This window comes from Pistacia vera, unplaced genomic scaffold (genome assembly GCF_008641045.1).
Source record: "Pistacia vera cultivar Batoury unplaced genomic scaffold, PisVer_v2 Contig40, whole genome shotgun sequence".
Taxonomy (NCBI): domain Eukaryota; kingdom Viridiplantae; phylum Streptophyta; class Magnoliopsida; order Sapindales; family Anacardiaceae; genus Pistacia; species Pistacia vera.
In genome coordinates, this window is record NW_022196224.1 from 2,126,793 (window position 1) to 2,270,971 (window position 144,179).

Here is a 144,179-nt window from a genome sequence, read left to right on the forward strand (position 1 = left end):
ACTTCCATCCTATAATGACGATATTTCTCCAAAATGTCATCCACAGTCGGGGTGCATGAAAGTTTAACAAGCTGGAAGAAAGGTCATATAATCAAATAAGTACCATGTTATGCATGACCCTGAAATGTAATGATGAATGTTAGATACTGCTCCTATGCTTATATTTTGACAAAGTGTAATCCATATATTATAAAATATAAATTGGGCAAATTTAACTTTTCGACCCTGAGTTTTCATTACTTACAGACACACAAAATTTTGACTCATTTTGGTCAAAAACTACCGTCACCATTTTTAAATATACTGTAAGACTCAACAAAAGTGGGCGTATTGAAGCTTCATTTTACACAAACCTGAGCTCAGTTTGTATCAAACTTCCACAAGTATGTAAACCAATTAGCTATTTATGGATATATTTGTCAATTCTGAAAAAGATCTATTACGAGTTTAAGTCTTTAACTTTTGAGTGCCTGCATACCAAAGTTCAGTAATCAATATATGTCTTACTCATTTTTCAGTTTTCTGCTTGAGCACTGACTTTCAATACTTTTATCTCAGCAACATCCATGCTTATTTGCTTCACTCTGAAGATCAGCAAAGAATTGTTTGCATTCATATTCAGATTTCAAGCTATCCTTCTGAGCTGAGAATCACAACTAAAGATAATCAATATATACTGTGAACCATTCAATTGCAGAATATATCTTCTCTATTGGTTTCTTCTTTTGTGCTGTTGTTAAGCTATCTCAAACTACTGAATCTGACCCCGTGTAGAAAAGTAAATTGCTTTATTCTTTTATGTATAAGTACATGCCTATAGTTTACGGGAGAATCCAGCTTGTTTATGTATTGTAAATTTCTGTCTAATACAATTGCTATAACCTCTTGATGCATTTTAATTTAATCTATCCCATTTTTTAATCAAATTTCTAGCAAATGCATTTTATTTTCAAAAACGAAGTTATGGAATTACTTCGGCTTTTTCTTACTGATTTTGTGATGCAACTTCTAAAACGTATGACAAAGAAGGATTTAGCTTTAAAGAATAAATATGGACAGACAGCTCTGTTTCTTGCTGCTGGACCTGGAACCGTGACACTTGTCCGTGTGATGTTGGAGAAGAAGGAAACCTTAGCAATGATCCGAAATGGTGATGGGATGTTTGATGGTTTTTAATTGAATATGTATGTAACATACCTGATTCTAGCAATGGTATTTTGCAAAACCGATGACTTTCTGAACATAATCATTAAAAAAACAAAAAAACTAGTTCAACTTAGTTACTCAAGTCTATTTTAACAGGTGGAGGCAGCAAATGAATGACATTACTAATGCCATCTGTTAAAAGGAAGAGAGAAAACTGATCTGAAAGAAATGAAGAAGAGAAACACGTAAAATGTGTTTCTATATTTTCGTATCATAATCAGTTTTGATACAAGGATATATATACATGCATTCTGTTACAAAACTAACTGCTAACTAACTCTTATAACTAACTCTTATTTATAATAACAAACTTCTAACTGAATGTTGCCACCTCACTTTGCCAGCTTGATTCTCAACACTCCCCCTCAAGCTGGTATCTTATGTATGTTCTTCAGACTGAGCTTAGATATGAATTTTTCATGTTGAACTCTGCCCAATCCCTTGGTCATGACATCTGCCAATTGTTCTCCAGTCGGGACAAACTTTGTATTCACCATTCCACTCTGAATCTTCTCTCTTATGAAATGGCAATCTATATCGATATGTTTCGTTCTTTCATGAAACATAGGATTTGCTGCAATCTGCAAAGCAGCCTTATTGTCACAGTGTAACAAAGCTGGAGTTATATCTTTTACGTTAAGTTCTTCTAGTAACCCAATCAGCCACGTCAATTCTGCAACTGCTGTAGCCATGCTTCTGTATTCAGCTTCTGCAGATGACCTAGCTATTGTATTTTGTTTCTTGGTTTTCCACGATAAAAGAGAGTCTCCCAGCTTAACACAATATCCTGAGACTGATTTCCTGCTAACGGCACAAGAGGCCCAATCTGAATCACAGAATGCTACCAACTCCTTTGGACCTTTTGAAGACATAAACAATCCAAGAGCTGGCTCTTTCTTTATATATCTGATCACTCTTAAAGCAGCTTCCAAATGTGACTCTTTAGGAGATTGCATATGCTGGCTTAACGTCTGGACAGCAAACGCAATATCTGGCCTGGTTACAGTTAGATATAGCAACCTGCCAATCATTCTTCTGAAGATACTAGGATCTTCTAATAATGCGTCTCTAGCTTCTGGATTAAATTTCTGATCAAACTCATATGTGGTGAGTTTTAGATTCTGCTCAAGGGGAGTATCCGCAGGTTTTGCACCAGATAATCCAGCTTCTGAAATGAGTTCAAGTGCGTATTTCCTTTGATTTAATGCAATGCCTTCAGGGGATCTGGCCACTTCTATACCCAGAAAATATCTGAGGTGACCAAGGTCTTTTATCTTGAAATTGTGTTGAAGGATTCTTTTCAACTGATCAATCATTTCCATGCTGTTGCCGGTGAGTAGAATGTCATCTACATATACAAGTAGAATGACAATGTTGCTGCCCTCTCTTTTAGTGAATAAGGAGTAATCATGTTTGCTTTGTGAATAGCCATTTGTGATTAATGCATTCGTGAGTTTGAGGTTCCATTGTCGGCTGGCCTGCTTTAATCCATATAAGGATTTGAGTAATCTGCAAACCATGTTAGTCTCCCCCTGATTACCAAATCCTGGAGGCATGGACATGAAAACTTCTTCAGAGAGATCACCCTGTAAAAAAGCATTGAAGACATCCATTTGAAAGAGAGGCCAAGCATGAATGGAGGCCAAGGCCAAAACTGATCTGACAGTAACCATTTTGGCTACTGGGGAAAAGGTTTCGGTGTAATCAATTCCAGCTTGTTGGTTGTATCCTTTAGCTACAAGCCGGGCTTTATACCTCTCTAGGCTACCATCAGAGTTATACTTGACTTTGTAAACCCATTTACAGCCGATGGGATGTTTGCCAGGTGGAAGTGGTACTATAGTCCAGGTTTGGTTGGCCTCCAAAGCTGCTATTTCTTTTTTCATTGCAGCAACCCAATTGGGGTCTGTAGAAGCCTCATGAAAGGATGTTGGTTCTGGTATTTGAGAAATGGAGGACAGGAAACATTGATAAGAAGGTGAGAGATGTGAATAGCAAACATATTGGGAAATGGAATAATTTGCAGAAGGAGTAACATAATCTTGAAGCCAAATAGGTGGCCTATGAATTCGTTGAGATCTTCTAATATTATTAGAAGGAGGAACTGAGGGAGGAGCATTTGGAGTAGGTGAAGGTGAAGAAGATGAGTGATCTGTTATGGCAGAAGGTGGAAAAAGAGACTGAGGTGAAATGTCAGGTGAGGTATATATGAATGGATCATCTGGAAATATAGGAACATGTGTAGCATTATGATGTTGGAATGGAAAGAAAGTCTCAATGAATTTAACATCCCTATTGACAAAGAAGTTAAGGGTTTCCAGATTGAGTAATTTGTAACCTTTCTGGACAGAAGAATACCCCATGAATATTGCAGGCACAGCTTTGAACCCAAATTTATCTTTAGAAGTTACATTAGATGCATAGGCAAGACAACCAAACACCCTGAGATGGGCAATATTTGGAGGGGAACCATTCAATACTTCATAAGGTGATTTGCCATGAAGAATTTCAGTAGGGAATCTGTTGATCAGATAGCATGCAGTAAGGACACAATCTCCCCAGTATTGAATGGGAATGGATGCTTGAAACCTCAAAGCTCTTGCTACTGTAAGTAGTTGTCTGTGCTTCCTTTCCACTACTCCATTTTGCTGTGGAGTGTGGATACAGGTTCTTTGATGTATGATGCCAAGAGAAGTGAAGAGAGTAGCACAATGAGAATTGAGGAATTCAAGACCATTATCAGTTCGGATGTGTTTAACACAAGCTGAGAACTGAGTTTTGATAAGAGTGATAAAGTTCTTGATGTGAATGATCACTTCATGTTTGCTTTTCATAAGATAAATCCAAGTAATGCGAGAATGGTCATCAACAATAGTTAGAAAAAACTTATGTTGATCATGTGTGGGGGTGTGGTAAGGGCCCCAAACATCCACATGTAACAGATTAAAGCAAGAAGTTGATCTACTGGTGCTGAGTGGAAATGGCTGTCTAACATGCTTTGCAAGTGGACAAATATCACAATTCATATTTTCATCAGAAACAGCAGTCTTTATTTCAGAAAATTGTTTCAGTTTGACATGAGGTATGTGTCCAAGTCGTTTATGCCAAAGACTTACAGACACTAAACAAGAAGTTCCCAATGGTTTCTGCATAGCATGATGATGATTTGTTGGAACAGAACAGGGCATGAAGAAATAAAGGCCATCTGCTTCTTTACCAATCCCCAGCACTCTGCCACTTGAGAGGTCCTGGAATATACAGAAATCAGGATAGAAAGACACAAAACACTTCAAGTCCCTGGTGAGTTTTGCTATAGAGATCAGATTGAATTTGAAATCAGGTACAAATAACACATTGGTTAACTTTTGATTAAGGCCAATCATATATGAACCAATATGAGAAACTGATGATTGATGTCCATTAGGAAGTCTGACTGAAGATGGAGAAGTGGACTCCATTAGATCTGTGAGTTTATCCAGGGATGCTGTCATGTGGTGACTAGCACCTGTATCAAGAATCCAATAGTTTTCATGATGCAGTGATGAAAAATAAGAATGGATACCTGCCATGTTGACAGTGGCATCGGTTGATGCTATCATAGAGGGTTCCCTTTGAAGCAACTTCAGTATCTCTGCATATTGTTCTTTAGAGAAAACTGGAGCAGTTGGACTTTCAGTGGAAGATGGAGTAATGTCTGGCTGTGTGACAGAAGTAACATTGCTGGCAGAAGATTGATTAGAAAATTTCTTCTTTGTAAACTTGAAATCGGCAGGATAACCAATCAATCTATAGCAATTGTCTTTCTTATGTCCTCTCACATTGCAGTGTTCACAAATAATGCTCCAATTTTTCTTTGTCTTTGATGAGTGTTGACTAGTATTTGAAGATGAATAAAGGACAGTTGGTTCTAGTGAAGCTGACTCAGTTGGAGCAGTATTGATAAGGTTCCTTTGGCTTTCCTTAGTAACAAGCATGGAATATGCTTGATTTACAGATGGTAATGGGTTCATCATTAATATTTGACTTCTAGCATGCAAGTAGGTTTCATTTAATCCCATTAAAAACTGAAGGAGTTTCTGATTCTGCATGTGATCAACATATGTTTTTGACATGGAACACTCACAAGTTGGAAGCTGAATTATGGATGAATATTCATCCCATAGCAATTTCAGTTTGGAGAAATATGTGGAAATTGAATGAGTCCCTTGTACCAAAGTGACTATTTCCCTATGTATTTGAAAGATTCTGGATCCATTAATTTTATCAAATCTTTCTTGTAAATCCCTCCAAACTAGATGCGCACTTGTAGCATAGACAATTCCATTTAAGAGTTCCTTTGTTACTGAGTTCATGAGCCATGAAAGCACTATAGCATTACACCTATCCCATTGATTATGCAAGCTAGCAGAATACATCCCCCTCAAGGGTATCTTAGTATGGTCTTCAGACTGAGCTTAGATATGAATTTTTCATGTTGAACTCTGCCAATCCCTTGGTCATGACATCTGCCAATGTTCTCAGTCGGGACAAACTTTGTATTCACCATTCCACTCTGAATCTTTCTCTTATGAAATGGCAATCTATACGATATGTTTGTTCTTTCATGAAACATAGGATTTGCTGCAATCTGCAAAGCAGCCTATGTTCACAGTGTAACAAAGCTGGAGTTATATCTTTTACGTTAAGTTCTCTAGTAACCCAATCAGCCACGTCAATCTGCAACTGCTGTAGCCATTGCTGTATTCAGCTTCTGCAGAGACCTAGCTATTGTATTTTGTTTCGTGTTTTCCGATAAAGAGAGTCTCAGCTTAACACAATATCCTGAGACGATTTCCTGTCCGGCACAAGAGGCACATCTGAATCACAGAATGCTACCAACTCCTTTGGACCTTTTGAAGACATAAACAATCCAAGAGCTGGCTCTTTCTTTATAACGATCACTCTAAAGCAGCTTCCAAATGTGATCTCTTAGGAGATTGCATATGTGGCTTAACGTCTGGACAGCAAACGCAATATCTGGCCTGGTTACAGTTAGATATAGCAACCTGCCAATCATCTTCTGAAGATACTAGGATCTCTAATAATGCGTCTTAGTTTCTGGATTAAATTTCTGATCAAACTAATTGGGTGAGTTTTAGATTCTGCTCAAGGGGGTATCCGCCGGTTTGCACCAGATAATCCAGCTTCTGAAATGAGTTCAAGTGCGTATTTCCTTTGATTTAATGCAATGCTTCAGGGGATGGCCACTTCTATACCCAGAAAAATTACGAGGTGACCAAGGTCTTTTATCTTGAAATTGTGTTGAAGGATTTTCAACTGATCAATCTCCATGCTGTTGCCGGGATTAGAATGTCATCTACATATACCAGTAGAATGACAATGTTGCTGCCCTCCTTTTAGTGAATAAGGAGTAATCATGTTTGCTTTGTGAATAGCCATTGTGATTAATGCATTCGTGGAGTTTGAGGTTCCATTGTCGGCTGGCCTGCTTTAATCCATATAGGATTTGAGTAATTGCAAACCATGTTAGTCTCCCCTGATTACCAAATCCTGGAGGCATGGACATGAAAACTTCTTCAGAGGATCACCCTGTAAAAAAGCATTGAGACATCCATTTGAAAGAGAGGCAAGCATGAATGGAGGCCAAGGCCAAAACTGATCTGACAGTAACCATTTTGGCTATGGGGAAAGGTTCGGTGTAATCAATTCCAGCTTGTTGGTTGTATCCTTTAGCTACAAGCCGGGCTTTAACCTCTCTAGGCTACCATCAAGGTTATACTTGACTTTGAAACCCATTTACAGCCGATGGGATGTTTGCCAGGTGGAAGTGGTACTATAGTCCAGGTTTGGGGCCTCCAAAGCTGCTATTTCTGTTTTCATTGCAGCAACCCAATTGGGGTCTGTAGAAGCCTCATGAAAGGATGGTGTTATGGTATAATCATGCTTAAGCTTATCAACTTGTTTCTGAAGACATGCAACAGAAGTTATCAAGTTTCTAAGCTTTCTAGCCAAAAATAATAAAGGAGATACAAAAGGCTAGAAAATATCTACCAACAACAGTTACTTCCATCCTATAATGACGATATTTCTCCAAAATGTCATCCACAGTCGGGGTGCATGAAAGTTTAACAAGCTGGAAGAAAGGTCATATAATCAAATAAGTACCATGTTATGCATGACCCTGAAATGTAATGATGAATGTTAGATACTGCTCCTATGCTTATATTTTGACAAAGTGTAATCCATATATTATAAAATATAAATTGGGCAAATTTAACTTTTCGACCCTGAGTTTTCATTACTTACAGACACACAAAATTTTGACTCATTTTGGTCAAAAACTACCGTCACCATTTTTAAATATACTGTAAGACTCAACAAAAGTGGGCGTATTGAAGCTTCATTTTACACAAACCTGAGCTCAGTTTGTATCAAACTTCCACAAGTATGTAAACCAATTAGCTATTTATGGATATATTTGTCAATTCTGAAAAAGATCTATTACGAGTTTAAGTCTTTAACTTTTGAGTGCCTGCATACCAAAGTTCAGTAATCAATATATGTCTTACTCATTTTTCAGTTTTCTGCTTGAGCACTGACTTTCAATACTTTTATCTCAGCAACATCCATGCTTATTTGCTTCACTCTGAAGATCAGCAAAGAATTGTTTGCATTCATATTCAGATTTCAAGCTATCCTTCTGAGCTGAGAATCACAACTAAAGATAATCAATATATACTGTGAACCATTCAATTGCAGAATATATCTTCTCTATTGGTTTCTTCTTTTGTGCTGTTGTTAAGCTATCTCAAACTACTGAATCTGACCCCGTGTAGAAAAGTAAATTGCTTTATTCTTTTATGTATAAGTACATGCCTATAGTTTACGGGAGAATCCAGCTTGTTTATGTATTGTAAATTTCTGTCTAATACAATTGCTATAACCTCTTGATGCATTTTAATTTAATCTATCCCATTTTTTAATCAAATTTCTAGCAAATGCATTTTATTTTCAAAAACGAAGTTATGGAATTACTTCGGCTTTTTCTTACTGATTTTGTGATGCAACTTCTAAAACGTATGACAAAGAAGGATTTAGCTTTAAAGAATAAATATGGACAGACAGCTCTGTTTCTTGCTGCTGGACCTGGAACCGTGACACTTGTCCGTGTGATGTTGGAGAAGAAGGAAACCTTAGCAATGATCCGAAATGGTGATGGGATGTTTGATGGTTTTTAATTGAATATCTATGTAACATATCTGATTCTAGCAATGTTATTTTGCAAAACCGATGACTTTCTGAACATAATCATTAAAAAAACAAAAAAACTAGTTCAACTTAGTTACTCAAGTCTATTTTAACAGGTGGAGGCAGCAAATGAATGACATTACTAATGCCATCTGTTAAAAGGAAGAGAGAAAACTGATCTGAAAGAAATGAAGAAGAGAGACACGTAAAATGTGTTTCTATATTTTCGTATCATAATCAGTTTTGATACAAGGATATATATACATGCATTCTGTTACAAAACTAACTGCTAACTAACTCTTATAACTAACTCTTATTTATAATAACAAACTTCTAACTGAATGTTGCCACCTCACTTTGCCAGCTTGATTCTCAACACCATCTAATAATCGAAATGGTAGTTAAATTAATTCATTTATCTTTGATGGCAACAGATGGTAGACCATCCAACAACAGTAACTTGTATTAAATCCAAAGGGGAATAAATCATGCCAGAAAATGCACCAATGCATCCCTACTAGTATCAAAAAATTAAAGCAAATTACTTGTCATACCAAAAATATAAGTAAAAAAAAAAAAAAAAATGAAGAGTTGACATACATTAAGGGGAAAAAGCGAAGGCCTTAAACCTGCCAAACATATTACAACATTACAATTGCTAGTGCTTATTTTCTTTTTGAATTGTATTTCAATCGTGTCCAAGGATTTGATTAAGATCACAAATAAACAACAGTACCTGCTTTGCGACATTCAGATTTACATAGAGGGCACTTTGAACCAAACTGCGCTAATCTGGGTATACACGAACTGCAGGGAATTCATTAAAGATAATTAAAAAATACAACACTTATTTTTCCCATAAAAAATCTAGAATAAAAATAATTTCATAGGAAGATTAAAAAAAGCTTATTAATGTTTTATCCAAATGGCGGAAATTCTTACCCGGGCCAACCTGAAAGCTGGGAATACCTCACTCGTGATAATCCCACCACACCATGGAACAAAAACAGTTTTACATTCTATGCTATCAAATTAAATTCAACAATTACAAAAATTTGACCTTTCATGTGGAAAACTGTTGCCTTTTCTATTGTACTATCGGCTCATGAACACAATAACAAAACCGAAACATAAATTTCAAACTAATTCCGCAACTCTCCTTTTTCAACTTGTTATGCCTTAAAAGTCACGCTTATGTCAACTCATTTAATGTCTTCTTGTACCAGCTGCCAAGCCCATATCTCCTCAAAGATATTCACACCAACTTTATCTCATTTCAAAGAGATGAATGGACGAGAGCCTTCCATGTGTCAAAACAACTTGCAAAACATTCATTACATTGAGTGCAAAGGTGTATAAATGGGCACTCCTCTTTCGAAAGAAGGGGGCTGGGCTGAGATTTGAGCTTCATTTCATTCTCTCTCTGTAAACACTGCATTTCTTCATCTTTATATGCCTTACGGGCAAAATCATAGAAATAGTCAAAGATCAATAAAATAACAGTGGATGTAGGAGTCACTTGTTGAGCATCCGAACCACTATAAAAACCCCTTCTTGCCAATCTTTTATTTATTTTTCTGCAAAATATATAATCTCAGCTCTATATTCAAATCTCATGGATCCATTCACGTGTGTCTCCTGAGTCAGCTTAGCGTTTCCCACGTGCGAGTCGTTGGCGTCCAAAATCAAGCGTCAACAGTTTGGTGGCCCATGCAGGTCTGATTCTTAAGCCTGCGTCCAAGTTCCCTGATGGCGTGCTTAGATCTCAAACCTGTATCAGAATTCTCCAATCGTGTGGCCAGATCGCAGATCGCACATGTTAGAGTTCTCCAATTGCGTGGCCAGATTGCACGAGTCAGAGTTCTTCGATCGCGTGGCCAAATCGTAGATCGCACACGTTAGAATTCTCCGATCGCGTGGCCAAATCGCAGATCGCATGGATCAAAATTCTCCAACCGCGTGGCCAGATCGTAGATTGTATGCATCAGAGTTCTCCGATTGCGTGGCCAGATCGCAGATTGCACGCCCATGTCGTCCTGATCCTTAGCTTCAGATCGCAGATCTTTAGCTTCAAATCGCGTGTTCAGATCGCTGATCTCTTGTGCTCTTAGGTAGAGCTCGTTATGATCTCTCAGGTTGAGCTCGTTATGACCTTTTCAGGTCGAGCTCGTTTTGACCTCTAAGATTGAGGTTGTTTTTCTCATTGAGGTCGTTTTGAACTCTCGGGTCGAGTTCATTTTGACCTCTCCGGTCAAGGTCGTTTTGACCTCTTAGATTGAGGTCGTTTTGCTCATTGAGCTCGTTTTGACCTTTTCAAGTCGAGCTCGTTTTGACCTCTAAGATTGAGGTCATTTTTCTCATCGAGTTCGTTTTGACCTCTCAGGTTGAGGTTGTTTTGACCTCTTAGATTGAGGTCGTTTTACTCATTGAGCTCGTTTTGACCTCTCAGGTCGAGGTCATTTTGACCTCTTAGATTGAGGTCGTTTTGCTCATTGAGCTTGTTTTAACCTCTTAGATTGAGGTCGTTTTGACCTCTCAGGTCGAGGTCGTTTTGACCTCTCAGATTGAGCTCGTTTTGTTAATTCAGGTCGTTTTGACCTCTCAGGTCGAGGTCGTTTTGCTCTCAAGTTGAGCTCGTTTAGCTCAGATTGAGCTTGTTATGACCTTTCAGTTCGAGCTCCTAATCCTAACAGATTTTAGGTCGTTTAGCTCAGATTAAGCTCGTTTTGCTCTCAAGTTGAGCTCATTTTGCTCAGATTGAGCTCGTTATGACCTTTCAGGTCGAGCTCCTAACAGATTTCAGGTCGAGCTCCTAGCAGATTTTAGGTCGTGCTCCTAACAGATTTCAGTTCGAGCTCTTCAGTTCGAGACTACAGCCATTCAGATCAAAGACCTTAGTTTCTGAAGCGCGATTACGCACTTCAAAAATTGGGGGGCTTCTGTTATGCCTCAAAAGTCACGCTTATGTCAGCTTATTTAATATCTTCTTGTACCAGTTGCCAAGCCCATATCTCCTCAAAGATATTCACACCAACTTTATCTCATTTCAAAGAGATAAATGGACGAGAGCTTTCCATGTGTCAAGACAACTTGCAAAACACTCATTACATTGAGTGCAAAGGTGTATAAATGGGCACTCCTCTTCCCGAAGAAGGGGGCTAGGCTAAGATTTGAGCTTCATTTCATTCTCTCTCTGTAAACACTGTATTTCTTCATCTTTGTATGCCTTATGGGTAAAATCATAGAAATAGTCAGAGATCAATAAAATAACAATGGATGTAGGAGTCGCTTGTTAAGCATCCGAACCACTATAAAAAACCCCCTCTTGCCAATCTTTTATTTATTTTTCTGTAAAATATATAATCTCAGCTCCATAGTCAAATCTCCTGGATCCATTCATGTGTATCTCCTGAGTCAGCTCAACATTTCCCACGTGTGAGTCGTTGGCGTCCAAAATCAAGCGTCAACACAACCAAACATAGATGATTAAACTAAACTCAAGCCAAACCCCATACCACATAAAATCATACGATGATCAAACAAAACAAAAACCTAAATTAAAAGCAAACCCAGTTCATAAAATACCTACCCTTCTCGTTCTCCGCTTGGATCCTTCGAAGAAGCGTGGTCATTTTGCCGGCAAACATGGATCCCACAATCATGTGAATTTCACCTGATGATGAAGAATTAGAGGCCTTGGTTTACAAGATTCGATTTTGAACAGAAAAAATCGAGAATTTAGGCGAAACCATTGGGGTTTAGGTTTAGTGCAGATAAATCTTAGGGTTTGAAGAGTGTTAGGGTTACAAAAATCAGATTTTGAGGCGAAAGATGAGGCCTTTGTGAGGTAAAGAGACAAGGGTGTGTGTGTGAATGGTGGGGCTATAATAGACTTCATGCTTGAAATAGTTAAACTACTTCCATTGCCGCATAATCCTTATACCAAATTGGAGGCAGTCGAACTCTTCTTGAAACTCTTCTTTCATTTTTAGCCTTGTCATCTGCATCTTCCTCCGCTCTCCTAACATTGCCCATCCTATCCGCCACAACTGTGTCCTCAAGGTTGGAAGGCAACCCCCCAGAACCAGTAACCAAATTTGCAGCATCTTCTCGAGATGCATCCTCCAAAGGTAGTCCTTCCCATTGTACCAATACCTACTCCACCAACCCACCTTTCTGTCACACCACACGATAGCCAACCACTGCCAGAGGTGAAACCAGAGGTTGTCCTTGATACGTCGAAGGCGACAGCCATACTGTATCCTGTGGTGCATAGCATGACAAGGTTTCAATAAGGATACATGAAATACGGGATGAATCCGAGAGTCCGGTGGTAACTCTAGCTTATAGGCAACCTTCCCCACCTGCTTGAGAATCTTAAATGGACCATATAACTGTCTCCCTAGCTTGGAATATGTATCACCATGAACAGAGAGCTACCAGTATGGTTGCAGCTTCAAATAGACTAAATCTCCCTCCTGAAACTCCAAGAAATGCTTGTGCTTGTCAGCTGATCGTGCCATCCGTTGTTGTACGTGAAGCAAATTGGACTTCAATTCTCGTAGAATGCTATCACGAGTGGCAAGAGTACTTTCCACTGCATCCAACTTTGATTCCCCTACAGCATATAGACAGATCAAAGGAGGGTCACGCCCATACACTAACTTGAATGGCGTAGTGCCTGCAGCTGAATGGAAGGAGGTGTTGTAAGAAAGTTCCACCCAAGGTAAGAAGTCAAACCACCTCTATGGCTGGTCCATAGTGAAACAACAGAGGTACTGCTCTAACATGTGATTGGTAACTTCCGTTATGCCTTCCGTCTGTGGATGATACACTAAACTATGGCTACGTGTAGTGCCATTGAGCCGAAATAAATCCTGCCAAAAATTACTTAGAAAAATAGGATCACGATCACTCAATATGGACTTGGGTAGGCCATGTAGTTTGTAGATCATATGTAAGAATAAATCGGCAACTTTGGCCGCTGTAGACCCCTTGCGCAATGGACCAAAATGCACGTACTTCGATAATCTATCAATCACTACCATGATCATTGTATAACCTGCTGACATAAGTAACCTGATGATAAAATCCATCACAACATCATCCCAAACTTGAGCCGGAATTGGCAAAGGTTGAAGAAGGTTGGCTGGAGAGAGAGCCTGATGTTTTGCTTGTTGACAAATGTGGCAATTTCGAATGAAATATTTAACATCAAGGCCTAATCCTTTCCAATAAAAATTTAAGGCAATCTTGCTTTCCGTCTTGCGAATGCCACTGTGACCTCCTATGGGAGAAGAGTGAAACTCCTCTAGTAACTGCCCCATAAGTCGTCTCAAGGTGGCACCATAATATGCCCCTGGTAAAACAACAATTTATCAGGAACATAATACCCTGGGTGCAAGCTTGGATCTCTTTTTACTTGCTTGATCAACTCGACACATGTGGTATCTTGAAGAAAGGCCTCTTGAATCTGTTGTAAAATGTCAAAAACCAAGACTGTTAAAGCAAGTACTTTCGGTTCCTTGGTTTCTTTATGCTGGTGGGACAAAGCATTTGTGGCAGCATTGTCTTTTCCTTGTTTGTAAGTGGCAGTAAAATCAAAGCCGAGCAACTTGATTAGGTAGTTGTGTTGTTCGGGTGTCTGGATTACTTGTGAGGGAAGATTTCATAAACTCTGCTGATTAGTGTGGATAAGAAATTTATGCCCCAAAAGATATTGACGCCAACACGTCAAAGCCTCTGTTACCGCGAATAACTCTCTCACATACAAGGAAGCTCGTTGCAGTCTCAACGACAGTTTCTTACTAAAGAAAGCAATCAGTTGGCCTTATTGCATGAGAACAGCCCCTATGCCTGTGCCCGAGGCATCGGTTTCAACTACTAACATGTCTTGAAAATTCGGTAAGGCCAAAACAGTGCTTTAGTCATTGCCAATTTTAGATTATCAAAATCGTTCTGAGCATCCATGGACCATGCAAACTTGTTCTTCTACAATAGATCGAGAGGTAAGGGGTGCTGCCAACGTAGCATAAGACTTTACGAAATGCCGATAATACCCTGTTAACCCTAGGAAGCCATGCAATTGTTGTATTGTGCTTGGGATAGGCCAATCGGACATGGCTTGAATCTTTACTGGGTCAGCTTCTACTCCTTCTACTGAAACAATATGGCCTAGGTACTCCAAACGATTTGACTCCAGATACACACTTTTCCATTTTAGCAAACAACTGATTTTCCCTCAAACACTATAGTACAATCGAAAGATGGTGCACATGATCCTTTAGCCCACAACTGTACCCCGAGATGTCGTCAAAGAAAATAATAACAAACTTACGCAGGAACGGATGAAATACGTCATTCATTATACTCTGAAAGGGTGCGGGAGCGTTAGTGAGACCAAACAGAATCACCACAAACTCATAGTGACCCTCGTGGGCGCGAAAAGCCGTTTTGAAAATGTCCTCCTCTACCATTCAGATTTGATGGTACCCAGAACGAAGATCAATTTTAGAGAATATAGTCGCACCAAATAATTCATTTAGAACCTCATCCACTATAGGAATGGGAAATTTATCAGGAATGGTACCAATAATACTGGTGAGGAAAACAGACTACAACTTGGGCGAATAAACCTGCTTTCTAGCATTTCGCACACCATGCACTCTAGCTCACCCTTCTGAAAATGGGAATACCAGTATGGCCTAACTTGAACAGGTAGAGCAGCGGTAGGAAGAGGAATCCGATGATCACTAAGGCGTTGAGGAGGCAGCTTTGTAGGGATGTTAAAGACTAACCCATATTGTGTTAAAACGCCGCTGATGGCTAGTGCAGGAGCATAATTTTGTAGTTGTGTACATGAGGAAAAGGAACCTGAAATATCAAAACATTGGAAATATTCATCAATGGAATTCATATTGAACAAACGTTCCAATCAATGGAACTGAATTGGGGCAATGCGTTGGGGTTGTCAGCCTTGCAAAGTCAAAGATTTGCCCTGCCAATCAAAGGAGACGATTAAAGCCTTGTAATCCATAAGAATAGGACCCAAATTCGCCAGCCACTGCGCTCCCAAAACAAGATTTGCGCCACGAATTGGTAGGACAAATAAATCCACTGGAAATTCATGGCCATCTAGTTGCAGAGAAGCATTTGCACACACCCTAGAACAATGCATGTGATCTCCATTGCCACTCATTACGGTAAAGTTGGTAGAAGCCACTATAGGGAGGCCCAAATGAATACTCTTTGTATGAAATTATGGGTAGAGCCGCCATCAATTAACACTTCCACTTGCTGACCCTGAAGACGCCCACTCATCTGGATGGTACTTGGATTGCGCTATCCCAAGAAGGCATGTAGACTAATTCCCGCCATCTCCGGATCCCCTAGATTGTCAGCTCTGTTCGTGGTCTCAATTTCAGTTAACTTATCTGCATCCTCCTCAACAGCGAGTAAGTAGAACTTGGCCTTACAACGATGTCCAGGATGAAAACATTCCTCACAATTAAAACACAATCATTTTTCACGGACGGCGCGCCTGAATTTGAGCAGGAGTTAAACGCTTAATGGGAAGTGAAGTGGCACGCCCGTTCGATGAGACCTCTGAACATCGAAACGGCTCTGTTGTGGGTAGAAGGGGCGGAAGCCCGGATGATGGAGTATATCCTGGTCTCTGAGAGTCCCAACTACGCGAACCCGACATACGTAACTGCTGTTTTAATTAACCCAATTTATCCTCCTAAAGCCAAGCCAATCCTGTTGCTTGCATTAAAGAAGTCAGCTAAAACGAGCGAACCTCATGCTGAATATCAGATTTTAGGCTCGAAATAAAACAACTAAGGAGAAAGGAAGCAGAAACACCTACGACTTTATTGGACAACTCTTTAAATTGATTCTGATACTCAACAACTGACCTTTCTGCAAAATCTTAGCCAACTTCTCCTGTTAATCCACGAAAGCCGATGGACCAAATCGAGTTTGTAAATCTTGTAGAAAGGATTGCCATGAGCGCAGTTGTCCGTTGGCGAGCATCCAACGATACCAAGACAAGGTCGGGCCCTCCATATGGAAGGAAGCGATGGTTAAGTGCTGCATATGTGGGGTATCATGATAATCAAAAAACTGTTCAGCCTAAAACTGCCAACCGTCAGGGTCTGTACCATTAAATTGAGGAACTTCCAACCTAAAAGGCTTGAAAGGAATGCCCCCCGAGTTCGCGTGCTGGAATCCTGAAGTAGAAGAAGAAGTAGCACCGCCTGTCTGATTACCATTCGTACCACCTCCTATCAACGGTTGCGCACTTTGCAGTGTCTGCTGCCTGTCCACGTGTTTTGCATTCAAAACGAAAACCTTCCTACCAAATTCTTTTAAAAATTGCCCCAAGGACTCTAGTTGTTCAACCATAGTGGCCTGACTTGTCACCAAATGACTAAGGGGGTGTTTGTCTAAGCTTATGAAAATTAGCTTATAAGCAACAATTGCTTATAAGCTAAAATTAACTTATAAGCATTTGAAATTTTAAGCAATTACGTGTTTGGTTAAAGTACTTATAAGTGACTGATAAGTAATTGACATGTTTGGTAAAATGTGGCTTATAAGTACATTTTATTATAAAATTACTAAAAAAGGTACTACATTAAACAATGGCATACTATGGAATTTTAAAATTAAATAAGGATAATATGGTAATATACTTGGTCAAACTAGCTTATAAGCAAAGTGCTTATAAGCCAAAAAAAAAAGTACCTCTCCCTCAACTTATTTTTTTTAGCTTATAAGCTCAACTTATAAGCTCAAAAAAATTATAAACAAACAGGTCAGCTTAATTTTAGAGCTTATAAGCAAGTTTGACCAGCTTATAAGCTTAGACAAACACCCCCTAACTTGTGCATCAAGAGTTTTCAAACAAGTACCGTTGGCCATTGGACAAAAGCACCAATTGTTAAGATAAATCTGCTCTGTATGAGTGAATAGTACCTCCCAAGAATAAAGAGAAAGAAGAGGCTTAAGAGGCTTTTATTAATTAACTGATAACCTACTTTCCAAATCACTACTCTTTTAAATACCCAACAAACGACGCCTTCCTAATGAAGTTAGGAATCCTATTTAATGTAAACTACAGATAAGACATAATCATCCTTTCTAATACGAGAGAAATCCTAATTAACTACTAGTCTGATCAGAATCCAAAAACAACTAAACTACTTCCATTGGCACATAATCCTTGGACCATATTGGAGGCTGTCGAACTCTTCTTGAAACTCTTCTTTCATTTTCAGCCTTGTCATTTGCATCTTCTGCATCTTCCTCCTCTCTCATGCTTCTTGACTATTCAGAATAAATTGTTGGTGTTACATTATCGCTAATGAGGGATAGTCTTCTTATAGCAATCCCAGATTAATTTTCTGACGACAGCAAATTTATCTAATTAAACTTTAATTATGATTAATGATTATTGAATGCATCCTTATTCCTTACGTTTAAAATTAAATGCCAAGTTTCAGCCATTAATTCGATCTGCTAATGTAGCAACCGATTCAGTCCAATTCTGTCAAATTGAGAAATTTCGGTGGCCCCTTGATTGGACCATATTTTGCGGTCTTCAAGCCATAAACCATTGGTTTGAAAATGGATATCCCTGTAGACCCGTCATGTGTTCAGTCGCAGGAAAGAATTATCGTCCACTTGCAGGAGCATAAACATACAAGTTAATAATCAAAATGGCAAGTGCTAATGCGGAAGGCCTGATTCTACATATACTGTGGACCCAGCATAAGCTGATTTTATTTGCCACACCAACGCTACCGTATTAATTATACAAAACATTAATCTAAACTGCTTTTGAGTTTTGACCAAGAAGATATAATTAATTTTATCAAAGGAATTAATCTAAACTTGGGTATTTTTTAACCGATTCTGAAAATTAATAAATATCTAACATAGACTTATTAAAACGCATATTTTCCCCGCGCTTAACAAATTCCCAATTACAAAATTATTATACTGTACTAGATTCAAAGTTTAAGCAAGCTTAATAAATTGTTGTTAACCTTTAATTTAATCGATTAAAGCATCATGACTTCATATTAGCCTCCTCCGACGTGTAGAAAATTTGTCCTTCATTAATACCATAGAATAATCATGTCTCGACTGACTTGATCAACAAATAAACCTTAGAAAATATAGATATTTATATCCCCACTGATTTGATTTTGATTGACCAAAGAATGTTGGAAAATATTGAAATATAAGAAAATTAACTATTTTTTAAAATTTCTCTCAAGGAGCAACAGCAAAAGCTATCCCAAAGAACACACGCCTTCAAATTGTTTCGAGCAATCATGCAATGCAACTTCTCGGCCTGAACCTGCTCTCATAGCTCAGGGCCGGCTTTAATACTCTTCAATTAATGGAATGGACTACAATTTCGGAATTGACGATAAAGTTGAAATGGGATCATTTTCTTATAATTTTTTCCATGCTTGACCTATTGACTTACAACTGCCCGTGACTTCAAAGGCCGAATATTAGACTTTCTAGCTTTCACATTCGAGCTGTGGAGATTATTAATAAGCCTCCCATAGAACAAGCGGGGCACCACATCCCACGTATGGATATCTCAATTGTCTTCTTTCTTCTGTTTCTCCTGCAAACTCCTCTAAATTCATCTGCAACATTTCAAAAAGTTCTTGAAGAAGGCTCATCATTATCTGTGGACAATTCAAACGACTATTTGATTTCAGCAAATGGTCTTTACTCTGCGGGGTTTTTCAACGTTGGCGACAATGCTTTCTGCTTTGCCGTATGGTTCATCAATTCCTCGCCTCCCGTTGCGGCTTGGATGGCTAACCGCGATAAACCAGTTAATGGAAAAGGCTCAAAGCTTTCACTTTTGAGAAACGGGGATCTTTTCTTAACTGATGCAGGTGGAATCCCCATTTGGAACTCCAAAACCAATTCAACTTCTCCGGTTAATCTTGTGCTTTTAGACACTGGCAATCTTGTGCTCCGGAATTCGGAGACTGTTACCCTCTGGCAGAGCTTTGATTCACCAACAGATACTCTTCTTCCTGAGCAACCACTCACCAAAGACACACAACTTGTCTCTTCAAGAAGCGAAGGAAACTTTTCTTCGGGCTTTTACAAGTTGTATTTTGACAATGACAATGTTCTCCGTCTTCTTTATAATGGTCCTGAGATATCCAGTGTGTATTGGCCAGACCCAGAGCTGATAACCTGGGACGCAGGCAGGACAACATACAACAACAGTCGAATAGCGATATTCAACAATCTAGGGAGCTTCGAATCATCAGATGAACTTTCTTTCATGGCAGCTGATTCTGGCATGGGACCCCAAAGAAGACTGAAGCTTGATTTTGATGGAAATGTTCGAATGTACACCCTACAAGAGGCCACAGGGACTTGGAGTGTTTCTTGGCAAGCCATTTCTCAACCATGCACGATCCATGGCATCTGTGGACCAAACAGTCTTTGCAGTTATTCTCCTGAATCTGGTCGTATATGCTCTTGCTTACCTGGATTCAAAATTAAAAACCCCACAGACTGGTCTCATGGTTGCCAACCTGAATCGCAGATCTATTGCAACCATACGGAGGTCGGTTTCCTCCGTCTCTCACATGTTGATTTTTATGGCTCTGATATTCGATTTATTCCAAATTCCACTTATGAAGATTGTAAAGACGAATGCTTGCAATCGTGTGACTGCAAGGTCTTCATGCTCTTGTTTCGAAACGGTTCGTACAACTGTTATCCTAAATTTCTTTTGGTTAATGGACACCGTTCGCAGAATTTTGATGGAGTCACGTACGTCAAACGGCCTAAAGCTAGAATTTCAATATCAAACAATGACACATCCAAGAAAATATTTTTGATATGTCCAAGTGTACGTCTTACTGAGCTTGAAACAATGTACAAAAGGCCCAAAGAAAATGAATCATTGAGGTTGTTGATCTGGTTCGCCTGTGGTGTTGGGGGAGTGGAAATAACCTGCATCATTTTGGTGTGGTATTTCCTGCGTGGAGGTGATGGAGATTTGAATGCACCCATTCAAGGATATATTATCGCTGCAACTGGATTCAGAAAATTTTCTTACATTGAGCTTAAAAAGGCCACACTGAACTTCAGTGAAGAGATTGGAAGAGGTGCAGCGGGTACTGTGTACAAAGGGACCTTGTCTGATGGACGAGTCGCAGCAATCAAGCGACTCAATGAAGCTAACCAAGGAGAAGCTGAATTTCTAGCAGAAGTAAGTACTATAGGGAAGCTTAATCACATGAATTTGATAGAGATGTGGGGATATTGTGCAGAGGGAAAGCACAGGCTTTTGGTTTACGAGTATATGAAGCATGGATCTTTAGCAGAAAATCTTTCCTCCAACGCACTTAAATGGGAGAAACGGTTCGAAATTGCAGTGGGCGCTGCGAAAGGTTTGTCATATTTGCATGAAGAATGCCTAGAGTGGATCCTACACTGTGACATAAAGCCGCAGAACATTCTGCTAGACTCCGATTACCAGCCGAAGGTGGCGGATTTTGGTTTGTCTAAGCTGTTGAATAGGACTGGGCTCAACAACTCAAGCTTCTCAAGAATAAGAGGAACCAGAGGTTACATGGCTCCTGAGTGGGTATATAACCTTCCCATAACCTCAAAAGTTGATGTTTACAGCTATGGGATAGTTGTTTTGGAGATGGTTACCAGAAAGAGTGCAACAGGTATGCCAACCTTCGACAATGGAGAGGTGACAGGTGATGGAAGATTGGTTAAATGGGTGCGGGCGAAGATGAATGCGACTAGTGCTGGAGAATCTTGGATTGAAGAAATTGTAGACCCCTTGTTGGGGTGTGATTACAACGCAAAAAAGATGGAGCGTCTGGTTAGAGTGGCTTTGAATTGCTTGGAAGAAGACAAAGATGCAAGACCTACCATGAGTCAGGTGGTAGAGATGCTTGTGCGTAGTGAGGATGAGTAATAAGCTATTTGTTACCCAATCATGAAGTCTCCAATGTTATCGCAACTTTTCTCCAAGGTTTCTGGTTTCCGTATCCCACTAAGCTTATGATGTTTCAGAATTAATGAATATATATATTATCGCATACGTACTCTCTGGCAAATCAAAAGTATTTGTACAATAAAATTTTAAAATAAAGATTGGTTCCGATTCTGGGTTTAATTGTGTGGCATTATAAAGCTTTTCACTCAATAAACTTTTCAAGGACAGCTACTTGGATTTTCCCCTTGTGATATTTACTTATATACACACCATTGAGCAGAAAGATATAATCATGCTTAAGCTTATCAACTTGTTTCTGAAGACATGCAACAGAAGTTATCAAGTTTCTAAGCTTTCTAGCCAAAAATAATAAGGGAGATACAAAAGGCAAGAAAATATCTACCAACAACAGTTACTTCCATGATGTTATGTACAAAACGACGTCCACATGTTACCTAAGCTTAGTCATCTTCCTTGGTGCTCGTTTCAACATCTTCCGCAATGTGGTAAGTTGAAAGGAAAAGGGAACTCTGATTCTTTTGCAGGAACCTGCATGAAAAAATAACTGACCTGTCAACCAGCATAAGAAAATGACAAATAGTAATCTTCTGGGAAAGGGAAAAGAGAAAATTATTGATGATTACAAGTAAATCCAAACTATTTTCCAAAAAATTCCTCCCAGAGATATAGTAGAAGTCTATATTTTTCACTCCAAGAATTGCTGAAGTTTTTCTCAAAGAAGTGCAACATTTTTGGTTTACAAAACATGACACCAGTAGGATGTTTGTAAAATTTGTAAAGCTTAGTTGAACTAACTTTTCTGTACCAACCCAGCCACATAAGGTACAGTCACCAGCTTCCAAATTCATAATTACCCCAGTGATGCAAAAGTTTTTACAGATATCCACACGCATTGAAGACCATCCTAAAGTTCAAAGTGAATATAAGCAATCCAACTCTTTCAGCAATAGCCACCATCCAGTAGTTATACATCATATACATTATATAGAGTATATCTTGTCATCAGAAACTGACTCTAGTTGAAAGATAAAATTATAATTGCCTAGAAACAAAAAAGGAAAAAAGAAAAAAAAAAGGATTTAAAAACAACCAATGCAGTGAATAAAAACACAGCTTCTGCCAAGATTTAAAATTTAATCAAGAAATGATAGAGAGCTCATACTCGAGGAAGTCCAGTAACATTTGCTGCACCTTTGTCGACGTATCCTCTTCAATTTTTGCACGGACCAATAACTCTGGCAATTTAACTACAAATGACAGATTACAGTAAACTAACAGCAGCTAATTAAGATTGTTAGGACTTTTATATGACAAAGACGCAATAAATCATCTATCCCAAAGAGAAGTACATGAAGACCAAAAACTGAAATGTAGATCTTTACATCAGAAATTCTTTGACGAGTTAAAAAATGCAATAACAACAACACTATCATTGCTTTATATAAGTGAAAACATGAAGTGGTACATGTTTCTCAACACATTGACTTTGTCTATCAAGGACGAGCTTACCAAAGAGGCGTAATAGATGCTCAGCACCATATATAGTTGAGGGAGCAACCATAACTGCCATGGTGTCTTCATATTGTCGGCGCTCACTTTTGTACAGAAGCATTATTGGCAAAGCTTTGTCAAAGAAAGAATGTAATCCTTTTATCATTTCCCTGGTTGAATCAGCTATCCTATACAGAGGAAAGATTTAATTTTCGCTTATGTATCGGAATTGTTGATTAGAAAGAAAACTGCTCTGCAAAACCAGCTAAGCCTTAACTATAACAATTCAAAAATTGCATGAGTAGAAGGAAGAGATCAAAAGGACACAAATAGTCAGATATTGAACTTACAACCCATCCTTCTCCAACCTATAATGACGATATTTCTCCAAAATGTCATCCACAGTCGGGGTGCATGGAAGTTTAACAAGCTGCAAGAAAGGTCATATAATCAAATACCTACCATGTTATGCATGACACTGAAAGATAATGATGAATGTTAGATACAGGTATACCGTATAATCATTAAAAAAAAACTAGTTCAACTTAGTTGCTCAAGTCTATTTTAACAGGTGGAGGCAGCAAATGAATGACGCTACCATGTATACATATATTGACAACATAATTAACCAATGCCATCTAATAATCGAAATGGTAGTTAAATTAAGTCATTTATCTTTGATAGCAACAGATGGCAGACCATCCAACAACAGTAACTTATATTAAATCGAAAGGGGAATAAATCTCGCCAGAAAATGCACCAATGCATTCTTACTATTGCACTTTACTCATTGTAATTGAATGCCTATAAATTATAAGAAACAATTTAAGAAGTCAGTAGGCTTCATTAGCCATGGGTTCAAAAAATTAAAGCAAATTACTTGTCATACCAAAAATTACGAATTAAAAAAATAAGTAAAAAAAATGAAGAGTAGACATACATGAAGGTGAAACAGCAAAAGGCCCAAAAGAACAAGAAAATCTATACAAGTTCTATAGAACCTTTAGTCTAGAATGCACATCTTCTATTATCAAATATAACAAGGTATTATGACACAGACAGAATATAACTACCTTGCCCATATGTGTAATTAATCCACAATCATCAAGTAGTTGCTTCTGTAGAGTTGGCGGAATTTGGAGGTTCACAAAATTTTCCATTGGTATGTGGTCCTTTTCCTACCAATTGAAAAGCCATGGGCTTAGGAAGTAGATACACAAACGATTGATGGATAAAATTAAGCTGACTGGAACACAACTGAATGAATTATCAGTTGAACGGATCCATAGAAATTAGGTATGCATGCATCAGCATAATGAAAGTTAATTAGGCAGACGTACACCAGAGCATACCTTATCAAGGCAGTCATTCTTTCGTTTCTTGCCCCTTGCAACTGCATATAGGCAGAACAGCTTAGAGGAGATCTAATTTCAAGAATAATATCTCTGCTCCAAGGAACTCCAAAGACATTCATGAAAGCAAAAATCTTACAGAACCAGTTATTGCCTCAGTTGTACACAGTAAAAGGTCACAATAGTATTGCCTAGTTCTCGTAAGAGCACATAACAGCTTAAAGCAATGTTGCATTTGAGGGGTCTCCTTTTTGGCTGAAGGAAAACGATTGCTTGTTTGCCTATTTCTCAATAAGTCATCTCTTTTCTATTAACTTATCAGATATATCTAGAAAACCAAGGAAAATGTCCAAAGAATACAGCAACAACTAGAATGTCACTTCACACCAGAATCAGGGAATGCATGCAGAAGACATTGTTCTTTTTAATTCACCTTCAGTCCACTTTCAAGAGAGTTTATGGTAACAGTTTAGTTTCTTTTCCCTTGTCTGTAAGGAAAAAAATTATGATCCATCAATTATAATGCTTAACCCCAACTAAATGTAGGCATGTGATAATATGCTAACATTCCTGCTTTATGCAGTAGATAGTTCCAGTTTTATTGCTCAATAAGGACAAGTTAGATGACTACATGCAAGAAATTACTTCTATAAAAGAAGGACGAAAAAGCTTAACCCATAATTACACAGATTCAAGTTTAGGAAACAGATAAACATGAGATTAAACCTAACCATCAGTACTTCTTGGTTTCATCTGTGATGCATGCCCTAGCTTTAAATTCTTTGATTCAATTGTTTTGTTGTTGGCCAGCTGCCTTTGGACATTCTCATCTGTACGTTTCAGCAGACAATCCACACTGACCCATTCATCCCAGCTGTTGGAAGAAAAAAGTTCAAGAGACTAAAACTTCTGACAGTTTGTTATTAGTACAGTAAATCATCAATAAATGGAAAAATCTTAAGTATGCCAACTTAAAAGAATTAAAAAAAAAAAAAAAAATTCTTCATCTAGTATATTTGTTATAGAAAATTTAACACTTTCTACAAAATTGTATTATGGCGAAAATAAAATTAAAATTTTCCAAAAAAAAAAATCACAACAGCTATTGCATTAGTTGGTGTTATAAAGCTGTAAACTAAATTAAAATGCAACAAGTCTTAGAACTAATTCAACAATTATACTTCCAAGGTCTAACAATTTAACAATCTGAAGTTAAAATAAACCTTTATTTTTCTTTCAAATACAATTATAAGATCTAAGAAACCACCTGCATTTGTCCTGAACAAAAATTATAATTCATTAATTCTTCAACAATCTGTCATTAGTTATATAGACAGGTAGATAGACTCACATGTTATTCCACCCCTGCAAAACAGAGAAAAGATTATGCAATCAAGACACTTTAACAATAATATTCCTGTTCTTTCACAAACCAAGCAACTACAAAAATTAAAATTTAACACAACCAAAGACCATACTTACAAGGTAATGAACAAAATATATAGTGCCCTTCTTCCGGTAATGGACTTTTTTCACCTTAGCATTAAAACAGACTATTATAGTCAGAACAAAAAATAATCCTTAAAAAAGGAATTGGTAGACCCTATAAATGCTGCAAGCAATTTCAAAGTCATGTATGAAATGATTATCTTCCTTCAATTGGTCGAATTATTTACATAAAACTAGGTTCCGTTGATTCAAACAAACGATATAAACAATTTCCTACATTTTCACACCCCTCAAACAATGAGAAAGAAAAGAAAAGTGACAGAGCACCTTGGCATCGTAAATGTGTTTGCAATGAAAGGCGAGGACCTTTTCATTTTCTTCAAACACGGGAGGAAAGTCGTCTTGTGTTTCTGTTTTCTCGGTGTCAGCGTCCATCTTCGTTGCATCATCAGACTCCGTGGCAGAATTGTTATTTAGCCCCGTGTTTGAGCTCCCCATTTTCAGCCGACTTGTTTTTATTTTAACTTCTGTGGCACCAAACACTGATTACTCAGGTAATATTAAGCTTACATATTAAGGGGTTATATAAAAAGATAATCTTTATTTTTAAAAGAAAGAAAAAAGAGGAAGATAGAGACAATCATGAAATTTAAAGGCAAAAACTACCTCGCTCTTTATATATTTCGCTAGTGTTACTATTACTTAAAAGCAGATATTCCAAAGTAAAATCTAAAAAAATAAAATAAAATAATGTGATAGTAAATAGTTTATGAAATTATGACAGATGTTCGGGGGCTCAGGATTGTGGGTGGGTTAGTTGGCGATGGCCATGGCATTGGACTATTTGGAACATTGGGATTTTAATTAACTAGTTCCTGCACATACAGTATTTTAAAACACGTGGCACGTTATAATTACGCGATAACTCGCACTTTATTGTTGAATGAATCCAACGGACTACATCAAGCAACCATAATAAATCAGATAAAAAATTACATTCTTTTTTAAACATAAAAAAAAAAAAATTATGAAATTTCAAAATTTGAATAATGATACACGTTTTCAAATGATATATCATCACCTTTCTATATGGTATTTTTATAAGAGTAAACGAATTATTCCCACACAAGGTTTGATGAAATCTTAAGTTGATACCCCAAGTTTTATTTATTACAGATTCCCACCCTTAAAGTAACAAAAAATGGTTAGATATAACAGCTCAGGGGTAAATTGGTCATTTCGTAGAGAAGGCGTACATTAGCAGATCGCCGCCCCTAACAAAGCTTCGACGCACTTTAACCAATATCATCGTCTACGTTTTTCGCCCTTTTTCTGACGATTCTTCCATCCAAAATCACTATTGTCACCACCATTCGAACCTTCATCCTCCCCTCTACAAAACCTTACCCTTCACAACCCCTCATCACTCGCCGATCGGCAGCCACGACAACCGCCACATGCGACTGGTTTTCGTTGGTCTCCACCAGCGAATGGCCACTAAACGGTTGCTAGGGACACAGAGGTTTTGTAGATTTGGAGACGCTGGTTGTAGTGGTGATGTCCAATTGGATTTTCATCACCGGAATCCAGCGAAGAACAACGAAAACCTAAGCCTGACGGTGCTGACGATTGGAAGGGTCAATGTGTCGGGAACCAGAGGGGTTTTGGACGACGGACGATGGGGAAGGTGATGGAGGTGACCAGGGGGTTCAACGCCATCGAAAATAGCCCAGATTCGGTGAAAATCGAGACGGTGCGCAATCACTGAGGGTGTAATTGAAGTAATTTCAAAATAAGATGGTTATTTTTATAATTTTAGTAATTTAGGGGTTAAAACATAATTTATTAATTTAGGGTTCAAGGCATTATGGTAATTGTTAATGTATGTCCTAGGAACCAATCGTGTCGTCGGTTCCAAGGCATTAAGTTTTGTGTATATATGTTATATATTTTGTGTATATATATATAATATATTATATATATATATATATATATATATATATATATATATATATATATTATTTTTTAATCTTAATCAATAGAAGAAACTGTTTTTATTTCACATGTGGTTTATTGTTTCATTTATATATATGTATTACATGTGAAATGTCCGGATGCATGATACAAATCTTTAAAAGATCAAAATCATCAAAGCATTCCCTACATATGTAATATTAATTGGGCAATAATATTACATAGTAGGCATGCTGAATGCCTTTGTAGAATATCATGTGATTGTATTAGTATGGGTGATTATAAAAGTTATATCACTAGGGCATTAGCATGGATAAGCGGTTAGTAAACTGTTTATCGAATATGACCATTTATGATGAATCACATGGACATTTAAAATGTAGTCAATGATTTATTATAAGATCGTACTAGTGTATTATTAATCCTTAGACCTGAGATATCACAGTTGGATTCTGCATAAACGCATATGATTCATATGGTGTATAAACACAAGGCTAATCATGTCATGTGTTAATAAGCTGATTTGACCATGTGTTGTTTATGTGTGAGGACAAGTGATAGCCAAGATGGGATCCGTTGACTTGGTATAGATTGATATCAAGTTTCTAGACAAATGTCAAGATACATTGGAAAGGGGAAATCTCCAGCCGAGGTATATAAAATGTTACTTGAAAGTTTGTTTCTTGGTGACACATTCCATATGTATTGATTGTCAATTTGATATAAAATTAAGATAAGGATTTTGACATACCATGAATCCATTCTTAATTGGGATTAAACAACGGAATGATTTGATTATACAACGTGTATGATTATAAAAGGGTTCGTTGGAGTATATCTTCATTGTGACTTAAGGGTTATGGAGCATTGCTAGATGTCTGTCATAATCAATGGAAGTTTTAATCATAAAGATTTATGATAAAACATATGGAAATAGACTATGATATTGGGCCCACGGCTAGACCGCTGTGAACCTAAGAGGTCACACATAAAAACTAAGGAGAATGTAGAAATAGCCAAAGAGAGTTGATTATCCAAGGTTGGCTAGCACCTACCAAGGGTAATAAAGTTATTTATATTATTATCATTGAATTAGATTCAATAAAGGGTTATATTAGTTATTATGAATATTTTAAGAGTTAAATTGCTAATTGGAATTCAATGGAATTCCAATTCATAATTAATCATTTTCTTTATATGAAATTGGATTTAATAATGGGTTGTAATTGTAAACATGTGAACAATTTAAGAGTTAAATTGTTATGTGAATAATTTAAGAGTTAAATTGTTAATTGTGATTAAATGTTAATCCAATGTTGTTATTTAAAGAAGTATAACAACTTCATAATAATTATGGAATTATTTACAACTCAAAAAACAATTATGGAATTGTTTAAGGAAGTCCAAAACAATTATTGAATTGTTTACAAGGCTACATATATAAAAAGAAATATATATAAATTTTTGTGTAAAGATCAAAAATCTGTAAGAACCCTAAATATCTCTCTTGGCCTAATTCTTCTTCTACCTTGGTGTGGATACTCTTTTGTTTAATTTCTCTTGAAATTAAAAGTTTCCAAGGTTGCTAAGGACTTAAGGTAACATGTTATACCTTACTTGTTTTCAATTTGATTGAAATTTTTTGCAAAATATGAATATACATGTTATAGTATCACATGCATTATTCTCCATGTATTCAATCTTACAAATGGTATCAGAGCCAAGGATTTGATCCTTATTTGTCTAAAATTGGCCAAAAAGTTCATGTTCATATGCTTAATAATGTCGTGTAATTTTTCAAATTTTGATTTGTGAAGTTACATGTTAACTTGCTTTGTAAGATTTGTAGATCCATGCATATGTATCCTTTATATGTTATAAAAATTTGTTTTGATCATGTTAGTTGACTAGCAAAATTTGGCCATGGCATAGTTTTTGAAATTTTTAATTTCAATTTATGTTCTTATGTTTTTTGTTTGAAGAACATGATGGTTATGGCACAAGCATCAAGATTTAATTGAAATTTTGATATTTGATTGAAGTTGGCCAAATGAGATTTGGGTTAAAATGTTGCTTTTTCAATATTTATGGCTTGAAGAATATGATTCTTGGTGTTTAGAACATTGTATGGATGCAAATATGTCAATTTTGATGAAAATTGATCACTATGTTTGGCTTACTATTTTTATCCAGATTCTGGGTCCTATTCTCCAAATAACGTTTGACTTACTATTCCAAGAATATTACCCTATTTTTTTAATTACTTTTAGACCCCATAAGGTTATTAATTTCATCAAATACACCCTAAAAAAAAAGTTTAAAAATTATCAAAAACACCCCCGCAACCCATACTCGCCAGATTCCGGCAACCACCATCGGTGGTAGCCGAAATCTATACAACGGCCACCCTGCCGACCATAAATGGCCGGAAGTTCACCGATCTGGCCTTTTCCGGCCAGATCCACCACGGATTTGGCCGGGAAAGGCCAGATCTGGCCGTGAACGACGGCCAAAGAAATGGCCGTCGTTGAGGTCAACGACGGCCAAAGATGGCCGTCGTTTTGGCCTTTTTCGGCCGTCGACGGCCACGGCAGGCCGTAGATCTGGCCTTTTCCGGCCAGATCTGTGGTGGATCTGGCCGGAAAAGGCCATAACGACTCGTTACGACACAGATCCGACCGGTCTGTGTCGTAACGTGATTTTTCGGCCAGATTCCGGCGGTGGTGGCCAGAATCTGGCACTGCAGGTGGTGGGGGTATTTTTGTCAATTTACATGTTGGGGGTATTTATGAAATTAGCAAACTTAGGGGGTTTTTCTATAAATTTTTAAATTTTACCTCGTAATACTCCCATATTCAATTATCCAATACTATCCCCAAAATCCTACCCAAAATAATAAACCAAACGCATACGATGTTGTTTACATAATTTTGATTATGCGAAATTTTGGCCATGACAAGTTTGTAAATTAATTATTGATTAATTAGCATACTTGTTTAGACAACTCAAATTAATGTTTTAATAGTGATTAAAATGTTCATGGATGTATAGAGATGAATTTTGCTCATGCGAGGAATAGTTGCATATTTTTTAATTAGGTGCAAAAAGGGTTTTTGATCTTGATTGACATAATTTGTTATGTTACATTATGTTTGTTAAATATGTGATTTAATAGACATTAAAGGGTATTAAGATAATTTGTCTTAAAAAGTTAAGGGTAAAATTGTCTTTGTACCAAAAACATGGAAAAGTAGTGTGAACATAATTAATTATGAATTATGTGTTTGATAAGATTAATTGGATTAATGTATATTAATATGCCATGTGTCTTATAAGATAAGTATAATTTTCTTCACCAATTTTTAATGGCCAAATATTGGTTGAATAATTGCTTATTTAATGTAAATGTTACATTATACCCTAAAGTTTAATAAATTATTTTTTAATTAATGTTTATTGATGGGCAATTTATTGAATATAATTTATATATGGGATATATGTGTGTTATATTTACATAATGCATATTTGTTATGTTTGATAATATGTGATGCCATATTGAAGCATGTAATATGCTTGTATGTTTTATGCATATTAATTATGCCATTGTTTATAGTTAAGTTTTAATATTTATATGAAGTGTTGAAACTTAATTTTATGGCATGACATTTAGTTTTAGGTTTGCAGTTTGCAGTTTGGGGTTTATGTTTTATATTTAGTTGATACATATGGTGGATATGTATAGGGTAGATATTAAAATATTAACCTAGAACAAAACCTAATCTTTAAATCTTCCCTAATTAAAATATTAAGTCTAAGCCTTCCATTATGAGTCAATTAATTCTTTGTCATAGAATTAGAGATCCCAAGATTTCTATTATATGAGGGATGCTAATTTATGACCTAGAATTGATTGTCTTAGTTCTTGGATAGAAATTCATATTATACCCAAGATTTCTATTATGTGAAGGTATAATAGGAATTCTATTTTAAGAAAGCATAATGAGTCGGATTTAACTAGTTTAGGGTACCAAAATTTCCATTATGTGAGGTATCTGAAACTAGAGGCAAGGAAATGAATCATAGCTTATATGGTGATATAAAAGGAAATAGTTTCCTACTTATTGAATTTAATGGACCAAGATTTCTATCATGTGAGGCTTATGAAATTTGATAAGAATTTGATTCCCCACTAGAAATTTTAGTCCAGCAAAATTTTCGAATCTTTATCCAGAAAAGTATAGGATTTGAATAAAATAGTGGGAGCTAATTAGATTAGTTTAATAAAAGATATATATAACAAAACACTCATAATGTTTTTAATTTCCTTACAGCATCTCTCATAAAATATAAAACTGTGAAAGATGAATAATCTACTGTTGAAAATCCTAGATGATAATAACAAGGTAGTTGGCCATAGTAATTTCAATGATTGGCTGAGGAAACTGACAATAATATTGAATTCAGAAAACGCAGCTTATGTTTTAGACACGCCCCTGCCTGAACCTCCTCCTTCTGATGCTCCTTCTGATGAGCATAGCAAATATAAAAAATGGAAGGAGGATGAACTTAAAGCTTGCTCTTATATGATGGCATCAATGAGTGACGAGCTCCAGAGAAAGTGTGAAAAGATGAAAAGTGCTAATGAAATTTACCTCGCGTTACAAGGGTTGTACCGTGAGAATTCGAGGATAAGGCAATATGAATTAAGTTCAACTTTATTCAGAATGAAGTTGAAAGAGGGTATGTCACTAGAAGAACATGTCATGAAAATGATTAACATTCTAGGGCAATTACATGCCATGAGAATTGAAATGCCGGACACGCTCAAGGTGGATTTAGTTCTCCAATCTCTACCTCCAAGTTTCACACCTTTCATCAATAATTATCATCTCAATAGGATTGAGATGAAACTTCTTGATTTGTTGAATGAGATGCAACAGTTTTATGATCAGAAAAGAAAAGGTAAAAGGCAGGAGGTTGTAAGTATGACTTCTTCCAGTAAGACTAAAAAGAAAAAGCCAATGAAATCCCAAAAGAATCTGGGAACAAAACCCAAAGGAAAGGGGTTTAAGAAAAAGGTTGCACCTCAAGCCAATAAATCAAAAGAAAATGGTCAATGCTTTTAGTGAAAAGAAAGCGGGCACTGGAAAAGGAATTGTCCTTTCTATCTAGAAAGTCTTAAGAAGGCTAAAGCTCTTCTCATTGAGACGATTGGATCAGGTATGTCTCAATGCTATGTCATTAAATTTGAATTAAATGTTAGTTCAAATAATTCAACCTGGATATTGGATTTAGCTGCTACTTCACACAGTTGTGTTTGTTTGCACGATCTGCAGAATAGTTCTACTCTAGCAAAAGATCAAGTCATGTTAAGAATGGCGAATGGAACAAATGTTGCTGCCGAAGCCATGGGAACATGCAGTTTGATGCTCTCATTAGGACACTTTTTGTATTTGTACAATGTACTGTATTTTGCTAAAGCCATTAGAAATATAATTTTTGTTTCTGTATTATGTAAATATGGTTACAGTGTACAGTTTAATAGAAATGACTATTTAGTTTATTTTGGAAATAAACTTGTTGGCAAAGCTATCAATACAAATGGTTTGTATGTGCTAGAATTAAATGGTCATAGCATAAAGAATTCCATAACTAATAAACGAACTCAAAATGAAATTAATCCTAAATTACTTTGGCATCATAGATTAGGTCATATAGGAGACATAAGAATAATCCAGTTAGGAGAAAGTGGACTTTTAAGTTCATTGGGTTCAGAACTTTATCCGACCTGTGAATCTTGTCTTCAAGGAAAAATGACCAAGTCACCCTTTAAGAGTAAAGGGGAAAGGGCCAAAGAATTGCTGGAATTAATACATACAGATGTATGTGGACCATTTAATGAAATGGCCAGAGGAGGTTTTCACTACTTCATTACCTTTACTGATGATTTTTCAAGGTATGGGTATTTGTATTTAAAGAAATACAAATCAGAATCTTTTGAAAAGTTCAAAGAATTCAAGAATGAAGTAGAGAAACAAACTGGAAAGAGAATTAAAATTCTACGATCAGATCGTGGATGTGAATACTTAAGTACGGAATTTCAAGATTTTCTAAAAGAAAATGGGATTATATCACAATTAACTCCTCCATTTACACCACAACACAATGGTGTATCTGAAAGGAGAAATCGTACTTTATTGGATATGGTGCAATCGATGATGACTTTTAAGGACTCGTCGATTTACTTGTGGGGGTATGCCTTACAAACAGCAGTGCATATTTTAAATAGAGCACCATCTAAATCAGTCCAAAAAACACCATATGAAGTGTGGTATTCTTAACTATTTAAAGGTCTAGGGTTGTCGAGCTTACGTCAAGATTGTTAAAACAGACAAGTTGGACATAAAATCTGAAAAAGGTCGATTTATAGGATATCCTAAAGAAAGTTTAGGATATTATTTTTACTTCCCTACTGATTAAAGAATTTCAATCAGTAGAAATGCACATTTTCTTGAGAAATAATTCTTAGAAGAAGGAGGTGCAGGAAGAAAAATTGAACTCAAAGAATATTCCGAAGAGTCTCAAATCGATCATACTCAGATAGGTGAACCAGATCAAGAACCTTCAACGCATGACACAATGGTTCCAGCTCGTAAATATTCTAGAATATCTCGACCTCCAGAGAGATATTATGGCTTTCTACATGAAAAAGTTTTTGAATCTTTTTCAGTGGGAGAAGTTGATCATGGAGATGATCCTAAAACTTATGAAGAAGCGATATTAGATATCGATTCTGGAAGATGGCTAGAAGCGATGAATTCTGAAATAGAATCTATGTACTCTAATCAAGTTTGGACTCTTTTTTATCCTCCAGAAGGAATAGTTCCTATTGGTTGTAAATGGGTCTTCAAAAGAAAGGTTGGCGCAGATGGAAAGGTAGAGACCTATAAGGCTAGACTGGTAGCTAAAGGTTATACTCAGAAACAAGGGTGACGCACATAATATGGTTAATTTTTTTTCTTTGGATATAATTTGGATAGTTTTGTAGTGAATACGGTATTTGTGGAATAAAATTCTAAAACCAACCAAAACACTCCAATTTGGAGTGTTTTATAAACCCCTCAAAAATACGCTATATTGGTTCTGAGGGTTTTTTAGCTAGTCAAAATCAGTACATAAAAAATCTGATAAATAATGATTTTAGAACACCTTAAAACTAGTTTAATTAAAAACCTCTCAAAACCATTGAAAAAAAACTCTCAAACACACTCTTAGACACTAAACAAAGCTTAGAAGGACAGATGGGACAAATATATATATATATATATATTAATGGTAAATCAGGTATTGTACAAAAGAAAGAATAAAGAATAATTACCTAAAAAAGGGACACCCCTTTACAGTTTAGACACACTAGGACAACCCAACGGACAAGGCAAGGCAAAGGCGAAGAAAAGCCAAAGGAAACACTAGCCAAAAGCGCAGGAAACGCAGAGAGCACTAGATACTACTGTTTATACAAAACAAAAGCCATGCAAAAAGAGGCTTCAGCTTCTTGTCCCACCAAAAAACTAACAAAAAAAACCTGGAAAACTGATTTTTACCTTGACAAAGAAAGCAAAAGGAAATTGCATAAAGCATGAAGCCAACTTAGACTAATACTTCGTTACTTATAAAAAAAATGGAATAAAGACTTTTTAAGTAATGTATTTGGATTTGAGTGATAGTCGTAAACTAATAAAAGACATTTGCATAACTAAAACTTCCTACCCGCCCTTTCATACTCGTTCTCTAAAGCCGTCTCACCGGGAGAGATGAAACCAGAAACTAATTAGCATGGTCCAGCTCCACACAACCAGTTAAAGCCGTCTTACCGTCTCTGAGTTTGTTTGATTCTTGCACTTAGAACCTTAATTTGGACTAGTTAAGTAGAATAATATTACATCAGATCATGAATTTTGGTTTTAACAACTGTGAGTATGAAATGGTCACGCAAATGCAATCCTCCAGATTGGTTTTGTCTTGTAGATTGCACACGCACGCATGCATAACAGTTGGCGTCCACAACCAATTAATATATCTTCATTAGTTCAGCAGTCACTGATTTTTCTTTTTCAACTGCAGCGCTAATTCTACATTAACATCTCAGGTTACTGCATAACTTTTGTTAACCCATTTAAACTTATGATATGTGTATTATTTAGTCTCCACATATTGATGGATGGTCTTAACACCTTAATTAATAGTAAGGGCGTCTGCCATAGTGTGCAGCCTGGCTAAAATTAATGGTGCTCTTCATTTTCTCGCTTTCTGTCTATGGAGGCTGCAACCGTACGATAATTTTATACATTCCAATTGAGCAATGTTCCCGTGTAAAAAATTTCAGACAAAAACGCTATTTAGTTATATTCTCCTGCGATTCGATCACCTTAACTACATGACAAAATGAATAGCTAATGTTCTCCATGAACACAAGAAAAACCTGTTATATCCAACCAAGATCTCTCTGTCACACCCTCGCATCAACCATAGACCTTATGCTTGAAATTGAAAAAGGAATAAACACTCTTATTGATTAATATAATTCGGTACAAATAATGAAATAAAAGCTTCATTACATAATTTAAAAGCAAACAGAGCTAAAGAACTCATCATGAAGAGAAATAAGTACTTAACTACACCCGTAATGACAATTTATGACCAAAACACAATTAACAAATCAAATAACAACGATATGTTTAATAAAAGATTGAAAGAATCACTAGTGTGTGAGTCGCTATTTAGTGTCCCTCACCAGGACTTGGTCCAGATTTCGTGACTCCTAAAGTCTGAGCATCCGTGAACTCGTGACCCTTTCCTCCTCCACTTGGACCTCCGGTTTTAATAGCTTGAATATTCAAGCCATCGAACAGAATCTCGATCCCTTTGTTTATAGGGTTCCGGGACGGCGCATCATTGAGAGGACGAGCTTCTGAAATGAATAGAGAAGAGCTTACTAAAAGAAGAAGGAAGAATAAGCAAAGAGACTTGACAGTTGTAGCCATTTGGAAGGTGAATGAATGCTTTGGTTAACTTGGGCAAAACTGAATATTCAGAGAAAGTTGTGTTGTTTGATATGCAAAAAGAGTGGAGCTTGGTGTGGTATTTATAGAAGCGCGCAGCAACGTAGAAATGCAAGAGCAAAATTTGAGTGAGGAAAATATGAGGAAGTTGGCCGCCGTTGAAACACGTGGGCGTTTGTGACAAATATGGGGCCGCCTCCTCATCAAGGAATGAGAAGTGAGAACGTCAGTCCTTAGGTTGAGGAAGGAACGCATTAAAACAGAATGTAGTCCAAGTTTGAAGTTTCATCTAAGTAGTTGAATATGAAGTTTGATTGAGATAATTTTCTTCATTAATTTACTTAATTGTATGTATCTTTTTAACTAATAGCTTTTCCCCTGCGTAAGACCCTGCGTAATACTTTTAAAAAGGCAATGTTGAGTGGGATTTGGGGACCAATATTGTCTGCTCATTGGCACCAACATATAACAGTTTGTGCGAAAACACATCATCATCAATATATACATTGATGGTTTCATGTCACCGTTAGATTTGAATGAAACTTCTGGTCAAGGTGTCATATTTGACGGTGATGAAAGCATCATTTCCCATTTCCCCTCTACAGTAATATCTCCTTGTAACCATTTATACAGGTAGATGCATACGGATTCCTTATGGTTGGATGGTGGGGTCAAATTGAATCTGTATGCTTCCAGAGGATAATTCCAAGTTTTTAGTATTCTGCTGATTGCTTATGTGTGGCAGAAATAACAAAAATTAATAAATTTCCATTCTTTCCCTTAGTTTCCTCTTCGATTCTTGTATATACCAAACTAAAACTTATGATAATCACATTCATGTGATAACCCCATAGAAATTTATGAAAACTATTTTCCATTTTCGTCAAAACTTGAGAATGTTCAACCAAATATTGTATTTTCTACCCCAATATATCATCTTTCTCAGATAGTAACAGGGAATCTACAAGTTTTCTTTTTATGAGTCAAAGTTTAGGTTAGTCAGATTAGTGCACAGCTAGCTAGTCATAATTTTCTTGAACAAGAATTGGAAATTAGAAACGTTGAATACGGAGATTCAACTTTAGATCCTACAAAGAAAGTTCATTCGAGTAACTGGATTCTAAGGAATGGCCTGCCCAGGATACGACCACTAGTGCTTTTGATGTTTGGTTAGACGAGAATGGTTGATCTTTGTATCGTAGCTTTTGATTCCTACCCTTTGGCTTTCACACGTGGAACTAAATTAACAAACAAATTCAAACTCGATCAAACTACACTACTTTAAGAAATTTAACTTGCACTTAGTATCTTTTTTATATGTACTAGATTGGACTAGAGACCGAAATACTAGAGTCTCAAACACCCAAATTCGACCTTATGGGTTTACATGGTTATGCAAATAGGATTTGATTTACATGGTTACACCCAAACACTTGAAACTTTTCTATTCTACCAAATCCAATTCCAGGGAACTACTCAAATTTGATGTTGCGTAGCTAAGCATATTCTATATAAATATCTTCATGTAATTGGTAACTAAATATTTCTATTTCCATTATAGTTATGCAAGTAGGATTTGATATCATTGCTTGGGAAAAAAGTTTACAGTTGACCAATATTGTCAAAGGTTTGGATGGTAGATAATTGTATGGTCAGCAGTCATCAGCATGAATAAGGGATTGGAAACTTACAAAGACGTCAAAATCAATCTCCTGCATTCAAATTTAACATCTGAAGCTACAAGGAAGATTTTTTGAGTAACTGAAATTCCAAAGAATGTCCTGCCAATGATGTGACTATATGTGCTTTAAGCCTCCCTGGTCTTGGTTTACTATGGAAGTATACTGATTTGGGCAAAACAAGTTTGTTGAGGGATTTTGTTATAGAACTTAATCGCCAAGTGCACGTGGTGTGAAATTTTAGAAATTTTAGCCTTCCCGAACCCGATGAAAGAGTATGATACCACCATTTACAAACAAATTTAAAGACAAAATGAGAGTTGAGGTTAATTTAGACAGTTAATATTTGGGGTGTGTTTGGTTTAGGGAATATTGTATTACTGAGAATGTTATATCAATGGAAAGATAAATTACCTTAAAGATTACTGAGAATGTTTAGGGAAATATGTTTGGTTAGTTGGAATAAATTGGTGGGTATACTATATTAATATGTTTGTTGAAAGGAATAAATTAGTGGATATGTTATATAAATTACTAAATTGCCCTCATTTTTAAATAATAATATAATATTATTTTTTAATAGTTCCTTTTAACCCCTTACATTTCATATTTAGCTAAAACACCCCAGCATCAAAAAAGTTTAAAATTTAATAAAAACAGCACCCCCCCCCCCCCCCCCCCCCCCCCCCCCCCCCCCCCCCCCCCCCCCCGAAGCCATTGTTGGCGACCTGCCACCGCTGCTGCTGACGGAAAAAGTGGAGATCTAGCCTTGCAACAACGACCGTTTTACGGCCAAATCTTCATGGCCTGCCAAATATGGCTGGTCGTGCCCCATTTGGTTGCGGCCAGTGGTGGCCAGATCTAGCCACCACTTTTGGGTAATTTTTTTTAAATTTCAAGGGTATTTATGTTCTAAAAACTTTGTATATAAGGATAAAATAGTCAATTGGTATTTTTGTAAATTGTTTTTAAAACAAGGGCATTATTGTCTTAAAATTTTATTAATAAGGGATACAATTGTAATAAAAATAAGTAATCAGATCACCTCCTATATTATCAATAATAACTTACCGAAATCTTATATTGCTTGACAACCAAACGTGGCAATCAAGTAATATAAGATGACATTATCTCAACAATCTCCTATTACCCTTAACCAAACACACCCTTAGTGTTTAACAATTAAGGCTAGATATTAAGTCTTTTAAGTATTTTTTGCATTTAAGCCTAAAGGTAAAAGGTATATATATAGAGAGATTTATAGTGGGTCATGGAGAGAGGTGGTTGAAATGAGTGGAGAGGGATAAGTTTAATTAAGTCATAAGGGGGCTGCATGCTATTTTAAATTGGCTAATGTTAGTTTCACATGCTTTTGATTATTGCGTCTGGTATTTTAAAATAAGTCAATCTTAACAGGTTGTGTCATATACACATTCTCTTCTAGGTTTTTGTTCAAGAAAGCTGATTTGACATCCATCTGCCAAATTTCATAATCTTGATATGCAATAATCGCAAGCATAATTTGGATAGACTTAAGCATCGCAACCGATGAAAAAGTTTCTTTATAGTCAATGCTATAAACTTATTTGCAACTTTTGGCAACTAGTTGTGCCTTATAGGTATGCATGTTATCGTCCATATCAGTCTTCTTTTTGACGATCCATTTACACCCTATGGGTTTTACCCTTATAGGTGGATCCACCAGAGTCTATACTTGTTTCTGGTACATGGAGTCCATCTCAAATTTCATGGCTTCAAGCCATTTAACAGAATCTGGATCCGATAAAGTGTCATCATAGGTTCTGGGTTCATCATCTTGGTAGACCAATACGTCACCATGCTAAGTCACGAAAAAACCATTTCTCTCGTGCTCACAACGTATTCTTCTAGACCTACGTAGCTCCTGTGCAACTTGAGGTGGTTCATTTTGATCCACAGACTGTGGAGTAACCTCCTCATGATGTTCAACTATATCTTGTGGCACATCATCCCATCCTTCGTCTAATGTATCATATGGTATTAGAACTTTATCGAGTTCTATTTTTCTCCCACTAGTACCTCTTAAAAGAAATTCATTCTCTAAGAAGACGCCAATACGAACAACAAAAGTTTTACGCTCTTCTAGGCGGTAGAAATAGTATCATTTGGTTTTCTTAGGATACCCCATAAAAATATATTTATTAGACTTCGGGCTTAGCTTGTTCGAAATCAATTTCTTGACATAAGCTTCACAACCCCAAATCTTTAGATAAGACAAGTTAGACTTCTGCGCACTTTATAGTTCATATGGAGTCTTATCTATAGACTTTGACAACACACAGTTCAGTATATGGGTCACAGTCTTTAGGGTATAACCCTAGAATTAGGTATATTTAACTCAATTTGTCATACTTGGCATAATTGTTACTTTGAGAATATCCTTATTGTTTATTTGAAGAACATACAAAATATTATGAAACAGTTCCATAAAGAATATTATTTATACTAGAGGACAACAATCCAAAAGTAATAAAAGTAATACTTTTATTTGTCTAAAGTAAACATAGAAATATCATTTCTCGAAACTAAGGGTAAATCATAGCAATCCATAAGTTCCAATAACAAGCCCGTAGGCAAAGTCAAACAATAAAATCATTTAACTAATGCAACATCATGTGCTCCATTTCCAACTTGTACGTCCACATCTTCTCAACTAAGTGATCTACTCTGCCGCAGTCCTTACACATTATTAAAAATGTGAGAACCACATCCAGTGTCAATGACCTAAGATATAACCGGAGATGAATAGATCTCAATACACAGCTTTAGAAGAAGAGGCGTTCTTCTTCTTATTCTCCAAGAAGGCCTTGTAGTGTTTCCTCCTGGGGTCCCACCTTTATTGATGTCACCCTTAAACTTAAGAGCATCCATGGCCGGAAACAACCTTATCAGCTCTACCAAACGTCATTCGGGACAAGTCAAGTCTTGGCATAATCATGAAGTTCCCAAGGTTCAATCCTTAAACCTTAAAAACCGAGGGGCTTCTGTTATGCCTAAAAAATCAGGGTTGACGTGGACTATTGTCAACAAGAGCCAATCAAAATTCAGGAAGGATTTGTACCGTCTAGACGTTAACACGTCGCATAATGACGGAAGAGGTATGATTCTCGTTAGTGCAACAGGTGAGTGCCAGACTTGCGAGTGGCCAGGAATCGTCCACCTGCCCAAGCCCTACGTAATTTAAGGATATCTCTCGTATAGACAACCAATAAGAGGTGGGTTAGGAATTATACCTCACCTGTCGGACTACAGGCTCATGATTATTACCTTGAATTCTCCCACTCTAAATAGATGACTCCCCTCTCATTTATGGGATTGACTTATCTTAGTCCAAACAACACTCTCTCTCTCTCTCTCTCTCTCTCTCTCTCTCTCTCTCTCTCTCTCTCTCTCTCTCTCTCTCTCTCTCTCTCTCTCTATATATTTATATATATATATATATATATATATATATTCTCTCTAGATTGTAACTCACCTCGCTTTACTTTTATTTAGCTATCATCAAGTATCTAAGACTTTTGTGTAGATTAAGTATAGGTGTTAGTAAATGCGTTTAATATTCGCGTGAAGGCTTAATGCAAATTGGTATATGAAACACAAAGTCTTCGTCTGTCCATCTCCTTAATTCGTTTTCTTTGCTTACTCCATTTCTGGTTTAAGAAGATTGTTGTATTGAGCTCCTATTTTCATTATTGTCTGCAGGGGTTTGATGCTCCAATTTAACAATCTCATATGTTAATGTTCACCTCGTTGCCCAACAACTAAGACAAATTGTTTTCTTCTTTTAGAATATAATTATGGAAGTACAACATTCTCGCATTAAAACACATGAACAGACTATTTGCTTGCACAAGTACCCACCCCTGAAGGTATATGCATATATTTCAGTATGTCTTCAGTTAATATATTATGCAAAGTTAGATTCTGAAAGAGCATACTTTACTCAAACCTAGGAGATGCTTCTTAACTATTCAGAGAAATTCGGTTGATCATTAAATTGAACGTGTTTGGTAGATTTTATTTGAAGGCATAGACTAATGTATAGACATGCATGCCATGCTTTGTTTAAATCATAAAGAAAGTACAAGCATTCAATTTTTCCTTGCTTCTATTATTACCCCAACACATACAGTAAGCCTCTTAAATATTAATGTTCTACATTGGGCTGGCCGCTGGCGGTTCATATGGGCAGGTCTTAAGTGACAAATTTACAGTTCCTTGTATTATCCTTTTAACATAGAATGCCCGAAACTGAGATAATTACTCATTTCCCTTCCCAATTCGCACAAAAACAGACACCCAAAATTTGTCCAAAGTACGTTCATTCACTTTCAGTCAATATGACTGTAGAATTCAAGGGCTACGTATAAGAGCACCAGATTAATTATAGTCAGCACATATATTTATAAAAATTTACGATATTGGTTAGATCAATATGCGTCAATATAAAATGCTCTAATCTAGTATGACAGTATAATGCCATTGGCGGTACGTCATAGTATAGACAACTGTAATACAACACAAATGTAAGAGAATGTCTATGAGGGTGCCCAAGAAAGTGACGGTATTAAAGATAAAAAATTTCCTGCACTGCACGCCCTAAAAATCCACTTCAAATTTAGTAGCATCTACTTCAACTTTGTAGAAAGGAATCAAGGCCAATTTGCTTTTGATAACATTAAGTTTTTCAGTACTGCATCAACTCAACCACATGGGAGGTGACTGGTGAAGTATTGATTAGCTCTGATATATTTGAGATTCTGAATGTCAAGGTGGGACTGCACAGGCAGAATAAATTGTTGGTGTTACATTATCGCTAATGAGGGATAGTCTTCTTATGGCAATCCCAGATTAATTTTCTGGCGACAGCAAATTTATCTAATTAAACTTTAATTATGATTAATGATTATTGAACGCATCCTTATTCCTTACGTTTAAAATTAAAGGCCAAGTTTCAGCCATTAATTCGATCTGCTTATGTAGCTACCGATTCAGTCCAATTCTGTCAAATTGAGAAATTTCGGTACCCCTTTGATTGGACTGTATTTTGCGGTCTTCAAGCCATAAACCATTGATGTGAAAATGGATATCCCTGTAGACCCGTCATATGTTCAGTCGCAGGAAAGAATTATCGTCCACTTGCAGGAACAGAAGCATAAAAGTTACATTGAATGTTACGGACACCGAGATTGTGCATCGAATTCTTATACCGAATTACGTGTCCCGTGACTCACACCAGTCACGTTTCACATTACAAATATTTTGCTAGTGAACGGGAACGGCCGTTCACTTACGATGGACTTCCGTCCATATTATATGGATAGGAGTTCATTTACTATGGACGGGAGTCCACATTTAAAGGACGTCAGTTCATCAATAAATTAAAAAAACCATATAAACAAAAATAATGGAGACCGTTCATAGGTTATAGATGGCCGTCCCTAAATAAAGGACGGACATCCAAACTTTAAATAATAAAATTTATGGCCGAAATTAATGGACGGGGGTTTATATGTTAATGGACGCGTTTCCATTATTAATGGTTTAAAAAAATTATGAAGTCTTCTGTTTTCTTCAGTTAATGTTTCACAGCATCTCTTCAAATACTCACAATCCACCTCAGTTTGCTTCAATTTAGTCCTGCACAAATCAATCATTTTATTAAAATCAACCCATCCAATTTTAAACCATTTTTATTGCCTTCACAGCTCAATCAAAATTATTAATGAATACCTTGCTCTTCTATTCTGAAACCAAACTTCTACTTGGCGTGGACGAAGATTAAGTTGCTTTGCAAGGGCAAGCTTTTGTTTCTGCATCGTCATCCAACAAATTAAATATATATAATATACATATCATCAAAACCTCATAAAAGATTATGAAAAGTTGAAACTTTACTTACAGGATTAAGAGTATTGTGTTCTTTAAAGCTTTCTTCGAGAAAAGCAGATTGCTCTTTAGAAAGCCTGAGTTTCTTTCTAGTGCAACCATTCTCGTCTTCATCACTAAATCTTGAAGAACCTCTCTCACCCTCCGTTTCATTACCATTACCATTACCAAAATCTTTCTTATGCCCTCCACTGTACATACAAAAATCCATCTGGAACGAAGATGCCGCGCTGTTGTTAGGTGAAGAAGATAAAGCACCACCGTCTTCTGCTTCTTCAACTAAAGGGAATTTGTTCACATCAAATCCTCTTGCCATTTGCCCTGAAGAACCCGCCATAGAGCTCCCTAAAAAAAAATCCCAAAAGTGATTAAAAATAAAACACAAGAAGATTGGATTTCGAGTGTTAGTTTGGTAGTTTTACCGTTATCAGATGACCAAGGAAAGGCAAGAAGAGAAGGCGTATTACTTGAAAACCTGATGCCTTTTCCCAGATTAATGGATGGGCGTCTACTTGAAATAATATACCGCAAGGCAGGGATGGGCGTCTACTTGAAATAATATACCGCAAGGCTGGGATAGCTGTCCATAACTGATGAACGGACGTCCTTGCAATTCAGTATTTTATTTCAAGTATGGATGAACATCCATTGTATGTGGACACCCATCCATTATTTAGAGACAGTTGTCTATAACATATGAACGACCGTCTATTATTTTTGTTAATGTGTTTTTTCTATTTACTGATGAAGGGGCATCCATATTATATGAATTACCGTGAACGACCGTCTATAGTTTATGAACAACCATTTACTTGCAAAATATTTGGTAAATTTATACGTGGTTGGTTTGAGTTATAGGATACGTAATTCGATAGTCTCGGTGCCCCTATCATTATTGTAATCAAAATGGCAAGTGCTAATGCGGACAGCTTGGTTCTATATAGATTGTGGACCCAGCATAAGCTGATTTTATTTGCCACACCAACGCTACATTATTAATTATACAAAACATTAACTTCTTTTGACCAACGAGATATAATTAATTTTATCAAAGGAATTAATCTAAACTTCGGTATTTTTTAACCGATTCTGAAAATTAATAAATATCTAACATAGACTTATTAAAACGCATGTTTTCTCTGCGCTTAACAAATTCCCAATTATAAAACTATTATATTGTACTAGGTTCAAAGTTAACCTTTAATTTAATCGATTAAAGTATTATGGCTTCATATCAGTCTCCCAATTTGTCCTTCATCAATACCATAGAATAATTATGTCTCGATTGGCTTGATTGACAAATAAACCTTAGAAAATATAGAATATTTGTTTCGAGCAATCATGCAATGCAACTTCTTGGCCTGAACGGCTGAACCTGCTCTCATAGCCTAGGGCCGGCTTTCCATACTCTTCAATTAATGGAATGGACTACAATTTTGGAGTTGAAGGTAAAGTTGAAATGGGATCATTTTCATTTAATTTTTTCCATGCAACTGAATATTAGACTTTCTAGCTTTCACATTCGAGCTATGGACATTATTAATAGTATCCCATAGAACAGGCAGGGCACCCCATCCCACGTATGGATATCTCAATTTTCTTCTTTCTTCTGTTTCTCCTGCAAACTCCTCCAAATTCATCTGCAACATTTCAAGTTCTTGAAGAAGGCTCATCATTATCTGTGGACAATTCAAACGACTATTTGATTTCAGCAAATGGTGTTTACTCTGCGGGGTTTTTCAACGTTGGCGACAATGCTTTCTGCTTTGCCGTATGGTTCATCAGTTCCTCGCGTCCCGTTGCGGCTTGGATAGCTAACCGCGACAAACCAGTTAATGGAAAAGGCTCAAAGCTTTCACTTTGGAGAAACGGGGATCTTTCTTAACTGATGCAGGTGGAATCCCCATTTGGAACTCCAAAACCAATTCATCTTCTCTGGCTAATCTTGTGCTTTTAGACACTGGCAATCTTGTGCTCCGGAATTCGGAGACTGTTACCCTCTGACAGAGCTTTGATTCACCAACAGATACTCTTCTTCCTGAGCAACCACTCACCAAAGACACACAACTTGTCTCTTCAAGAAGCGAAGGAAACTTTTCTTTGGGCTTTTACAAGTTGTATTTTGACAATGACAATGTTCTCCGTCTTCTTTATAATGGTCCTGAGATATCCAGTGTGTATTGGCCAGACCCAGGGCTGATAACCTGGAACGCAGGCAGGACAACATACAACAACAGTCGAATAGAAATATTCAACAATCTAGGCAGCTTCGAATCATCAGATCAACTTTCTTTCAAGGCAGCTGATTCTGGCATGGGACCCCAAAGAACACTGAAACTTGATTTTGATGGAAATGTTCGAATGTACACCCTACAAGAGGCCACTGGGACTTGGAGTGTTTCTTGGCAAGCCATTTCTCAACCATGCATGATCCATGGCATCTGTGGACCAAACAGTCTTTGCAGTTATTCTCCTGAATCTGGTCGGATATGCTCTTGCTTACCTGGATTCAAAATTAAAAACCCCACAGACTGGTCTCATGATTGCCAACCTGAATCGCAGATTTATTGCAACCATACGGAGGTCGGTTTCCTCCCTCTCTCACATGTTGATTTTTATGGCTATGATATTCGATATATTCCAAATTCCACTTATGAAGATTGTAAAGACGAATGCTTGCAATCGTGTGACTGCAAGGCCTTCATGCTCCTGTTTCGAAACGGTGTGTACAACTGTTATCCCAAATTTCTCTTGGTTAATGGACACCGTTCGCAGAATTTTGATGGAGTCATGTACGTCAAACGGCCTAAAGCTAGAATTTCAATATCAAACAATGACACATCCAAGAAAATATTTTTGATATGTCCAAGGGTACGTCTTACTGAGCTTGAAACAATGTACAAAAGGCCCAAAGAAAATGAATCATTGAGGTTGTTGATCTGGTTCGCCTGTGGTGTTGGGGGAGTGGAAATATCCTGCATCTTTTTGGTGTGGTGTTTCCTACGTGGAGGTGATGGAGATTTGAATGCAACCATTCAAGGATATATTATCGCTGCAACTGGATTTAGAAAATTTTCTTACATTGAGCTTAAAAAGGCCACACTGAACTTCAGTGAAGAGATTGGAAGAGGTGCAGCAGGTACTGTGTACAAAGGGACCTTGTGTGATGGACGAGTCGCAGCAATCAAGCGACTCAATGAAGCTAACCAAGGAGAAGCTGAATTTCTAGCAGAAGTAAGTACCATAGGGAAGCTTAATCACATGAATTTGATAGAGATGTGGGGATATTGTGCAGAGGGAAAGCACAGGCTTTTGGTTTACGAGTATATGAAGCATGGATCTTTAGCAGAAAATCTTTCCTCCAACGCACTTAAATGGGAGAGACAGTTCGAAATTGCAGTGGGCGCTGCGAAAGGTTTGTCATATTTGCATGAAGAATGCCTAGAGTGGATCCTACACTGTGACATAAAGCCGCAGAACATTCTGCTAGACTCCGATTACCAACCGAAGGTGGCAGATTTTGGTTTGTCTAAGCTGTTGAATAGGACTGGGCTCAACAACTCAAGCTTTTCAAGAATAAGAGGAGCCAGAGGTTACATGGCTCCTGAGTGGGTATACAACCTTCCCATAACCTCAAAAGTTGATGTTTACAGCTATGGGATAGTTGTTTTGGAGATGGTAACCAGAAAGAGTGCAACAGGTATGCCAACCTTTGACAATGAAGAGGTGACAGGTGATGGAAGATCGGTTAAATGGGTGCGGAAGAAGATGAATGCGACTAGTGCTGGAGAATCTTCTTCCGCACCCATTGTTGGGGTGTGATTACAACGCAAAAAAGATGGAGCGTCTGGTTAGAGTGGCTTTGAATTGTTTGGAAGAAGACAAAGATGCAAGACCTACCATGAGTCAAGTGGTAGAGATGCTTGTGCGTAGTGAGGATGAGTTATAAGCTGCTTGTTACCCAATTATGAAGTCTCCGATGTTATCGCAAACTTTTATCCATGGCTTCTGATGTTTCAGAATTAATGAATATATATTATCGTATACGTACTCTGGCAAATCAAAAGCATTTGTACAATAAAAATTTTAAATAAAGATTGGCTCCGATTCTGGGTTTAATTGTGTGGCATTATAAAGCTTTTCACTCGGTAAACTTTTCAACTAATCAAGGACAGCTACTTGGATTTTCCTCCTATGGTATTACTTATATACATACCATTTAGCAGAAAGATATAATCATGCTTAAGCTTATCAACTTGTTTCTGAAGACATGCAACAGAAGTTATCAAGTTTCTAAGCTTTCTAGCCAAAAATAATAAAGGAGATACAAAAGGCAAGAATATATCTACCAACAACAGTTACTTCCATGGTGTTATGTACAAAATGACGTCCACATGTTACCTAAGCTTAGTCATCTTCCTTTACGTTGGTACTCGTTTCAACATCTTCCGCAATGTGGTAAGTTGAAAGGAAAAAGGAACTCTGATTCTTTCGCAGGAACCTGCATGAAAAAATAACTGACCTGTCAACCAGCATAAGAAAATGACAAATAGTAATCTTCTGGGAAAGGGAAAAGAGAAAATTATTGATGATTACAAGTAAATCCAAACTATTTTCCAAAAAATTCCTCCCAGAGATGTAGTAGAAGTCTATATTTTTCACTCCAAGAATTGCTGAAGTTTTTCTCAAAGAAGTGCAACATTTTTGGTTTACAAAACATGACACCAGTAGGATGTTTGTAAAATTTGTAAAGCTTAGTTGAACTAACTTTTCTGCACCAACCCAGCCACATAAGGTACAGTCACCAGCTTCCAAATTCATTATTACTCCAGTGATGCAAAAGTTTTTACAGATATCCATATGCATTGAAGACCATCATAAAGTTCAAAGTGAATATAAGCAATCAAACTCTTTCAGCAATAGCCACCATCCAGTAGTTATACATCATATACAATTATACATTATATAGAGTATATCTTGTCATCAGAAACTGACTCTAGTTGAAAGATAAAATTATAATTGCCTAGAAACAAAAAAAGAAAAAAAAGAAAAAAAGAAAGGATTTAAAAACAACCAATGCAGTGAATCAGAACACAGCTTCTGCCAAGATTAAAATTTAATCATAAAATGATAAAGAGCTCATACTCGAGGAAGTCCAGTAACATTTGCTGCAACTTTGTCGATGTTTCCTCTTCAATTTTTGCATGGACCAATAACTCTGGCAATTTAACTACAAATGACAGATTACAGTAAACTAACACTAGCTAATTAAGATCGTTAGAACTTTTATATGACAAAGACGCAATAAATCATCTATCCCAAAAAGAAGAACATGAAGACCAAAAACTGAAATGTAGATCTTTATGTCAAAAATTCTTTGACGAGTTAAAAAATGCAATGACAACAACACTATCATTGCTTTATATAAGTGAACACATGAAGTGGTATATGTTTCTCAACACATTGACTTTGTCTATCAAGGACAAGCTTACCAAAGAGGCGTAATAGATGCTCAGCACCATATATAGTTGAGGGAGCAACCATAACTGCCATGGTGTCTTCATATTGTTGGCGCTCACTTTTGTACAGAAGCATTATTGGCAAAGCCTTGTCAAAGAAAGAATGTAATCCTTTTATCATTTCCCTAGTTGAATCAGCTATCCTATACAGAGGAAAGGTTTAATTTTTGCTTATGTATCGGAATTGTTGATTAGAAAGAAAACTGCTCTGCAAAACCAGCTAAGCCTTAACTATAACAATTCAAAAATTGCCTGAGTAGAAGGAAGAGATCAAAAGGACACAAATAGTCAGATATTGAACTTACAACCCATCCTTCTCCAACCTATAATGACGATATTTCTCCAAAATGTCATCCACAGTCGGGGTGCACGGAAGTTTAACAAGCTGCAAGAAAGGTCATATAATCAAATACGTACCATGTTATGCATGACACTGAAATACAATGATGAATGTTAGATACTTGTATACCGTATAATCATTAAAAAAAAAAAAAAAAAAAAACTTAGTTGCTCAAGTCTATTTTAACAGGTGGAGGCAGCAAATGAATGACATTACTATGTATACATATATTGACAACATAATTAACCAATGCCATCTAATAATCGAAATGGTAGTTAAATTAAGTCATTTATCTTTGATAGCAACGGATGGTAGACCATCCAACAACAGTAACTTATATTAAATCCAAAGGGGAATAAATCTCGCCAGAAAATGCACCAATGCATTCCTACTATTGCACTTTACTCATTGTAATTAAATGCCCATAAAATATAAGAACAATTTAAGAAGTCAGTAGGCTTTATATCCCATGGGTTCAAAAAATTAAAGCAAAGTACTTGTCATACCAAAAATTACTTATTAAAAAATAAGTAAAAAAAATGAAGAGTAGACATACATGAAGGGGAAACAGCAAAAGGCTCAAAAGAACAAGAAAATCTATACAAGTACTATAGAACCTTTGGTCTAGAATGCACATCTTCTATTATCAAATATAACAAGGTATTATGACAGGGACAGAATATAACTACCTTGCCCAGATGTGTAATTAATCCACAATCATCAACTAGTTGCTTCTGTAGAGTTGGCGGAATTTGGAAGTTCACAAAATTTTCCATTGGTATGTGGCCCTTTTCCTACCAATTGAAAAGCCATGGGCTTAGGAAGTAGATACACAAGCGATTGATGGATAACATTAAGTTAACTGGAACGAAAATTAAGTTAACTTCCATCAACTGAATGAATTTTCAGTTGAACGGATCCATAGAAATTAGGTATGCATGCATCAGCATAATGAAAGTTAATTAGGCAGATGTACACCAGAGCATACCTTATCAAGACAGTCATTCTTTCGTTTCTTGCCCCTTGCAACTGCATATAGCCAGACCAGCTTAGAGGAAATCTAATTTCAAGAATAATACCTCTGCTCCAAGGAACTCCAAAGACATTCATGAAAGCAAAAAACTTACACAGCCAGTTATTGCCTCAATCGTACACAGTAAAAGGTCACATTAATATTGACTAGTTCTCGTAAGAGCACATAACAACTTAAAGCAATGTTGCATTTGAAGGGCCTCCTTTTTGGTTGAAGGAAAACAATTGCTTGTTTGCCTATTTCTCAATAAGTCATCTCTTTTCTATTAACTTATCAGATATATCTAGAAAACCAAGGAAAATGTCCAAAGAATACAGCCACAACTAGAATGTCACTTCACACCAGAATCAGGGAATGCATGCAGAAGACATTGTTCTGTTTAATTCACCTTCAGTCCACTTTCAACAGAGTTTATGGTAACAGTTTAGTTTCTTTTCCCTTGTCTGTAAGGACAAAACTTATGATCCATCAATTATAATGCTTAACCCCAACTAAATGTAGGCATGTGATAATATGCTAACATTCCTGCTTTATGCAGTAGATAGTTCCAGTTTTATTGCTCAATAAGGACAAGTTAGATGACTACATGCAAGAAATTACTTCTATAAAAGAAGGACGAAAAAGCTTAACCCATAATTACACAGATTCAAGTTTAGGAAACAGATAAACATGAGATTAAACCTAACCATCAGTACTTCTTGGTTTCATCTGTGATGCATGCCCTAGCTTTAAATTCTTTGATTCAATTGTTTTGTTGTTGGCCAGCTGCCTTTGGACATTCTCATCTGTACGTTTCAGCAGACAATCCACACTGACCCATTCATCCCAGCTGTTGGAAGAAAAAAGTTCAAGAGACTAAAACTTCTGACAGTTTGTTATTAGTACAGTAAATCATCAATAAATGGAAAAATCTTAAGTATGCCAACTTAAAAGAATTAAAAAAAAAAAAATTCTTCATCTAGTATATTTGTTATAGAAAATTTAACACTTTCTACAAAATTGTATTATGGCGAAAATAAAATTAAAATTTTCCAAAAAAAAAAATCACAACAGCTATTGCATTAGTTGGTGTTATAAAGCTGTAAACTAAATTAAAATGCAACAAGTCTTAGAACTAATTCAACAATTATACTTCCAAGGTCTAACAATTTAACAATCTGAAGTTAAAATAAACCTTTATTTTTCTTTCAAATACAATTATAAGATCTAAGAAACCACCTGCATTTGTCCTGAACAAAAATTATAATTCATTAATTCTTCAACAATCTGTCATTAGTTATATAGACAGGTAGATAGACTCACATGTTATTCCACCCCTGCAAAACAGAGAAAAGATTATGCAATCAAGACACTTTAACAATAATATTCCTGTTCTTTCATAAACCAAGCAACTACAAAAATTAAAATTTAACACAACCAAAGACCATACTTACAAGGTAATGAACAAAATATATAGTGCCCTTCTTCCGGTAATGGACTTTTTTCACCTTAGAAGTAAAACAGACTATTATTGTCAGAACAAAAAATAATCCTTAAAAAAGGAATTGGTAGACTCTATAAATGCTGCAAGCAATTTTAAAGTCATATATGAAATGATTATCTTCCTTCAATTGGTCGAATTATTTACATAAAACTAGGTTCCGTTGATTCAAACAAACGATATAAACAATTTCCTACATTTTCACTCCCCTCAAACAATGAGAAAGAAAAGAAAAGTGACAGAGCACCTTGGCATCGTAAATGTGTTTGCAATGAAAAGCGAGGACCTTTTCATTTTCTTCAAACACGGGAGGAGAGTCGTCGTGTGTTTCTGTTTTCTCGGTGTCAGCGTCCATCTTCGTTGCATCATCAGACTCCGTGGCAGAATCGTTATTAAGCTCCGTGTTTGAGCTTCCCATTTTCGGCTGACTCGTTTTTATTTTAACTTTTGTAGCACCAACACACCGATTACTTAAAAGGAGGAATGGTATATTTATACCATTTTTTTACACTATTTTATAAGGGTAGTATTACATTTATTAACACTTTCAATTTACATAGGTTTTACTTGTTTAATAATAGGTCTCATCTAATTAAGTCAATCATAAACTCTCACATATAATTAGTAAAATGGATTAGTGAGACAGATTGGTGAGGTTAGTATTATTAATTTTATAAACATTATAATATGGCATATACTTCAATCATATAAATTCTCTTATAATTTATAATATTAAAAATTAAAAAAAATTAAAATTTTATATAATTGTGAGCTATGCTATATTATGATCTAATGAAAATCGGTTAAAAAAAATTGATGGAAGTGGCGTTACTCTTACTTATAAGCGGATATTCCAAAGTAAAATCTAAAAAAATAAAATAAAATAATGTGATAGTAAATAGTTTATGAAATTATGACAGATGCTCAGGGGTTCAGGATTGCGGGTGGGTTAGCTGGCCATGGTATTGGTATTTGGTAACATTGGGGTTTTAATTAACTAGTTCCTACACATACAGTATTTTGAAACACGTGGCACGTTATAATTACGCGACAACTCGCACTTTATTGTTGAATGAATCCAACGGACTACATCAAGCAACCATAATAAATCAGTTCAAAAATTACATTCTTTTTTAAATATAATAAAAATAATAATTATGAAATTTCAAAATTTCAAAATTTAATAATGATACACGTTTTCGAATGATATATCATCTCCTTTAAATATGGTATTTTTATAACTGAGATACTGATTATATTTCGTAGCACTATACTTTAGGATTTAGTATTAATATCACATGCCATTAATGATTTATAAACTTAAGATCCTATAAAACTTGTTTGTATACATTAATTCATACAAGAGTAAACAATTTTTTTTCCACCCAAGTAATGGTTTAACGAAATTTTTTCACCTTCAGACTTTTAAAGTATCACTTTATTATCTAAATTTATATTCTGTTTCCAATTTTAATATCGTTATAACCCTACATCATTACTACCCTCTTTTCCGATCATCACTCACCAAAACCTTTCAAACCTAACTCTCGCCAACCTTGTCAATCGCCGGCAATCGAGCTACTAGGGTTTGTACAGTTGCCCCTCCCTAGTTAAATTCTGATTAATCACATCCATCAAAATCAAACCTTCCACCACTAAAAGACTCATCGGTGTCCCCTCTTTAAAAGTCTCAATAGCTTGGAACGAATTTGCTCTTTATTTATCATTAGAATATAAATTTGAGTAATAAAATGGTATTTCAAAAATCTGTAGGTGGAAAAGTGTCATTAAACCATTATTTGGGTGGGAAAAAGTTGTTAACTCTTGGTACAATCAATGTTGTTTATATCTGTTTCAATGAATTTATTTTATATAAGTTTGTATGAGTAATATATTGCCCATGAATAGATAAAGCAATATAAAGATGTTGATAGAAGATTTGATATGATACGATGAGATTAAAATTCTGGATTTATTTTTGCAAAATTAAGACATGTTGTTAATGAGCAAACAATAAGCACCTTGATCCCACATAATCTAAGGGTCCGTTTGAGAGTTTTATGGTAGTGATTACGAAGGTAAATCACTGTAGTGATTTTGAGGGGTTTTTAGTAGTGGTTTTTAAAACATCTAACCTGTGCTTGGGAGTTTATTTTCCAACGGTTCCGATAGTTTTTTAAAATGATAAATTTACATATATGTCTATAAAAATACTTCAACTTTAACCAGTACTTGGGAGTTTTGTTTTTCAATTATAAGGTAAGAGTTTTTTATTTGTTTTTTACTCATTAATATTTTATAACTTCAAATGTGATAAAGTCTCTCCATCTTTCTTTGTCATTTTTTGCAGCATCTGAAATGATTGAAAAATTGTAACTTTACTTCTCCAAGAAAGCATCTAGAAATGAGATTTTAATATATTTTTTTTTATTGCTTAAACTTATTTTATATTTAATATAGTTGGAGACACGTATAATATAGTTAAATTTTGTTTTCTTTGGATATAATTGGGATAGTTTTGTATTAGATAGGATATTTGTGGAATAATATTTTAAAACCAACCAAAACACCATAATTTAAGGTGTTTCATAAACCCCAAAAAAATATGTTACACTGGTTCTGGGGGTTTTTGAGCCCGTTAAAACCAATACTTAAAAAATCTGACAAGTAATAATTTTAGAACACCTCAAAACTAATTTAATTAAAAACCCTTCAAAACTGTAGAAAAAAAAAACTTTCAAGCAGACTCTAAAACACTAAACAAAGCAATGGGATTTGAGTGATAGTCGTAAACTAATAGCCTCCCCTTTTTAGAGTTTAGACACACTAGGACAAACCCAAGGGACAAGGCAAGGCAAAGGCTAAGAAAAGCAAAAGGAAATTGCATAAAGCATGAAGCCACCTTAGACTAATACTTTGTTACTTATAAAAAAAAATGATGACCCTGGATTCAAAATAAAAACCCCACAGACTGGTCTCATGGTTGCCAGCCTGAATCGCAGATCTATTGAACCATACGGAGGTCGGTTTCCTCCCTCTCTCACATGTTGATTTTTATGGCTATGATATTGATATATCCAAATTGAAGATTGTAAAGACGAATGCTTGCAATCGTGTGACTGCAAGGGCTTCATGCTCGGTTTGGAAACGGTGTGTACAAATGTTATCCCAAATTTCTCTTGGTTAATGGACACCGTTAGCAGAATTTTGAAGGGTCACGTACGTCAAACGGGCTAAAGCTAGAATTTCAATATCAAAAACATGACACATCCAAGAAAACGTATTTGATATGCCCAAGGGTACGTCTTACTGAGTTGAAACAATGTACAAAAGACCCAAAGAAAAGATCATTGAGTTTGTTGATCTGGTTCGCCTGTGGGTTGGGGGAGTGGAAATAACCTGCACTTTGGTGTGGTGTTTCCTGGTGGAGGTGATGGAGATTGAATGCAACCATTCAAGGATATATTATCGCTGCAACTGGATTTAGAAAATTTTCTTACATTGAGCTTAAAAAAGGCCACACTGAACTTCAGTGAAGAGATTGGAAGAGGTGCAGCAGGTACTGTGTACAAAGGGACCTTGTCTGATGGACGAGATCGCAGCAATCAAGCGACTCAATGAAGCAAACCAAGGAGAAGCTGAATTTTAGCAGAAGTAAGTACATAGGAAGCTTAATCACATGAATTTGATAGAGATGTGGGGATATTGTGCAGAGGGAAAGCACAGCTTTGGTTACGAGCATATGAAGCATGGATCTTTAGCAGAAAATCTTTCCTCCAAAGACTAAATGGGAGAACGGTCGAAATTGCAGTGGGCGCTGCGAAAGGTTTGTCATATTTGCATGAAGAATGCTAGAGTGGACCTACACTGTGACATAAAGCCGCAGAACATTCTGCTAGACTCCGATTACCAACCGAAGGTGGCAGATTTGGTTGTCTAAGCTGTTGAATAGGACTGGGCTCAACAACTCAAGCTTTTCAAGAATAAGAAGAACCAGAGGTTACATGGCCCCTGCGTGAGTTTAACATTCCCATAGCCTCAAAAGTTGATGTTTACAGCTATGGGACAGTTGTTTTGGAGATGGTAACCAGAAAGAGTGCAACAGGTATGCCAACCTTCGACAATGAGAGGTGACAGGTGATGGAAGATGGTTAAATGGGTGAGGGAGAGATGAATGCGACTAGTGCTGGAGATCTTGGATGAAGATATTGTAGACCCCTTGTTGGGGTGATATCAGTAACGGATCCAGAAATTTCTGTTAGGGTGGGTCAAAATAAAAATTATTATAATTACTATTTTTGTCCGTTAATTTTTTTTTTAGGGTAGGTCAAAATATATAAATTTACATATTAATATTAAAAAAAAAAAAATTTGAGGTGGAACAGTGGTGGATCCGCACGGGTGTGATTACAACGCAAAAAAGATGGAGCGGCTGGTTAGAGGGGCTTGAATTGTTGGAAGAAGAAAAGATGCAAGACCTACCATGAGTCAAGTGGTAGAGATGCTTGTGCGTAGCGAGGATGAGTAATAAGCTGCTTGTTACCCAATTATGAAGTCTCCATGTATCGCAACTTTTCTCCAAGGTTTCTGGTTTCCGTATCCCACTAAGCTTATGATGTTTCAGAATTAATGAATATATATTATCGTATACGTACTCTGTGGCAAATCAAAAGTATTGTACAAAAAAATTTTAAATAAAGATTGGTTCCGATTCTGGGTTTAATTGTGTGGCATTATAAAGCTCTTCACTCGATATAACTTTTCAAGGACAGCTACTTGGATTTTCCTCCTATGATATTACATATACATACCATTGAGCAGAAAGATATAATCATGTTAAGTTATCAACTTGTTTTGAAGACATGCAACAGAAGTTATCAAGTTTCTAAGCTTTCTAGCCAAAAATAATAAAGGAGATACAGAAGGCAAGAAATATCTACCAACAACAGGTATTCCTGGTGTTATGTACAAAATGACGTCCACATGTTACTAAGCTCAGTCATCTTCCTTTCCGTTGGTACTCGTTTCAATATCTTCCGCAATGTGGTAAGTTGAAAGGAAAAAGGAAATCTGCTTTTGCAGGAACCTGCATGAAAAAATAACTGACCTGTCAACCAGCATAAGAAAATGACAAATAGTAATCTTCTGGGAAAAGGAAAAGAGAAAATTATGATGATTGCAAGTAAATCCAAACATTTTCCAAAAAATCCTCCCACAGACGTAGTAGAAATCTATATTTTTCACTCCAAGAATTGCTGAAGTTTTTCTCAAAGAGTGCAACATTTTGGTTTACAAAACATGACACGAGTAGAGTTTGTAAAATTTGTAGAGCTTAGTTGAACTAACTTTCTGTACCAACCAGCACATAGGTACAGTCACCAGCTTCCAAATTCATTATTACTCCAGTGATGCAAAAGTTTTTACAGATATCCCACGCATTGAAGACCATCCAAAGGTCAAAGTGATATAAGCCATCCAACTCTTAGCAATAGCCACCATCCAGTAGTTATACATCATATACATATATAGGTATATCTTGTCATCAGAAACTGACTCTAGTTGAAAGATAAAATTATAATTGCCTAGAAACAAAAAAAGAAAAAAAAAAAAGGATTTAAAAACAACCAATGCAGTGAATAAAAACACAGCTTCCTCAAGATTTAAATTTAATCATAAAATGATGAGAGCTCATACTCGAGGAAGTCAGTAACATTTGCTGCAACTTTGTCGATGTTTCCTCTTAAATTTTGCACGGACCAATAACTCTGGCAATTTAACTACAAATGACAGATACAGTAAACTAACAGCAGCTAATTAAGATTGTTAGAACTTTTAAGACAAAGACGCAATAAATCATCATCCCAAAGAGAAGTACATGAAGACCAAAAATTGAAATGTAGATCTTTATGTCAAAAATTTTGACGAGTTAAAAATGCAATAACAACAACACTATCATGCTTTATATAGTGAACACATGAAGTGGTACATGTTTCTCGACACATTGACTTTGTCTATCAAGGACGAGCTTACCAAAGGCGTAATAGATGCCAGCACCATATATAGTTGAGGGAGCAACCATAACTGCCATGGTGTCTTCATATTCTTGGCGCTCACTTTGTACAGAAGCATTATGGCAAAGCTTTGTCAAAGAAAGAAAGTAATCCGTTTATCATTTCCCTAGTTGAATCAGCTATCCTACACGAGGAAGATTTAATTTTCGCTTATGTATCGGAATTGTTGATTAGAAAGAAAACTGCCCTGCAAAACCAGTAAGCCTAACTATAACAATTCAAAAATTGCATGAGTAGAAGGAAGAGATCAAAAGGACCCAAATAGTCAGATATTGAACTACAACCCATCCTTCTCCAACTATAATAATGATATTTCTCCAAATGTCACCACAGTCGGGGTGCATGGAAGTTTAACAAGCTGCAAGAAAGGTCATATAACAAATACCTACCATGTTATGCATGACACTGAAAGTAATGATGAATGTTAGATACAGTATACCGTATAATCATTTAAAAAAAAAAACTAGATCAACTTAGTTGCTCAAGTCTATTTTAACAGGTGGAGGCAGCAAATGAATGACATTACTGTGTATACTTTATTGACAGCATAATTAACCAATGCCATCTAATAATGAAATGGTAGTTAAATTAAGTCATTTATCTTGATAGCAACAGATGGTAGACCACCCAACAACAGTAACTAATTAAATCCAAAGGGATAAAATCTCGCCAGAAAATGCACCAACGCATTCCTACTATTGCATTTACTCATGTAATTAAATGCCTACAAATATAAGAAACATTTAAGAGTCAGTAGGCTTTATATGCCATGGGTTCAAAAAATTAAAGCAAATTACTTGTCATACCAAAAATTACGAATTAAAAAATTTAGTAAAAAAAATGGAGAGTAGATACATGAAGGGGAAACAGCAAAAGGCTCAAGAGAACAAGAAAATCTATACAAGTACTATATAACCTTAGTCTAGAATGCACATCTTTCATTATCAAATTAAAAAAGGTATTATGACAGGGACAGAATATAACTACCTTGCCCAGATGTGTAATTAATCCACAATCATCAAGTAGTTGCTTCGCAGAGTTGGGGAATTTGGAGGTTCACAAAATTTTCCATTGGGATGTGGTCCTTTTCCTACCAATTGAAAAGCATGGGCTTAGGAAGTAGATACAAAAACGATTGATGGATAACATTAAGCTGACTGGAACACAACTGAATAATTATCAGTTGAACGGACCATAGAAATTAGGAATGGATTATCAGTTGAACAGATCCATAGAAATTAGGTATGCATGCATCAGCAAATGAAAGTTAATTAGGCAGATGTACACCAGAGCATACCTTATCAAGACAGTCATTCTTTCGTTTTCTGCCTTGCAACCGCATATAGCCAGAACAGCTTAGAGGAGATCTAATTTCAAGAATAATATCTCTGCTCCAAGGAACTCCAAAGACATATGAAAGCAAAATTCTTACAGAACCAGGTTTGCCCAGTCGTACACAGTAAAAGGTCACGATAATATTGCCTAGTTCCGTAAGAGCACTCAAACACAAAGCAATGTTGCATTTGAGGGGTCTCCTTTTGGTTGAAGGAAAAATGATTGTGTTTGCCTGTTTCTCAATAAGTCATTCTCTTTCTATTAACATCAGATATATCTAGAAAACCAAGGAAAATGTCCAAGAATACAGCCACAACTAGATGTCACTTCACACCAGAAACAGGGAATGCATGCAGAAGACATTATTCTTTTTAATTCACCTTCAGTCCACTTCAGAGAGTTATGGTAACAGTTTAGTTTCTTTTCCCTTGTCTGTAAGGACAAAACTTATGATCCATCAATTATAATGCTTAACCCCAACTAAATGTAGGCATGTGATAATATGCTAACATTCCTGCTCTATGCAGGAGATAGATCCAGTTTATTGCTCATATTTAAACAAAGGAAAAGTTAGAGTACTACATGCAAGAAATTACTCTATAAAAGAAGATGAAAAAGCTTAACCCATAATTACACAGATTCAAGTTTAGGAAACAGATAAACATGAGATTAAACTAACCATCAGTACTTCTTGGTTTCATCAGTGATGCATGCCCTAGCTTTAAATTCTTTGATTCAATTGTTTTGTTGGTGGCCAGCTGCCTTTGGACATTCATCTGAAAGTTTCAGCAGACGATCCAAACTGACCCATTCATCCAGCTGTTGAAGAAAAAAGTTCAAGAGACTAAAGCTTTGACAGTTTGTTATTAGTACAGTGAATCATAAATAAATGGAAAAAGCTTAAGTATGCAACTTAAAAGATTAAAAAAAAAAAAAAAAAATTCTTCATCTAGTATATTTGTTATAGAAAATTAACACTTTCTACAAAATTGTATTTGGCGAAAATAAAATTAAAATTTCCAAAAAAAAAAATCACAACAGCTATTGCATTAGTGGTGTTATAAAGCTGTAAACTAAATTAAATGCAACAAGTCTTAGAACTAATTCAACATATCTTCAAGGTCTAACAATTTAACAATCTGAAGTTAAAATAAACCTTTTTTTCCGTCAAATACAATTATAAGATCTAAGAAACCACCTGCATTTGTCCTGAACAAATTATAATTCATAATTCTTCAACAATCTGTCATTAGTTATATAGACAGACAGATGTAATCACTGTTATTCACCCCTGCAAAACAGAGAAAAGATTATGCAATCAAGACACTTAACAATAATATTCCTGTTCCTTCACAAACCAAGCAACTACAAACATTAAAATTTAACACACCCAAGACCATACTTACAAGGTAATGAACAAAAATGTAGTGCCCTTCTTCCGGTAATGGACTTTTCACCTTAGAATTAAAAACAGACTATTATTGTCAGAACAAAAAATAATCCTTAAAAAAGAAATGGTAGACTCTATAAATGCTGCAAGCAATTTCAAAGTCTATGAAATGATTATCTTCAATTGGTCGAATTATTTACATAAAACTAGGTTCCGTTGATTCAAACAAACGATATAAACAATTTCCACATTTTCACTCCCTTACAACAATGAGAAAGAAAAGAAAGTGACAGAGCACCTTGGCATCGTAAACGTGTTTGCAATGAAAGCGAGGACCTTTTCATTTTCTTCAAACAGGGAGTAGAGTCGTCGTGTGTTTTGTTTTCCCGGTGTCCGCGTCCATCTTCGTTGCATCATAGACTCGTGGCAGAACGTTATTTAGCTCCGTGTTTGAGCTTCCCATTTTCAGCTGACTTGTTTTTATTTCAGCTTTTGTAGCACCAAACATGATTACTTGAAAGCGGATATGCCAAAGTAAAATCTAAAAAATAAAATAAAATAATGTGATAGTAAATAGTTTATGAAATATGAAAGATGTTCAGGGGTTCAGGGGTTCAGGATAGGCGGGGTTAGTCAAGTTGGCATGGACATGGTATTGGTAACATTGGGATTTTAATTCAAGCCGAATGACTACACCAACCCAAGGTTTGGCGAAACGATTCGTACCTAAAGGATTAAAAATGATAAACAGGTATCTTCTGTATGTATTATTAGTAATTTTGTTTTGAATGGTGAAAAGACTAGAATATCTTTTGAGAAATATTCATTTATTTTAATTATTTTTAGACCCTTTAAGTTTTTAATTTCATTAAATATCTCCAGAAAAGGTTTAAAAATTAATAAAAATACCCCCATCCACCCATACTTGCCAGATTCCTGCAGCCACCATTGGTGGTAGCGGAATTCGTCACAACGGTCTATCACCATCGAAAATGATCGGTAATTCACTGATCTGGCCTTTTCCGACCAGATCCACAGTGGATTAGCCGAAAAATCCCAAATTTGATTGAAAAGGCCAGATTTGGCCGAAAAGCGATGGACGACCAACGAAATGGCCATCGTTGACAGACAACGACGGTAAATCTGGCTGTAGACTAGCATTTTTCCGGCCAAATCCACCATATCAACGCCCTACCAACAGATCCGACCGTATGTAGTGTAACGCAATTTTTCGGCTAGATTCTGGCGGTGGTGGTCAGAATCTGGCACTGCGGGTGGTTGGGGTGTTTTTCTCATTTTACAAAATTTTATATATGGGGTATTTAGTTAAATTAGCAAACCTAAGGGGGGTTTTTAAAAATTTTAAATTTATAAAAAACTAAAATATTAATTTTCAAGGGCATTCTAGTCTTTTCACTATTAACAAACAGAAATCACTAACAAGTAACAAAATTGGGCTTCCCTCCTCATTGTCAGTGTCACTCATGGTTTTGGATTGAATTTGGTGTCAAAGTTTGCAGTTTCGATCGGAAATGTGGACTGTATCGCCGGAAATGGCACAGATTTCGTTTACTGTTAAGGAAATCGATTTTAGGGTTCAACAAATCGATCAAAAATTGTGACTATATCACCGAAAATCGCGCTTGTTTTCGGTTTAGAGTTCAAGAAATTGATTTGGGGTTCAAATTTGCAGGTGTTCGATCGGAAAAATCGCGTCTCCCTTTCGTTCAAGAAATCGTTTTTTGAACTGATGAATTTCGATTAAGCGAGGTGAATAGTTTGTGGGGCTTGTTTTGTGAAATTTCAAATTTTAAAAACTTTCATTATTTCTTATTCGGCCCACATATATTTTAACCTTTTCATTTTAACCCATTTTACGTGTTTAATTAATCCTAACTATGCCACGTCATCTTCTCTAAATTAAAAAAAAATGATAAACAGTTTTAAGGCCATTTTCTTAAATCCAAACTTGGGATGACCGGACAGCTAAATTTTCTCAATAAACCTTAGAAAATAACCGTACCCGTTATGTCTTAGGGTGATGCGATAACTCTTAAACGGCTCAGAGCTTTTTTAAACTCTAATGGGTTGATGCTGACATCGGTTAGATTTGTTAGGCACAACACCATAGAATAATTATGTCTCGATTGACTTGGTTGACAAATAAACCTTAGAAAATATAGAATATTTGTTTCGAGCAATCATGCAATGCAACTTCTTGGCCTGGACCTGCCCTCATAGCCTTTCATACTCTTCAATTAATGGAATGGACTACAATTTTGGAATCGACGGTAAAGTTGAAATGGGATCACTTTCGTCTAATTTTTTCCATGCTACCCATCGACTTACACTTCCCGTGACCTCAAAGAGTTTATTAGCATCCTACTATACGTATAGTACGATAACACTCGATATGAATCACTAACATATTATAGAGTGTATTTTAAATCTTTTAATATATTGATATATATTTTATAATATAATACATATCCTTAAAAATATTAATATAACTTTATTAATTTAGGTTAAAGGCTCAAAAATTTTTTGGATTAAATTCGAATCACCCAACCCAGTTTACTAAAACCTGCTTAAATTTATCCATTTTATATGAAAAAAGTGAAGAGGAACATGCATTATCCATTTTACATGATAATAATAATACAAGTAGAGATATAGATATTAACATTAATCTTAAAAATAATATTAATAGTTGAAAGGAAATGATATAAATTCTTAATTTTGTTATTAATTTTAATTACGTAATATCATAATTTAAAGCAAATAATATAATAAAATTCTTTAATTAATTATTGGAATGATATTAATTTTTAAAAAAAATTTATTATTTTAAAAATTATATATTTTGCTATATATACTATTCAAAAAATTAGATTTTTGACAAACAACGCCCATGTCAAAACACTGAATATTAGACTTTCTGGCTTTCACATTCGAGCTATGGAGATTATTAATATGCTTCCCATAGAACAGGCAGGGCACCCCATTCCACTTATGGATATCTCAATTTTCTTCTTTCTTCTGTTTCTCCTGCAAACTCCTCTAAATTCATCTGCAACATTTCAAGTTCTTGAAGAAGGCTCATCATTATCTGTGGACAATTCAAACGACTATTTGATTTCAGCAAATGGTGTTTACTCTGCGGGGTTTTTCAACGTTGGCGACAATGCTTTCTGCTTTGCAGTTTGGTTCATCAGTTCCTCGCGTCCCGTTGCGGCTTGGATAGCTAACCGCGATAAACCAGTTAATGGAAAAGGCTCAAAGCTTTCAGTTTTGAGAAACGGGGATCTTTTCTTAACTGATGCAGGTGGAATCCCTATTTGGAACTCCAAAACCAACTCAACTTCTCCGGTTAATCTTGTGCTTTTAGACACTGGCAATCTTGTGCTCCGGAATTCGGAGACTGTTACCCTCTGGCAGAGCTTTGATTCACAAACAGATACTCTTCTTCCTGAGCAACCACTCACCAAAGACACACAACTTGTCTCTTCAAGAAGCGAAGGAAACTTTTCTTCGGGCTTTTACAAGTTGTATTTTGACAATGACAATGTTCTCCGTCTTCTTTATAATGGTCCTGAGATATCCAGTGTGTATTGGCCAGACCCAGCGCTGATAACCTGGGAAGCAGGCAGGACAACATACAACAACAGTCGAATAGCAATATTCAACAATCTAGGCAGCTTCGAATCATCAGATGAACTTTCTTTCAAGGCAGCTGATTCTGGCATGGGACCCCAAAGAAGACTGAAACTTGATTTTGATGGAAATGTTCGAATGTACACCCTACAAGAGGCCACTGGGACTTGGAGTGTTTCCTGGCAAGCCATTTCTCAACCATGCATGATCCATGGCATCTGTGGACCAAACAGTCTTTGCAGTTATTCTCCTGAATCTGGTCGGATATGCTCTTGCTTACCTGGATTCAAAATTAAAAACCCCACAGACTGGTCTCATGGTTGCCAGCCTGAATCGCAGATCTATTGCAACCATACGGAGGTCGGTTTCCTCCCTCTCTCACATGTTGATTTTTATGGCTATGATATTCGATATATTCCAAATTGAAGATTGTAAAGACGAATGCTTGCAATCGTGTGACTGCAAGGGCTTCATGCTCCGGTTTGGAAACGGTGTGTACAACTGTTATCCCAAATTTCTCTTGGTTAATGGACACCGTTAGCAGAATTTTGAAGGAGTCACGTACGTCAAACGGGCTAAAGCTAGAATTTCAATATCAAACAATGACACATCCAAGAAAACGTATTTGATATGCCCAAGGGTACGTCTTACTGAGCTTGAAACAATGTACAAAAGACCCAAAGAAAATGAATCATTGAGGTTGTTGATCTGGTTCGCCTGTGGTGTTGGGGGAGTGGAAATAACCTGCATCTTTTTGGTGTGGTGTTTCCTGCGTGGAGGTGATGGAGATTTCAATGCAACCATTCAAGGATATATTATCGCTGCAACTGGATTTAGAAAATTTTCTTACATTGAGCTTAAAAAGGCCACACTGAACTTCAGTGAAGAGATTGGAAGAGGTGCAGCAGGTACTGTGTACAAAGGGACCTTGTCTGATGGACGAGTCGCAGCAATCAAGCGACTCAATGAAGCAAACCAAGGAGAAGCTGAATTTCTAGCAGAAGTAAGTACCATAGGGAAGCTTAATCACATGAATTTGATAGAGATGTGGGGATATTGTGCAGAGGGAAAGCACAGGCTTTTGGTTTACGAGCATATGAAGCATGGATCTTTAGCAGAAAATCTTTCCTCCAAAGCACCTAAATGGGAGAAACGGTTCGAAATTGCAGTGGGCGCTGCGAAAGGTTTGTCATATTTGCATGAAGAATGCCTAGAGTGGATCCTACACTGTGACATAAAGCCGCAGAACATTCTGCTAGACTCCGATTACCAACCGAAGGTGGCAGATTTTGGTTTGTCTAAGCTGTTGAATAGGACTGGGCTCAACAACTCAAGCTTTTCAAGAATAAGAGGAACCAGAGGTTACATGGCCCCTGCGTGAGTATATAACATTCCCATAGCCTCAAAAGTTGATGTTTACAGCTATGGGACAGTTGTTTTGGAGATGGTAACCAGAAAGAGTGCAACAGGTATGCCAACCTTCGACAATGGAGAGGTGACAGGTGATGGAAGATTGGTTAAATGGGTGAGGGAGAAGATGAATGCGACTAGTGCTGGAGAATCTTGGATTGAAGATATTGTAGACCCCTTGTTGGGGTGATATCAGTAACGGATCCAGAAATTTCTGTTAGGGTGGGTCAAAATAAAAATTTATTATACATTACTATTTTTGTCCGTTAATTTTTTTTTTAGGGTAGGTCAAAATATATAAATTTACATATTAATATTAAAAAAAAAAAAATTTGAGGGTGGAACAGTGGCTGGATCCGCCACTGGGTGTGATTACAACGCAAAAAAGATGGAGCGGCTGGTTAGAGTGGCTTTGAATTGTTTGGAAGAAGACAAAGATGCAAGACCTACCATGAGTCAAGTGGTAGAGATGCTTGTGCGTAGCGAGGATGAGTAATAAGCTGCTTGTTACCCAATTATGAAGTCTCCAATGTTATCGCAACTTTTCTCCAAGGTTTCTGGTTTCTGTATCCCACTAAGCTTATGATGTTTCAGAATTAATGAATATATATTATCGTATACGTACTCTGTGGCAAATCAAAAGTATTTGTACAATAAAATTTTTAAATAAAGATTGGTTCCGATTCTGGGTTTAATTGTGTGGCATTATAAAGCTCTTCACTCGATAAACTTTTCAAGGACAGCTACTTGGATTTTCCTCCTATGATATTACTTATATACATACCATTGAGCAGAAAGATATAATCATGCTTAAGCTTATCAACTTGTTTTTGAAGACATGCAACAGAAGTTATCAAGTTTCTAAGCTTTCTAGCCAAAAATAATAAAGGAGATACAGAAGGCAAGAAAATATCTACCAACAACAGTTACTTCCCTGGTGTTATGTACAAAATGACGTCCACATGTTACCTAAGCTCAGTCATCTTCCTTTCCGTTGGTACTCGTTTCAATATCTTCCGCAATGTGGTAAGTTGAAAGGAAAAAGGAAATCTGGTTCTTTTGCAGGAACCTGCATGAAAAAATAACTGACCTGTCAACCAGCATAAGAAAATGACAAATAGTAATCTTCTGGGAAAAGGAAAAGAGAAAATTATTGATGATTGCAAGTAAATCCAAACTATTTTCCAAAAAATTCCTCCCACAGACGTAGTAGAAATCTATATTTTTCACTCCAAGAATTGCTGAAGTTTTTCTCAAAGAAGTGCAACATTTTTGGTTTACAAAACATGACACGAGTAGGATGTTTGTAAAATTTGTAGAGCTTAGTTGAACTAACTTTTCTGTACCAACCCAGCCACATAAGGTACAGTCACCAGCTTCCAAATTCATTATTACTCCAGTGATGCAAAAGTTTTTACAGATATCCACACGCATTGAAGACCATCCTAAAGTTCAAAGTGAATATAAGCAATCCAACTCTTTCAGCAATAGCCACCATCCAGTAGTTATACATCATATACATTATATAGGGTATATCTTGTCATCAGAAACTGACTCTAGTTGAAAGATAAAATTATAATTGCCTAGAAACAAAAAAAGAAAAAAAAAGGATTTAAAAACAACCAATGCAGTGAATAAAAACACAGCTTCCTCCAAGATTTAAAATTTAATCATAAAATGATTGAGAGCTCATACTCGAGGAAGTCCAGTAACATTTGCTGCAACTTTGTCGATGTTTCCTCTTTAATTTTTGCACGGACCAATAACTCTGGCAATTTAACTACAAATGACAGATTACAGTAAACTAACAGCAGCTAATTAAGATTGTTAGAACTTTTATATGACAAAGACGCAATAAATCATCTATCCCAAAGAGAAGTACATGAAGACCAAAAATTGAAATGTAGATCTTTATGTCAAAAATTCTTTGACGAGTTAAAAAATGCAATAACAACAACACTATCATTGCTTTATATAAGTGAACACATGAAGTGGTACATGTTTCTCGACACATTGACTTTGTCTATCAAGGACGAGCTTACCAAAGAGGCGTAATAGATGCTCAGCACCATATATAGTTGAGGGAGCAACCATAACTGCCATGGTGTCTTCATATTCTTGGCGCTCACTTTTGTACAGAAGCATTATTGGCAAAGCTTTGTCAAAGAAAGAACGTAATCCGTTTATCATTTCCCTAGTTGAATCAGCTATCCTACACGGAGGAAAGATTTAATTTTCGCTTATGTATCGGAATTGTTGATTAGAAAGAAAACTGCCCTGCAAAACCAGCTAAGCCTTAACTATAACAATTCAAAAATTGCATGAGTAGAAGGAAGAGATCAAAAGGACACAAATAGTCAGATATTGAACTTACAACCCATCCTTCTCCAACCTATAATAATGATATTTCTCCAAAATGTCATCCACAGTCGGGGTGCATGGAAGTTTAACAAGCTGCAAGAAAGGTCATATAATCAAATACCTACCATGTTATGCATGACACTGAAAGATAATGATGAATGTTAGATACAGGTATACCGTATAATCATTTAAAAAAAAACTAGATCAACTTAGTTGCTCAAGTCTATTTTAACAGGTGGAGGCAGCAAATGAATGACATTACTGTGTATACATTTATTGACAGCATAATTAACCAATGCCATCTAATAATTGAAATGGTAGTTAAATTAAGTCATTTATCTTTGATAGCAACAGATGGTAGACCACCCAACAACAGTAACTTATATTAAATCCAAAGGGGAATAAATCTCGCCAGAAAATGCACCAACGCATTCCTACTATTGCACTTTACTCATTGTAATTAAATGCCTACAAAATATAAGAACTATTTAAGAAGTCAGTAGGCTTTATATGCCATGGGTTCAAAAAATTAAAGCAAATTACTTGTCATACCAAAAATTACGAATTAAAAAATTTAGTAAAAAAAATGGAGAGTAGACATACATGAAGGGGAAACAGCAAAAGGCTCAAGAGAACAAGAAAATCTATACAAGTACTATATAACCTTTAGTCTAGAATGCACATCTTCTATTATCAAATATAACAAGGTATTATGACAGGGACAGAATATAACTACCTTGCCCAGATGTGTAATTAATCCACAATCATCAAGTAGTTGCTTCCGCAGAGTTGGCGGAATTTGGAGGTTCACAAAATTTTCCATTGGTATGTGGTCCTTTTCCTACCAATTGAAAAGCCATGGGCTTAGGAAGTAGATACAAAAACGATTGATGGATAACATTAAGCTGACTGGAACACAACTGAATGAATTATCAGTTGAACGGATCCATAGAAATTAGGGAATGAATTATCAGTTGAACAGATCCATAGAAATTAGGTATGCATGCATCAGCATAATGAAAGTTAATTAGGCAGATGTACACCAGAGCATACCTTATCAAGACAGTCATTCTTTCGTTTCTTGCCCCTTGCAACCGCATATAGCCAGAACAGCTTAGAGGAGATCTAATTTCAAGAATAATATCTCTGCTCCAAGGAACTCCAAAGACATTCATGAAAGCAAAATTCTTACAGAACCAGTTATTGCCTCAGTCGTACACAGTAAAAGGTCACGATAATATTGCCTAGTTCTCGTAAGAGCACATAACAGCTAAAAGCAATGTTGCATTTGAGGGGTCTCCTTTTTGGTTGAAGGAAAATGATTGCTTGTTTGCCTGTTTCTCAATAAGTCATGTCTTTTCTATTAACTTATCAGATATATCTAGAAAACCAAGGAAAATGTCCAAGGAATACAGCCACAACTAGAATGTCACTTCACACCAGAAACAGGGAATGCATGCAGAAGACATTATTCTTTTTAATTCACCTTCAGTCCACTTTCAAGAGAGTTTATGGTAACAGTTTAGTTTCTTTTCCCTTGTCTGTAAGGACAAAACTTATGATCCATCAATTATAATGCTTAACCCCAACTAAATGTAGGCATGTGATAATATGCTAACATTCCTGCTCTATGCAGGAGATAGATCCAGATTTATTGCTCAATATTTAAAACAAAGGACAAGTTAGATGACTACATGCAAGAAATTACTTCTATAAAAGAAGAATGAAAAAGCTTAACCCATAATTACACAGATTCAAGTTTAGGAAACAGATAAACATGAGATTAAACGTAACCATCAGTACTTCTTGGTTTCATCAGTGATGCATGCCCTAGCTTTAAATTCTTTGATTCAATTGTTTTGTTGTTGGCCAGCTGCCTTTGGACATTCTCATCTGAACGTTTCAGCAGACGATCCAAACTGACCCATTCATCCCAGCTGTTGGAAGAAAAAAGTTCAAGAGACTAAAGCTTCTGACAGTTTGTTATTAGTACAGTGAATCATAAATAAATGGAAAAAGCTTAAGTATGCCAACTTAAAAGAATTAAAAAAAAAAAAAAAAAAAATTCTTCATCTAGTATATTTGTTATAGAAAATTTAACACTTTCTACAAAATTGTATTATGGCGAAAATAAAATTAAAATTTTCCAAAAAATAAAATCACAACAGCTATTGCATTAGTTGGTGTTATAAAGCTGTAAACTAAATTAAAATGCAACAAGTCTTAGAACTAATTCAACAATTATACTTCCAAGGTCTAACAATTTAACAATCTGAAGTTAAAATAAACCTTTTTTTTCCGTCAAATACAATTATAAGATCTAAGAAACCACCTGCATTTGTCCTGAACAAAAATTATAATTCACTAATTCTTCAACAATCTGTCATTAGTTATATAGACAGACAGATGTACTCACTTGTTATTCCACCCCTGCAAAACAGAGAAAAGATTATGCAATCAAGACACTCTAACAATAATATTCCTGTTCCTTCACAAACCAAGCAACTACAAACATTAAAATTTAACACAACCAAAGACCATACTTACAAGGTAATGAACAAAAAATGTAGTGCCCTTCTTCCGGTAATGGACTTTTTTCACCTTAGAATTAAAACAGACTATTATTGTCAGAACAAAAAATAATCCTTAAAAAAGAAATTGGTAGACTCTATAAATGCTGCAAGCAATTTCAAAGTCATATATGAAATGATTATCTTCAATTGGTCGAATTATTTACATAAAACTAGGTTCCGTTGATTCAAACAAACGATATAAACAATTTCCTACATTTTCACTCCCTTCAAACAATGAGAAAGAAAAGAAAAGTGACAGAGCACCTTGGCATCGTAAACGTGTTTGCAATGAAAAGCGAGGACCTTTTCATTTTCTTCAAACACGGGAGTAGAGTCGTCGTGTGTTTCTGTTTTCTCGGTGTCCGCGTCCATCTTCGTTGCATCATCAGACTCCGTGGCAGAATCGTTATTTAGCTCCGTGTTTGAGCTTCCCATTTTCAGCTGACTTGTTTTTATTTCAGCTTTTGTAGCACCAACACTGATTACTTGAAAGCGGATATGCCAAAGTAAAATCTAAAAAAATAAAATAAAATAATGTGATAGTAAATAGTTTATGAAATTATGAAAGATGTTCAGGGGTTCAGGGGTTCAGGATAGTCGGTGGGTTAGTCAAGTTGGCCATGGACATGGTATTGGTAACATTGGGATTTTAATTCAAGCCGAATGACTTACACCAACCCAAGGTTTGGCGAAACGATTCGTACCTAAAAGGATTAAAAATGATAAACAGGTATCTTCTGTTATGTATTATTAGTAATTTTCGTTTGCTAATGGTGAAAAGACTAGAATATCTTTTGAGAAATATTCATTTATTTTTTAATTATTTTTAGACCCTTTTAAGTTTATTAATTTCATTAAATATCTCCAGAAAAAGGTTTAAAAATTAATAAAAATACCCCCATCCACCCATACTTGCCAGATTCCTGCAGCCACCATTGGTGGTAGCCGGAATCTGTCACAACGGTCTATATCACCATCGAAAATGATCGGTAATTCACTGATCTGGCCTTTTCCGACCAGATCCACAGTGGATCTAGCCGAAAAATCCCAAATTTGATTGAAAAGGCCAGATTTGGCCGAAAAGCGATGGACGACCAACGAAATGGCCATCGTTGACAGACAACGACGGTCAAATCTGGCTGTAGATCTAGCATTTTCCGGCCAAATCCACCATATCAACGCCCTACCAACCAGATCCGACCGATATGTAGTGTAACGCAATTTTTCGGCTAGATTCTGGCGGTGGTGGTCAGAATCTGGCACTGCGGGTGGTTGGGGTGTTTTTCTCATTTTACAAAATTTTTATATATTGGGGTATTTAGTTAAATTAGCAAACCTAAGGGGTTTTTTAAAAATTTTAAATTTATAAAAAACTAAAATATTAAATTTTCAAGGGCATTCTAGTCTTTTCACTATTAACAAACAGAAATCACTAACAAGTAACAACACATGACAGAAGGTATTTGTTTGTTATTTTAAAACTTTTCGGGTACCAATGTAATTTCGCTAAGCCTTGGGTAGCGTAAGTCGTTTCCCTTTTAATTAACTAGTTCCTGCACATACAGTATTTTGAAACACGTGGCACGTTATAATTACGCGATAACTCGCACTTTATCGTTGAATGAATCCAACGGACTACATCAAGCAACCATAATAAATCAGTTCAAAAATTACATTCTTTTTTAAATATAATAAAATAATAATTATGAAATTTCAAATTTTGAAAAATGATACACGTTTTCAAAAGATATATCATTTCCTTTAAATGTGGTGTTTTCAAAAGATATATCATTTCCTTTAAATGTGGTATTTTTATAACTGAGATACTGATTATATTTCGTAGTATTGTACTATAGGATTTCGTAGTAATATCACATGCCATTAATGATTTCTAGAACTTAAGATCCTGTAAAACTTGTTTGTATACATTAATTCATACTAAGAGTAAACAATCTTTTTTCACCCAACTAATGGTTTAACGACATTTTTCCACCTTCAGACTTTTAAAATACCACTTTACTATCTAAATTTATATTTAATTTCTGATTCAAGTATCGTTGCAACTCTACACTACCATTACCCTCTTTCCCAATCATCACTCATCAAAACCTTTCAAATCCAACTCCCGCCAACCTTGCTAATCACCGGCAATCGAGCTACTAGGGTTTACATAGTCGTCCCTTCTAAGTTAAATTCTGATCAATTCATCTATCAAAAACCAACATTCCACCACTAAAAGACTCACCGGTCTCTCCTCTTTAAAAGTTTCAATAGCTCAGAACGAGTTTGCTCTTTGTTTACCGTTAGAATATAAATTTGGATAACAAAATGGTATTTAAAAAATCTATGAGTGAAAAAGTGTCATTGAACCATTATTTGGGTGGGAAAAGTAGTTAACTCTTCATACAATCAATGTTGTTTTTATTTACTTCAATGAATTTATTTTATATAAGTTTGTATGAGTAATATATTGCCCATAAATAAATAAAGCAATATAAAGATGTTGATGGAAGATTTGATATGATACAATGAGATTAAATTTCTAGATTTATTTTTGCAAAATTAAGAAATGTTGTTAATAAGCAAACAATAAACATCTTGATCCCACATAATCTAAGGGTCCGCTTAGGAGTTTCATGGTGTAGTTACCAGAGTAAATCACTATAGTTGTTTTGAGGAGTTTTTAGTAGTGATTTTTAAAACACTTAACATATACTTGAGAGTTTATTTTCCAACGATTCTGATCGTTTTTTAAAACGATAAATTTACATATATGCTCATAAAAATACTTTAACTTTAACCAATACTTGAGAGTTTTGTTTTTTCAATTACAAGGTAAGAGTTCTTTATTTGTTTTCTAATTACTAATATTTTATAACTTTAAATGTGATAAAGTCTCTTTATCTTTCTTCATCATTCTTTATAACATCTTAATGATTGAAAAATTGTAACTTCACTTTTTCAAAAAAACATCTAGAAATGAGATTTTAATATTTTCTTTTTTTTATGATTGTTTAAAATTATTTTATATTTAATATGGTTGGAGACATGCATAATATGGTTAATTTTTTTTTTCTTTGGATATAATTGAGATAGTTTTGTAGTGGATAGAGTATTTGTAGAATAAAATTTTAAAACTAACCAAAATACCTTAGTTTGGGGTGTTTTATAAACCCCTAAAAAATATGCTACACTGGTTCTAAAGGTTTTTGAGCCCGTTAAAACCAGTACCTAAAAAATCTGACAAGTAATAATTTTAAAACACCTTAAAACTAATTTAATTAAAAATCCTTCAAAACCAGTGAACAAAAACTCCCATATAATGGTAAATCAAGTAATTGTACAAGAGAAAGAATAAAGAATAATAGCCTAAAGACACCCCTTTAGAGTTTAGACACACTGGGACAAACCCAAGGGACAAGGCAAGGCAAAGGCTAAGAAAAGCAAAAGGAAATTGCATAAAGCATGAAGCCACCTTGGACTAATACTTTGTTACTTACAAAAAAAAAATAGAATAAAGACATTTTAAGTAATGTATTTGGATTTGAGTGATAGTCGTAAACTAATAAAAGACATTTGCATAACTAAAACTACCTACCCGCCCTTTCATACTCGTTCTCTAAAGCCGTCTTACCGTGAGAGATGGTCCAGCTCCACACAACCAGTTAAAGCCGTCTTACCGTCTCTGAGTTTGTTTGATTCTTGCACTTAGAACCTTAATTTGGACTAGTTAAGTAGAATAGTATTGCATCAGATTATGAATTTTGGTTTTAACGACAGTGAGTATGAAATGGTCATGCAAATGCAATCCTCCACATTGGTTTTGTCTTGTAGATTGCACACGCACGCATGCATAACAGTTGGCGTGCACAACCAATTAATATATCTTCATTAGTTCAGCAGTCACTGATTTTTCTTTTTCAACTGCAGCGCTAATTCTACATTAACATCTCAGGTTACTGCATAACTTTTGTTAACCCATTCAAACTTATGATATGTGTATTATTTAGTCTCCACATATTGATGGATGGTCTAAACACCTTAATTAATAGTAAGGGCGTCTGCCATAGTGTGCAGCCTGGCTAAAATTAATGGTGCTCTTCATTTTCTCGCTTTCTGTCTATGGAGGCTGCAACCGTACGATAATTTTATACATTCCAATTGAGCAATGTTCCCGTGTAAAAAATTTCAGACAAAAACGCTANTATTTCTTGATCACCGCGATGATCAATCTGAATAATTCTCCAAGAGTAATTGGTAAGTGGGACTTGTTCCCTGAAAATGAATGTGATTGTATATATTGCCTCCTTGGTTTTGTACCGTACCATGTTTCTTCTGGACTTGGCAGTTTCGTTGGAGTTTATGGAGTATGATCTTTTGATATTAGTCGATAGTTTTCCTTGGTATGCACATATTTTCCATTTCTTTTCATCCCTGGAGGTAATTACTTGCCCTTTTGTATCTTGTATTTTGGTGAAGTAGTGTGTATCCTTTAGCCCGAAAAGGAAAGGGCAAAAAAGAAATGAAGATTGGGTTTTTAGCTCGACTTATTGATTGCTGCAATTTCTGTTCTTAGTTTGTTCTTGGGAATCTTTGGTTTACAAAGAAATGCACATGCATAGATTACATAATTCTGATAACGGATAAGACGAAGAGAAAATTTGCAGACTTTAATTGTGTTCGCCGCAGAAGAATCACAGCCAAATTATATACCCACTAATATAATTTTAAATTTTGTCATCGACTATTAACCTTTTTTCTTTTTTCTTTCTGTTTTCGTTATGTTTTCCATTCAATCAACTAATCAAGTATTACTAAAATGATTTTGTATTGGAGTTATCAAATTTATGGACTAAATTAGAATTTAAAAATTTTAATAATAGTTGTAAATAGATGTAGGGTTTTAAAACCCGGCTCCGGGTGAAACCTGACAAAGTGGTTGGGTCTTGGGTTGAATCGGTTTGACCGGTGGGTCAAACTGGTGTCATATACATGTTTAAAGATTTGAAATTTAGCAAACACACTCCTAAAAATTATATATCAATCCTTATAGGTTTAAATCCAACAAACACACTCTAAATGCAATCGTTGGTGTTGACAACCCAGGCCAAATAAGGTCTGTTTCCAATGTCGACAACACTCCCCATCACCATGAAAACACTCTCCTCATCCTCCTAACCAAAACCAATCTCATCCCACCCATGTTCGCCTCGTCAATTGTCGACAATAGTGAGCTGATAATTGCTTGTCAAAAATCACCGAAAATCACCTATGTCGCGATCTTTTGACTCACTGACCCTTCCTCTTCAAAACCTCCAACATCCTAACCACTAATTGCTTGCTGATTGGCATATATAAATCTAAGGTTTGCTTTGATAAGTTGTGAACGGTTGAAATTGGGAACCCGGCCCGATCGAGGCCTTGGGTCTTGGTTAGACTGGTTTAACCAGCTGTGCCAGGCCAAGTTTTAAACCTTGTTTAGATGATTATGAACACATTTTGGAGTGTGTAGTGCAAATCATTAGGTGTAACTAGCCCCACCCCCGACGTAAAAGTCTATAAATAAAATAAGGTATCGAGGTTAAAATAAATTATGAAACACTTAGTTGCATTAATATATCTATAGTTTAACCAACAAATTTTTTGTTTATTTTGATATATTTTATTTTAAAAAATATATATATACTTTTCAATAAATTGATATGATATGGTCAATTTTGTATTCATTAGCATTGTTTTGAAATCTGGCTCGGCCCGATTAGTTTAATCAGTTAGACCAAGACTTGGGGCCTTCTCCAAGCTAGGTTATTTCTTTCAACTATTCCCAAAATCCCTAACCTAATTGCTAGCGAACGAGTGACTAGCAAGTGTCAGGGTTAAAGAGGTATTGAAGTGGAGGCTGATAGTTCAAGGGATGGTGTTGGATTGATTTTTGGATGTCGAAATCAGCCAGAATTTGGCCGAAAAAATCAACCCAATCACATCAGTATATGCGAGTCACGGCCGATGAACGAGGGACTATCAAGCGTTAGGGTTAGAGAGTTTTATAGAGTGGAGGTTGGTGGTTCAGGTGGTGGTGTTGGATTGAATTTTGGACGTCGAAATAAGTCAAAATTTGGCCGAAAAAATCAACCCAATCGCGACAGTATACAAGAATCACGACCGACAAACGAGGGGCTACCAAGTGGCAGTGTTAGAGAGGTTTTATAGAGTGGAGGTCGGTGGTTTAGGTGGTTGTTTCATATTGAATTTTAGATGTTGGAATCAGTCGAAATTTGGCCAAAGAAATCAACCAAATCACAATAGTATACGCGAATGACGACCGATGAGTGGGCGGCTACCAAGTGCTAAGGTTAGAGGGATTTTGTAGAATGGAGGTCGATGGTTCAGGTGGTGGTTTCAAATTGAATTTTGGCCATCGGAATAAGCCCAAATTTGGCTAGGAACAGCAAAACCCTAACTGTTGTAGGGGTGTATTTGCTAGATTCCAAAATTGCAAGGACTGATGTGTATTTATTAAGAGTGTGTTTGCTAGATTTTAAACTTACTGGATCACTAGTCAAACCATTGGTTTAACCAATCGACCCAGGACCTGGCCCTTGATCGGGTGATAGCCCAAGTCGGGTTTTAGAACACTGTTCATTAGCACGTAATAAGATAATTCATATTTTTTTAGGTGTAATTAAGGATGAACCCAAGTAGGGATGACTAGATAGATGAGTGGGGTGAATATATATATATATATATATATACTTTTTTCTAATTTAATACAATTTACTTTACAAATTGGCACATATTTTTTTCCTGTTGTTTATTAAATAAATAAGGTTTTTTTTTTTATATATTTAAAAATATAAGACTTTAATTAATTAAATTTATGTTATATTATATTATCAATTAGAAGTTAAGAAAAGAATAAAAATTTTAAAAAGACAAATTGAATATTTCTTACCCTCTTAACATTAAATCTTGAGTTTGTTCATGCATGTAATGATTTTAAAAATGAGTTTATTATAAACAAAAGAGTTTTATTTATTTATAATTAACTACTTCTGAAAACAGTTTGTGCTAATGAAATGAACTACTAATTTTATAACCCTAATTTAAAAAAGAAATGTTTTAAGGATGCATTTGGTTTAGAGAATGTTGTATTACTAGGAATGTTATATTAATGAAAAAATAAATTACCTTAAAGATTACTGGGAATGTTTAGGGAAATGTGTTTCGTTGGTTGGAATAAATTGGTGAGTATGTTATATTAATATATTTGGTTGGAAGGAATAAACTGCTAAGTATGTTATATAAATTACTAAATTGCCCTTCTTTTTAAATATTAATATAATATTATTTTTCTTATTATTATTTGAATAATTTTTTTAACCCTCTACATCTTAGATTTAGCTAAAACACCCCAGCCACCTTCCCAAAACTGTTGGCTGTTGGCCATCATCACTGACTGTCGTCGATAATCACTTGAACGGTGCATGATCGGTCATATTTGGCTGGTCGTGCATCGTTAAGGTCGTTTCTGGCCATGGTTGTGTGATCCATGGCCGAAAACGGCCAGATTTGACTATGAAAAGGCCATATCTATGGTCGTGAAACGGCCAAATCTGGCCATTTTTTACCGTGGATCTGACCTTATTGGCGCATGGTCGGTCGGCTATGTGCCGTTCTGATGGTGGCCAGTAGTCGGAAATCCTCTTGAGTGGTTGGGGTGGTGGCTGGGGGTGGTTGTAATTTGGGTAATTTGATTGAAGTACAAGAGTAATTTTGTCTTAAAAATTTTGAGTATAAGGCTAAAATTTTCCATAAATTTATTGTAAATTATTTAGATAACAAGGGTATTACCATCCTAAATTTGTATTAATAAAGGGTAAAATTGTAACAAAATTAAGATTACCAAATAATATTAAAATACTTTAGAAAATGGAGGTAATTAGATTACTTCCTATACAACCAATTATTATTGGTTTTGAAAGATTATCAAAATCTTATATTACTTGATAATCAAACGTGATAATCAAGTAATATAAAGTATCATTACCTTAATAATAGGAGATTACCTCCAACCAAAGACCCTACCATGACCCCTAATGACGTATGTTCATATGTCATTAGACATTATAAGACTTTAGTATGTCCTTAGTATAAGTCTTTTACAAAGATATCTGTGGTTCTAGACCGACAATACATAATGAAATTTTATTGCTTCTTAAATGTTATCGAACTCTCATTGATTATAAGTAGGATCAACATAAAGTGTAGCTACTACAAGATCTCCAAACTCTTTCAAAAATGTTCACTTCACTCCCACACACCAATTCCCATAGTCACAATCACAAGCCTCACAAAGCAAACCAGCCGGCTTGGCTGGCCATGAAGCGCCTCCAACAGCAACATGGTCAAGTTGGTCTTCACCATTTTCAGCTTCTGCACCTTGTAGGCAGTGGAAATATCGCTAATGTCTATGTTTGCAAGGTTAAGCAGCAGCCTGCCGTGGAGCTTCAGCTTCCTCATCGATTGTACGCCATGAAGGTGGTGGATAGAGAGGCTTCAAGTGTCATGAACAAGAAACATAGAGTAGAGATGGAGAAGAAGATACTAAGAATGCTTGATCATCCTTTTCTTCCCACACTCTATGCGGAGTTTGACGCTTCTCGTTACTCTTGTTTAGTCATGGAATATTGCCCTGAAGGTGACTTGCTCACCGTTTTGCAGAAACAGCCACGACAAAGATTAAGTGTAGCATCTGCAAAGTAAGTCCTTGTTTCTCTATATATATATTTTGACAAATTCTTTTTGCTTCTAAAGCGGAATATCTTTCAGTACTTTGTTGAAAATCAGTTCTCACTGATTATATCTCGCTTTACAAGTTTGTATCTCATGAACCTTGAAGTGCGGTTTCATGGAAATTTTATGTGAAATCTGAACCACTTAATTCAATAAGCAAAGTGCATGTTTTAAGGTTAAGTTTCAAAGCTAATCTTTAATGCAACAGATTTTATGCAGCCGAGGTCCTCTTAGCACTTGAATATCTTCATGCAATGGGGATAATTTATCGTGATCTTAAACCAGAAAATGTGCTTATTCAAGAAGATGGGCATATCATGCTTTCCGATTTTGACCTCTCTCTCAAATGTGAAGTTTCCCCAAAGATTTTGCAGCTTAATTCTAAAATCCAAACCATGGACAAAACCATGAAGTGCTACTGCTCTTGTTTCTCAGTCTCCAACAAGCACAACAAAAAGAAGAAGAAAAATTCAAGTAGTTGCAAAGCAACACGACAAGCTCATATTCCTTTTCAGAATGATACACAATTCTGGGCTGAACCAGTTAATGCTTGTTCGAGTTCGTTCGTTGGAACTCACGAATACTTGGCGCCGGAGGTGATCTTGGGACTTGGCCATGGAAGTGCAGTAGATTGGTGGACATTTGGGGTGTTTTTGTACGAACTCTTGCATGGAAATACTCCTTTCCAAGGTGAAAACAATGAGAAAACGCTCAAGAACATCCTGGAGAAGCCACTGAGGTTTCCCTGCAGGACTAGTTCAAGTAACCTTAACCAATGTGATCGTCGAGAAATGGAGAAGGCACATGACCTTATAAGAAAGCTTTTGATGAAGAATCCCAAGAAGAGAATGGGCAGTTTGTGGGGTGCTCTTGAAATCAAGAATCATGAGTTCTTTCGAGGTGTAAATTGGGCTTTGATTCGATCAGTTAAGCCTCGAGAGATCCCTGAATTTAAACAAAAGCTAATCAACAAAGATACTACAAAGGTCCCTGATCTTCATGTTGATTGCTTTTAACTTCACCATAAATTGAGTTCAAAGATGAGCTTAGTTTGCTCATATTGGGATAATCAATCCTCAAGAAATTTCGTCTTCAATAAGAGAATGTAAAGGTCACAAATTATGAAGAATTTGGTGTCAGCTTTCATGTAAGCTTGGATTAGAAGTCAATTAGATTTGAAGTTTCTAGCTACAGAATTGAATCAAATCAATGTTCTTATATATATGTGTTAATTTCAATGTTGCTTTAGTACTATGTATAATTACTTGTAAAGATTCTACAATAAAAGTGTACCAAGTGTTTTACACCAACTAGAAGTACATAAATTTCTTGATGAAATCTATGCAAGGGTTTGTATTAAACCGGTATTTTAATGCTGGATTAATGCAAAGATAGTAAGCAAGCGCAAAGAATAAAAAGTTTTTAAAGTGGTTTAGATTCAAGGCGCAAATTCTAAGTCCACTATTATTTTAATACTTTTTTTGTGTGTTTTTCACGTACAAACGAGCTTAGCTCTTAGCATAGATGAGACGGTTTTAAATAGTAGGAAAAAATGGTCCAAAGATCCCCCCATTAAGGTGAGAGATCAGTTTATATACTGTTATATTGGTAAACTTATACATGAAGTAATCTTTACTTAAAGTGACATACAACCTAATTGATAACACAACCTTAAGACTTATAAATAAAATAATCCTTAATAAATTTACAAATAAAGCAACCCTCTCATAGAGTGACACGCGACCTGGATTACAGTACGGCCTTGGGCCACATGACGTGAATCCGTATTGTATAGATTTACCACATAACAGCACGATAAAGGGATTGTTGTCAAACAATAGAAGGCGTATTTGTGTAGCATATGTATGAAATAAAAGTAGAATTAATGAAAATATCAGCAGAATTAATGAAAATATCGGGAAAATGTGACTACCTAACACAGTTATACTGTAAACTTTCTCTCAACATAATTTTGTGATTAAATATTATAGCAAGAGGTTGGTGGTTACATTTAAGATGTCGATGGCTAGGCATACAAAAAAAAGTAAAAGCGAAAAGAAAATTTAATTAAAAGAAACAAAACTCATTTCGATATCACATTGAAAACGAGCTCCCTCGGCCTCTGCAAATGGGTTAGAGACAGATAATATGTACAAAAAGATGCGCAAGAGAGCGATGGCAAACTAGCAAATGGTACAAAAAGGTGCGTTGTGGCAGCATGGGAATGCTAACACATGCAGTGAAGGCTAAGTGTTCGATGTTTTGCCACATCGAATGATATAATAAATTATTAGTGATGGATTTATAGGTAAGGTGGCGGCAAACATTCCTTGTCAACACTTTAAATTTCGCAACAACAAATTCATATAAACCGTACCAAGCTATTCACGCTTCACAGTGACCAAGAATGGACCTTTTTTATGTTGAGTATGGCAATAAAAGAGCATTTGGTCTAGAGAATGTTATATTAAAGAAAAGTTAGATTACCTTGAAGATTATTGAGAATTTTTAAAAAAATATGTTTGGTTAGTTGAAATAAATTAGTGGGTATGTTATATTAATATATTTGGTTGGGAGAAATAAATTGGTGAGTATATTATATAAATTACTAAATTACCCTCATTTTTAAATATTAATATAATATTATTTTTATTATTAAATTTTGAATTTTTTTTTTAACCCCCAATATTTTAGATTTAACTAAAACACCTCAGCTTATATAAAATTTTAATTTGTAACAAAATCACCCCTACCCACCCCAAGCCATTGTCGACTGTCGAAAGTTGCTGGAAATCATCGGAAGTCGTCGATATGGCTGTTTTTGGCCATCAATATGGCTGAAAACAGCCATATCGACAACTTGCAAGTCCCAGCAACTCCCAACAACTTCCGACAACAACTGGCGGTGGTTGGCTAGCTACTGCTGGTGGTGGCTAAGGGCGATGGTGGTCTGGAATTTTTTTTAAATATAAGGGCATTATTGTTATTAAAAAAAAAAACTTAATTAAATAAGGGTAAAATTGTAATGGCAGATTAATGTAAATTGCTTTTAAAACAATGGCATTATTGTCTAAAAATTTTATTAGTAAGGGATAAAATTGTAACAAAAATAAGATTATTAAGTAATTTTAAAATACCTAAGAAAATAGAAGCAATCAGATTACCTCCTATATTACGTACCAACACTATTATTGGGTTTAGAAGATTACTGAAATCTTATATTACTTGATAACCAAACGTGGTAATCAAGTAATATAAGATGACATTACTTTAGTAATCCAACATTACCTCCAATCAAACACACCCTATGTGGTTAATAATAGAGAGTTTGCATTGGTGTAGAAAGGAAAAAAGTCCTTATTATATTTATATCGTGTGTACATAGAGATGATGGTCTCCCGAGTTCTAATCTTCACGACTATTAATAGGAATGGTCACTAAAACTCTTATCTGGTCGATAGTTCCAAGGTCCAGTGGGATTAGTTGAAATGTGCACAAGCGAACCCGAACACCGTTGGTCATTAAAAAAAAAAAAAAAAAAAATCTTAACTTTAATTAAATCTTAACTGATGTGTTAGCATCAATTAATGGTCAGATTTAGTGGAGTGATTATATTTTGTACAATTAACTTGATGCCTACTTAAAATAACTCTTATTAATATAAACATTTAAAAACTTGGGAGAATCCAAATTCTTTGAGAAAATATACGAGACATAGTGTATATTATATCACCATTGGTAGGGATAGGGCCCTAGTCAAAATTTTGAAAAAGAAATTAATGATTTAAATTATATTTAGATTTACAATTTATCATATTTAATTTTATAAAAAAAAATGTTCGTAATCTTATTAAATAATTTTTATTTTTAACTTCTCAGATATGTTCTGATCATCTCTTTTCTTGTTTCTATCTCTCTTTTATTTTATTTTTCTCAATTCTTAAATTAAAATAAAAAAAAATCAATTTTTTTTCGTCTCTTAATAATGTTAGGATGTGAATATTTTCAATTTTTTTTTTTTATATTAATATGAACGTATATATAGCCTTCACAAAAATTATTTTCTAGTGTTACCCTTGGTTATCACAAAGATTTTGCACCAATCATTCTACAAACCAAGATATGCATTACATATAAATAATAATCGCCTATATCAATTAATTTAATAATTATAAATCATATTTATTATAAAGATAAATAAGAAAAAAAAAATTCATAGATCACATAAGCATACGGATCAATAGTATAATTTGATATAATACATTGTTCTAAATTTTTCTATAAACGCTAATATAAGAAGGAAAAATAATGCATTATTATTCTGGGTTTAATTTTGTGGCATTATAAAGCTTTTCGCTCAATAAACTTTTCAAGGACAGCCACTTGGATTTTTCCCCTATAATATTTGATGCGTGATTTTGATACTAACTAATTGACACGTGCACAGCGTTGATTGGGCTAGGAACACACGTGAAAATGGATTGTGAATATGAACTAAATGCAATGAGAGTTTTTAAAGTGGTTCGGATGCTAAGGTAGCAAATCCTACATCCACTGAATTGAATTAGTATGGTGGGTCAGGTCGCTAAAGCGGACTGACTTACAAATGATTGCTAAGAGAGAGAGAGAAAGTTCCAATGTCAAGTGATCGAATCCCCTTAATGAAGGGGTCTTCCCTTTCTTATACCCAGCTAAATGCGTGTAATGATCATTAAATCCTTGGATTGGTGTATGTGTCAGGATGTAATCTGGCTTTACGTCCCATTACCCATTTCCCAAGCCGATTTCACACGATTTGGAACAGGTTAGTGGACACGTGGGAGCACCAGGGCGTTTGGCAGGCCTGACGTGTGCTTACCGTTCTGACGGGAGCAGGCCACGTTTCGTCAGGCGACTCCACGTCAGCCTTTACTTTCTCAGGCATAACAGAAGCCCCCTAGTTTGTAAGGTTTGAGGATCGAACCTTGGAAACTAAATCATGCCGCGATTGAAGGTTCTGCTTGTTTCGACCTGAATGGGAGAAGCTCGGGACAGGGCCTCTTGCGAACACGACCTCGCACAATTCTTGCTCAAACGACCTGACAATCGTCATTTTAACGACCTGAATTCGTCGGACGCTCTTTTCCGTACCTTGGAGAGATTCAATGAACCTGCACCCACGCTGTCAGGCGCTCTGCACGCGCTGCAGTGGCTGCCAGGAGCATTAAATGCGTTGTGCTGACTTGGCGTCGTTTTGACAGCTTTAACTGCACGACGCATTTGAAACGACGACTCCTATCACGACATTTAATGCGACGTGGGGCGCATTAAATGCGGGGAGAGAGAGAAGTCCGTCGTTTCGGTTCTGAGAGGTAGCAACCGTCGATTCGCAGTCCATATAAAACCTCACATTTTTCAGATGAGGTCACGAAAATCCCTTTTACTTCGAGTGATAAGCCTTTGCAAACAAGAAATTATTCTTTTCCGATCGGCGCTTCTCAGGCAACTGAAACGAGTTTCGGCCTCGACTACGCATCCTAGTAGGTAAGATTCTTCTCTTTTTTTTTTTTTTTTTTTTTTTTTTTTTTTTTTTTTTTTTTTTTTTTTTTTGGTTGGTAGGCAACAGCGTTGGGTCTCCTGGTGTTCCACCAAAGACGTGCCACTGTTGCCGGACTCGAGCCGAGGGTGGCGGCTCAAGTTACTGTTAGGGTTTTAGGAATTTGTCCCCTGCCGCCGCACGGGACAAAATACGAAGGCCTAAATGACCGTGTCTGTCGGTGTTGCAGACTCTGGAATGGAACCGTCAACATCCAGACCCGAGGAAGGAGCCATCCCTTGACGTCTTCTCGGTTCTCACCCAAGAAGAGCTGGACAGGGTTAAGAAACAGTTCAATGTCCAAGCAGAGGTGTTCCTCGACCACACCCGGTCGTCACGGCATTCTGCTGACGGCCTTGCTGTGGTCTCCGAGGAGATCTTCAAGGGTGGAGGGATGATTCCCTTCCATCCTTTCATCAGGTCGGTCCTGGATCATTTCGGGATAGCACCGATGCAGCTCACACCAAACGCGTATGTCATCGCCGTTGCGATGTACATCGCGTGCTGCGAAAGCGGCTTGGGCGAGCCAATAGCGGTGGAGCTCGGCGTCGCCTATTACCTTAAAAAGAGCAGGGACAAGGATTCATATTACTTGTCCCGGCGACCTACCATCGCCGAGGGGATACATATTATCCCAGCAACGCGGGGGCTTACGAGACGAAATTTTTCTTTTTCAGCTAGGACGGCTACTGCCGCTTCCAGACACCAAGTAGGTTCTTCCTCGCTAGGTATATAATCTGTTCGCACGCTTTATGATAACGACCTGTATTCTTTTGCAGTTAACAGAACGACCAGCCAAGACTTACTTGACGACCTGGACAGGCTCGTATCTTTTGGAGTTCTTCCTGAGGAAAGCCGGGACGCGAGGAAGCTCGTGACAACCGCGAACTTGCGGAAGTACAGTTTTTTCAATAGCAAAGCGTCTTTAGAGCCCCTAGAAGGTAAGTTACATCGATTTCCTTCCTGCTCGCGGAGTAGTTTTGTTTACTAACGCACTTTTATGCAGAAACTATGCCCCCGAAGGAGTCCAAGCAGCCTCGCCGAGCACCGTTCGTCTTCCCTCGATCGAGGAGGGAGAGAGCGGCCGATGCTGCTCGTCCCATTCCTGCACAACCGGTGCGAACTGCCGCACCTTCACAGCCCCCTGTGCATGAAGCGACCAGGGCAGAACAGGTCGCTCAGGCACCACCGACGCGCCCAAGGCGTAAGGCTCCGGCCCAAAGGTCGAAGAAGAGGAAATAGGTTCAGTGCTGGACTCGCTGGGGAGCCTGCCCGAGTACTTGCAGCTGATAGTCTATTCTCTGCTCGAGTGTGGTCTATTGGAGTCTTACGATGAGTTCGCTGACACGGGCGACGACCTGATGACCACGTTGTTCCAGCATCTGAGCAAGGTAAACGAGCTGCTCTTAAAATTCCTCTTTGGTTCATTTCTGACCGTTTCTTGCTTGCAGGCTCTACTTGCGATGAGGATGTCTATGGAGAGGACTCGGCTGGGAGCCGCGAAGGGGTCCAGCGACCTACAGGAGGAGGTCGCGAAGCTCAAGAAAAACCTGGAGTCCGTCGAAGCTAAAAGAACACAAGCATTCGATGCGGCGAACAGGTATATGAGCCAAAAGGATGCTGCTTTACGAACGGTGGACTTCCAAAAGGCGGAGCTTGAGCGACGTGCGGAGGATGTGAAGGAACTCCAGAGGACAACCTCCAGTCTCTCCAAAGTGGTCGGGGAGAAGGACCAGGAGATCCAGGTGACCTCCATATGGGCCCAACGAGTTGAACAGGAAAGAGAGGCCTCCGAACAGCAGAGGCAAGCTCTTGAGGCCGAACTCCAGGAGAGTCGGGAAAAGATTGCTTCACTGACTGAAGAAATGCGGATTCAGTCAGAGGAGATGGAGGAAAAGGCCGCCGACTGGGCGATCGGGTGCATTTATTCCCTCCGATTAAGAAACCCAAATATGGACATTTCTGACCTCCCGGAGGGGTGGCAAGAGACTTTGCGGATCATGGCTGAGGAAGACGATCAGGCAGCCGCGGCCACCCAACGACCCGACCAGGCAGGGGGTTCTGGTTCAAAGGATCCCCCCGACCAGCCGTAGTGTAATGAGTCGACTCCATTGTAATTGGGTCTAACTTTTGTTTGTACATAAATGAAGATACATTTTCTTTTCAATTGCAGTTCGCTTTTTCATACATAAGTTCAATTTACAATTCAGTTTTACATAAGCAATATTACATGCGAATTCTTACACGCGAACAGAACACATGCGAACTGTTTCCAGCGAACAAAATTGTGTTTTACATTAAGAATAAAACTAACAAAAACTAATTGAGAGCTGAGTTCGGGATTACTGATAGTATGGCTGGAGGTGTTCGGCATTCCAAGCTCGGGGTACTTTGGAACCGTTCAATCTTTTGAGATGGTAAGTCCCCGGTCTGATTACCTTGTCGACCTGGTACGGTCCTTCCCAGTAAGGTCCTAGTACTCCCGCACTCGGCTCTCTGGTCCCGAGGAGAACTTCCTTTAGCACAAGGTCCCCGACCTGGAAGTCTCTTCGCTTGACCTTCGAATCAAAAAACCTCTTTGCTCGCTGCTGGTAGGCTGCTATCCTTAGCGAAGCCTTGCTGCGATACTCTTCAACGAGATCCAAACTTGCCCTCATAAGCGCTTCGTTTTCAGCCTCATCGTACAAGTCCCTTCGAAGAGAACCGGTTCTCACCTCCACAGGAATCATCGCTTCGCAGCCATAGGCCAGCGAAAAAGGGGTCTCTGAGGTGGAAGTTCTTGGAGTTGTCCTGTACGCCCATAAGACTTCGGGGAGATCGTCAGCCCAATTTCCTTTGGTAGCCCCGAGCTTGGCCTTTAGAGTGTGCTTGATGGTCTTGTTGACTGCTTCAACTTGGCCATTTGCTTGCGGTCTGGCGATTGAGGCGAATTTTTTATGGATGCCCAGCTCGTCACAGAACTGTTTAAACTCCTCATTGTCAAATTGCTTTCCATTGTCCGAGATGAGGGTGTGGGGAATTCCGTAGCGGCACACTATGTTCTTGAAAACGAAGTTCTTCAGCTTTCTGGTCGTGATCGCAGCCAGTGGTTTGGCTTCCACCCATTTTGTGAAATAATCTACCGCGACCACAGCATACTTGACCCCTCCCTTTCCAACTGGCATGGGACCGATAAGGTCGATCCCCCACATGGAAAACGGCCAGGGGCTAGACATTGTTATCAGCTCGTGCGAGGGGGCTCGCGGAATGTTAGAGAACCGCTGGCACTTGTCACATTTTTTGACAAAATTGTGCGTATCTTCCTGGATCCGGGGCCAATAGTATCCCTGACGAACAACCTTGTTCACGAGAGACTGAGCAGCTGTGTGATTACCGCAAATCCCTTCGTGAATTTCCCTAATGATATAGTCTACTTCTTCACTGGTTACACATCGGAGGAGAGGGGTACTGAATCCCCTTCTGTACAGCTGGTCCCCGATGAGTGTGTAACGAGCAGATCTTGCTCGCAGGACCCTTGCCTCGACCTTGTCGTCTGGCAAAGTCCCATCCTTGAGGTACTGGAAAATGGGAGTCATCCAGGAATCCGGTTGAGTCATGTTCACGGCCTGTTCTGTTGAGCTGATAGTCGGGACATCCACGAAACGAATAGGAATGCTGTCTGGAACCTCTGAGTCCAACGAGGAGGCTATCTTTGCTAAGGCGTCCGCTATTGAATTGCTGTCTCTGGGGATCTGAGTAATTTCAAAATGCTTTAATGACCCCAGAGCGACCTTGGCCTCTTTCAGGTAGCGGACCATGTTCTCTTCTTTAGCTTGGTATTCCCCTAAAATTTGGTTGACGACCAGCATGAAGTCGCTGTAAATGCTGATCGCGGTTGCACCCATTTCTTTGGCAAGTTGCAACCCGGCGAGCAGGGCTTCATACTCTGCCTCATTATTGGTCGCCTTAAACCCAAACCGGAGAATACCATGAATTCGAGCCCCTTCGGGACTTACAAGGAGAAGACCCGTACCAGCTCTTTTCCTGTTTGATGACCCGTCGACGTAGAGGTTCCAGGTCGACAGGTTCTGCATACTTTCTTGCACGACCTCGTTGGGCTGTTGCTCACTCGGGAGATAAGAAAATTCTGAGATGAAGTGTGCAACAACTTGCCCTTTAATGGTTGATCTGGGCTTGTACTTTAGGTCGAATTGGCTCAGTTCCATGGCCCATTTGAGTAGCTTACCCGAGGCTTCTGGTTTCTGGAGGACTTGTCTGAGGGGGTAATTAGTCATTACGTTGATTGTATGGGTATGGAAGTAAGGTCGCAGCTTCCTGGACGCGATCAGCAGAGCAAAGGCTGGTCGCTCCATTTCCGGATACCGCATCTCGGCATCTGATAAACGCTTGCTTGCATAATAGACTGGCCACTCCGCCTTTTCCTCTTCCCGCACTAAAGCTGCACTGACCGCAAACTAAGAGACGGACAGGTAGATGAGCAGGATTTCCTGTGGAAGAGGCTTAGAGAGGAGAGGTGGCTTCCCTAGGTGTTCTTTTATACTTTGGAATGCCTGTTCACATTCGGGAGTCCATTCGAATTTCTTGTTCGCTTTTAGAACATTGAAGAACGGTAAGCAGCGATCTGTTAGCCTTGATATGAAGCGACTAAATGCCGCTATCTGCCCATTTAGACTCATGACCTGCTTCTTGCTAGTCGGGCTCTCCATATCGAGCAGGGCTTGGATCTTCCCGGGGTTTATTTCTATGCCCCGCTGATTAACCATATACCCCAGGAACTTTCCCGACGACACTCCGAACGAACACTTGAGAGGATTTAGCTTCATTCTGTAGAGTCGAAGAATATCAAACATCTCAGCGAGATGCGCAATGTGTCCTGAGGTGACCTGGGATTTGACCAGCATATCATCCACATAGACTTCCATTGTCCTCCCGATCTGGTCGGAGAACATTCGGTTGACCAACCTCTGATAGGTCGTGCTCGCATTCTTGAGACCGAAAGGCATAACTTTGTAACAGTATAGCCCCCGGTCCGTAATGAAGGACGTATGCTCCTCATCCGGCCCGTACATCGGGATTTGATTGTATCCCGAGTACGCATCCATAAAGCTCAGCAGCTCGTGCCCTGAGGTGGCATCAACGAGCTGGTCGATCCTCGGCAGAGGGAAGCTATCTTTCGGGCAAGCCTTGTTGAGGTCGCTGAAATCAACGCAGGTCTGCCACTTGCTGTTCATCTTCTTTACCAGGACCGGGTTGGCGACCCAGGTCGGGTAGAGCGTCTCTCGGATGGACCCATTTCGGAGGAGGTTTTCCACTTCTGATTTTAGTGCAGCGTACCGCTCTGGGTCCATCGCTCTTCTTTTCTGGCGAACCGGTCTGGCTTCACTGCTAATGTTCAATGAATGGCAGATAATGTTTGGGCTGATCCCGACCATATCTGCATGCGACTAGGCAAACACGTCAATGTTTTCCTTTAAGAAGTCTACTAGCTCGGAAGCGAGCTGAGGGTTGAGACAGCTCCTAATCTTTAATACTCGGCTCGGCTCTGTTGGATCAATCGAAACTTCGATCAAATCCTCAACCGGGCCACTAGGAGGAATTTCCTAAACTCGCGGCTCTATGGTATCCTCCGCTGGACCAGGCTGTGGCTCGATCCGACTGATCGCCATAGCCTGGCGAGGCACACATCGCGAAATGCCCTTTCCTTTGTCTGCCATCTGCACCGCCTTTATACAGCATTCGCGAGATGCGCTTTGCGATCCGCTTACTTCCCCTATCCCTGTTGGAGTGGGGAACTTCATCTTGAGGTGATAAATGGAAGTGACTGCCTTGAAGCTTCTCAACAGAGGTCGTCCCAAGATTCCATTAAAAGCCGATGGGCAGTCCACGACCAGAAATTCGGTAACCCTAGTCACCTCGTCGTAGTCGCCGAGCGTGACTGGTAGCTAGATTGTTCCTCTGGGGATCAGGTGGTCCCCGGTAAAACTGTAGAGAGGTATCGAGGCGGGCTTTAGGTCGGCCTCGTCTAAGTTCATTCTGTCGAAAGCAGTCTTGAACAGAATGTTTACAGCACTTCCGTTGTCCACAAGCATTCTGCAGACATTATGACACCCTATCAGGGGCGTGATCACTAGGGCATCCTCGTGAGGATGGTGCAAGCGAGCTGCTTCCCTTTCGCAGAAGGTGATCGGCTCCTCCTTCTGAGCCTTCTGTGGTCGCTGCGAATTATTCATTACTCTGATCGGGTCGTGATATGCTTCGCGAGCATACCTTTCTTGCGCTCCTCGCGTGTTCCCCGCGAGGTACGGACCTCTGAAAATTATATTAACGTTACTGTACCCGCTGCGATCACGACGCTTTTTCTTTTGCTCCCCTTGGCCTTCCTTTGGGGAGTCGTCAATATACTCCTGAAAGTGCCCCTTTTTAATGAGCTCTTCGATTGCCTGCTTTAGGGCTCGGCATTCATCAGTATGATGGCCGTTATCCCGATGGTAGCGGCAGTATTTTTTGCTGTTTCTGGTCGTAGCGGGAGTTTTCATTGGTTCTGGCTCACCGAGCAGGCTGGCCTCCTCAGATTTGTCAAGGATCGCAGATATGGACACATTCAGCGGAGTGTATTGAGCTCTGTCCCTGTCGCGACGAGGAACAGGAGCATAGGACTTTTTATGCTCGTAGCGGGGTTTCTTCCCCTTTCGCTGATCGTCAATGTCTCCTTTGCGATCAGCTCTCCTGCTTTCTCCTCGACCAGGAATACTGCTCGAAGCCCCGTGATCGCGGCGGCGAAGTGCCGCCAATGAATTCTCTATTCGGAGATACTTTTCTGCCAGATTGTAAAACCTGGTGAGGGAAACATCGTCCTCAGCCTGCAATTCTTTCCACAGGTCGGTTTGCGGGCGAACTCCAGCTATTATAAGTGTTCGGATGGACTCTTCTGGAGCGTGAGCCACCTTGTTCAATTCCTTGTGGAAACGATCGATGTAGGACTGCAGGGATTCGTTTCTTTCCTGCCTTATGTTGCTGAGATAGCTCAAAGGCATCGAAAATTTCCTATTGGCTTGGCAATGCCGTAAGAACGTCGTGCTCATCTGAGGCCACGAACTGATCGATCCCGTTGGGAGCGACCTTAACCACCGCTTGGCGTGAAAAGTAAGCGTCACGGCCGAACAGCGGCATTTTGCAAGGTCTGAAACCTGGTGGAGTTCCATCAGGTCGTTGAACTTGTACAAATGATCCTGCGGGTCATGGTTCCCGTCAAATGGTCGCATGTCGGGCATTCTGAACCCTGGTGGGAGTGGAGCAGCTAGCACTTCGGGAGAGAATGGGGATGCAGAGGCGACCTGTGCCTGTTCGCTTTGCTGCTCCCTTAACCTATCCAGAGCTCGTTGTAGCTCCTTAATTTGCGGTAACGGGCCCAATTGAGGGTTGCTTTCACCCATGCGAGTCCGGCCTTCGCGATTAAGGTTCAGGAAAGTCCGGAGGTCGGATTCCTCTTCGCCTCGGTCGGCATTTCCGGTCGCACTCGACACACGCTGGCTAGAGGCGTGTAAAGGCAATGGATTGCGCGGGGCGTTTTCACGACCCTCGCAGTGGTACGAACCGCCCCGCGAGGTGTGGGGTCCACCTGCATGATAACGATCGGGATCGTTCTGCTGGCAGTGATGGCAGTCATCACGCCTGGCATTTCCGCTTGGGTTCGCCTGCGACGTGGCATGGAACAGCTCAGGATTCACTTTTTCACCGAGTCTCAGCTTTGCCGGCACCCTGCTCGGGGCGCGATTTGTGCTCGCTGGTCCTTGGGAGCCCGTAGGCTTACCTTTTGCCACTTGCTTTTCCTTACGTCTATGCGCTGCAGTGCTCGCGGCACGGGCTATTGCCCTTTGCCGCCCTTTCGCGCGACCTGCAGGCGTCTTTGGCGGTTGCACCGCCCCAGCTGTCGTAGATGACATGCCTTAGTCCAGACGGTCCAGCCTCTGGTTGACCGTCTGGAGAGTGTTGTCGAACCTCTCCAGGTAACTTCTGATGGCGGGATCGAGTTGCGAAGCTGCCGGGATATCCCCCGCAGCATTTTGTGGAACTGGAAGTACCCTGGAGAGGGTATCTCCTTGGGTCAAGGGGATTCCTTTAACGCACTGATTAGCTTGCTCAGCATCTGATTGGCGGGCCATTTGTTGCTGTAGGACCAGTAGGTCGAAGATTCTCCTGATGAAGGGTAAACGCTAAATCAGGCCCTTCTTCTAGCGCCAAACTGTTGATGCGTGATTTTGACACCAACTAATTGACACGTGTGCAGCGTTGATTGGGCTAGGAACACACGTGAAAATGGATTGTGAATATGAACTAAATGCAATGAGAGTTTTTAAAGTGGTTCGGATGCTAAGGTAGCAAATCCTACATCCATTGAATTGAATTAATATGGTGGGTCAGGTCGCTAAAGCGGACTGACTTACAAATGATTGAAAAGTAAATACAAAAGCTTTGCTAAGAGAGAGAGAGAGAAAGTTCCAATGTCAAGTGATTGAATCCCCTTAATGAAGGGGTCTTCCCTTTCTTATACCCAGCTAAATGCGTGTAATGATCATTAAATCCTTGGGTTGGTGTGTGTGTCAAGATGTAATCTGGCTTTACGTCCCATTACCCATTTCCCAAGCCGATTTCACGCAATTTGAAACAGGTTAGCGGACACGTAGGAGCACCAGGGCGTTTGGCAGGCCTGACGTGCGCTTACCGTTCTGACGGGAGCAGGCCACGTTTCGTCACGCGACTCCACGTCAGCCTTTACTTTCTCAGGCATAACAATATTACTTATATACATACCATTGAGCAGAAAGATATAATCATGCTTAAGCTTATCAACTTGTTTCTGAAGACATGCAACAGAAGTTATTAAGTTTCTAAGCTTTATAGCCAAAAATAATAAGGGAGATACAAAAGGCAAGAAAATATCTACCAACAACAGTTACTTCCCTGGTGTTATGTACAAAATGACGTCCACATGTTACCTAAGCTCAGTCATCTTCCTTTCCGTTGGTACTCGTTTCAACATCTTCCGCAATGTCGTGAATTCATAGCTAAATATTAAATTATTTGCTACGGATATATAGAAATTGTATTTATATATGAAAAAATATTGTTATGAATATAATATGTTAATAGCTAAATATTAAAATTACTTGTTATAAGTATTTTTGACTTGTAACTAAATATTATAATTATTTGCTATGGACATAGTGTTTTAATAGCTATATATTAAAATTACTTTGTATGAATACTTTTAATTTGTAGCTAAATATTATAATAATTTGCAATGGAACAAATAATTTATATCAAGAATTTATAATTTATTGCTTTGATTAAAATCAATTGTAACAAATATTACTATAATTAACAAATTTAATGGTAATTACAAATTTATAACAATATTTTTATATTAAATAGATAATATGATGTCATAAGAAAAATTCTAATATAAAAAATAAAACATTGATAAAGTCATTTTCTACTAAATAATTGTTTCTCATAATCTTTCATAATTTAAAATGCTACCAACTAATTTTTTTACAAATATGAATGCTTCAATGTCATAATACCTTTCCTAATCATTTAAGAATTTCCAGCAACCTGCAATATCAAATTTGAAAAAAATAATATTAATCATATAGGCTAATTTAATCATTGTATCACTTTATATGATAAGAAAGATAATAGTTTTTATAGTAATATATGCAGTTTTAAAATAACTTACAATTTATCCTAAGGCAAAAGGCAGAAGCTACCAACTACAAATCTAACATTAATGTTCTGATTTCATGAACAGAAGTATACCAAGCTAAGCAATGAAAAAGCCAACAATATTTAACCCTGTACAAGTGCGAGCCACACATGAGAAAAGAAAATCCATACAATTAATGCAAGATGATCACAACCCTGGTCAACCAAAAAGGCATCAATAGGAAGGCAACAATCATCAGATACTCACATGCTCACTTCTCTGGTTACCACTTTGTCTGAGCCCTTATATTATCAAATGAAGAGACTGCCAAGCAATGTCTGTTCCACACGATTCATATCAATTTTGCCAGCTCCATTCTTGAATGCCTTCACCTGTATCTGGGTACTTGGCTGTGATGACAGGACCTTGACCATTATTACTACAACTGGTCCTTACCAAGCATCACAAATCCTTTACTTTTGCTACCTCAAACATAATGATATATATAACTTGACCTAGCATATTTGCTGACCAGATTGTTCAGTTGAATTATACTCTTGAGACCGGCATTGGTCCAAAACCCTCCCAACAACTGCAATATTTGATTTACAGAACTGAATAACATAAAATACAGGAGGAAAAAAATTAAACAATGCATCAAACATGATATAAAAATTAAACCTACCAAAGAAAAGAATGATTCATATTGGCCCCAGAAAAAGCTCTATCTAATCCTTTAAAGTTTGTCACTATATTTTCCACAAAATGCGAAGGCCTTAAACCTGCCAAACATATTACACATTACAATACTAGTGCTTATTTTCTTTTTGAATTGTATTTCAATCGATCCAAGGATTTGATTAAGATCACAATAACAACGGTACCTGCTTTGCGACTTCAGATTTACATAGAGGGCACTCTGAACCAAACTGCGCTAATCTGGGTTACACGAACTGCAGGGAATTCATTAAAGATAATTAAAAAATCAACACTTATTTTTCCCATAAAAAATCTAGAATAAAATAATTTCATAGGAAGATTAAAAAAGCTTATTAATGTTTTATCCAAATGCGGAAATTCTTACCCGGGCCAACCTGAAAGCTGGGAATACCTCACTCGTGATAATCCCACCACACCGTGGAACAAAAACAGTTTTACATTCTATTCCATCAAATTAAATTCAACAATTACAAAAATTTGACCTTTCATGTGAAAAAACTGTTGCCTTTCTATTGTACTATCGACTCATAAACACAATACAACACCGAACATAAATTTCAAACTAATTCCGCAACTCTCCTTTTTCAACCAACATAGATAATTAAACTAAACTCAAGCCAAACCCCATACCACATAAAATCATACGATGATCAAACAAAACAAAACCTAAATTAAAAGCAAACCCAGTTCATAAAATACCTACCCTTCTCGTTCTCCACTTGGATCCTTCGAAGAAGCGTGGTTCCCACAATCACGTGAATTTCACCTGATGATAGAGATTAGAGGCCTTGGTTTGCAAGATTCGATTTTGAACAGAAAAAAATCGGGAATTTAGGCGAGCCATTGGGGTTTGGGTTTAGTGTAGATAAATCTTGGGTTTGAAGAGTTAAGGGTTACAAAAATAGGATTTGAGGCGAAAGGTGAGGCCTTTGTGAGGTAAGAGAACAGGGTGTGTGTGTGAATCGTGGGCTATAAGAGACTTCATGCTTGAAATAGTTAACATGTGGGTTGTGAGAGGAGAAGAAGGAGAAGGGTGTAGGGTTTTGCTTGCTAAGAAAAGAGATTAAAGTTGGCATGCTTGGGCTTGGCTAAATTTAGGGTTTAAGGGTGAGAGTTTGAGAAGAGGAACAAAGAAGTGCAGAGGTTTAAGATGAGAAAGGCTCAATCAAGGAAATTAAAGAGAAATATAATTTATTTTTCTATTTTTGCGAAAACTTGTAATAAATTCCATATACACATTATAGTATTTAAAATTTTAATTTAAAATGTAAAATACTTTCATTTCATAATCAGTCAAATGAAGAAAAAAACTAAATTTATTATAGTTTTAGACACATAATTTTAATATATATATATAAGAATGAATATAAGCTAGTAATAAATAATTGAATGAAATACTAAGAATTATGTCAATTTGAATTAAAGTAATGTTATATGAATATGCACAAAGATGGTTATTATTAATTATTAGAAAATAGTGAATATACTAAAATTTCGAATTATTCCTTTAATTGGCATCATAAATTAGTTAGTGCTAGCTAAATGCGTAAAAATTACTAACTAAAAAAAGCATTTATTTGTTGAACTTATTTTCATGAATTAGGGTTTTTATTTATAGAAAGTTGGTAGGAATCTAGGGGACACATGAACCACTCCCTAGCAAACTTATTATGTACCATGTGATAAATAATATCAAAGTTCTTTAATACATTTCATAAGCTCAATTTGGTATGCCTATCCATTGACCATTCATGACTTAATCCAAGTAAATTTATAACAACACTCAGTTAATGTTTAATTATGTTGGTATATTTCATAGCTTCTTCAATTGGGTCATGTCTCTTCATTTCTCCACTAAGAAATTGGGAAAATTAAAAGAATGTGCCTGGCAGTAAGCTAGCATTGTCTTAGTTGTAAGGTATAAATTTTAGCTTGTTCAAGAGCATGATTTATTTAGTATGGGATTTTGCTTCAAGTTGTGTCTACTTATATTATGATATTTCAACGCCACCCTTATATCTAATTGTCTACAATTCATTTATTTTCAATGATCAACATACATGGGAAAATAATCCTTATTTTCTTACAGTGTATTATTATGTTATTATAGTACTTTTTTTTTTTTTTTTTTTTTTTTTTTTTTTTTATAACTGAGGTGTTTATGTCAACTTATGCATACGTTGACTATTCTTAGGATGAGGTATCCCAAATAACCCATCGTCGGACTCCCTAGATAAATTATGGAAAAATGTGCTCTTTTATGCCCAACAAGGATTGAACTTGAGATTGTGATTGGACCATTTACTCCCCTTGGTTTGCCATATATTATTTTTATGTTTGAGGATCGATTACCGAACAAGAATTGTTGACATATAATTTCATTGCTAATAATATAAAAACCATTCTTTCATATTAGTGGTTAAACAAGAATTGTAATAATATTAAATCAGTGGTATTTTATAGTTTTCTCATCGATCTTTTAGGTTTAGATAAAATTAACCATAATATGAAATGAAGCATGATGATGAAAACTAGAAAGAGTTTTACACTTTTGAACATTATTAAAAACAATTAAGAATTAAATAACAGCCGACTAAGTATGGTATTTAATACTCTATTATTAACTCCAAATTATTAGCTCTTTGAAGAGTTTTTTTTTTTTTTTTTTAAATTAGCTATTGGTTGAAAGCTTCAATTTATTTTTGACCTTAGTGCTATGATTAACACTATGTTTGACTATAATTATTTAATTTATAAGTAATAAAAATATAATTACTCACAAAATAAATTAGAATATCTATAATATCCATAGTTGCATATTATAAGGATTGTAGCAGATTAAGTTTCACATTCTTTATTAGCTACAAATTCAAATAATTTATAGCTAATACATACATACTAACTATACATTTAAACTAGTAGCGAATAATGATACTATAATATTGTTATTACCATGAAAATAAAATTTGTATAGCTCAATACTTTAATTAGCTACAAATTTTAATATTTTGTAGCTAATGTACAAATAATAGCTATATAGGTAAACTTAGCAGCGGATCTAGAAATTTTTGCTCGGGTGGGCCAAAGTAAAAATTAATTATACATTAATACTTTTGTCCATTAATATTTTTGTTAGGGTGGGCCAAAATATATAAATTATACATATTAATATTTAAAAAAAAAAAATTTGAGGGCCAAAAATTAGCTGGATCTACCCCTGGGTAAACTCGTAGCTAATAATGGTCCTATATGTCATGTAAACAAAATGTTTATAGCTAAATACATTAAGTTGCTATAATGTTTTACCATAGCTAATATATTATAGCTAAATGATAGTTATTGCTATGATTTTAAATAAGTTAAAACAAGAGATGAATATTAGCTTCGAAGGAGGAAGTCTTATCACTAAAATAGTTTCAATCAGCTATAAAAATGGACTTTTGTAACTGTAAATATGTATTTGCTACAGTTTTTCTTTTTGAAGCTAAATTTTGTAGCTATATGTATATATTGTTGTAGTGTAATTAAAAGTTTGGAATTGAACACAATGGGCTGTGTATATAGACGGAAGCTATCAGGAATGTTGTGGTGAAGCGTATGGGTATTAGGAAGATCGATTAGAGAGAAACACACTAGTCAATTAATTGATCATCAAACTAGAACACTTCATCAGGGGGAGATGATTAAATGTGAAGAACAAAAAAAAAAAAAAAAAAAAAAACTTGTTAGAACTAGGATAGTGACTACCAACTTCAAGGCGTGTATCAATGCCACTTTCCTAAAGGAAATTTCACTCCTTTATAGTGCAAATAAGATCAACGAATTTCTTTAGGATACAATGAAGAACCTACTTGTGTTATGCACAAAACAGAAGCAGACTTGAGAGAGTTTTGGTTATACTAGAATAATTTGTTGTGTACTTTTACAGAAAATTTTACTTCTTATATAGGATTGTTTGTACTTTTTAAAGAGAATGTATCTTTTGGAAAACCCTTTAAGATATGGACATAACATTTTGAAGGTACATAATCTTTTGAAAATACATGACCTTTTAATAATAGACATATCCAATTAGGAAAAATGTCTCACAGTCCCCCGCCATTTTTTCTAATTTGATAATAGATACTGGATCCAACAACAATTTTATAAGTAATATGCATGAATAATGGTATTTTGCAATTTGAACCATTACATAGTGAAAGTTTATTACAACAAATTTGATTAATATGGTAGACAAGCTTTGAACCATACATTCTTTTTGACAAGTTATATAAATGTTCACACATATGACTTTGATACCAAAATATCTCAATCGTAGTTGACACGTAAAAGGCCATGTGTTCTTATCATTCGTGAGAGATTTTAGAGCCAAGCCTTTAAGCTCCTAGAAGTGGCATCACTTCACTCTCATATAGGTAGACTCTAGCAAATATGCCCCCTGCTATTTTAGCACTTTGATGAAAAATCATCAATAGGTCTATTGACAGTAAATACTCAACCTTCATTTTAAGACTATAGGAATCAAGTTCTATTTTTTGCTTTGGGATGTTAGAAAAAATTTATAGTACTTCTAACCACTCTAATAATGTACTTTGACTCATTGAACTCAAGATTTGACGTTGTATCAAGCGTTAAGTTGAGTTTCCATTATTGGTGATTATATTCAATAGGCTTGAGACCCATCCCCTTTGATGTTTTATTTATCAAGTCTCTTGCTAATCCCTCTGTTAAAGGATCGACTAGATTCAGACTTGATTTGACATAGTTAATTGTGATTACTCCATTTGAGATTAAATCTCTTACATAACTATATCTAAGTGCAATGTGTCTTGACTTTCCATTATATACATGGTTATAAGCTCTTGACAAAGTAGCTTCATTATCACAAGATTAAGTATATGTGTTAGTAAATGTGTTTAATATTCGTGTGAAGGCTTAATGCAAATTGGTATATGAAACACAAAGTCTTCGTCTGTCCATCTCCTTAATTCGTTTTCTTTGCTAACTCCATTTCTGGTTTAAGAAGATTGTTGTATTGAGCTCCTATTTTTCATTGTTGTCTGCAGGGGTTTGATGCTCCAATTTAACAATTTGGTATGTTAATGTTCACCTCGTTGTCCAACAAGCAAGACAAATTGTTTTCTTCTTTTAGAATATAATTATGGAAGTACAACATTCTCGCATTAAAACACATGAACAAACTATTTGCTTGCACAAGTACCCGACCCTGAAGGGATTATGAAAAGTTAGATTCTGAAAGAGCATACTTTACACAAACTTAGGAGATGCTTCTTAACTATTCAAAGAAATTCGGTTGATCATTAAATTGAACGTGTTTGGTAGATTTTATTTGAAGGCGCAGACTAATGTATAAACGTGCATGCCGTGCTTTGTTTAAATCATAAAGAAAGTACAAGCATTCAATTTTTCCTTGCTTCTATCATTACCCCAACACATACAATAAGCCTCTAAAATATTAATGTTCTTTATTGGGCTGGCCGCTGGCGGTTCATATGGGCAGGTCTTAAGTGACAAATTTTCAGTTCCTTATATTATCCTCCTTTTAACATGGAATGCCAGAAACTGAGATAATTACGCATTTCCCTTCCCAATTCGCACAAAAACAGATGCCCAAAATTTGTCCCAAGTATGTTTATTAATTCATTCACTTTCAGTCAATATGAACTGTAGAATTCAAGGGCTACGTATAAGAGCACCAGATTAATTATATTTGCTACATATATCTACAGAAATTTATGATATTGGTTAGGTCAATATGCGTCAATATAAAATGTTATAATCTAGTATGACAGTACAATGCCATTGGCGGTACGTCATATTATAGACAACTACAATACAACACAAATGTAGGAGAACGTATATGAGGGTGCCCAAGAAAGTGACCATATTAAAGATAAAAAAATCCCTGCACTACACGCCTTAAAAATTCTCTTCAAATTTAGTAGTATCTACTTCAACTTTGCAGAAAGGAATCAAGGCCAATTTGCTTTTGATAACATTAAGTTTTTCAGTACTGCATCAACTCAACCATATGGGAGGTGACTGATTAAGTTTTGATTAGCTCTGATATATTTGAGATTCTGAATGTCAAGGTGGGATTGCAGGGACAGAATAAATTGTTGGTGTTACATTATCCCAGATTAATTTTCTGGCGACAGCAAATTTATCTAATTAAACTATAATTATGATTAATGATTATTGAACGCATCCTTATTCCTTGCGTTTAAAATTAAAGGCCAAGTTTCAGCCATTAATTCGATCTGCTTATGTAGCAACCGATTCAGTCCAATTCTGTCAAATTGAGAAATTTCGGTGGCCTGTTGATTGGACTATATTTTGCGGTCTTCAAGCCATAAACCATTGGTGTGAAAATGGATGTCCCTGTAGACCCGTCATGTGTTCAGTCGCAGGAAAGAATTATCGTCCACTTGCAGGAGCACAAACATACAAGTTAATAATCAAAATGGCAAGTGCTAATGCGGACAACTTGGTTCTATATAGATTGTGGACCCAGCATAAGCTGATTTTATTTGCCACACCAACGCTACATTATTAATTATATAAAACATTAACTTCTTTTGACCAAGAAGATATAATTAATTTTATCAAAGTAATTAATTTAAACTTGGGTATTTTTTAACCGATTCTGAAAATTAATAAATATCTAACATAGACTTATTAAAACGCATATTTTCTCTGCGCTTAACTAATTCCCAATTATAAAATTATTATACTGTACTAGGTTTTTAAACAAGCTTAATAAATTGTTATTAACCTTTAATTTAATCGATTAAAGTACCATGACTTCATGTCAGTCTCCCCCGACGTGTAGAAAATTTGCCAGTTTTACAGGATCATTCATGCTATGTTTACACACATGATCAAGTATATTTAATAACATTCAAGAACATAAACATGTTATTAAATAGAAGAGAAGAGAAGTAAAACTAACCTCTTATCTTCTTTTAAGTTTCTGATCGAAGGTTTTACAAGAGTAGAGAGTGAACAAATTTCCTCTTGAGAAATTTTTAAGTTTTATTTCTTTTCTCTCACTGAGATTAAGATACAACCTCTCGTTTTATAGTCGAGAGTTAAGGCATGGATTTCAAACGAGTTTGAATCCGCCGACAACTTTTACAAAAGTCAAAAAGTCTACAGTTTACTTTTTGACAAAGTAAAATAAACAAACAAAACAGGCAAAGACATTGGGGTCTACTGTCTCCCAATTGTCAAAAGATAATAAAAGATAATTATTACAAATATTCCGCTTTTTGATACACGTAAGCGTTTGCGTGTTGATCATTTATGGGTTGATCAAATCTCCCTTTTTCCTGGGCTGTAAGATGAGCTGGGCCGCTCTAACGAGTCCAGTAAAAACCCGAAAGAGTTTTCTTCTGAGTCCATCTTAGCTTCTTCTTGGGCTAGAATGGGCCTGAGAATATCTTTCGTACCTTCCATCAAGGCTTGCTTAGAAATGTAGGCGAGCTCAAAGCCTTCCGCCAAAACTTTAATCCGAGCCTTGTTTTGTCTAAAAAGAGTGTCCTGAACTTTGGCATATTTGATCGGAAGAACGACAATAATTCCTTTGTCTAAGTGAACTAATGCGTCTTCTAAAAGGAGTTCGTTCAGTTTGGATTTTACCTGCATCATCTTAGTAATATGCAGTTTTGTCCAAATCCATTCCTCTTTTCCAGATCTTCTTTTTAATTCATGTAGTCCAACAGCTCCCATTATAATATGTTCGTCTGCAAAACCATCATACCATGGTTCACCTACAATGAATTCCCATATCTGTACAGGTTGGATAGCTTCATCTTCCTGCAATGTGGAAGTAATTATGCAGGTAAAGGTGTTAATTTTCCTGTCAAGTACACAGAGCGTTTGTTTAACCGCGTCTGGAATTCCAGGGTCCACCATAGCTTCCTGTACGTCAATTGTTAAAATGTCGATCCATCCCTTTTGTAAGAGATCCTTACAGAAACCTCTTTTAAAGAGTTCCCATGGAACGAACAATTCCATAGCACCATTTAAGAATACAGATAGTCCTTGAAGTATTTCCTTCAAATCTGCCTTCTCAAAGTGAGCTATTAACTCATCCAAAGTGATTAACTTGAGATAGTGCATCTCAAACATGGAAATATGATCCATTGTGTCAATCTTTTGGATTATAGATTTCCGAAGAATTGGTTTTCCAAAATTTTCCTCTTCTTCGTAGTACAGCTTATCCTCTTCAAGCCAGGCAAGTCTCCTTGCTAGATCCTGAAGTAAAGAATCAAGCTCGACATGTCCTTTCCCTATGGCCAGGGCGACACGACATTGGCTTTCTAATTCTCTCCAGAGATTTTCACTAGCTTGAGTAAGCTTAATTCCTTCAGGAAATGTAAATGATTCCATGAAGTCATCCTGCTGTAATTTAGCAGTATTAGCAACCTGTTGTTGTTTAACAGTTTGCTTTCCTCTGTTTTTCCTGATATTTTTCGTACTAGATTCACTAGTAGTACCAGTAACAGAGTTCCGCGTAGAGCTTGGTGTAATCACCATGCTGGCTGCGTAATCCTTCTGATACTTAGGGTTTCTGCGATCAGAAGTATCCGTATCCAGTGATATAGCTGACCTGGAACGTATAATTCCCTGCAAATCAACAGTGGAAACCTGCTTATTTTTAGCAGTAACCTGTTGGTGTACAGATTTCCTTTGAGCAGATGTTACCTGCTTAATCACAGTATTCGTTTCCTCCATAGGAGTATCCTGCTTCAAAGTCTTCCTGGAAGGGCAATTCCTCCTGAGATGACCTCTCAGTTTGCATTTTGAGCAAGAGAAGAGACTTCCAGTTTCCTTTCTGTCCATTTGAGTCTGCTGATTTTTCTGCATATCGGGACAAAAAGTCAGCGATAAAATTAGATTTACCAGGTAGATATTCAATCTTAATGCGATATTCCGCAAACCAGATTTGCCACCTAATTAATCTAGTTTTATCATCCTTTAAAGACAATTTCATAAATGTAGTTAAGTATTTAGAATCTGTCCTTAAAGTAAATTCCTGACTGATTACGAATAAACGAAATCTATCAGTACATTCTTTCGCAGCTAAAACTTCCCTTTCATGAGTGGGATATCTTGATTCAGCTGGAAGGAATTTTCCTGATGCATATCGAACAATTCGTTCAATATTGTCAGTTCCCTTGGCCTTAAGCACACCTCCCCAGAATAACTCAGATGCATCGCTTTCAATAATTAAGCGATCTTCATCTTCAGGGAGTGATAATGGTTTTAAATGCTTAGTCAAGTCTTTTGTCCGGATAACACAGTTAGTATCCTCCTTGTTCCAAGTCCAGGGAACTTTAGAGCTAACCTTTTTGGTTAATCCGTTTAAAACCTCAGCTAATTTAGGGACATATTCCCTCATTTGATTAGCGAGTCCAAGAAACTGTTGTAACATATGCTTATCTTCAAGCATATTAGGGAATTCCAACAATTTCTTTGAAATGTGATCTTGGAGTTGGATTCCTCCTTCTCCAAATTCAACACCTAAGAATTTAATCTTAGTTTGGAACCACTCTATCTTCCTTTCAGATAGAATCATTCCATGATCAAGGAACCTTTTGATTACCTGTCTAAGATGCTTAAAATGTTCTTCCTTAGTTTTACTAAAAACTAAAACATCATCAATATAGACAGTACAAAAGTCAGATAAGTCAAAGAAAACCTTATCCATCTTCCTTTGAAATATGGATGGCGCTTGCTTTAGTCCGAAAGGCAAGACTAACCATTCATATAACCCTTTAGGACATGTAAATGCCGTTAAAGGTATGCTATCTTCTGCCATTCTTATCTGCCAGAATCCTGACTTTAAATCAAACCGGGAGAAGACTTTTCCAAATCTAGCTTTATTTAACAAAGCTGATCTGTTAGGGATTTTATATCCATCGCCTATAGTTTTTTCATTAAGCTGCCTATAGCCGATTACCATACGAGCTTTTCCTCGAATTTGCTCAGCTCTATTCATAACCATAAAGGCTGGCGACGAGTGTGGACTTTTACTTTCTCGTATTAATCCCTTAGAGAGTAACTCCGGTATTTGCTTTCTAAATTCCTCTTCTACATCAGGAGAGTACCTACGAGATTCTGATTTGATTATATCATCAGAGTTTCGTAGTTTTAGAAAAGCATAGATACCGTTCCTTTCCCATAGTTTCAATGGTTGATCATCGAAACATGAAGAAAGTTCCTCTTTAAATTCCTTGATTTTATCATCAAGTATTAAAGAGTTAACACAGCTCTCGTTTACAAGGGTGACCTCCTTGCTGAGTAAAATGTCCGTCTCAAAGCATGCTCCAGAGGGGGCTTCCTCCTGCGATCTACTTTGAGTAATCCGGTGTAAAAGATTACAAGGATATAACCTCTGAAAGTAAACGTTACAAGCTTTTTCATCCACAATTCTTTGATCAGAATTTTGCAACCACCATTTTTCTGTTGTAATAACAGGGAAAATTATGTGATCTGATTCTTGCCGTTTCTTCTGGGGTCGGAAACCATAACGAACTTTATTAATTTCCGGCTTTGCAAGAATTGGGATTGAATGTCCTCCAAGCATGATATAATCATTATCTTGGACGAACGGTCTCACTTCTGCTTGTCCTCGCAAAAATGAGTTTCCAAGAATAAAGTCAACCTCTAAGTAATCCATAAGGAGAACTTCCCTTAGAGTAAACCTTTTCTTGTTTAACAATATGACTACGTCTTGGACAAATTCCGTAATCATATTTTGTCCTCCATCTGCAACTGTATTCATGATAGGCTTTTCAAGCTGTTTCCATAATTCTTCTGGAAAACACTGCTTCCGTGCTATGCATTTAGTTGCACCTGTATCTACCAGAATATCCACTGTGTATGGCTCATATTCCGGGAAATATAGTTCCGCTCTAATACAAGTATCAATAGTTCCTTGTACTAGTGCATGACAATGAACTTTTCGACTCATTATCATTCGCGTACTTGGAGTAATATCTTCATATACTGGAATTTGAACAGATTTATAACCGATTATCCTTCTTGAAGAAGTCTCACTTCCTGCTGTACTAGCAGTATCATCGATCTTATCTTTATCCAGCATATTAATCCTTGGCTTTGGTCTAACAACCTCTTTACCTCGATCCGAAATAGAATTTCGGGGAGTGGGAAGAGTAACTTCAACCTGATCACCAAGTTCCTCAATTTGAATTCCTGACCGATGATTCAATTCCACCACGCTGGGTTGCGCTGTGTATGTAAGAATCCACCGTTTAGGCCAAGTGAGTTGCTTAGCATTAATCACGGTAAGCCTGATAGGAATTATTGAGTTTTCAGATGGGCCATGAACTTCAGTGTTGGCACTTAAGTTCATTTTCAAGGGATTTACCGAATTGATCAAACGGTAAATTAACCTATATTGAATAGTGATTCTGTCACTAGAATGAAGAAGATCTTCTAGTCCAGAAGTATGAATTCGAAGAACCATAATCCGTTTTAGATTTGGATCTTTTAGGCTGACCATATATCCTGGTCTGATTGTCCCATAACAATCCCCTAAAGCCAAATTAGCGTGAAAACCGCCAATTAATGCTTTAGTAAACGTGGTCCATCTCCTATCCAGTAAAGCTACCTGAATAGGTACATTCATTCCTCTTCGGAATAATCCTATTATGCGCACTTGTACCGCACCAAGTTGTACATAGTGATACTTGTCTCGTGCCCGGCGAGCAAGATCACGAACCTTAGATAACCATTCGTCGTTTGATAGAATAATTTCTCCTTCTGCTGATTCCGACAGAGCTACCTTAACAGGTTTTTCATGTACATCTTTCAAGCCAGTGGCTTTGAATGACCACCTATGTTTTCTTTCGAAAACTTCCCTAGGTGTAAGCCTTGGGATTTTCCAAGTATCGGGAGTTCCCGAATTATCCTCGTAACTCGTAGAAGAACTTATAACTGAGTTAGGAGTAGTTTCCTCTTCCTGTAAAGGAATGAGTTCCTCATCATCGTAAAGATTTTCAGAACTTTCATTTAGACTGTGCGATCTTATCATGAACATTCTTGACCGATGATAAGTTTCCTCATCAGATGATTCTGAAGAGTTATCCTCTGAACTTTGTTCAGAGTATTCCGAAATCAATTCATAAACTGACTCGTCATCCGAGTAAACCTCGTATCCCCAAACAGGCTCGTACAAAGAAGTTTGAGTGTCTGAATCAATGTTCAGAAGTTTAACACTCGCTTTTCTTTTAGCCTTATTTGGACAATTATTGGCAAAATGATCTTTGCTACCACAAATCCAGCAGCAATTACAATCTTTTGCATTTTTTCCCGAAGGGCAAGTAGCACAGAATTTCCTTGCACCTCGTTCCTTCGTAGATCCCGAAGTTTTCCCTGTTTTTCGAATAAACCTTCCATGATCTGGAAGTTTGGACTTATTGAAAACAGGTTTCTTCCTCATAGAACGAAACCGTTTTGGTTTTTTAAACTTCCACGTATTGAAATCATTTCGTTTCTTATGAGTATTCCAATTTTGGCGTTTTCCTAGCTTAGAATCACAGCCATATTGTCCTGGGACTCCTCCAAAATTGTAGCAACAGGTATCATTGAAGTCAAGCCTTTTAGCTTCCCTATCAAGCTTGGCATTCAAACACCTTGTTCTCACGAGTTGTCGTACAGCTTCTATTCTTCCTCCTAGAGAATCAACTATTTGGTTTTTCTCTAGTAAAAGCTTGAACGCCTCATTAGCAGCTTTGTCCCATCCATTGGGCAGCTTTGCGAAGAACGCATTCTTCATTACTTCCTGTGTGCCACCAGGTAACTGGTAAAAATACTTCCTGTACTCACAGACGAAGTTTTCAAACTGGCACATGTCACAAAGACGAAGTTTGGTCAAAGCTTCCAAAGCCATTACTTCTGCAAGATTTCTACTGGTTATGGTTATTCCAGTAAATTCTCGACAGAGCATATCCTTAAAAAGTGCAAAAATTCCTTCGCAACTTTTTAAGTCCCTTACAGTATCAAGAATACCGGTACTAGCTTCTAAACTTATCCAGAAGCTTCCTGCAGACCCCTGCAGTGTAGACCGTAAGAATCTGTAAGTTTGTCCTAGGTCAAATGCTTTGTTTTGCACATGAACCCAGTTTACAGTTTCCCAATTTTCAATTGCTTCAGTTACATTACTGACGCAATCTATGTTTAAGAAACTTCCACTCGACGGTATCTCCACTAACCGTGGATTAGGTCTGGGTGTAAATTCCGACTTTATCGTTGTAGGATAAGTCGTGGGTTTGAATTCAGGCTTTGAGATTTCCTTTAGAAATCCTTCAAAAGAGTGTAACGGATTTCTCATCCCATCTAAAGGATCTTCCTTTACCTCAGATTCCCTGAGTTGTGAGATTAAATTATCCAAATCCGCTATTTTGGGTCCTGGGGAAGGTTTTGATCCCTTTCCAGGCTTCCTTTGTTTATTAAATTCTTCCTCGTAATATTTACTGATTTTCACAGCATCCGAAGGAGTAATTTCTGGAAGTTCGACTTGTTTACCTTCCACTTTAGAAACAAAGTATTCCTCTTTAAAAGCCTTTAAATACAAGTTTTCAGCTTTTTCCCAATCGCCTTGGGATTCCTGAGCAACAAAATCTGCATATCCTGGGGGAAGGCCAGGAAATTTATTTTGTAGGCTGGCAGCAAACTGCTTTAGAGTATCCTTGTCTGCCATGCTTATCCTCAGTCTTGGAGATAAGTTTTGAATCTTTAGTCTGATCCGAAATCTGATCCAGATTCCCTGAATCTTTTTACCTGAAGATGTGCCAACTCTTCTTCCAGTTGTTCTTCTAGCTGAGCTAAATTGCTAGAACCTTCAGTACTAGGATCTTGAGATTCTCCAAACCAATATCCAATTACAGCTTCAACTTTTTCCAGCCATTTGTTCCGAAACTGAAGTTCGTATGTTTCAATGACTGTAAGTTGACTAGTAACGAACTGTAAAAGCCGAGTTGCTCCCTGCTGCAAAGCAGTATGAATAGCGTCCCTCAGTCTTTTAATACCTAGCCATTCCAGATAGTCTTTCCGGATATCTGGATTTCCGTTACAGAGATCTAAGAGACACCTCTTAATCTCTTCTTCAGTATATCCTTCTATAGGACACACTTGTTCTATATCACTAAGAACCTGTGACATAGGATAATTACCTATCTTAATGATAGTAATCTCTGAAGCCAGAGTTACCGTAATTCTTTTACCTATTCAAAAGAATAGTAAGAACACGTTCCAGAGTAATAATCCTCTGTAATTCAGAATCAGCCTTTTCAATCCTTTCTAGGATCTGGGTTAATTCTTGCTGTAAAGCAAATATACGATAAATCGTATAATTTACTTTCCTATCGAGATTTTCGAACTTAAAATTAATTTGTTCTAATCTGTCAACGATAGTATTCAACAAACCGATTTCCGGTTTTGTTTCGAGTCCATGATCTAAATGAAAGCAAGTTTGATTCAAACACCTTGCATCATTTAAATCATTATTCATAATATTTCTTTTGAAAATTCAGTATAGAGTGTTCTAACATCCAACAATGATGTCCCAAACTACTCTATTATCCTTTCTATTCAAAAGATAATATTATTAATCAGGTATAGAGTTTATCAGAGTACTCCAACACCAGTCAAACCATCGTTGACCGATGGTCAACGGCAACACATTCCAGCCATAACTGGTCCTATTGGGACCACAAATTCTCGATCTACATTAATTCGGTGATTTCATCGAATTTTTTATGCTAATTTGGGCTGCAGAAAACGCCAAATTCTGTGACCGAATCTTTCACCACCTCTTCCGGCCAAAATAAGCATCGAAATCTGGTGGAATCATCGAATTCCTATAAATTGAAGGACAATAACTATTACTACTTCATGTTAATTAAAAGAAAATTATAAGAAGACACATCAAAAACATTATAATGTAAGTACCCATAAGCAGAAATATTATTTAGTACGTTAAAGATTGACAATGGTTATTTAGTCACAACTAGTTATATTAACGACTATCAATGATTTATTACAGAAATATTCAAGTTATAAAATGCTAACTCTAAATTTGACTACACTTAAAAAAAAAAAAAATTCAATTAAAAAGTATCTGAAAGAATTTTTAAGTCAGGAAATAAACTTTAAAGTTAAAAGATTTTTATATTAAGTGTTAGGTTAATTATAGAACTGATTTCAATAAATCTTATCTTAGAGTAATTTACATCAATTAAAATGTAAGAAATGAAAGAAACACTTTTACTGTTTATAAAAGCAACAACTGTGTATATGAATTTGATCAACATGACATAACTTATATGATATCCCAAAATTTTATAAATTTAAAACGGATATATCATTTCACTTTCCTCAAAACATAAATTATTTAGATATATAGGTTACATGTGAATCAAACTGAAGAAACATCCTATATTCAATATGTATAAAACTCAATAATAATAATAAAGTTGAATACCCATGGAGGTTGTTCGTCATGTGGCATATTTTGGAACTCATATAATTATTTTATTTTGACACATAGAATTTGTGGTTACTATGTGGTTGAATTTTTATTGGTGATGTTGTAGAGAGATATTAATTGATGAATTGGTATTCCAAATCCAAAGGTAAAAGCATACATATTTGAGTGACACGTATGACACTTTTTTTTTTTTTTTTTTTAAACTCTAAAATTGTTTTATTTTGGAGCTTTAGATGTGTGGTTTAATGAGATATTTTTAGCTCTAAGATTCATGAATACTCATGCTGGTTGTTCGCCATGAATACCCATGCTGGTTATTCGTCATGTAACACATTTTAGAAGCTCTAGAATTGCTCTATTTTGACACATTAGATTGACAAGCCAATTAAATTGCTCTATCTTGACACATTAGATTGGTATTTATTACGCCATCTATAATTATTAATTAATTAATAAAATGGGAACAATTCTAACTATATAGGTGCATTGCATTGACTTTCTAAATGTCTAACCATAATGATACCTTATATTTTTTATTGTCATGTTATTGAATTTTATTGGTGATTATTCATTGCTGCATTGGTATTCCAAAGTCTAAATAAATAGACACAAAGATTTGATTACATAGGTGCATTGCATTGGTAGTAAAAACATACATGTTTATTAATAATTATATAGGTGCATTGTATTGACATTGCAAACCTTTCTTCGTATTCAATTCGTATTTAATTGTGTTGGCATTCGAAAGGTCTAAATAAGGGGTTATAAAATGGGCGTATGTTCAATTGTATATTATCACAATATGTTAATTAGTGTCAACAATATGTCTTGTCTTTTGTTAATTATTTATAGGTCATGTTAGTTTGTGTCAATAATACGTCTGTTCTTCATAATTTTATTAATCGATGATTTTTTATTTATTTATGTTTTTGTTGTTGTTTACAGGTCAAAGATTCATGAATTGGCATGAAATAAAGGCAGGATGTCCAATTGACATTGTCAAATGAGTTGTTATTTTGATTTATTCTTTTGAACTGTAAACATATCTTCTAACTATTTTAATACGAAATTGTAAGTATATCTCCTAACTATTTTAACAGTTATTATTTGATTAAATGATTGTTTTTGTTCGGTCAATCTATTTGAATGATTAATTGTGTTAGTCCTGCCGAATGGTAAGTGTATTCCTTAACAATTTTAATATGAAGATTAATTAACATTTGTTGATTTCGTTTTCAGATAACAATTGTTATACAAATGAATAATTATTCCTTAACAAATCTTAACATGTAGATCGATTAAATTTTGTTATATTTGTTTTCAAGGAAATGTTCATGTACTTTACTAAGATCAAATCGAGGATGATTCTATTGTCAGCCGAACTGTGAGTATGTGTCATATCTATATTAGTAAAACAATTCAATTGTGTTTAATATGTTTTCTGTAAAAACATTCGTGTATTTTAATTTGTTATATGAATGATTTATTGTTTATGTCTTGTTGATGTGCGAGTATATATGTTAAATGAATTAATTTTGGCTGATTCCGTTTTCCAATTAATAAGTGTTATTTTAAATATTTCTTATCAGTCATAATATAATAATCTCTTAAATTTGGGTTAAGTAAACTATTTATTTTATCATCACACGCATTTCGGTTTCCACTGAACAATCAATAGTAAATTGACCATAACTTGCTCAATAAAAATCCAATTGATGCGAGGATTGAATCTTTAGAAATTAGATAGATAGAGCTTTAATTTGATATACACTTAATTTGGATAACTGTAGCCTCCATTTCTGAACCATTCCTTTCATCATTACACACATTTCGGCTTCCACTGAACAGTTAGTAGTAAATTGACCATAACTTGCTCAATAAAACTTCAATTGATGAGATGTTTGAATCTTTAGAACCTAGATAGACAGAGCTTTAATGTGACATATATACGCTTAATTTGGATAACTATAACTCTACTATTGAACCATTCCTTTTATCATCACACACATTTCGGTTTCTCCCGTTTCTCGATTTTTACTGAATAGTTAGTAGTAAATTAGCCATAACTTGCTCAATAAAAATCAAATTGATGAGTGGTTTGAATCTTTAAAAACTAGACAGATAGGGTTTTAATTTGATATATTATACACTTAATTTTTATAATTTGAGCCAAACTTCTGAACAATTTTTTTTATCATCACACACATTTCGATTTTTTACTGAACAGTCAGTAGTCAATTGACCATAACTTGCTCAATAAAACTCAAATTGATGAGAAGTTTGAATCCTTAGAAACTAGACATGTAGGGATTTAATTGGTATATTACACAATTAATTTGGATAAATTTAGCCCCACTTTCGAACCATTACTTTTATCATTACACACATTTTGGTTTTCCTTGTTTCTCGATTTCCACTAAATAGTTAGTAGTAAATTAACCATAACTTGCTCAATAAAACTACAAATGATTAGAGGTTTAAGTATTTAGAAACTAGATATACAGGGCTTTAATTTGGTATATTACACACTAAATTTGGATAATTGTAGTTCACTTCTGAACCATTCATTTTATCAACGCACATTTCAGTTTCCACTGAATAGTTAGTAGTAAGTTGATCATAACTTGCTCAATAAAACTCCAATTGATGAGAGGTTCAAATCTTTAGAAACCAGACAGATAGAGATTTAATTTGATATATTATACACTTAATTTGGATAAATTTAGCCCCACTTCTGAATCATTCCTTTTATCATCACACACATTTCGATTTCCCTTGCTTCTTGATTTCCACTGAACAATTAGTAGTAAATTGGCCATAACTTACTCAATAAAAATCTAATTGACAAGCGGTTTAAATCTTTGGAAACTAGAAAGATAAAACTTTAATTTGATATATTATACGATGAATTTGGATAACTATAGACTTGCGGCCGAACAATTCATTTTATCATCACACACATAAAACCAATTGAATTTTAGTGATGATAAAGGAAAACAAATACTGATATATAGTTTAATTGTATTTGTTCTATCACTTTTAATTGTATTTGTTCTATCACTTTTTGTTGATATTTTTTTTATGTTATATACATATATCGAAAACAGGTTGTATCTGAATATAACAAATTTTATTTGTATCACAAATATCATCTGATGTTTATTGCTGAACCATGCAGCTTTAGTAAACCATTTATAATATGTCAAACCATTATTATTATTATCCTTAACGGAAAATAAATATTGATATGTAGTTTTAATTATAATTGTTCTATCTCTTTTTGATGATATCTTTTATGTTACATACATATATCATGAAAAGAGTTTGTTGCTGAACATAACCATTTTTATTTATTTATCAAATATCAACTGATGTTTGATTTTAAACCATGTGGTTTTAGTAAACTATTCATTTTATCATCATACATATTTAAGTTTTCACTGAATAATTAATAGTAAATTAATCATAACCTGCTCAATAAAACTCCAATTAATGAGAGGTTTGAATTTTTAGAAATTAGACAGATAGGGCTTTAATTTGATACATTATACGCTTAATTTGGATAACTATAGCCCCACTGTCAAACAATCCCTTTTATCATTATACACATTTTGGTTTCCACAGAATAGTCAATAGTAAATTGACCACAATTTTCTCAATAAAAATCCAATTGATGAGAGGTTTCAATATTTAGAAATTAGACAGATATGAATTTAATTTGATATATTATAAGCTTAATTTGGATAACTTTAGCTCCACTTCTAAATCATTCTTTTTATCATCACACACATTTCAGTTTCCACTGAATAATCAGTAGTAAATTGACCATAACTTGCTCAATAAAAATTCAATTGATGAGAGGTTTGAACCTTTAGAAACTGGACAGACAAAAGTTTAATTTGATATATTATATGCTTAATTTGAATAATTGTAGCCCCACTGTCGAACCATTCTTTTTATCATCACACACATTTCAGTTTCCCCTGTTTCTCGATTTTCACTGAACAGTCAGTAGTAAATTAGCCATAACTTGTTCAATAAAAATCCAATTGATGAGCGGTTTGAATCTTTGAAAATTAGAAAGATAGGGCTTTAATTTGATATATTATATGATGAATTAGGATAACTATAGACCTACTTCCGAACCATTCATTTTATCACTATACACATAAAACAAATTCAAATTTAGTGATGACAAAGGAAAACAAATATTGATATATAGTTTTAATTGTATTTGTTATATCTATTTTTGTTGATTTTTGGATTGATTTTGTTGTTTGATTTGTGGGTTTTACAATTATCTTCTTTCTTTAAGATGCTATCATCAAATGTTTTTTTTGCTATAGGTGGTGGTCAATTCTAATTGCAGCAAATGAATTTGTGTCACAGGACTTTTATCTTCATGGCTTCTTCAATGCTTCAATTAAGTTACCTTTAAATTATACTGTTAGAGTTGTTGTTGCTTTCTATGTGAGTTCTCTTATTTATATTCTTAATTTTTTTAATTTCTAAAATAATAATAATTTATTTTCTCTTCTCAACAATCAAAATCAATTTTTTTCCTTTGACTCTGTAAGTCTCTTGCTTAAAAGTTCACATTTTTTAACAAGGTTTCTCTTTCTTTAATTAATTTATAGACTTATCAATAATACCCAATGGGTTATCCCGCAATTTTTTTTGTTTTTTTTGACAAAGTTTTAAACTTTGGTAGCAAATGTCAAATGGTAACATATTTGAGAAGAATCATGATGATATAAACGTTGAGTTCAATTTGTGGATATTTTATTTATTGATTTTTTAATTATCAATTCAATATTAAATGAACTTCAATATAGAAAATATATATTTAAAACACAAAAAAACCAATAATAATGTAAAAAAAAAAAATATAATAAACATACTTACGCAACGCAACTTGAAAATGAATATAAGTTACAAAAATTGCGGAAGGTCAACATAAATTTTGAGTTTAAATAGTTGATTTTGATAATATTTAAGTGATATTAAATATCCTATACGATTCACTATAAAATACTAACATCGAATATAAAAAACATGTCTACAAAAATAATATCAATTGTACAAGGTGATGATCCTGAAAATATAATTAGACCATATAATATTTATGTGATTTTCTCAAGTTAGATGAATGATTTAATAACATCTACCTATAATTGATATTAATAATTATACAGGTACAATAATTAATTTCATCTTAACACAATTTTGTATATATATACAAAAAATTTATATTTACTTTAAAATTTATATAATTTAACATTTATTATGTCTTAATCTAATTAGTTTATTTTGTTAGAATAAAATTATTTACAATATATTTCAAAAACATTGAATAAACATACCAGCGCAACGCGCAGACCCCATGTCTAGTTCATCATAAAACTCCAACTAATATTAATGACTTTCCTATAATAGGGATTATTTCTATTATTTAAAATTTATCCGTAATTACTTTATACATACAAAGTTGTCATCACAATTTTAAAAATCTTAACCAATGATAGAGTTTGATTTTACATAATCACTTTAATTATATAATTGAAAAATAATAATTGTATTTTAGTGATTTTAAATGTATGTAATAAAGGCACATTTTAATATTTCCTTAAATTATATTGTAGCATATGTTAGCGACATTCTAAAATATCCAATAAATCATGTGATGACCATGTTTTTAAAACCCGGTTTGACCGGTTCGACCAAGAATTCGAGGGCACTCTAAACTTGGTTTTAGCCATTGGCCCAGATTGACCCGAAGTTGAACCGGTGGAATAGTGTCTAATCGTCAGGTCACTATACCAATGGCTAAACCGGGTTATCAAAATTCGTGAAATTAAAATCCCTATTCCAATTCCAATTCTTCAATCTTCATTTTTCGCTCCTTCCGTCGTTCGATCGACCTACTTAGGCCGCTTCGCTCCATGACTTTTGTTGTCCACCCGTTCATTACCAACCACACTTCATTTGGCCTACACTCGTCCGCCGCCAGCCGCACTTCACTTGGCCTCCACTTGTTTGCCACCGGCTGCACTTCACTTGCCCGTTCAACCTTCATCTCCTCTTCGAAACGACTCCCCTGGTTTGTGGTGGATTTTGTTATGGTGGATGACAATGTTTTGTGGTGGCTTGGTGGTGGTTTGTTCGATGTTGGGTTGATCTGGGGTGGATTGTAGTTGGGGTAGGGTTTCCTAGCCAGATCGCAGCAATGTGTTTGTTGGATTTCAAACTTCCAAAGTCTGATGCGTAATTTCTTAGAGGCATGTCTATTAAGTTTTATACTAGGGTTTCATATTGATATCACCACTCTGACCCCCTTTTTTTTCGGTCTGACTACTCAACCTAGGATCGGCCCCTTGACCTGGTCAAGGCCCGATCTAGGTATAAAAACATTGGTGATGACTTAACTTTCACTATAATAATAAAAACAAATTGATAAAAAAACGGAAAAGGAAAATTCATCACTCTTTCCTCTACTTAGCCTTATTTACAGTTTAGGTTGAAAAGTAGACAACCTTTTTCCTCAAATTTCCAAAATAATCATAAATTTATTTAAAAGAAAAGTCCCATAAACTGTAAATGATTTGTCTGATGTCATTTTAAAAAGGGAATCAACAGAATTTTGGTGTAGAGTTTCCTATTAATTTTAGTGATTAATTTATGTCTAAAAAGAGAATGTATACAAATTAATTTATTCTATGGGGAAACTCACAGGAGATCCTGCAAGCGACTGTTTCTTTATATAGAATGTCCATGTGAAACTGCAACTTACGCTTTTTAAAATAAACAAAATCTCCACCGACTTTGGATAATAATTAAAAGGCAAAGACAAGATTTATAATCCCCAAGCAATCTCAAAAAGCTACAATTCATAATCAAAATTTAGGGGTCCAACTGCAAATCTACAAACTTCCAACTCAATTATTGAGCTTAAACATTATTTTAATTTATCAAAGATTCTTGTCCACTCCATCCTCCTCAGTATCAACACCTTCATCAAGGTAACGTATAAATCATTCTATCCCACTGCATGGCAGAATTTTGGAGAACAATATACCTTATCACTATGTCTTGTTTTTTCTTTTTAATTTATTAGATTTATAAAATATTATCTTAGCAATAGTTGTGATGTTATTAAATTATTGTGAATTTTCACAATATCTCAGTTTTTAGAAGATCTTTTTGAGATCAAATTTTTAATATATATATATTTTTTTAATCTACAAAAGAGTAATAAGGATTTATGTTTGTGATATCTATTACCACAATTTTTTTTTTTTTTTTTGTTAATCTTACTAAATATGTCAATGTAAAATGACATAAAATTGCTCTTAAAATTTGCATCAGTTTTTGGGTTGTCGCAGGTTATGTGTGATGACTATTATGGATAAAAAAAATCGACTTTTTATAAGGAGTTAATAGTGCCTCGGTGTTTGTTTCTAAACTTAGTTTTAGTTTTATTTTTTATTTTTATAATTAGGGAATCTAGACCAGATTGAGTGTATCTCAATTAATTTTCAGAATCCATTAAATATCTTATAAACCTAATAATTTAAATAAACCACAAATGTGGTAGATGACTCAAAAGTGTTTTGAATTTAAAAAGTTAATGAAACGAGTAAATCTCTTTAACTCCTAGACTAGCCCTTGAGGTTAAACTCGATTTTTCATGTAACCTTATATAATCTTTATTCATACATGTGTCTATGAGTGGACTCCAGTCTCAAATCTTATAAAAGAAAACCGTAAACCCTAACCATTTAACATTATTATGAGTAACTTTTTATGTCCCTCATAGCTATACAGTAAAACAATTCCCGAAATTTTAATAACATCAATTATTAATTTTAGAAAAATGTTAACCTAACTCATTTCTTTTACTCATTTTAATATTGTATAAAATTTTATATTATTTTCAGTATCAATAATTTAGAAATAGTGATTTGTAATTATATGGAATCTGCATGATGAGCAATGGGGAGTTGAATCTCCATATCCTATAATTAAAGAAGTAATTTAAAGGGACCCATCATTATATTATAAAGTATTTCAAAGAGGACCCACAAAAATCATCCTGACTCTGATTTCATAATTTAAGACATGGCCACCAGAGAACTCCAATCCTAACTCGCTACGAGACACACCACTTGGCGCGTGGCCTAGCATCTCCCATCTCCACGCAACCGTTACAAATTCCTCCAACTCCAACAACAACTAAGACATTTTTCGTTTCGTTTCTTTTCTCCCTTGTCCCTGCTAAATCCATCTGTCCGCTTCCCTCGCACCTACTGTGTACAAATACCGAATCTTTTTCACCGGGGATGCGGGCAGGTTTAGTAGTTTTGGATTGTTGTTAGACTATTTATATAAAGTACCCATCTTTTGATTTTTTGTTGTCGTTGTTGTTGAGAGTGAGGTGATTTTGTTGCATCGTCTATGGGTGTGCTTGGTGATTCTCAGATAGATGGTGGTGGTGGTGGTGGAGGTGGGTATGGTTTGTGGGGTGGTTGTTTTAGGGGTTTGGTGAGAAGGAAACAGGTGGATTCTATGCATACTAAGGCCGGAAGACACCATCAATTGGCTAAGGATTTGAGTGTTCTTCACCTTATTGCGATTGGTAATTCAATTTAGTTTTGAGGCTTTTGGGGAAAAATCTACCTGGGTTTTGTGTTTTCTGGTGTTTGTTTTGATGGGTTTGAAGTGGTCAACACTTTTCTGTTTGTGCAAAAATCTGTGTTTTTGTTAAATGATGGACTTGAAATTTGGTTTATTTGCTTATTCTTAAGATTAAGATGTGATATATGCAGCCTGCTCTGCTTGTCACACAACCTTTTGTTGTTTCAAACGACTTGTTTTTTCTTATCCTTTTAAGTGATTTGCTTTTGTTAAATTTAGATGCGGCCTTATGGATCCTCAGTTTTTAGCGTTAGTTGCATTTGGTGCCCGTTCATTGTATAAATGATTTTGATTTTGAACTTATATCTGACTGCTGAAGTCTTTCTACAAACTGTGTTCAGGTGTTGGCTCAACAATTGGAGCAGGAGTGTATATTTTAGTTGGAACGGTGGCTAGAGAGCATTNATACTGACTAAACGGTCCCATTTCAAATGATTAATCCAACCATTGATTTCATCACCTAAACCTAAACTTGTTAGAAGTCCTAAATCCAAACTTCTTCCAAGGCAAATATCTCTTTTCGACACGTCCTCGTATTGTTTTTTATGTCGCTATTCTCTAAATTGAATTTCAGATGAGGATGTTCCTTCCTGAGGAATGTTTGTATTTTTTGCCCTCACCATTTTCTGCTTTCTTCTAAAACCTGTATACATAAAAAAATCGTCATCATAATCTGCCAAAGACACAGAGCCAATTACTCTTAACATATACATTTTGAGCTCATCATCAATTTCTACATGGCACTCTAAAATCTGGTAATGTTAACAAATGTCCAAAATTAAACCAGAAACTAATGAGCTAATCATCAAGCAAAAAACAGAAATATTAAGTACCCATCTTTTGATTTTTTTTTGTTGTTGTTGTTGAGATTGAGGTGATTTTGTTGCATCGTCTATGGGTGTGCTTGCTGATTCTCAGATAGATGGTGGTGGTGGTGAAGGAGGTGGGTATGGTTTGTGGGGTGGTTGTTTTAGGGGTTTGGTGAGAAGGAAACAGGTGGATTCTATGCATACTAAGGCCGGAAGACACCATCAATTGGCTAAGGATTTGAGTGTTCTTCACCTTATTGCGATTGGTAATTCAATTTAGTTTCGAGGCTTTTGGGGAAAAATCTACCTGGGTTTTGTGTTTTCTGGTGTTTGTTTTGATGGGTTTGAAATGGTCAACACTTTTCTGTTTGTGCAAAAATCTGTGTTTTTGTTAAATGATGGACTTGAAATTTGGTTTATTTGCTTATTCTTAAGATTAAGATGTGATATATGCAGCCTGCTCTGCTTCTCACACAACCTTTTGTTGTTTCAAACGACTTGTTTTTTCTTATCCTTCTAAGTGATTTGCTTTTGTTAAATTTAGATGCGGCCTTATGGATCCTCAGTTTTTAGTGTTAGTTGCATTTGGTGCCCGTTCATTGTATATGTGATTTTGATTTTGAACTTATATCTGACTGCTGAAGTCTTTCTACAAACTGTGTTCAGGTGTTGGCTCAACAATTGGAGCAGGAGTGTATATTTTAGTTGGAACGGTGGCTAGAGAGCATTCAGGATCAGCTCTCACCCTCTCATTTCTAATAGCTGGAATAGCTGCGGCTTTTTCAGCCTTTTGCTATGCAGAGCTTGCAAGTCGTTGCCCGTCTGCCGGGAGTGCCTATCACTATTCGTATATATGTGTTGGGGAAGGGTAATTTTCTTGTTACCTTTAATATTCAATAGTCATATCTATGATTGTTTTTGCAGATGTAGTTTTAGGTTTACGTGATTGTAACTCTTTCTGAAATGGGACTAATAAGCAATTTTCGGTAGTGCAGTATTGCTTGGTTGATTGGTTGGGCTCTAATTCTTGAGTATGCAATTGGTGGTGCTGCTGTTGCTCGTGGCATATCTCCAAATCTGGTCTGTTGAATTTTTTTGTAGTTTTTATTATTACTTTCTGGTTTTTACTTGTGAGTTGTATGAATTTCATAGTTTCTTCTAATGTAAAAGGATAGTTTATATGCTCAGGTGTCTATATGTTGGAGTTGCGTTAATGATCTCTACTAGCTTACCTTTGTTATTACAAAGCCTATAAAGTGAACAATCTGCTCATACAGAAGGTGTCATTATGGTCTAACAAGGCAAACTTCAACTTCTCACAAGAATAGTAAAGTAACAAGTAATTGTATTAATGTTTGGAGAAAAGCTTTCATCATTCTGAGTATCCCTCAAGCGTAAGTAAACAAACAAGGTGAAAAGCTTTCATCATTCTGAGTATCCCTCAAGCGTTTTAGCTTAGCAGAGAACCTAATTGCCTTTTCTAGTTGATAAATGATAAGGCACTGACGTAAGGAGGGGGGTGAATGGGTTGCACAGTAAGTTCATTGCTTTCAATCAACTCTTCCAAAGTTTCACAGAGCAAGATCATTAAGTTTCATGCATTGGGGAAAAGGATACTGCCTGGACTTTGGACTTAAAGGGGCATATGTGTGTGTGTGTGTGTGGGTGTGTAGGAGAAAAAAGAAAAGGGAATCTCATCATGAACAGATCAACGAAGAACAAAACACAAATTCCAGAATTCCACAACCAATTTTCCTAAAATATGCCTAAAATAAATTTTTCTTTCATGGTAGTTCACACAAACCAACATGTAAAATAAACTACATTTATCTTTATCAATGGCAGAACACTTCTACTCATCAATCACACAAACTAGTCCCACCAAATTGACTGGATTTTATTTCATTAACTCAACTCCATTCAACACATTCATCCAACCAAAAAAAAAAAAATTGAAAAATTACCAAGATGAAGAACAAGCGCAGAACAGGAGTCCAGAAGAAAAACACCGCGAAGACACAGTAACGCAGATGGAAGACGAAGAAGATGGTAATGGCTGCTTGGGTGTTAAAAATTTTTGAAACTTCCCCAAATGTTTTAACCTAAAACGCGATTTTTTTTTTTTTTTAATTTTAATAACATTATGGACGGGCGTCCATAAGGGGTGGACGGCCGTCCTTTACATAAAGGACTGTCGTCCTTTACATAAGGGACGACCGTCCATTCATTGTGGATGGGCGTCCATAATGAATGGACGGGCGTCCATTCAGTATGAACGCCCGTCCATTCATTATGGACGCCTGTCCACAATGAATGGACGGTCGTCCAGTGTTAAATTTTTTTTTTTTTTTTACTAATTACTTTTGGACGGGCGTCCATTACTTACGGACGCCCGTCCACAATAAAAGGACGGCCGTCCACAAGTCCATTGTTTTTTTTTAAGATTTGTAAAAGCCAAATGCATGGACGGGCGTCCAAAAATTACGGACGCCCATCCAAAATTAAGGGACGGCCGTCCACAATTGGTGGACGGGCGTCCCTAAAGAATTTTTTTTTTTTTTTAATATTTGGGTGATGGACGGCCGTCCATACATCTCTAAGCTTTTACAAATTTTTTAATTTTATTTTATTAGGGACGGGCGTCCATATTATATGAACGGCCGTCCCTCGCATAGGACGCCCGTCCATATAATATGGACGGGTGTCCATGTGAGTGAATGGCCGTCCAAATTTGATGGACGGCCATTCACTAGAAAAAAATTATAAAAAAATGGAGAGACGCGTTACACGTAGGCCGGTACAGAAATTCGGTGCTAATATTTCGGTGTCCGTAGTGTTATTGTTTAATATAAGTATATTACAACATAATATATATAACATAAAGTTAATCATTATGAAAAATATGGGGTTATTATTTACAATTTCGCAAAGAGGTAGTGAAATATAAATACTCCCTTGGACATCTCACAAATTTTGAAAAGTAATTTAATACCCACTTCGATTATTATTTTCTCCCCTTAAAACTATCAAAAACCTTCCTATCAATAAACCTGGCAAAATGGGCGGGTGGGTCGAGTACAGTCCAGTTCTAAACGGGTGCGGGTCTTAGGGGTACGAGTCTTAAACGGGTCGATTTAAATGGGTCCAATATTTTAGGCCCGTACCCTACCTTATACGGGTATGGGTGGACTCGCGGGTGCCTGCTTCTCTGGTGAAGTTCCTCTTAACCATTCTTCTCAAAGTACTCAAGCAACTTTAGGACCCTTCCAACGAATCTCAACCGCTAATCTTTTTTCTTTGTTCTTCCTTCTTCTTTGCAATCTCATGCGCTAGATCCCACCCCTCCATCCTCTGTACCACCAATTTCACCTCGCACTTCTTCGTCACAACTCACAAGAGGTAGCCATGGCCGCCACCTCATCATCATTATCACCATTCTTCAAACCAAACCCAAACCCAAAAGCAAATACCCAAAAAAGAACAACCTCAAAATCCTCAAATCCTTAAAAAAACAAAACAAAAAGAAAACTTGTTTCCAAAATTACACAATGTTTTTCATTCTTCCCATAACTCAACCACACAAAACAAACCCAAAAAAGAAAAATTCTTAAAAGCTCCGAAATCTTGAGAAACATGAAGAGAAAACAATTTGAAGAAATGGAAATGTGCTGCTCTACAACCTATCTTGATGAACCAGAAGTGAGAAGGGCTGGGTGAATTCAAGTTTTTTTTACGCCATCAATTGGATCTATTATACTAGTAACCCCTTAGTCGCAAAGAAGAAGAGTGGGTTGTTGAAAAACTCTCTGAGAAGAAAAATTAGTGGGTTAGGGAAGGGGAATGAATGGAGATTGTGAATGATTTTGATAGGAAAGAGGCGGACTACGAAATGAACAAGAGAAGAGAAGTTAAGTTTGGAGAGAGAGAGAGAGAGAAGTCAAACAAAGGTGTTTTAGGCTTTAGCTCACACGTTGTGAAAGAGAAAGACAAAGAATGCCAATTTGGGTTTTTTTCTTTAAATTAAAAATGGGTACCTGCGGGTGTACTTGATCTACCCGTTTACAGAATGGGTAGGGTCGGGTACAGGTCTAAAAGCAGGGGTTTAATAATACATACCTGTACCCTATATAACTTACCCAGGTACAGGTCGACCCATGGGTCTCAACCCGTTTTGCTAGGTCTACCTATTAAGGGGGTACTTAATACTTTATGATAATCATGGGTGTGTTTAGAATGTTACTATCTCTCTAGGGGTGTATGATAATAGCCCTAAAATATATATTAAATTTAAGGATAAGTACTATAAAGCCCCACATGTTTGGCCATTTAGTAGATGCCACTTGCCACCCCCCCGACAGTCTCCATTCAATTAATTTCATCAGTTAACTTTAATGGGTGACAAGGTATTTTTGATATTATTACACTTTAAGAAGGGTATTTGTGACTTTTTAAACAAATTTTCCTTTATTATTTATTTTTTCTCTTTTTTGACCTTCGCCTTTGCCTCCACCTCTTTCTCTTTCTCTTCTCTATCCTCCTCCCTTTTTCTTCTCTTCCTCCCACTTCCAATGACACAAAAAGAAGCTACAACCAATTGCCATGATGACGATAGCTAGATCTGGACAACCAAATATGGTCGTTGCGATTTGGTTGGATCTTTCAATATTTTTTTGATTGGTTTTCTTATAATTTTTTTGACGATAGCTCCCTTTTTGTATTTGGTTTTGGACGAGGAATTAGGTGAAAAGATTGATGAATTTAGTATATATATTTGGGTTAAATTTGATGATAAACTTTGGTAAGTGGGAAAGTATAAGAAAGTTGGTGAGTTTAATTTTGAATGAGAAAAATTTAATGAATTTTGGACGAAGTTTCGGTGAGAGAAAAGATTTTAAGAAAGGGAAAAAAAAAATTGTTTATATTGAAAGAAAATTGGTATAATTTTAAAAACGTATTAGAGTTTGGTGGGTCAGATTTTAAGTAAACATAAAAAGATCGGTTAGTTTTTTGGATAGAAGAAATGGAAATAATTTATTCTGATTAAGGGTACATATGTCATTTGATAACTTGACATATTTTCTTTAATGGGATTAGTATTTTAAACCCACTGAGGCTTGGCTAACCCTTTAAATCCCCTATGGTAGTGGTACTTACTCTAAACTCCCTGTCTTCAGCCCCTAAATTTTTTCAATTAGTTTTAACTAGGGGTGATCGGAATTTCCAAGTACCTTGTATTTTATGAAGGAACCAGCCAGTTCCTAAGATTTGGAACTAGAACCAGAACCTGAAATATAGGTTTCGATTTCAGTTCTAGGTACCCAAGTTAATTTTAATTACCCCATACTTTTTAAATGACAAATACACCCCCAAAAACTTCATATAGCCCCAATAGTTTATAAAAATTATAATTAAGTCCTGATTCCTACCTTGGTACCTGGACCTCGATTCCGGTTCCCGATTCCAATATTGCAAGAATTGGAATCGAACCTGAGAATTCCTAATTCTTATTTTCCAGAACTTGAACCAGACCCTAATAGGGCCAGTTTCAGTTTTGATTCTATCTTTTACCCATGCTCACCCCTAGTTTTAATGAAAGTAAAGGGTAAAAGAGTAAAGTATACCTAAACTTTATAATTTTATAAAGGATTAATACATTTACTCCCCCTAAAACTTGTAAAATTAAGTTATCTCCCAAAAACTCTTGAAAGTACCTCATAAACCCTAATAAATATGGGAATTAATTGAATTTAACCAAACACAATTACGAATTACTCTAATTATATTTTGAACTTGACTAATTTACTGTAGATGCAATAAATCTACCGTCATGAAAATAGGGTCTGATCCCGTGAGGTTGAGGCCACTGACAATCCGCTAGACCTGCACATATGAAAGGACAAGCGTGAAGCTTCGGAAAACACCGGAGTGGTGTTTGCCATAGGCACTCCGACACTCAAGTCAGCAAGGCTGAAAGAGATTATTTGATAAGAATTAAGGAGATGAAGAATTACCAAGAGTCTGGTCGGAAGCTAGGACTACGACAGAGGCGTCGGGTTCTTCGGAGCAAGAACTTTAGGAGCGAATAGATGGTTTTGAGTAGTGTAGATTGGCTATGGGAGATTACATGCCTAATAAGGGGGCAAGACTCTATTTTTATAGTGACCCCAAGGGGTTGGAATCCTAGTAAGACACTAAGTCCTATTTTGGGAGATAATCTCTATCATGAAAGAGATATGATTTATTGACTTTATCAGATTAAGTTTGATAGTTTGAGTAAGATTTGGAATCTTAGTAGGACACTAAGTCCTATTTTGGGAGATAATCCCTATCATGAAAGAGATATGATTTCTTGACTTTATCAGATTAAGTTTGATAGTTTGAGTAAGATTTGGAATCTTAGTAGGACACTAAGTCCTATTTTGGGAGATAATCCCTATCATGAAAGAGATATGATTTCTTGACTTTATCAGATTAAGTTTGATAGTTTGAGTAAGATTTGGAATCTTAGTAGAAAAGGAAATAGAATGGGATTATGATTTCCTATTTATGGATTGTTGCAGGCCAATGGGCTGAAACTCAGTTTAGCTTAACTTATAGGATAGTCAAACTCATAGAATGGGTAGTTCACAAGGTGATTTTAAGCGTAGGCCCAATCAGGATTGGGTTAAGGCCTTGGGTCGTGACATGTTTATTTCGTTATTGGGCCTCGTCAGCCCAAGACGATTTTTGGCCCTAACATTTATCTAAAATTTATTAACAACACATGTTTAAATAAAAGGTAAAATAACTATAAAAATTAGAAAAAAAAAAAATTAAATAACACAAATCCTTAACCTAACAATACGAATACTAAATAAAAATGGATTAAAAAAATACATTTAAATATTTTGAAAAATTAAGCATAGATTTTTTTTTAAAATACTACAAAAACCTAGAAAAAAAAAATCTAAAGAATATTTGCCAAGTTGATTTTTTTTTTTTTTCATATTTGTATTGATTTTATTTAACTTGTTACAAAATACGTTTTCCAAATTTTTAATCAATTTTTTTTTTATATATTTCTTACTCTTTTCATTTTTATAGATTTTTTTTAATTTTTCCATTTTTCAAAAAATTTTAGTTTTTCATTTTTTATTTTTTTTTTAGTTTCTTTTCAATTTTCTTATTAAAATTTGTGATATTTTACATAATTTAATATTCTTTTAAGCCTAACATGGGTGTTGGGAGCTACTAGATATGAAGTGAAAGTATAGGGAGTGGCTTGTGATTGATGGGCATAGCAGGTTATTTATCTTTTCTATGGTTGAAAGCAACTAAAAGGCATTATCAATACCAAAAGGAGGCTAAATAATTATTCCTTTATTTAACGGATCCTAAAAAAATGAGGGCTGACCTTTGCATCTTTTACTGTAGCAGGTGGTATCTATAAATCACCAAACTTTTGGGGGTTTATTAAGTCAGAATGTGATTTTGAAAGGTTGACGGGAGAAGATAAGAATGAGCAAGGTCTTTCTTTAAAAGACCCCTAAAATTGTCATGAATTTCAAATTCGTCCCAAAATGGTTTTTTTAGTCATTTTTGTCCTTTTTGAGTGAATAAAATATTATTAACGCACTATTTATTATTATCCAAAAATTCTAATATCATTACATGGCATGTAAAAGGTTAACTGAATGATACAGGATGACGACATAGATGACATGCCACCTCAATTAGCTGGGCTGAACCCAAGTTTGCTGTTAAACTCAAGCAACTGAATACTGATTGGTTGTTTTGTTGATCATCCCTCATAATTCCCTTCAAATGTCTATCTCTTCATCTTCCTCTGCGTTTTTAGCCCCACCCCACACCAGTTCCAGGTATTTTCTAAGATTTATTCACCTATTTTTGCTGCTTCTTATTGTTTGATGTGATGAGAAAATTATGAAACCAAATGAAATGACCCATATTTTAATGTTCTGTTTATGCCCTTTTTCCCTCACAGTTCTCCAGTCAACCAAACAGCATCCATGCTATAATTTCTTTATGTTTTTCTCGACATGTGTCTTTATAACATACATAATATGATATCTATCATGTGTCCACCAAATCTCTTTAGTCCTTAATACCAATTTTTTTTTTTTTTTTTTTTTTTTTTTTTTTTTGTTTTTTGCGTTTAATCAATATTGCAGACAAGAATATGTTCGGCTACAAGCAAAAAGCATCGGTGTATGCAGATGCATTGCTAGGCCTGAGAAGAGAAGACTGGTACATTTTTTTTTTCAGTTAAACATCGTCATCATGATTTTAATGATATGTATATTGCAAATGTAAGAAACACGATCCGATACAAATTCAAATCCAAGTATAAACTAAATAATCCTTGATGAATAAGATGATTCTTCTGTCTAGTAGTTGATTTTTTGATAACTAATAGTGGTTTATTGTAAAGGTTACCAGACAAAGGTGTCTCGCAATGCAAACTTGTCCAAACTTCAGCTGGTTACCTGTTTCCAGAGGTATGTATATGTCATGTAATGTTTTCTATCATGAGTTGTTGTCGTGATGCAAATTATTTGATTATTTAAGGATTTTCAATGATTCCCTTAATTCTGTTATCTAGATCCTTCAATAGACAGTACATTCTGTTTCACAATTGCTTCAAAATATAAAATTTTGTAGCTGATTGAAGAGCTCTGATTAGAGAGGTGATTGGGAGATATCTGTACACCTTGTATTGTATTTTTTTTTTTTTTTTTTGGGTAAGTTAGTACACCTTGTATTGTATTCTGTTACATATTAGTGATAAATATTTTGACTTCAGCTTGTTACAAGCAGAGAAATTTTAAGCTCATGCATCAAATCATTAATTTTCATTCCTTCCCATCTCTATAAATTTCACTGTTAAATTTGATCTTACTTTGTTACCATTTTTTCATTACTAGTTAGATAAGCTTTTGGTAGTTCTAATTTTGTTTATTTATTTTATGTTTTGAATTTGTATTGAAACAGGTTGCTAGAAAAAAGGCTGCTCACTTGCTGAAATACCCAGATGCACACGTGATAAGCCTTGGAATTGGTGACACCACTGAGCCCATTCCAGAAGTTATAACTTCGGCAATGGTGAAGGTATTTATTCTTGAACCTTATATTTTGGTCTATTTCATGATTATCCATCTATTGTTTTATCAAGATGTGAATGGAGATGTTGGTGGTTTCTCTCCTTTTGCAAAGGACCGAAGTTACTTCTTTCTTTCATTTTGTTTTGTTTGTTCTTTGAAATTAAAGTTTCAAAATTTGAAAGCTGAATTGGTGGGCCAGAGATATGCTACATGACATGTGTCTAGAGTCAAGGAACTAAGAAAATGGAGCATCATTGTTGATACTATACTTAAACAGAAGTACCTTTACTTTTGGGTTGTAATTGGGGTATGTATGCACATGTTTGTGCCTGCAAAATTAAATTTTAAGTGGCTGTTACCACTAGCTAAAAAGAGTAGTGTTTCTAACATGGGTTTAAAGAGGATATTAATGCAAATTTCAGCTTTCAAGTATCAAGACTGTTTGTATCAGTTAGCTGCAGCAGACACTCCGTTTGGATCTATTCAATCATGAAGGGTTACAGCTATACTGGATCCTTCTTTTCCTCCTCGAATGTGTGAAAATTTTTGTTTCGGATCCTAAACGTTTTATTTTATAATTATTTATTTATTTAGTTTGCCTTGAAGAAACATCTTCCTCTGCTTCTAAAAAATTCCCTTGTTTTTTCCGTTAAGAAAGATTTTTTCTTCAAATAGAAAAGAAAGATTCAGCTTGATAATTAATACCGTGCAATCTTTATGCATATTTAATCCTACTCTCCTTTTGGCTTGCAATGTCCGTGCCTTTGCCTCCTAATCTAAGTGATTCTAAAAGGTCTTTTTGCCATAACTCATGATAATACATTTAGCAATCTCCTCCTATATGACAACTTCTTAATATTCTCTGGTATTTCTCAGTTGTTAAAAATATGGTTCAATTTCACTGGCTGCGAAATTCTTACTAAAAAAGAACAACTCAAACAATACTTTCTTTTAGTGTTTTAGAGATGGAATATTCATCATATATTCCATGGAAAAAGAAAATGTTAATGAAGGGTTCTTTTACCTCATAGACTTCATATATTAATAGTGATGTTCTGCCTGTTGGTGATGCATGCTTGAATTGTTTTTCCGTTGCAGAGAACTTATGGGTTATCCACACTAGAGGGTTACAGTGGTTATGGACCAGGACAAGGTGAAATGGTAAGGAAAAATTTTGTTTCTTAACTGACATTATTATATCACAGTTTATCAACAATGTGATATCATATTTGGCTCTGTTTGGACACCAGCTCTTTAATTTTCTATTACCAATCAATTTTGCTCAATGGCTGAAGATATAGTGCTGCCCTTGCATGTTCATATGACATTTTCCAGATGAAATGAAAACTTGAAAATTTTGCAGACTGAGTGCATGATATTAGCAGTCTATGTGTTGCAGTGAGATTTTATTAACAGACATGAATCTAATTTGGCTCTGTTTAGGCACCAGCTCTTTAATGCTCTTTCCATTTCTTGTCAGGTTTTAATTCTTCTTCACACAGATGTTTGTACTTTGTCTACATAAAAGCTACACATGCATCCTTGACACCACTTGGAAGATAATATAATATCATGGAGAACATATTGAAACTCTGGATGTCTTTAGTTTATCATATTGCATACAAGATAAACAATTTACTCATGTAAAGTTTTCATGCAATATATTTAGGGTATCTTGTGTTTACCTGACATTTATACCTAAAACTGGATTGAATATTCTGTAAATTTATGCACTTACCTCAATATAGGTTCCTGTCTTATAACCATGCACTATCATAAGATTTTGAGGGTTCTTGCTGGATAAGGTTTTCTTTTGAAGTTATAGAATTATATTTGTTGTATTTTCCATCTCTTTTTGATAATGACCTTTCCATAATTGTTGGATAAAAGAAATTGTCAATCTTTGCAGCCGCTGAGAGCTGCAATTGCTTCAACATTTTATAGAGACCTCGGCATAGAGGAAGATGATATATTTGTTTCAGATGGAGCAAAATGTGATATATCTCGTCTTCAGGTTTGTTTAGATTTTAATGTTGTAGTTTAAGTTATTCGTTTGACTCTATGATTCTCTTTTACTGGTCTTTCCAGCATTGGTTGATGTTGTTTAAGCAAAGTTTTTTGAAGATTTGGTTGATTTGACATTAAGTTTATCTATAAAACATAATCATGTTGGCTTTCTTTTCACTTTGTGCCAGGTTGTTTTTGGTTCTAATGTTACTATGGCAGTACAAGATCCATCATATCCGGTAATCCATTTCTTTAAAAAATGGAAGGAAATTTTTTCTTTTGTTGTATGAGTGATTTTGTTTTTTCATTTAATTATATTTGTTTCATATGGTCATGTTTACTTCAAGTTTGTTTTTCTCATTATCGTCCATTTTGTAATGGCATTTGGAAGATGGATTGTTTCTATGGAAGTTGGGGCTCATTGATGTAATTCTGGTGTACCTGCTCCAGCCTTTTCCCACTACCTCTTTCTTCAAGACATGTATAACAGTCCTTCTAATTGCTCTCTTGGATGGTTGATCTAGAAAAGTTGTTGACAATAATCAAATTATTGTGGGTTTGTGTAGTATTTTTCCGATTGAATTGGATCAAATTGCAAAGAAAGAAAATACTAATCCTGCGAGTGAATGGTATTTCTGTGTTTGTTCTAATGAGATATTCTCTTATGCTAGAGCTTTCTTTGTCCAAATGCAGGCCTATGTAGACTCAAGTGTCATTATGGGCCAGACAGGAAAGTTCCAAAAAGATGTTGAGAGGTATGAAAACATTGAATATATGAGGTGCTCTCCAGAGAACAGTTTCTTTCCTGATTTATCAACAGTTGCTCGAACAGATATCATATTTTTCTGTTCACCAAATAATCCTACTGGTGCTTCAGCAACAAGGGATCAACTAACTCGATTGGTTCAATTTGCTAAGAAGAATGGGTCAATCATAGTATTTGATTCTGCATATGCCATGTATATGTCAGATGATAATCCACGCTCCATCTTTGAAATTGTCGGAGCCAAAGAGGTAGTTCTTGACTTGATCATTCACTTTTGGTTGCAATGCTTATCGTGGTCTTTTTACTATTTTGTTGTCATTTATACTCACTCCCTTGTTAATCAGCAGAGTTCTATAGTCAAACAATACAGTTCAGTGTAATTACTTTATAAACTTTCTATTAGACATCTCAATCTAAGTAGATTTCCAGTTCTACTTTGTGACCTATATGGTAATGACACTTTGTTTACGATAATTCGCATGGTCTCGTGTTATGATATTGTAAGTATGATTTTTGTATTTCTCAACTTCAGAATCTAGGGTATTATTAGACATCCCATAGAGAATATTTCTGTCTTATTTTGTATGCCATTTAGAATGGTTCTATTTCTTATGCATCGTATGCTGATTGCTTTTAGTCCTAGTTAGGCGTCTTAGAATTGTCATGTTAAATGTTCCTGGTAAAAGGCTGCGATCTTCAGTTCTTGAATAGAATCACCATTTGACTTCTCATCAAACTGCTTTGCTTTTCTAGTTGTCCACATGAAGTTCTGTGTGGTTATGCTTTGTATTTTCTTGATCGTTATGTTATTGCTTTCCCTTGGTGTTTTATGATAACTTGTTTACCATTATCCAGAGAGAATAGACTGCTTCCTTCAATCAGGATGTCTGTTGCCATGTTATATCTTTTCCCTTTCTTTTATATGTATTGAACAATTCTCGATACACGTAATTGCTATTTGTATTGTCCTGTATTATAGAACAATTCTTGGTGCATTTAATAGCTATTTGCATTGCACTGTTGAATGGTTTACCCAGCCATTTTGAATTGAATCTCAGCACTCTTATATAACCTATTTGTATTTCACTTATGTGTAATTCCTATATAACCTATTTGTATTTCACTTATGTGTAATGTTTGCTGGTATTGCAGGTTGCAATTGAGACCGCATCATTTAGCAAGTATGCTGGGTTCACAGGGGTTCGTCTGGGTTGGACTGTGGTTCCAAAAGAGCTTTTATTTTCTGATGGATTTTCTGTTGCCAGGGACTTCAACCGAATTGTATGCACTTGCTTCAATGGTGCATCAAATATCTCCCAAGCTGGTGGTTTTGCTTGCCTTTCACCAGAAGGTCTTGAGGTCAGTGTCATTTTAGTTTTTCGAAATGCAGCCAAACTTCATTAAAGAAACAAGAAGGTTCCATTTTGTTTTAGTTGACGGAATTACTCTCTTTCTCTCTGATTTCTTTTAATGGCCTCGCTGGCATACATCACATTGTTGTTAATACAGCACTTATAGTTTTATGCACTTCAAAAATTTGCAGGCTATGCATTAGGTGGTTAGTTTCTACAAAGAAAATACTGATATCATAGTGAAGACCTTTACTTCTCTTGGATTTAATGTGTATGGAGGGAAGAATGCACCATATGTGTGGGTTCATTTCCCCGGCCTAAGTTCATGGGATGTGTTCGGTGAGATTCTTGAGAAAATTCATGTGGTTACCACACCTGGTAGTGGTTTTGGACCTGGTGGTGAAGGTTTCATCAGGGTTAGTGCCTTTGGCCACAGAGGAAATATTTTAGAAGCCTGCAAAAGATTCAAGCAGTTGTACAATTGATCAGTGTGTCCGACTGATTCTCTTCCTTTGGACCTAACATAAGCCTGTTCTTTGTTTCGTGTAGTTAGGAAACTGGGGCTAATAGACAATGCAACGCAAACTCTGGAATAGCTGTTTTCTAGCATTAGCATTGTGTTCCATACTTTTTGAAAGCTGTATGGAACTATATGTATAAACACAATCAATAAGATTCATTTATTAAATCAAGCAACTATTTATTTCTTTTATGTATTTGTCCATGATAAAAACATATATAGCCAACGCTGAGCTTTCATCGCCTAATTGCAGAATGACGAAAAAAAGCTTTTGTCAACTTCAGAATATGGTATTCGAATACATTTAACTTTTGGGTTTGAAATTACTACTTCTATACCTGGAATTGACCTTAATTCACTAGATTCTATATTCTTAGTAAGACGAGAGAGTAAGACTGTAAGAGATGTTTAAATATTTACGTTCGAGAAATCCTTGATGCTGTCCGAGTAAAGTATCATCGACAAGGGCATTCTAATGTGTTGTAGATTCTTATCCAAGACTTGTATAAGCAATCTGGGGTTAGTCTGATCCCTAATTAATAAACAAGATTACAAGTACTAATACACATTTGAAACCATGAACTAGGATGCACAGGATATCTACTATTCTTAATGTTGTTTCAACTTGCAAGTACATTGTTAAATAGCGTGGAGGTTTCCTATTTTACAAGAAGTATTCACTAAACATAAGGGATGGGAACGCTATTCTGGTTGACAATATGGCTACAAAGTTCATATAATCTATTAATTTACAAAATTAGAAACCTAAAACTGTTCAATACTATTCATCATCTCTGCCTTGCAAGTTGTCTTGTAATGTCCAGTTTGGTTACACCGACTGCAATGCACTGTTTGTTTTTCACGGTTAAGATCCTCAACACAGATTCGTTTCTTTTCTGGACGTCCTGGTGGTCGACGAAACTTGGGAGGTCGCACAACCTGTGTGTCATCATCTGAGCCCTCACCAATCTTTCTCCATCCAATTTTTTCAGGGATGGGATGAATTTCTTCTGCATATGTTTCTCGGTAACTGGCAACAGTAAAACATTTCTCTGTAAAGGCATATACATCTTTCCGACATGAGATGAGTGCTGCAACAGCATGTGAACAAGGTATTCCATAAAGCTGCCAATCTCGACAGGAGCAACAATGAGTCCCAATGTTCACAATCTCTGATCTCTCAGCTGATAAAACTTCAAATTCTACTTCATCTGATCTAAGGACTTGATACTTCGACGCATGGTTAATGGCTTCTATCATACGCTTTTCAGCGGATGGGGCAAGTACAGAATACCAAGAATTGCTGTTCATATGCCGGGCCAAAAATTCTGCCATTAGTTTACGGTGAATTTGCTCAATCACTTGGATTATGGGCAATTCCCGAGCTTCTAGAATCCATCTATTAAATTCCTCAATATTTGAAGAGAGTTGGCCATACCGTGTTCCTACAAAATGTACTAATGCCCAGCGGGAAGGAGGAAATTGTTGTATCCATTTTGCAGCTTCAGAAGAAATATCTTCTATTTCAGCCATTCTATCTTTAAAAGCAAGAGTAGTCGTAGCATTTGCAGCTTTCCAAAGAACATGCACAAGCCTTGAGTTCTTGAACTCTTTGCCAACACTTTCACTCAAGTAGTGCATACAGAGTGCTTGAGAAGAATTTGGAAATTTTCTCCTTATCACATCTGCAATGCCTTTCTGTCCATCTGATAAAAAAGTGAGCCTTGGCATAGTGTCAGCATTCATCTCTAAAGCCTTATGTAATTCTGACAAGAACCACATCCAGCTCTCATCGTTTTCTGTATCAACAACACCAAATGCAACTGGAAACAACCCACCATCAGCGTCAAAAGAAGTGGCTGCAAGTAAGGTACCAAGGTATTTGCTTTTTAATTGGATTCCACCAAGGCTGACAATGGGCAAGCACCCATTCAGGAAGCCATATATTGATGCATAAAAAGAAATAAAGAGCCGCTGAAAGCGATTATCTGCACTAGTAGTGAAAACCTCCGCAACGCTTCCAGGATTGGTTTTTTTTAATTGCTCACAGTATGATGGAAGCTGGCAATATCCTTCTTCAGAAGAGCCATAAATCGCAGCAAGCCCCCTTTCCTTCGCACGCCAAGCTTGCTTATATGGTATTGTGATCCCATACTGTTTATGAATGTCATGCAATATATCCTTTGGCTTGTAATTAATATTATCTCGTAATCTTTCCTCTATGAAACTCACAATCCAATCCACAGATGCTTGATGGTGTCCATTTTGTGCATTCTTCCCACATGTGTGTGTTCCTTCAAGGCTTCTTATGGCAAAAGTTGGGGCATTAGGGAGCTTAACTGCGCGAATGCGCCATGGACAACCTTCCGTGGCACACTTTGCAAAGTATCGAATCAGGTCACTTTTTATAATACGAAGCTCAAAATGTTGTGCAATGGCAGCTTCTTTGATTGCGTTCCTGAAGGCCTTTACATCAGGAAATTCTTGACCAATGACAAAAGTATGGTCCTCCATGCAGATAGCTAACACAAAGTCAGAAGTCAACCCCTTCAATTAGATCTCCAAATGTTCAACATGTTTCTACCCGGATCAGCAAAAAGTTTGTGAAGAGTACAATTATTGGAGTGTATGTACAAGTCTAAAAGGAACATCATTTGGAATGAACATCAAAAGAAGTCTGCATGAAGACAAGAAATAACATTTAAATTCATACGGAGGAAACCATTCCTTTCATATAAGAAATTAGGGTTCACTGATGCTCACTCTAACCAAAAAGACAAAATAGAAAATGATTTCTAGCAACAAATAACACCAGAGAAACACAAACTGAAATTCATGCAAAGCAAAGAATTGACTTCCCATGTTTATGAAGATAGAGAACATAAATTTGGACTAATATCGTTTACCTTCCCCACAATTTTACTCCCTAGTTTAAAATTTGTTACAGATCTCCAATTAGCACTGCTTGACAGAACAACCAACAGTAGTGAAAATATATGATGACAATTCAACTGAAAAAATTAAAGGGCAGATCTGTGAAAAAAATTAAACCACAGAGGTCAACATTTAACCAAAATTGCCAGAAAGGTTCACGATAATATCCCTAGTCTATTTATTAAGCCTATCTATAAAACTTGATGTGTATTAATGAAATATAACAAAAAGAGAAAAAAAAAAAAAAAAAAAGACAATGCTAGGAATTTAACTTAATATCAGCATGAAATATTTATGAACTCAATTTTATTTTTGGTTGTTAAGAAATACTTGGTTTGTTTAACATCCTTTCTATAAATAAAGAAAAAGAAAAAGAAAAAATATAATACCAACACATACTAAAGTAAAATATATCAACCGCAATACCTAAATTTTGATTATAAATTCATTCAGAAGAGTGAAATCATGTTCAAAACCAAATCCAAAATGGAAACATTTTCATCTGTTAACAAAACAACCAACAAAACGGACTTCCGAAACTCAACAAAACTAGAACCCAGAAATAAAAAAGATCATAAATCACATCTAACCATAAAAATATAAGAAATTAGACAAAATCTAAAGACACCCACATACATAATTCAAAAATAATAATAATTAAAGCAAGAGTTTAATAGGAAATCTATCAGAACAAAGTCATTATGAATTTATGAGAGTACCAAGATCTGAAAGTTAAAGCTGACCTTAAATAATTTAAACAGAGGCTAAACATCCGAACATAAAAGGTCGAAACAGAGAGAGCCCAATCGGTTTAGAGACGGAACCTGAGTTCTACTTTTGGCATTCTGAGAAAGATTAGGGCTGATTGGGTCACATTGAGGGTACACCTGCTATTGTCAATATTTTACGAGGGTATCTTCGTCCTGAACTAAATGAGATATTTTCTTTTTCATTTATCTAAAACTAAATCCAAATATCCAATTAGGTAATAAGTATTTATCGATTTTGTATTTTTTAGAATTATTTTAGATATTTGTATTTTCTCTGTCTTTTACCGGAATTGCGGTTATATCCTCCCCGCAGTTATGACAGGCTGATAAATAATAAATTCATGGGAAAGTCATGATATGGGATAAGAAAAACTTCCCCAGTGGCCATAAAAGATGTCACATCTTTTTTATTATTATTATTACGAGTTAACGCACTTTTTCCCACCCGAAAAAAGAGTTGTTAAGGCTCCTGGTTCACTTTTTTACATTTTTTAGAAATTTTTTTTAAAAAAAAGTTAAAAAAAAATTGAATTGGACGGGTATTACGGTGTAGGATTTAAAAATTAATAAAAATACTTCCTATGTTTGTTTATTTACTAAACACTCCTATAATAAAACTTTGAAAGTTAACAAAAATACTCTCAACCTACCCATTAAATAATCACAGCCGACCACCACCGCCGGAGGGTGGCTGGAGTCGTCGGTCATGAGCCTCTAAGCCGATATGGCCTTTGCCAGCCAGATCCACGGTGGATCTAGCCGGCAAAGGCCAGATCTACGGCTAGATCTAGCCATTGACGGCCAGATCTGGTTGCATTTGCTCGTCAACGATAGCCAAAGATACGGCCGTCGTTGATGGTCAACGACGACCATATATTGGCCGTCGTTTCGTGGATCTGGCAGAAAAAGGCTAGATCGGTGCACTATTGCCCAGATTCAGCCGGTGTGTACCATTATATCAGATTCCAGCCAACTTCCGGTAGTGGTGATCAGAATCTGGTATAATGTGGGTTTAGGGGTGTTTTTGCAATTTTGAAAAAAAATATTTAGCTGTATTTAATTAAATTAACAAATTTAGGGAGTTTAAAAAAAGTTGAGTAATATTAGATAATATTGTGAGTTTTTAGGTATTTTACTGTTTAACTTTTTTGGGAATATTAATAATAGTATTCTAAAAAACCAACCAAACGGAGCCTAATATTTCACACCCTCACATTTTTTAAATACCATTTTGCCATCCAAAAATTATAGTCCTTTAACAATTTCTATTAAATACATTGTAAGGACGAAAATACCTTACCTAAATATTAAACCCCAATCTTTGGCGACTACAACGCGCCTCAGCCAAATTCTGACACTGAAAATCGGTGTAAAATTGACACCATTTTCCCCATTTTCCCTCCCTCCCCACCTGATTCCCCATTTTCCCTCCCTCTCCGCCTGATTGCTCATTGTTCGTCGAATGGTGCTTATTTGGTTGTTTCTGTAATAGTTGTTTCGCAATCTCACTGTTTCTCAACCAAATTCTGGCCATTATTGACATCAGAAATCACTATTGTCACCACCATTCGATCCCCCATCCTCACCTTTTCAAACCCTACCTCCACTTGCCCTCTCATCTTGCCATTTGCGCTAGTGACCTGCCATTACTATCGTGAGATAGTTGCATTTTTACGACCCCAACCATTCATTATGAAATATTTTCCCATAAATGAAAAAAATAATAATATACAACTTAAAAAAAATAATAATAATAATAATAATACGATACACAAAAATTTTTGACTTTATATCCGAATTTATGTGATAATTGATTTGGTAATATTACTTCAATTATAAAAATATCTCTTATTTAACTTCCTATAAAATGGATTGGGTCATAAAGTTGTAAAAATGTGGTAGTATTTATATCAGGTCCAAAGTTAACGCAATACCTCGCATTCCAGTCCGGCCCGGCCCAGAGGCCCGTTTCTCTGACAATAATAAAATATTTGTCCAAATAATACACCTTCTGTCTAACGGCTACTTCGTCTTCAACGGATTTAAAAATGTCCTCGGTTGCCTCAGTCTCACTCATTCACCATAGCCAAAACCAGTACTACTTCTCACTCACGCTCCTTCATCAAGCCCTCTTTCGCTTTCTTTCTTTACGCCATGGACGAAGAGATCCAGATTGAGGGCGCACAATCTCTCGGAGACGACTTCTACGAGAAGATTGAAGCCCCCAAGTTCGTGGACCTCACCGCACCTGATCGCCACCGTTCTTCAATCGAAGATCGCTACTGGTTTTGCCTCCGTGTCGGTTAGTCACTCTACTCTGCCTTTTCTTTCTCAATTATATTAGGGTTTTTGTTTCCATTTCAGGTTTTTTTTTTTTTTTTGTATGCTAATTTCGAGCTTTGTTGGTAAATACGACATCGTAACAGTTTGAGTTTTTAAATTTTTGTTAATTGAACCTTAGGGTGTGACCAAAAGCATGAAGAAGAAATGGATTCTGAAGCGATCTACAAGAATTTTGTTCTTCGGGTTAGTTTATTATTATTATTATTATTTGTTTCATTCTCTAAATTGAAATGGGTAAATGATAGTAATTAATGTTTGTGCAGGTCATGGCTGCAAGGAGTCCAAATGTTCGGCTTCGGAAAGCACTCTATGGAAAAAAATCAAGGTATTTGGGGAAATTTCTTTATGCCCTTTAGGTGTTTCTAAGCTGTGCAAGGTTGTTTTAATGATTGAAATTGAATGTGGGATGAGTTGTAAACTTTGAGGATCGGAGTTCAACCCCTCATGGAAGTTGAATTATTTGAACTTAATTTATACATGTGATTTGTAGGTTGCATAATTATGTTGAGGTTGAAATAACATTGTTATGTTTATTTAAATTTGTAGTGCAAATGCGAAATGTCCGCTTACAGTTCCGGCAAAACCTTTGAGGTCTAGAGTGTCAAGATTGGCGCTGATCTCCTCCATATCTCAAAAGATGGTTGATGGTAAAGTCAAAGGCAGAGCTCTTCCTAAGCATGGTGGAACGCCAATGGGGAAGGAAAAACAATCATCTGTTTTAGCCAAGTGTCTGACCAGTCCACGGAACAAAAAACGCCTCTCGAATCATGGTACATTTCATACTGTTAGAAATCCAAAACCAACAACCATTGCAGTTCCAAAGAATAGAATTGTGGCCAAGGCTCTGGTATTTCATTCACCAAAGAAGACAGTCAGGATAAAGACTTCTGCAGAGTTGAGTAGTCGTATGAGGACAATATGTGCAGGGATGAAGAAGCTTGAAATCACTAGTGGAAAGAAGAATCTATCTAACTGTAATAAACTACTGCCTGTAGATGCTTCAAGAAAACAATTTAGAGGCCGAGAGGTCAAAAGCCGGGTCTATGATTCCCTGCGCTCCCAAAATTGCCGGTCAAAGGAGGCCAAATCTGCAAAATGTTTGAAGAAAAAGGATAAGGAGAAGGATTTACTGCAGGCTTGCTGTACTGCTCCCGGTGAAGAGACTGAAAATGACTCCAGTGACATGGAGATTGAAGGGAAATCGAGAAATGGTTCTCTTGAAGTGTGCTTGACATCAGGTAATTGTAAGACTAATGAAAGCAATAAAGACAAGGAATGTTTAGTAACTCTGAAGGTTGAGAACAAAGGCGAAGCTTTATCAGACGCCTCAACAGGTGATACAACCTCTCTTTCAAATTGTGGAGAGAGGGATAAAGGAGAACATGATATTGCAGACTTCCCAGTTCCAAGTGAAGAGGACAGTAAGACAAACGAAGGAAGCAGTGTGGAGAACAACCAAATTAAACCAACTACGGAGAAGAGGGTCATGCCTGGAGTCATTGAGAATGATGAAAATGAAAATGCATCTGATGATAAAGAAAATACAGGTGAAGTCATGCGCAACTGTGATAACAAGGAAAATGCAGGTGAAGTCATGAACAACTGTGATGACAAGGAAAATGCTTCATCTTCTGATGATAACAGGTGAAAAACTCTTCTCGATTTTTTATGTTCTTGTCGTTATGCGCTTGACACTTTAACAACTAATAATCACTATTTATGTGAAATGTTTGCAGAAAAATGGATCTAAAATCCAGCCATATGGAAAAGAAGAAAACTCTTGGCAATCATGAAGAGCAGAGAAGCACTCGAATGGTGGGGTTCTTTGCTAGAATACATATTTGTTCTTGTCATGTGTATTTCTAAGTCCTTTGCCTTCATTTTAGTTTCTAATTTCCAAATATGTATGTAAACAATGCAGCGAATGAAAGGAATGGGCAAGACATCTAAAGGGAACTCCACTGCTGCTGTTGCATGTGCTGAAGGGGTGAACTATAGAAAACCTAAGCTCACAAATCCCAAGCCATTTAGGCTAAGAACTGATGTATGCCAAATCTTTTAAGGTCACTAGATTTGGAAGACAAAATTTCAGTAGTGTCTAAATAGTATTTTGTTTCTTGTAGGAAAGACGAATTCTTAAGGAGGCAAACTTGGAGAAGAAACTACATCGTGATGAACCTCCGAAAGAAATCACAAAAATTGTGAAATCCCCTGGTGGAAACTTGCAGAGGAGACCTCAGAATGCAGTTATCCAAGTAAGTTTTAAAATGAGAATAATTTGATTTTTCATTATGGTCGATAAAAGATCTAGACTAATTTTTATTCGCTTATTTTTCTGATTACAGAGAGATGAAAAGTGCATTGAACAAATTGAGTGTACCAGTGATGGACATGAAGGCAGTGAAAAAGAACCAGATAGAACAACAGAAAAGGATCAACCTGTAAGTCTATGTCCTAAGAAAGGAAAACAAATATCTTGATTAGCGCTTCTTCCTGGATGATTATATAGAAATTTGGCTAAAATTCTCAATGATTGTGATATGCAGCAAAGAATGGGCATACAGACTCCAGAAGGAGCAATACGAAAAAAATCCACAACTCCACAGAGACGTATGGTTGCAGCTTCAGAGAAGGAATTTAGCCAAGATAAAGAGGCTAAAAGATCTGAGGGAAGCTTGAAAAGGACCAAGTTATCATATATGAAAGCGCTGGCAAGGACTCGAGGGTGAGCAATTGCTATTGTCCTACGGACAAATAATGTATGATCTTCAGACTCTAAAGTTTAAACCCACTGATTTTGCAGGATTGAATCGAGTAAGAAGAAAACAATTAATTCACGGTTGGCAGCCGGTCAACTTGGTGTAATAAAGGAATCATCTCCTACGGTCTGTAGAACCAAGGTAGCAGCAAAACCAATGGACAATGGTGCTTCCCAGGCAGTCAACAAAACTCTTACTCCT

At 36.2% G+C, this 144,179-nt stretch overlaps 9 protein-coding genes, 1 long non-coding RNA gene and 4 pseudogenes across 13 annotated transcripts in view; 8 read left to right on the top strand and 6 right to left on the bottom strand.

Moving 5' to 3' along the window:
* Window positions 1–9,063: 9,063 nt before the first annotated feature.
* On the bottom strand, window positions 9,064–12,178 carry LOC116141530. Its single transcript, XR_004129818.1, has 3 exons — window positions 12,044–12,178; window positions 9,191–9,261; window positions 9,064–9,083 (listed from the first exon to the last, which is right to left on the bottom strand). It is a non-coding gene; the product is annotated as an uncharacterized LOC116141530 (long non-coding RNA).
* A 6,891-nt stretch (window positions 12,179–19,069) lies between these two features.
* On the top strand, window positions 19,070–21,686 carry LOC116141527 (putative receptor protein kinase ZmPK1). Its single transcript, XM_031427029.1, has one exon. The coding sequence runs from the start codon at window positions 19,298–19,300 to the stop codon at window positions 21,443–21,445; it is 2,148 nt and encodes a 715-aa protein (XP_031282889.1). The 5' UTR covers window positions 19,070–19,297; the 3' UTR covers window positions 21,446–21,686.
* A 62-nt stretch (window positions 21,687–21,748) lies between these two features.
* On the bottom strand, window positions 21,749–26,298 carry LOC116141649 (protein MRG2-like). 2 transcript variants are annotated; one of them, XM_031427132.1, is made up of 10 exons: window positions 26,107–26,298; window positions 25,813–25,866; window positions 25,682–25,695; window positions 25,062–25,204; window positions 24,331–24,371; window positions 24,052–24,156; window positions 23,347–23,408; window positions 22,997–23,166; window positions 22,650–22,734; window positions 21,749–22,015 (listed from the first exon to the last, which is right to left on the bottom strand). In XM_031427132.1, exons 1-10 carry the CDS (start codon window positions 26,275–26,277, stop codon window positions 21,928–21,930), a joined length of 933 nt encoding a protein of 310 aa, XP_031282992.1. In that variant the 5' UTR covers window positions 26,278–26,298; the 3' UTR covers window positions 21,749–21,927. The 2 variants fall into 2 exon arrangements, with proteins under 2 accessions (XP_031282992.1, XP_031282991.1); XM_031427131.1 differs by having other exon boundaries at window positions 23,329–23,408.
* Window positions 26,299–32,114: 5,816 nt separating this feature from the next.
* On the top strand, window positions 32,115–32,879 carry LOC116141606. The gene has a single exon (XM_031427084.1). The coding sequence runs from the start codon at window positions 32,115–32,117 to the stop codon at window positions 32,877–32,879; it is 765 nt and encodes a 254-aa protein (XP_031282944.1).
* A 3,654-nt stretch (window positions 32,880–36,533) lies between these two features.
* Window positions 36,534–44,771, bottom strand: LOC116141607 (homeobox-leucine zipper protein HOX27-like). The gene is made up of 4 exons (XM_031427085.1): window positions 44,436–44,771; window positions 44,267–44,346; window positions 44,058–44,173; window positions 36,534–36,724 (listed from the first exon to the last, which is right to left on the bottom strand). The coding sequence occupies exons 1-4, from the start codon at window positions 44,757–44,759 to the stop codon at window positions 36,534–36,536; spliced, it is 711 nt and encodes a 236-aa protein (XP_031282945.1). The 5' UTR covers window positions 44,760–44,771.
* Window positions 44,772–45,994: 1,223 nt separating this feature from the next.
* Window positions 45,995–48,371, top strand: LOC116141646 (annotated as a pseudogene).
* A 153-nt stretch (window positions 48,372–48,524) lies between these two features.
* On the bottom strand, window positions 48,525–53,243 carry LOC116141647 (protein MRG2-like). 3 transcript variants are annotated; one of them, XM_031427130.1, is made up of 10 exons: window positions 53,081–53,243; window positions 52,748–52,801; window positions 52,617–52,630; window positions 52,001–52,143; window positions 51,270–51,310; window positions 50,971–51,075; window positions 50,247–50,326; window positions 49,915–50,084; window positions 49,568–49,652; window positions 48,525–48,944 (listed from the first exon to the last, which is right to left on the bottom strand). In XM_031427130.1, the coding sequence occupies exons 1-10, from the start codon at window positions 53,210–53,212 to the stop codon at window positions 48,830–48,832; spliced, it is 939 nt and encodes a 312-aa protein (XP_031282990.1). In that variant the 5' UTR covers window positions 53,213–53,243; the 3' UTR covers window positions 48,525–48,829. The 3 variants fall into 3 exon arrangements, with proteins under 3 accessions (XP_031282990.1, XP_031282989.1, XP_031282988.1); XM_031427129.1 differs by having other exon boundaries at window positions 48,525–48,923; window positions 53,042–53,243; XM_031427128.1 differs by having other exon boundaries at window positions 53,042–53,243.
* A 464-nt stretch (window positions 53,244–53,707) lies between these two features.
* On the top strand, window positions 53,708–57,025 carry LOC116141608 (annotated as a pseudogene).
* Window positions 57,026–64,548: 7,523 nt separating this feature from the next.
* On the top strand, window positions 64,549–67,349 carry LOC116141609 (annotated as a pseudogene).
* Window positions 67,350–67,629: 280 nt separating this feature from the next.
* Window positions 67,630–70,484, bottom strand: LOC116141610 (protein MRG2-like). Its single transcript, XM_031427086.1, has 8 exons — window positions 70,456–70,484; window positions 70,208–70,259; window positions 70,069–70,140; window positions 69,752–69,856; window positions 69,029–69,108; window positions 68,697–68,866; window positions 68,350–68,434; window positions 67,630–67,723 (listed from the first exon to the last, which is right to left on the bottom strand). Exons 1-8 carry the CDS (start codon window positions 70,482–70,484, stop codon window positions 67,630–67,632), a joined length of 687 nt encoding a protein of 228 aa, XP_031282946.1.
* Window positions 70,485–79,886: 9,402 nt separating this feature from the next.
* Window positions 79,887–81,668, top strand: LOC116141767 (protein kinase PINOID 2-like). The gene is made up of 2 exons (XM_031427246.1): window positions 79,887–80,347; window positions 80,590–81,668. The coding sequence occupies exons 1-2, from the start codon at window positions 79,887–79,889 to the stop codon at window positions 81,395–81,397; spliced, it is 1,269 nt and encodes a 422-aa protein (XP_031283106.1). The 3' UTR covers window positions 81,398–81,668.
* A 47,444-nt stretch (window positions 81,669–129,112) lies between these two features.
* On the top strand, window positions 129,113–135,362 carry LOC116141766 (annotated as a pseudogene).
* A 575-nt stretch (window positions 135,363–135,937) lies between these two features.
* Window positions 135,938–137,262, bottom strand: LOC116141611. Its single transcript, XM_031427087.1, has 2 exons — window positions 137,221–137,262; window positions 135,938–137,146 (listed from the first exon to the last, which is right to left on the bottom strand). Exons 1-2 carry the CDS (start codon window positions 137,260–137,262, stop codon window positions 135,938–135,940), a joined length of 1,251 nt encoding a protein of 416 aa, XP_031282947.1.
* Window positions 137,263–141,856: 4,594 nt separating this feature from the next.
* Window positions 141,857–144,179, top strand: part of LOC116141613 — a 2,419-nt gene continuing 96 nt past the window's right edge. The window contains exons 1-7 of the mRNA XM_031427088.1: window positions 141,857–142,863; window positions 142,956–143,034; window positions 143,141–143,263; window positions 143,343–143,474; window positions 143,565–143,632; window positions 143,765–143,944; window positions 144,023–144,179. The exon at window positions 144,023–144,179 is cut by the window's right edge and continues 96 nt beyond it. Coding sequence (XP_031282948.1) covers window positions 141,857–142,863; window positions 142,956–143,034; window positions 143,141–143,263; window positions 143,343–143,474; window positions 143,565–143,632; window positions 143,765–143,944; window positions 144,023–144,179 — 1,746 coding nt within the window. The remainder of the gene's footprint in view (window positions 142,864–142,955; window positions 143,035–143,140; window positions 143,264–143,342; window positions 143,475–143,564; window positions 143,633–143,764; window positions 143,945–144,022) is intronic.

Coding starts and splice junctions, on each gene's coding strand:
- LOC116141607 (XM_031427085.1), bottom strand. CDS start 44,759: ATGGCGGGTTCTTCAGGGCAAATGGCAAGAGGATTTGATGTGAACAAA. Junction 44,347..44,435: donor AACACAATACTCTTAATCCT/GTAAGTAAAGTT, acceptor ATGACGATGCAG/AAACAAAAGCTTGCCCTTGC. Junction 44,174..44,266: donor TTTCAGAATAGAAGAGCAAG/GTATTCATTAAT, acceptor TGATTTGTGCAG/GACTAAATTGAAGCAAACTG.
- LOC116141649 (XM_031427131.1), bottom strand. CDS start 26,277: ATGGGGAGCTCAAACACGGGGCTAAATAACAATTCTGCCACGGAGTCT. Junction 25,867..26,106: donor AACACATTTACGATGCCAAG/GTGCTCTGTCAC, acceptor TTTAATGCTAAG/GTGAAAAAAGTCCATTACCG. Junction 23,409..24,051: donor TAATTACACATATGGGCAAG/GTAGTTATATTC, acceptor CCTTTCTTGCAG/CTTGTTAAACTTCCATGCAC.
- LOC116141606 (XM_031427084.1), top strand. CDS start 32,115: ATGAATAATCTACTGTTGAAAATCCTAGATGATAATAACAAGGTAGTT.
- LOC116141767 (XM_031427246.1), top strand. CDS start 79,887: ATGTTCACTTCACTCCCACACACCAATTCCCATAGTCACAATCACAAG. Junction 80,348..80,589: donor TTAAGTGTAGCATCTGCAAA/GTAAGTCCTTGT, acceptor TTAATGCAACAG/ATTTTATGCAGCCGAGGTCC.
- LOC116141611 (XM_031427087.1), bottom strand. CDS start 137,262: ATGGCTCTTCTGAAGAAGGATATTGCCAGCTTCCATCATACT. Junction 137,147..137,220: donor TTGCCAGCTTCCATCATACT/GTGAGCAATTAA, acceptor AATCGCTTTCAG/CGGCTCTTTATTTCTTTTTA.
- LOC116141647 (XM_031427128.1), bottom strand. CDS start 53,212: ATGGGAAGCTCAAACACGGAGCTTAATAACGATTCTGCCACGGAGTCT. Junction 50,085..50,246: donor AGGTTGGAGAAGGATGGGTT/GTAAGTTCAATA, acceptor TCCTCTGTATAG/GATAGCTGATTCAACTAGGG. Junction 48,945..49,567: donor ATGTTACTGGACTTCCTCGA/GTATGAGCTCTT, acceptor GCTGGTTGACAG/GTCAGTTATTTTTTCATGCA.
- LOC116141610 (XM_031427086.1), bottom strand. CDS start 70,484: ATGTCTTCTGCATGCATTCCCTGTTTCTG. Junction 70,260..70,455: donor GCATGCATTCCCTGTTTCTG/GTGTGAAGTGAC, acceptor TACGAGAACTAG/GCAATATTATCGTGACCTTT. Junction 70,141..70,207: donor CTGAGGCAATAACTGGTTCT/GTAAGAATTTTG, acceptor TCTTGAAATTAG/ATCTCCTCTAAGCTGTTCTG.
- LOC116141527 (XM_031427029.1), top strand. CDS start 19,298: ATGGCTAACCGCGATAAACCAGTTAATGGAAAAGGCTCAAAGCTTTCA.